This window comes from Rattus norvegicus, chromosome 1 (genome assembly GCF_036323735.1).
Source record: "Rattus norvegicus strain BN/NHsdMcwi chromosome 1, GRCr8, whole genome shotgun sequence".
NCBI lineage: Eukaryota > Metazoa > Chordata > Mammalia > Rodentia > Muridae > Rattus > Rattus norvegicus.
The window spans coordinates 92658199-92767693 of NC_086019.1; the positions used below are offsets into that span (position 1 = coordinate 92658199).

A 109495-nucleotide genomic window follows, 5' to 3' on the forward strand; every position below is an offset into this window, starting at 1 on the left:
TGTCAGAAGGACTGGAGGAGCTGAGGGGCACTGCAATCCCATAGAAACAACAACATCAGCTGGCGGGACCTCCCCCCAATGCTTCCAGGGACTAGACCACTAACCAAGGAGTGTACAGGGAATGATTCATGGCTCCAGATGCATAGGTAGCAGAGGATGGCCTTGTCTGACATCAATGGGAGGACGGCCCTTGATCCCAGGGAGGCTTGATGCCCCAGCATAGGGGGATGCTGGAGGGGCGGAGCGGGAGAGGGTGCGTGGGTGGAGGAGCACCCTCATAGAGGCAAAGGGGAGGAAGGAGAGGGAGGTTGTGGAATGAGGGAGGGGGGCTTGTGGAGGGGTAATCAGGAAGTGTGATATCATTTGAGATGTAAACGAATGGAATGATTAATAAAAAATTAAAATAAATAAAATAAATGTCTTTAAGAGCACTATAAAGCAAAATTGGACCTACCAATGGTTAAGGGCTGATAAGGTTTTTTTTTTTTTAATTGTCTGGCCTTGTACAACCGTAATGAAGCGGTTTATTCAAGATAATAGGTCATGGGGTTGGGGATTTAGCTCAGCGGTAGAACGCTTGCCTAGCAGGCACAAGGCCCTGGGTTCGATCCCCAGCTCCGGGAAAAAAAAAAAGATAATAGGTCATGAAGTTAGCCCTTTTTTCTGATTGTTAAGAAAATCTTGTTTTGCTGGCTATAACCAGGACACCTGAGAGACCTCTGTGTGAAAAGCAGGATGTAACTTTCTTTGCCTTTGTAAGCCCCTGGCCTATGCAGCTGCAAGTTAGACTTGGGGAATCCCCAGTCTGAGCCTAGAGTATAGACCAGTGTCTGCATAAAAGTCTCCTTATTAAAACACAGTCATGGTCACATTGGTGACTCTCTGGACCCCAGGCCCATAACACCACTACTGTTTCATTCTAAAAACATTTACTGGGGTTGGGGATTTAGCTCAGTGGTAGAGCGCTTGCCTAGGAAGCGCAAGGCCCTGGGTTCGGTCCCCAGCTCCGAAAAAAAAGAACCAAAAAAAAAATTTTACTTCTGTGACGAGTTTTAGGTTTATTTTCACATACTGTACCGGAGAAAGGTCACATCATGTTCTTTTGCAAACTGATGAGTAGTAGAATAAGAAGGACTCCTTCCCCCAGGGAGATGCTGTGACGGTTACCATTACATTTATGGTTTTAGTTACTATGTGTAAGATGTGATTATACACACACACACACACACACACATATATATATACATATATATGTATATATATGTATATATATCCTCTATCATGCAAGCCCCTAACTTGTATAAGCTGTGCCCTATCAACCCACTTCCTCGTCCCTGGAATTACTGGGCTATTCGTAAAAACTGTCGCATCTTTATAAAATCTTTTCCCACCTCAGCTGTTCTTACAAGATATAAAGGATCATGGGAGATAACTGCTAGTCCAGCTCCTGTAAAATGGCTCAACATAAATGAGGAGTCCATAAGCATCTATAGAAAGCCCTGCCTACACAAAGCAGGGTATGAGCTAACCAGATCCCAGAAGCTGTCAGCCCTGGCACCAGTACGTACATAAAAGCTTCTTATCTGTTCAAATGTATTCATGCTCAGACTGCTAAATCTCTGGGTGACCCCACACCCATCACACAGCAAACAATGTCTACCTGCCTCCCTTCATTGCTAGACAGAGGGAAAAGAACCAGCCCATGTTGGCTCAGGAAAAGGAGTTGACCCATAGTTACCTTCCAAATTTATGAGGAAAAGGGGTCTCAAGACCATGTTTGGGCCTTGAACTGGGGGACCACTGGAAAGAAAAGAACAGTATTTTTTAAAATGGCTCAACATGACCTTAAAAGATAGGAGAGGCTTCCCTATAAAGTCTGGAGAGGAGCTTCATTCTGAGTGAGAAAAGAGGGATGGGGAGATGGGTCAACCGCTAAGATCTCTTGCTAACAACCTGAGGCTGAGGGGTCCCCAGCACACAGGCATCAGAGCCTCACAACCGTCTGTGACTCCAGCTCCCCATCGCCCTCTTGTGGCCATTATAGGCACTGCAGGCATGTGGTGCACATACACTTGGGCACACACATATACAAAATTTTAAAGTAATTATGTTTTACAATACGATTATTTATTTTTGTGTCTGTGTTTGTGTACACACACACACACACACACACACACACATGCACACACATTCCTGAGTACTGGACCTCCTGGAGCTAGAGTTACAGGCAAGTGTAAGCTCCCTGAACAACATAGACTCCTGCCAAGGCATCTCTCTCACCTTAAAAAAATAATGTTTTTAAAAGTGAAAATAGGCTGGGTTCGGTCCCCAGCTCCGAAAAAAAAAGAAAAGAAAAAAAGTGAAAATAGAAGGAAGGGAAGAATGGAGGGAGGGAGGGAAGGAGGAAGGGAGGGAGGGAGGGAAGGAGGGAGGGAGGGGAGAGAGGGGAAGGAGAGAGAGAGAGAGAGAGAGAGAGAGAGAGAGAGAGAGAGAATGTGCCACCATGAATGGGGAAGGGTGTTTAGAGAAGTACCATCTGGCTTTTTTAAGTTTTGAGGGGTCTACTGGGAGGTTTTTTCCCCGTGTGAGTTAGTTCACCATAGTAGACACAACAAAAAGCATGGGAGAGCTAGGGATCACAAATTAAGAGCTGCTGGCCACAGGAAGGTTGCTTCTTAGTTCTGTCCCAGGGACCGAGTGGGAAAGGGTGTGGCCTGGTTTCTTCCTTTGTGGGGTCTGTTTGTGTCACACTCAGCCATCTTAAAGGGACATTGTGATCTACCACCTACATGGTCCCAGGGATTAGCCAAATTACAATTCCAACAAGATTCAACAGGGGAGCCAGCGAGTCTATTGGGTTTGTTAGGGGCTGGGGATTTGTTTACAGAGCGTGGGTGGGGGTTGCTTCCAGGAGACTGAGCATCCCAAAGCTCTAGTCTCACTGTAAAGTCTCCCTCCTGAACAATGGACTCCCTCAATCTCTGGATGGAATTTACTTAAACTGATTTCACACTGTCTACTCCAGGGGCCACCCACACTGAGGGCACAATGGCAGACAAACGTGTGGGAATATCAGGTGACAACTCAGGTGAGAGTCCAATAACTCCCCCTAAGCCCTTCTTCTCGGAGGAGGCCTCAGTCCTCCTCCGAGTGCCCTCTGACCCTAGAGGTCTCCTGCAAACTGGCACTGCTGATCTGATCAAGATGTTTGGAAGACTGGCTTCTATAGCACACGTGGATATCCACTTGAAGACTCATCTGTTGATCAGGTCATCCTTTCACCCACTGAAGGTCTTGGTACCTTATCAAAATCAGGTGACAAGGAGCTGGAGAGATGGCTCAGTGGCTAAGCTCTTCAGGAGATCCAATCCCCTCTGCTGGAGTCCATGGACATCCACAGATCTGTGCACCTACTCTCTCTCTCTCTCTCTCTCTCTCTCTCTCTCTCTCTCTCTCTCACACACACACACACACACACACACACGAACACACATGAGAGAGAGAGAAACAAAAGCAATTTTTAAAAGCCCATGGGTTCCACGAGTTGGCTCAGTGAGTAAAGACCCTTGCTGCCAAACCTGACAACCTGGATGCTGGGATTAGAGCCATCGCACCCAAATCCATTCCCTAAATGCATCTTTCTCTCAGCTGGTGATGTCCAAAAGTTATATCTCAGATAAAAAGGCATGAGAAGCCAGATGTAGTGTCATTACATGCCCTTTTTGTTTGTTTGTGTTGGTTGGTTGGTTGGTCGGGTTTTTGGTTTTGGTTTTGAGACAGGGTTTTTCTGTGTGTCAGTTTGGCTGTCCTAGACCTCACTTTGTAGACAACACCAGCCTCAAACTCTGAGAATTGCTTGCCTCTGCCTCCTGAGTGCTGAGATTAAGAAAGCATGCATCGGGGCTGGGGATTTAGCTCAGTGGTAGAGTGCTTACTTAGGAAGCGCAAGGCCCTGGGTTCGGTCCCCAGCTCCGAAAAAAAAGAACCAAAAAAAAAAAAAAAAAAAAAAAAAAAAAAAACAAACCATGCACCACCACTGCCCAGCATGTGCTGCTTTTAATCCCCATACTCAGGAGGCAGAGGTAGTCGTATCTGAGTCCAAAGTCAGTCTTGTCAAAGTAGAGTGTTCCAGGAAAACAGGGCTACATAGAGAAGCCCTGTCTCAGAAACAACAAAAAGTCAGAGATACTAACTACAGCATCCAATGTGCGTGCGTGTGTGTGTGTGTGTGTGTGTGTGTGTGTGTGTGTGTGTGTCGTGCGCACACGCGCACAGGCGCGAGCCGTCGTCATCAGAGGACAACCGGCAGTAAATTCTGCTTTGTGTAAAAAAAGCTGCGTTTGCTGCCCCACTCTTCCTATTGGGTTCCCTCTGGTGCTGTCCGTGGTGCTGACTGGCGCTGCCTCTGAGCCTCTGCTTCCAATAGGCAAGGGCCGCGTGACGGTTTGGCAGGTAAGGGATGCTGGATAAGAGCTTGGTCTTAGGGGTCCTGAGCCAATACTGATCCTTTCAGAGCCCGCAACAGATCAGTACAGATATCACCAAAATCGAACTCGGTGAACCAATGAGTTTTATTTGGGTTACTTACAGGAGCAGAAATGACTCCCAGATCTTTGCTGTATGTATCAGCAAAGCCCGCCCCAGCAAGAATGACAGCTTATAAAGCTGAGAACCTGGAGCACACCCTGGAGACAGCTCAATAGGTCGGAGAGTGTCCTTCTAAGCGACTCAATTGGTCTAAACCTCTTCCAGGCAGCTTAGCTGGTTCCTGCGTCTTCCAGGTAACTGGTCTGGTCTAAGAGTCTTCTTTGCAGCTTGGCGAGTCTGAGAGTGACACTGAGAAGCTTAGCTTGTTTACTTTGGGAGGGAGGGGGTCTAGTGAATCTGGTCAGTTTCAGGGACTTCCTGAAGCCATTTTGAGATATTTACCTTCCTACTTAAGGAGCTTCTCTGCAGACTGGAATGTTTCCCTCTCGGAGAAAATTGTTATACAACATGTTCTACAGCTGAGCTGCCTTTCTAGCCCCTTCGTGTACTAGTTCTATAGCTTAGATGAGTATCCCTCAAAGTCTATGTGATAAAGACTTGGTTCCTAGGATGCTCCATGGAGGTGCTATGAGCCTTTAAAAAACACAACTGAGGTGGTTTGAATAGGAATGCACCCCAAAGTTTCATGTGTGAATGCTTGGTCCATAAGGAGTAGCACTATTAGGAGGTGTGGCCTTGTCGAAGTAGTTATGGCTTTTTTGGAGGACGTGTGTCACTGGGGGCAGGCTTTGTGGTGACATAGTCTTTGTTTCCTGTCTGTGGATCAAGATGTAGAATTAAAAATGATGAATATTTTCAGCTCCTTCTCCAGCACCATGTTTGCCTGCTTACCAATAATGTTTCCTACTCTAATGATAATGGACTACGCCTCTGAAATTGCAAGCCAGCCCCAATTAAATGCTTTCCTTTATAAGAGTTGTTGTAGCCATGGTGTCTCTTCACAGCAGTAGAAACCTAACTAAGACAATGGCTTTATACGAGGTTGTTAGGGTGTGGGTACATGCTCCTAAAAGCAACTGTACAACCCAGTCTTGTCATTCTCTCTGCTTCGTGGCTCAGGATGCAAAGGGTTCTCTCCGCCAGTCACTCCCATGTGCTGTGTGCCCTCAGCAGTGGCCTACAGCCGTGAGATGCTCAATCTTCAACCGGAGTCTTCAGAACTCTGGGCTAAATCAACTTCTCTTTATCTATTGGCTACCTCAGGTTTTCATTGCGGTAACTTGGTGTCACTAATTGATGTCACTAATGACTAATGTGACTACATGTAACACCCAACTTACATCAAAGGGCTCATACACAACTGCCAAAGAGCACGGCATGCTCTTCTATTGTTGGAGAAACAGAGGCATTGTACGCATCCTGCCTGAGCATGCCCTCTGATCTCCCCTTCTTCCTCATCTGTGTTACACCTTGAATGATGCAGTCTCAGTTAGACATAGCCATTTAAGTGCCAACCAGAAAGCCCCAGACAGTCTGAGGGCAAGGAAAACCCGACAGCTTCTCTAAGAGATCCATCAGTTCAGGACACCTCAAGACCAAGGTCTCAGCACAAAGGAGATTATTTGCCCTAGAGAAACAAGGGCAAGGAATAAGAGACACTGGAGAGAGAGGAGAAGGCAAGAGGAAGGGAGCAAGGGAGAGGAAGGATTTCCCCTAGAGTGGGACAAAGGACTGCCTCCGGGATAGAGAGGAGACAGACGTGGCACATTAGGCAAATGGCAGTTAGTAAGGGCACAAAGGGAAACCCCGTAGAATGAGGAGTTTAATTTTGATTAGACATGTTAATTAGGGCAGCCAAAGGGGGTTTTTGATTGGTGGGCTTCAACACTTTGATAGCTGGACCGTGATAACTTCAGGAGGAGAAGTGGCCACCTGAGGGAACAGACCTTGGTGGCCACCTTTAGGGATGTAATCTTACAGTTGTTTTTCGCAAAGTGTTGGGGATAGGAGAGAAGGGCGAGGCCCGCCAGAGACACGTTTGCCACGCGCCGGAGAGCCAGAGCCCCTTCAGTTTCCGAAAATTGGTTTCTCAACTTGGGGTCTGACTTTGGAGAAGAGTGATATCTAAATGAGTCCACAAAGGAAAACAGATAATTGACTAAGAGAAAATAGTGGTATCCGTGAAGGGCAGGGCATGGCTGCCAGGACACGCCAAGCTGCTTGAACCCTAGAGGTCTACAGTGCCCTGTGAGCAGCTGACTCACAGGAGAGTCTACTTTTTTTTTTTTTTTTTTTCTGTTCAGCTCTTTTCTCAACATGTTCGCACACACAAAGACTTCTTTTAGAACAACTTTAGAGAACAACTTTTAGGGGTCAGTTTTCTCCTTCCACCGCTGTGAGTTTCTGGGATTGAACTCATATCATCAGACTTTGGGGAAATTGACTTTACCACTGAGTCATCTTGTTGGCCTTTATGGTTCAGTTGTAAGTCTGTCTATCTATTTATGTTTCGTCTTCAATTGATAATTCATAGTGTGGTTAATAGGTTAATATAGTTAATAATAACCTACAATAGGTTAGTTGACTATTGAGGCATGGTGAGGCATCCCTGTCACCCCAGACTCAAGAAGCAGAGGCAGGAAGATCAGGAGTTCAAGGCCATCCTTGTCAATCCGAGCTTCATGAAACTGTTTCAAAAACAAAACCAAGAGATTAGAGACGTGGCTGCCAGGTTAAGAACACTGGCTACTCTGGTAAAGGTTCAAATTCCAGCACCCAGAAGGGGGTCCCATAACTCCACTTCCAAAGGATCCAGCGCCCTCTTCTGGTTTTTGCTGGCATTGTATGTATGCGGTGCCCATATAAACATACAATCAAACCATCATGTACATAAATACATACACATAAGCAAAACTTTACAAGCTAATTTAAAAATTAAAATAAAAATTAGAAACTTAAACTGGTTAGTTGAAATGTGAACTAGACCCCCACCCTTCAATCGAAAGGGTGCAACGGCTCTTCCGACGACTAGGTGGCAATCTCAAAGCTCGCCAGCAAGTGCCCAGAGACACGCGTGCGCACTGCTCCTCGGCTTCGCAGTTGGAGCTACGCCTGCGCAGGCGGCGGGGCACGCGACGCTTGCCGGTGCGCATTGCGCTCGTGTACGCGCCCTCGCCTGCACGCCCAGCGCCTCACTGTCCCGTTATTCCCGGGTCTCCGCGAGCAGCGGTGCTGACCCAGCGGTCCGACATGTCGCAGCTGCCCGCAGTCAGCAGCGTCCCGCAGACGGGCGCAGCGAGCGGCGACCGCGAGCTCCCGCAGGCCGAGGTAGGCGGCGAGCGGCGTGCGCTCCCGGGTCCGGCGCGACCGGAGGAGATCCGGGAAGGCCCGATGGCGGCGGACCGGGAAGGCCCCGCAGCCCCGGCGGCGGCGGCTAGGGGAGGCCGAGTAGCTGCAGCCCCAGAAGGCAGGGCGGCAGAGGCCCGGGGAAGCCCCGCGGCGGCGGCCCGTGGCGGCGCAGCGGCCCGCGAAGGCCTGGTGGCGGCGGCGTCCAGGGAAGTCCGGATGGCGGAGATGGCCCGGCTGCTGGGCGAGCCGCTGGAGGAGGAGGCTCCGGAGGGCAGGCCCCGGTCCCGGGCGGGCGGGCTGGCGGCGATGCCGTACCTGCGCTTCCGCCACCCCCTCAGCGTCTTAGGCATCAATTACCAGCAGTTCCTGCGCCACTACCTGGAGAACTACCCGATCGCCCCGGGCCGAATCCAGGAGCTGGAGGAGCGCCGGCGGCGCTTCGTAGAGGCCTGCAGAGCCAGGGAGGCTGCCTTCGACATAGAGTACCTGCGCAACCCCCAGAGGGTGGATTTTGACATTTTAACGTTTACTATAGCCCTAACTGCGTCAGAGGTGATCAATCCTCTAATAGAAGAACTGGGTTGCGATAAGTTCATCCACAGAGAGTGAGGAGTCGGGCTGAGGGATGGGCATGGCACCAAGACCTCCGCATCCAAGTTAAACCCCATCCCGCATCTTGGTTTTTCAGAAGTCAAAAAAGGAACTTGACAATGAGGCAGTGCATCGCTGGAGGGGGAAAAGCGTCAGAAAAATTGGGGGTGAAATGTCGAAAGCACCATAAGACTCCTATACCGTTTCTTGAGTTTATGATTGGTTGAGATTTGTGTTATGGAAAAAGTCCATCCTCGTGGCTTCGTTAATAAGTAAAGGGTGGTTTTGTAGAACTTTAAAGACGTAAAATTGCCAGTAGCAGAGCCCACGACGAAGAAAGATCAGCGTGAAGAGTTAAAACTGGTTTTAGGACCAAGTTTATGTCAAGAACTTGACCTTGTCAGAACACACAGTCTTCACGTCAGAGTCAACAAAAGTGTATAGTGTAAGGCGGATTCTGTGTTTCTGAGACATTGCGAATGGCAAGCAACATGAATAATTGTATATAGTATGTGATAAATTGTGTTTTCAAACATACCAAATTTCTGGGATTTTATTTTCCATTTCTCAAAAGTTTGGTTTGGTTTTCATAATTTATCTACTCATAAACCCCAAGAATATGAAGGACTGAAAATCTTTTGTCCTTCCCTCCTTGTCCCCGTACGTCATGCAGCCTCTGAAGGCAATTTCCGTCCTTATTTCATTGTTTATACACAATATTGTATTTCTTCACAAAGTTGACATATTTTGGTTTGCATATTGCGATTCATTATGAAAATACCTTGAAGAGCCTTCCCGACCAGTTTAGTCACCCCTTGGGGCTGTATTCCTTTGCATTCTGAGGTTATGAGGTAATGAACTAGTACGAACTGAAGGACAGTGGGCTGTTCCCCACCGATTTCTCCTGGCAGTAGGACGCCTCCTCCGGTAGGTTGGCTCCAAGTGGCCGGTGTGCAGATGCATACTGCTTCAGTTCTGAACATGTCTATCATCCCAAGGTGGAATAAGTGTTATACTTGATGTTCATCTTTAAGTTTCCATAAACTTGACAGTGCATCTTACTAGCTCCTTCCACTTTTCGTTCTTGGTAATACCTTGGTAATTTCTAGAAGTGACAATCCTGGGCTGAAGGCTTGCCTTTGTAACTTTACAGATGCAGCTCACTGGCCTCTTGGTGCTCCCACCAGTGATCAGTAGATGGATATTTTCTGACTGCCTAGCCCGTATGCTCAACCATCAGATGTACAGTGCTTACCAGACTGATGGTAGGAGAAAAGACCTGTCAGTTTTAAGGTTTTTTTTTTTTTCTTTTCTTTTTTTTCGGAGCTGGGGACCGAACCTAGGGCCTTGCTTTGCTAGGCAAGCGCTCTACCACTGAGCTAAATCCCCAACCCCAGTTTTAAGGTTTTTATTATAAGTTATCTTTTCATTTAAGAATGAAAAAAGGGCTCAAAATATGTATGTCAATGATAGCACACTTGCCTAGAATACCCCAAGGAGGGGCTGGGGATGTGGCTCAGTGGTAGAGCCCCCGCCTAGAATCCTCCAGTGAGGGGTCTGGGGACGTGGCTCAGTGGTAGAGCCCCTGCCTAGAATCCTCCAATGAGGGGCTTGGGGGCGTGGCTCAGTAGTAGAGCACCTGCCTAGAATATCTGATCCCCAGTACCACAAAAATCTAGTTCCTTTTCCTTTCTCATGACTGTTCATATTCTTTTATTTGTTTATTTGTTTGTTTTCGAGACAATGTTTCTCTGTATAGCCCCAGCTGTTCTTGAACTCAGAGTTCCCCTGCATCTGCCTCCCAAGTGCTAGGATTAAATACCTGTGCCACCATCGCTCTGCTGTCTACAGTCTTTATCCATTTCTCCCCTTGGTAATCTCCTTAATGACTGTGGTAGTTGACTCTACATTAGTGAAATTGGGTATGACAATAGTTTGTGATATGAGTTTGTGATGTGAATGCAGTTTTCTAGTTATTTGGCTAGCTTTTCTCAAAGATTTTCTTTTTATCCTTGATGTGGGTTCAGGTGGTCAAAACAGGTCACCACGCTTGTGTCGACTAACCTGCCTAGATTTTTTGTTTTTCCTGTTCTCCCTAAATTGTGAAAGATTTTGAACTCCAAAGTTTTATTGGTGTGTATGAGATATCTCTCTCTCTCTCTCTCTCTCTCTCTCTCTCTCTCTCTCTCTCTCTTTTTTTTTTCCGGAGCTGGGGACCAAACCCAGGGCCTTGCGCTTCCTAGGCAAGCGCTCTACCACTGAGCTAAATCCCCAAACCCAGGTTTGGGTTTTTTTGTTTGTTTGGGTTTGGGTTTGGGTTTTTGGGGTTGGTTGGTTGGTTGGTTTGGTTTTTCAAGACAGGGTTTCTCCGGAGATTTCATTTTTTATCTTGAACCTTTCCGGATTTATTCTAAGAAGTAATAGTGTTTCTGGTTATGTATGCTCATTTTTACTTGGGGGCAGGGTGGTGAAACAGGGTTACTCTGTAGCCCTGACTGTCCTTGAACTGCCTCTGTAGACCAGGCTGGCCTCAAATTCAAAGATCGCCTGCCCATGCCTCCCAAGTACTGGGAGTAAAGGTGTGATCTACCACATATACTTTACTAGAACCACACTGCATATAACCTAGGAATAACTGCTATCTTTTAGATGCTGATTTTAGATACCTTTTATTTTATAGTAAGATACTTTTTATTTTAAAGTGTTTAATGTGTCTGAGGTGTTGCCCCTCCCCCCTTATCTGTGTTCACTTTGTGCGTGCAGTGCCTCTGAGAGCCAGAGAGGGCATTGGATGCTTTGGAACTGGAATTATGAGCAACCTTTGGGCTGCTCGAAACCAAACCCAGACCCTTTACAAGAGCAACAAATGCCCTCAACCTCTGCGCCATCTCTCTAGCGTCTCTTTCTTTTGAACTGTGTTTTGTCAAATTTGGCTCAAGACGGAGTCTCACTTTTGACCTATGCTGGCCTGAAACTAAAGATTCATGTGGCTTGTCTTCCAGATGCTGGGGTGACAGGTGTGAGCAACAACACTGGTAAGATAGGGAAGTCTTCAGCTCGGTGGTATGGGTGCTTGCCTTTGCCTGCAATCCCAGAAGAGGCAGGCCTGGTCTATTGGTCTATAGCCAGGGCTACTCAGAGAAGCCCTGTGTCAATAAATGATAAATAAAAAGATACAGAAGTTCATTTCTATCCAAATGAACTGTTTTCACTTTATTTATTTATTTATTTATTTATTTATTTATTTATTTATTTATTTATTTGGTTTTTCGAGACAAGATCTCCTCTCCGTGTAGTCCTGGCTGCCCTAGAATTTACTCTGTAGACAAAACCTAGAACTCAAAGATCTGCCTCCTACATGCTGGGCTTAAAGGTGTACGCCACCTCTGCCTGGCTGTTTTCATGTTTTTTAAAGACTTTGTAGACCAAGGGGTGATAACTCATGCCCATGATCCCAGAACACAGGAGGATCACCAGAAGTTTGGTATCTGGCTAAATATCCTGGCTCAAAAAAAAATAAAACTTAGGGCTGGGGGGTCAGCAGTCTGTAAAATGCCTGTTTCACAAGGCTTGGCCCCAAACCCACAGAGGAAACATGAGGTGACACACACTCATAGCCCCAGCACAGGTGGTGCAGACCGAGGATTCCTGATGCTCTCTGACAAGCCGGCAGCCCTGGGACCCAGCAAGAGGCCTGTCTCAGAAGACAGGTTGAACTGTCACACTGGAGGTTGACTTCTAACCTCCACATAAACATGGCACCTGCTCACACATAAAAACAAGCACACCACACACACACACACACACACACACACACGCACGCACGCACGCACGCACGTGTTTAAAACCTTGTGCATCTTTGAGTATATATGTTTTATTTAGAGAGTATTAATATTGCTAGATGAATTCACCTAAAGCTGGTCCTTCACAGTAGTCGTTCCCATAGCCATCTATCCATAGTCTCTGGAGAGATGGCTCAATAGTTAAAAGCACTGTTGCCCCTGCGGAGGACCCAGGTTCAATTCCTAGCAACTACATGGCAGCTCACAGTCACAAACATCTGTAATTCCAGTTCTGGGGGGTCTGATCCCCTATTCTGGCCTGCACGGGCATCAGGCATACATGCATGCAGGCAAAACATTCATACACATAAAGCTAGAAAGAAAAGGGATGGTGGTTGGGGCTGGAGAGATGGCTCAGCTAGTAGGAACACTTGCTGCTCAATCATGAGAATCAGAATTTGGATCCCAGCACCCATGTTGGGCAGTTCACAACTCCAGCTCCAGTGAATCCAGTCCTCTTTTCTGGCCTCCAAGGTCACCCACGTACTGGCTGGTTTTGTGTGTCAAACTTGACACACGCTGCAGTTATCACAGAGAAAGGAGCCTCCCTTGAGGAAATGCCTCCATGAGACCCAGCTGTAAGGCATTTTCTCAATTAGTGATCAAGGGGAGAGGACCCAGCCCATTGTGGGTGGTGCCGTCCCTGGGCTGGTGGTCCTGGGTACTATAAGAGAGCAAGCTGAGCAAGCCAGGGGAAGCAAGCCAGTAAGAAACATCCCTCCACGGCCTCTGCGTCAGCCCTGCCTCCAAGTTCCTGCCCTGTGTGAGTCCTGACTTCCTTTGGTGATGTAGACGTGTCAGCTAAATAAACCCTTTCCTCCCCAACTTGCCTTTTGGTCATGATGTTTTGTGCAGGAATAGAAACCCTGACTAAGATACCCACACATGTGTACATACACATTCACACAGAAATACATAAGCACACATATAAATAAAAAATAACGTTTTTTAAAAGACAGTTTGTTGAATTCTGTCCAAGGCCCTCAGATTATGAGCATAGCGTACATGGTACACACCTGTGATCCCAGCACAAAGGAGGCAGCAGCAGGAAGATGCTGAATTGGAGGTCAACTTGGCTTTGTTAGCAAGGCCCTGTTTCAAAACCCGGAATCTATAAAAGTGATCCTAGGTTATGTCAGATCCACCATGATGAATTCATGAAATCATGTTAAGAATAATACAGCATGATTTTTTTTTCAAATTTACTAAGAAGCTTTTGTGTGTGTGACAGGGTCTAACTATGTGTAGCCCTGGCTGGACTGGAACTCTAGGTAGACCAGGATGGCCTTGAACTCACAGAGTTCCTCCTGCTCAGCCTCGAGTGCTGACTGAGTGCAGAGCAATACTGAACCACACCCGCAGGCAGTGTGTGTGCATCTCCCACAATGTACATGGCGTCAGAAGGAGAGCTTGCAGGCGTCAGTTTCCCTTCCGCTATGTGGGTCTCAGGATGTAACTCCAGACATCAGCACCGTCACCTACTGAGCCTCTCACTGGTCCCCTAATCCTGTTTTTATTTTATTTTGAGACACAATCTTACTTAGTTGCCTAGACTGTCCTTGAACTCTGTAGCCCAAGCTATCCTTAAACTTTGTCTTCCTGTATCAGGTACCTAAGTAGCTGGGGATACTGGCCGGCTGCTAGGGTGTTGGGGACTGCGTTGACAGGTTGGAGACCTGTGGACTCTGAATTCCTCAAAGGCACAAGAAGGCAAATGCACTGATGAAGTGACCATGGTACAGCTGCACTTCACTGGCCATTTCGCAGGTGATTGGATGCAAATGGCTCTTACGAACTTTTCACGTTAGCCCAGGCTGGCCTAGGACCTGCTGAGTAGCCAAGGATGAACATGATCTCATCTTCCTACCTCTACCTTCCAAAGACTGGGATTGCAGCTGTGCTCCACCACAGACAGCTCTCGGGTTTTTCGTTTTAAGATTATTGACAGGCATTTGCAACCATGAGATACAACATTGTATTACACTCGAGTGCCACTGTGTGGTGAAAAGAGGCGTTGAAGTACCAAGAGAAACAGCTACAAGAACTGTGACGGGGAGCAAAAACGAAGACCTTTCCTGAGAGAGAAACTTCTCGAGAAAATATGCCAGCAAGATGGATCCCTGGGTAGAAGCGTTTGCTTGCCTAACCTGACAACCTGAGTTCGGATCCACATGGTAGGATGGAACTGACTCCTTAAAAGTTATGATCTGATCTTCATACACTTGTTTGTTTGTTTGTTTGTTTGTTTGTTTGTTTGTTTGTTTCTCAAGACAGGGCTTCTCTATGTCCCTGGCTATCCTGGAATTGGCTCTGTAGACCAAGCCGGCCTCAAACTCAGAGATCCGCCTTCCTCTGCCTCCCGAGTGCTGGTATCTAAGGTATGCGCCACCACCGCTAATTCCAGTTTTCTAGAGGCAGAAGCAGGTGGAACTGAGTGTATATATGAGTTCCCGGACAGCCAAGGGTACACGGACGCTGCCTCAAACAAAACAACAGTAAAAATAATAATAAAGTATGTGGTGCAGACCCTGCAGGGTTCTGAAGCGGCCCTGGCGGTAATGATACGCGGCACCCGTAGGGGGCGATAGAGGTCGGGGCACCGTACTTGCGCAAGCACTTTTGTTTTCCAGGGCGGCGAGGCCCGCGCATGCGCACAGCTTCACACTGCCGCCGGAGCCGGTTCCTAAGTGCATCTGAGGACTCAACGGTCCGCAATGTCCGAGCTGCCCGGAGAAAGCAGGATCCCGGACCTGTGCCCTATGAACGGCGTCGGCAACGTCCTGCAGGCGGGAGTGGGCGGAGGCAATCGGGTCCCCGAAGCCCTGGAAGGCCCGCTGGCCAGAGCCGCCCGGACCATGGCGCGGGCTCCGGGCCTGGCTCCCGGGCCGTTCCCCGGCATGGCGGGCCTGATGGCCATACCGCACGTCCCCCCGCCGCTCCGCCTTCTAGAGCTGCACGAGCAGCGGATGTTCGAACACTACCTGCACACCAACCCCCTGATCCCCACCAGGCTGCTCCGCGAAATCGAGGAGCGTCGCCGGCTGTTCGTGGAGGGCTGCAGGGCCAGGGAGGCGGCCTTCGACGCCGACCCCCCGCAGTTGGACTCGGAGGCCCGCGCCTTCACGCTGGCGCTCACGGCCTCCGACGCCCACGGCCCCACCGCAGACTGAGGGTTGGCCTTTGCCTATAATCTCAGTCCTCAGGAGGGAGGAAGCCTGAGGATCCAGAGTTCAAGATCATCCTCCGCTATGTAGCGAGTTGGAGGCCAGCCTGGGCTACAGGAGACTCTGTCTTTTAAAAATAATAAAACAAAAAAGATTGGTGGCCAGGAAGTCAGGTGACTCTTAGGATCAAGGGCAAAGGCAGATGTCCAGGCAAATGTCATGAGGTGGGAAATCCAAGCCAGAATACAGCCAAGGGCTGGGTGGAATGAAGCAGGCCCAGAAAGAGATGGACACTCGAGGCTTGAGGCTGACAAGCAAAGAGGACTCTTCTGACTTCCACCTTGTGACTGTCAGCAATCTTTCCCTCCCCTGCTTTCGTTGAAAATCATGTTTTTTTTTTCCACAGGGAAGGACGATGGTTTTGCAAAGATGAAGTCTTAAGAATTACCAATGAAAAGACGGAGATGCGGAAAGAAACCAGGGAAATGTGATTGTTAGATTCAGTTGCTTCTGGGTTTTATTGGAGTAAGAAGAAGGCTGTTGAAACAACGTGGACATTTCAGAATTGTGGGGTCACCTCATTGTCAGCTGACAAGCTCAATGTATCGTTAATTCTTGTGTTTGGTGTTCTGTAGATAAGTTGTAAATATTCAGATAGGGAAAATCTATGTGCGTTGTGAGATGAATATTTTTCAAGACCTTGTGTAATTGTATCCATGTGGAAAAAGATGAGTTAGTATTTAAAGGATACGGACACAAGACTCAAAATTAGCAAAAGATACTAAGGGAAGGTTAAACTTTTCTGCCAAATTGAAAACAGGTGTCCATACAGATTTGGGTTAGGGTGGGAAGTTGTTTTCTGTAGGGTCTTCAAAACCATTTTATAAGGCGTATATGAATTGGTACCAATCCAGTTATCCCCCAATCCTGGGTGCTGAAGATGGATCCCAGGCCTTGCCCTGCTCCCAGTCCTCCTGAATCAAGGTAAGATAGGATCATGGCCCAGTGGTCAAAAATGTCCGCTGCTCAGCCTTGTTACTGAGTTTGATCCCGGGACCCACGAGGTGGAAGAAGAAACCACACCCATGTCCTCCGAGCAGCACGCACACGTGCACACACTCATGCAATGTAAAGAAATCTACATAGTACATATATCGGCATCTTGGGTTCTTATGTTACAATGGAAGTGATCCTCCATCGTTTTGTCCTTAATGACTACTATCGGAGTCTGTATCTTAACTTATCTAATGAACTAGTTGTCTTCTGGACATCTGGATTGTTTGGAAATCTTTCCTGTTTTAAAAAATGTATGCGTATGTGTGTGAGCCTGCATGCACACATGTGTGTACCATGTCAGTGCACGAGAGAGGGTGTTGGGTCCCCAGAACTACAGTTTCAGGCAGCTGTGAGCCCCTGTGTTGCTTCTGGGAACTGAACCCGATCCACTGAGTCATCTTTCCAGTCTGTTGTTGTTGTTGGAAACAGGGTCTCTCTTTGTAACTCTGGCTGGCCTAGAACCTGCAAAGTGGGTACACCAGGCTAGCCTTGAACTCAGAGAGATCCTCCTGCCTCAACCTCTCTCTCTCTCTCTCTCTCTCTCTCTCTCTCTCTCTCTCTCTGTGTGTGTGTGTGTGTGTGTGTGTTTAGGAGGGGGAGGGGTGTTTTTTGTTGTTTTGAGATGGGGTTTCACAGAACTGGGGCTGATCATGAATTCCTTGATGTATTTCCCAGGTCCTGGAACTAGGTGTGTGTGTCACTGTCCCTGGCATTGTTTTTGTAATGTTCTGTGCTTGTGTTTGCTCTTTCCATAAACTCACATGGATGCATGGGAGCAGTGAAAGGGCAAAAGCACTGGTATTTTTCCTACGTGTTCCCAGCCCTCTCTGGGCCTCTGTCTACTTCCAGTCACCAAGGAACTCTGTGTCTCGTTCTCTACAACAGTCTTGGCTTTGGGAAAAACTCACACTTAGAGCTGCACTTAGAGCTGCCAGTCTCATCTGCATTCTCTGCAAGGAGGGACTCTTCGATGTGAAAGGGCCATTTGGCTTTATTTTCCTGTGTCCATAGCCTTTGTTTGCCAAATCCACATATAACTCAGGGTAGTCCTGGGTCAGTGTGATAGCACACACCTGTAACCTAAATACACCAGAGGCTGAGGCAAGTAGGTCCGGAGTTTAGACCAGGTATGATGGCACACATCTTGAATCCCTGTACCCAGGCCACAGCAGCAAGCAATCTCTGAGTTTGAGGCCAGCCTGGTGCACATAAATTCCACACCATGGTTACATAGCGAGATCTTCAAACAATAAAAGGTCTAGAGTTTAAGAGCAGCCTGGGTAATTGAACACAGAACTAGGAAAAGTGCAAAGTGGGTAAAATAGCATGCCAAGGCCTGGTTATCCCTGGTGAAGCTACGAAGGCTGGGCTCTCCAAAGGTGTCACCTCTACCCATGGCCCCATTCCCACACGATCAACCTTTGACAACTCACTGAAGTACACTATGGCTGCTTTCTTGGCATCGACTGCATTTGATCCTTCTGCCCTGCAGGAATGTTGATAGCTGTACATGCCCAACCTTTGTGCTCTCCTGCCTGACCATACTGGCCTTGCCACATGTAGCCAAGTAGAGTTGACACCTCCAATCTCAGACTCAGAAAGTTAGGACAGGATGGTTGAGTTTGAGCCTAGCCTGACACACACGTCATTGTGAGACCCTGTCTGAAAAAAAAAAATCTTAGCCACTGTGAATGATAAAGGTGAGACGCTGACATCAGTCTCCATTTGGGACACTGCAGCTCTAGGAGCAACGTCTCCAGAGACTTGCTGTCTCTCCCACTTTTGCAGGGAGAGGAGTTCAAAACAGGGTCTCTGTGTAGCCCTGGCTGTCCTGGAACTCCATAGACCAGGCTGATCTCAAACTCAGAGATCCACCTGCCTCTGCCTCCCAAGTGCTGGGTCTAAAGACGTGCCAACATCAGCTGGCCTTTTTTTTTTTTCTATAATGCAACTTTAGGATCGATGTGACTATTTTTTTACCGAAACGGGTGGCATTTTTTTATCTGGGCTGCATTAAATCTGTGTGTGAATGAGAACTGGCGTCTGTGATGTGTCTTGTGCAGTTGTGTGGAACTTTTCAGGTTGCTTCATGCCCTTTGGGTTTTAAAGCTTTTATAGGTCTCGCATGATTTTTGCTAAGAATATTTTGGGATTCATGACTAATGTGAGTGAGGTTTCGTTTGTAGATTGGATGCTTTCTAAGTGCTCGCACTTACATTTCTTTAAGGGTAGGCACCCTTGCCACATGGTGAATGTGAGGCCAGGGGACCATTTGCAGCCTTTTCCCTTGCATCACATGGTTCCCAGGCGTCCAGCTTGGCCAAAACAACTTTATCCACTACACTGCCCCATCTTGCCACCACCGTCTCACAAATAAACCACAGTTTTACTTATTTTTTAAAGACTTATTGATACATAAGAATGTTCTGTCACCATATCTGCATCAAGATTATTCCATCATTACAGATGGCTGTGAGCCGCCGTGTGGGTGCTGGGAAGTGAACTCAGGTCCTCTGGAGGAGCAGCCAGTGCTCTAACCACTGAGCCAACTCCCCAGCCCTCAGTAAACCATATTTTTTAGATAGGCTCTCACTACATAGGTTGTAACCCTGGCTAACCCGGAACTCACTATGTAAACCAGGCTGGTTTCTGGTTCACAGAGATCCTGCTGGAATGCTGAGGTTAAATGCATGTAACACCACTCAATAGTTTTGCAGCATCCTATTTAAAAACTTAATTTGTTCTTAAATATATGGGTGTTCTCCCTACATCTATGCCTGTGCCCTCAGAGGCCCAAAGACACTGTAGGATCCATTGGAACTGGAGTTAAAGGTGTACAATGTAGGTGCTGGGAATTGAACCCGAGTCATCTGGAAGAGTTTGCTTAAAGATGGAGCCTGAGCTGAGCGTGGCAGCAAGTCTCTTAACCCGACAATGAGGAGGCAGAATGCTTTGGCTCTTTCTGTTCAAAGCCTCATCTATGTAACAGAACCCGGGACAGCCAGGGTTGCAGAGAGAACTTGTCTAAAAAAAAAAAAAAAAAAAAAAGTGGAAAGAAGGGACTTCACAAAAGTTTCCTCTGATTGCACACACAATAATAATAACTATCGGCCTGGAGAGATGGCTCAGTGGTTAAGAGCACTGACTGCTCTCCCAGAGGTCCTGAGTTCAAGTCCCAGCAACCACATGGTGACTCACAACCATGTGTAATGAGATCCGATGCCCTCTTCTGGTGAGTCTGAAGAGAGCTACAGTGTACTCATGACTGTTAAAAAATAAATAAGGCTTTCAAGAAAAATAACTATCAAGTCACTCAAATTTACAAAGTATTTTTTTTTGGTTCTTTTTTTCGGAGCTGGGGACCGAACCCAGGGCCTTGCGCTTCCTAGGCAAGTGCTCTACCACTGAGCTAAATCCCCAACCCCACAAAGTATTTTTAATTTGAAATATATTTTTGAAAAGAGAAGAAAGCCTTGAGAGCAACTGCAATCCTTCTTTCCATTTCAACAGTTTGGTTTGGTTTGGTTTGGTTTGGTTTGGTTTGGTTTGGTTTGGTTTGGTTTGGTTTGGTTTGGTTCGGTTGACAGGGTCTCACTATGCAGCTCTGGCTGTTCTGAAACTCAGGGATCTGCCTAACTCTGCCTCCTGAGTGCTGGGATTAAAGGTGTGAGCCACTGTGCCCACCTGGCTTTGACTTTTAGCCATGTCAGTAGGATCAAAAGTTTTCCAAACATGTCTAGAATTAGGCTGTTGGGAATGAAGACATGACAAAAGTTACAGACCGGCTTTGACAGGACAAGGCATCGAGGCTGGACCACCTGGAAACTTGTATTCCTCTAGCCTTATATTCCAAGTGATGGATCTAACCAGCTTCCCATCACTGTCCTGAAGTATCTGAGACAATCAGTGTATACGGAGAGAAGCTTCACTTTGGCTCATAGTTTCAAAGGCCTCAGTCCATGGTCACTGGCCCTTTGCCTTGGGCCTGTGGTGACAGGGTACATCGTGGCTTCTCATGGTGGAAGAAAACAAGGAGAGAAAGGAAAGGTCTGGGATCCCAATGTCCCCTTGCAGTGCACACAGCCAATAGCGTAACTTCTTCCTGCCAGGCCTTACGTCCTGATGTGGCCTCCACTGCCTCCCAATAGCAGCACAGCCTGGGAACCAGGCCTTTAGCATTCAAGTCTTTAAGGGCATAGAATGGACCTTCCCTGTCCTTCCTCCCCACTCTGCCTTGAACCAGATGGGGAGATGCTGAAAGCCCAGTAGCAGGTGACGGTCTCAGACCTTAGGCATTAGTGTGGTGGTGACAGACAGCAGACATTGTCAGACGCCGACACAGGGAAGCAGATTATATTTTTCTTTACTCTCCCAAGCCCTAACCAAGCCCCAGCCACCATCAGAAAAGGACCTGGTTTGGCAGCATTTCAGCCCTTCTCATCATCCCGCTGAGGTTCCTGAGACAGGGAGAGAAGGAAAACAAAATAGTAACAATTCCCTGTTAAAATATTGGTATTTCTATAGGGCTTCATGTGAGGTATATGTATATGTGTATGTTAACCTCTGAGCTACATGGCCAGCACTTTTGTGGTTGTTATGTGTGGCCTATGTGCACTTGTGTATGTGGGTGCATGTGTTGTGTGCCTATACACATATGTGTGGAGGCCAGAGGCAGATGGTAAGTATCTTTTATCACACTCCAACTTATTTTCTGTTAAGGTTTATTTATGTTTATTTTATAAGTAGGAGTGCTTGCCAGCATATAATTCTGTGTATACCATGTACACGCCTAGAGCATGAAGAGGTCAGAAGGTGTTTGATTGCCTGGAACCAGAGTTATAGATGGCTGTGAGCTACCCTGTGGGTGCTGGGAACTGAACTCAGGACCACTGCAAGAGCAGTAAGTGCTTTTTTTTTTTTTCCCCCGGAGCTGGGGACCGAACCCATGGCCTTGCGCTTGCTGGGCAAGCACTCTACCACTGAGCTAAATCCCCAACCCCCAGTCAGTGCTCTTAGCACCTGAGTCATCTCTCCAGCCCCTTTAACACAGATTCAGTTAAACTGACTTGGCAGTGAGACCCTGGGACTCACATAGTTTCTGCCTCAAAACACTGGAGTCACAAGAATGTGTGGACATGCCCAATTTTATACCCAAGTGCTGTGAATTTGAACTCAGCTCCTCTCTCTTCACAGCCAGTGCTCTTACTCACTGAGCTAGCCCCTTAGCCTCCCCAGTCTTTTGGTTTCTTAAGACATGCTCTGAGGAGTCCATGTTGTCCTCACACTCCCAGTGAGCCTCCTCCTGCCTCAGTTTACCTAGTGCTTGTAAGTGGGATTACAAGTATGAGCCACCATGCTCAGCTGTAAAAAAAACAAAAATCAAACAAAAAAAAGGAGGATATTTTTGAGATCCTTGACTGGATACTAGATAATCTGAAGACGTGTTTTTCAGGTATCATAATGGCCTCATCTTTCCATTTTTAAAACTTTTCTCTTAGAGCCAGGTGGTAGCCCACACCTGTAATCCCAGCATTTAGGTGGCTGAGACAAGATATTCTACAATTTTAGGCCAACTTGAAATAATTATTAACTCCCAAAATCTAGAAACAAAAACTTTCCGTATCAGGCTCAGAAGTGGAGTGCACCAGTGAGGGGCTGGGGGCGTGGCTCAGTGGTAGAGCCCCTGCCTAGAATCCCCCAGTGAGGGGCGGGGGGCGTGGCTCAGTGGTAGAGCCCTAGAATCCCCCAATGAGGGGCTGGGGGTGTGGCTCATCAATGTCTGCTTAGGAGACTAAATCTCTTCGGCTCATGCTCACAAGTTGAAGGAGAAAATCCAAGCATCGATGGTATATAAGTCATTGCAGACATCTTTTAGTATCTCTTTTTTTCTTTTCTTTTCTTTTTTTTTTTTTTTTTTTGGGAGCTGGGGACCGAACCCAAAGCGCTCTACCACTGAGCTAAATCCCCAACCCCATCTTTTAGTATCTCAAATATTATCTATGTAAACATCTTAAAATAATGCCAGATCATCTTTGTATACTATATCTACAATCCAATGCAGATCAACGTAGCCCAGTACACTAGCCACATCTCACTGTTGAGTTGAAGTGTGTTGTGGCAACTACAAACTGGGTTTTTAATGATTTTAGCTTTGGTTAGTCTTTTGTTTTGAGACAGGGTCTATCTATGCAGTCCAGGATGGCCTCAAACTCACCTCAATCCCCCTGCCTCAGCCTCCTGAGTACTGGGGTTACAGGCATGTGCTGTTACACCCTATCTCAAAATAATAATAAGACAGGAGAAAAAGTGGATGCAACTCCACGGTAAAGCTCTCACCTCCCATGAGTGGGCTTCAGCCCAGGTCTGATGCAAGATATTTGATCACATTGTGAGTTCTGAAATTGTGTCATTTACTGAAAAAATCTGTTTCTAGCTGTGGTCTGGCTCAACTCTTAGTACACACCTTTAATCCCAAACTATGAAGGTAAAGTTAGTTTGTAGAAAGAAGCACCCATGTTTGAAAGCGATGTCTAATCGAGTGGCAGACAAAGTGATGAATCAGAAATATTTGACAGGGGGTTGGGGATTTAGCTCAGTGGTTGAGCGCTTGCCTAGGAAGCGCAAGGCCCTGGGTTCGGTCCCCAGCTCCGAAAAAAAAAAACCAAAAAAAAAAAAAAAAAAAGAAAAGAAAGAAATAATTGACAGAACAGGATCTGCCCACCTCTCAGGAGGAGAGAGGGGAAAGGGAAGCTACCTAAGAGATCAATGCAGAGAGAAAAATTTAGAAAGGGAGGAGTTTTACTGAGACAGTTGTACAGAGGCAGGTTGCAGAGAGAGAACAAGCTAGACACAGATGAAGACAGAATGAGTTGGAGAATGAGAAGGATCCAGATGATTAGAACAGATTCCCTAAGTTAGTACGAGGCCAAGCAGAGCAATTCAGTGAGAAACTGAGAGAAGACAGATTGAATCAGCTTGGAGAGGAGTTTGAGTTGAACCAGCCAGCCAAAGTTCAGGAAGAACAAGAAAGGGTGAGCTTACTCAGCAGCAAGTCTCAGGCTGAAAACATTCTAGGCTCAGATAAGATCGTACAGAGGCTAGAAGTTTCCAGGACTAGGCCTAGGTTAGCAGATGGAGGAGGAAGTCTCCGAGATGACAATTACATCAGGAGAATAAAAGTTACTCTACACAGTTCAATCTCCAGCACCGAAAGAAAATGGGAGGAATGAGAAGAGGGTGCGAGGAGTGGTGCAGTTGGTAAAATGGCTGCCTAGCATATGCAGGCTCTGGCTTCCACCACAACACCTAAGAATCTGTGGATGGTGATCACACCTGTAATCCCCAGCAACTGGAAGGTAGAGGCAGGTGGATCTGTAGTTGAAGGTCATTCTCAGCCCCATAACAAGTTTGAGGCTATCCTGGGTTATGTAAGACTCTGTCTCAAAAGTGGGGGGGGGAGTTGAGGGGTGCTCAGACGTGTAAATCCCAACACTTAAGAAGCTGAGCCAAGGGGCTGGGGATTTAGCTCAGTGGCAGAGCGCTTACCTAGGAAGCACAAGGCCCTGGGTTCGGTCCCCAGCTCCGGAAAAAAAAAAAAAAAAAAAAAAAAGAACCAAAAAAAGAAGCTGAGCCAAGGGGCTGGAGAGATGGCTCAGTGGTTAAGAGCACCGATTGCTCTTCCAGAGGTCCTGAGTTCAAATCCCAGCAACCACATGGTGGCTCGCAACCATCTGTAATAAGATCTGATGACCTCTTCTGGTGCATCTGAAGACAGCTACAGTGTGCTTATATATAATAAATAGATAAATCTTTAAAAAAAAAAAGAAAAAGAAAAAGAAGCTGAGCCAAGTACTGGAGAGATGGCTCACTGGTTAAGAGCACTGACTGCTCTTTCAGAGGTCCTGAGTTCAATTCCCAGCAACCACATGGAGGCTCACAGCCATCTGTAATGAGATCTGGTGCCCTCTTCTGGTGTGTCTGAAGACAGCCATAATGTACTCACATACATAAAATAAATTAATTAATTAAAAAAAAAAAGAAGCTAAGGCAAGGGGATTGCTGGGAGTTCAAGGGCAGCCTGAACTACTTAAAGGCTTCTAGGACAGCCTGGGCTCTACAATAAGACTGCCTCAAGTGGGGGATAGGGGAGCAGCAATAATGCTCATTGAGTAGAGGAGTTTGTTGCCAAGTTTGATGATCTGAGTTCAATCCCCAGAAACTACACTGTGGAGTCTCCTAACTTCCACATACATGTTATGATGTTATGGCCTCTCTCTCTCTCTCTCTCTCTCTCTCTCTCTCTCTCTCTCTCTCTCTCTCTCTCTCCCCCCCTCTGTCAATATAAAATAAAAATAACAGCAGTGATGTTCCATGGTTTTGAGGGTGAAGGTCAGCTGAGCTGTAGTAGATCCTAGATATTGCCCTGCCCCTATTCACTTACTTGCACGCTTCCTCATGACCCTCCATTGCACCTCACTCATGTCCAGCTCCACTATTGCTGCTACCTTTTCTTGATCTCTTCATCAATAGCACCCACAAGTTTCTTCAGACTAGTCTCATCCACAAAGCCATCGCCTTTCTGGGTATGAAGGAGAAAGAGTCCAGATGTGACTCAACCTCCCAGTACCCCTTCTCCACCCTCTGATCCCAGAATCACCTTCTTGGAATGGATCAATTTCCCATCCACAAACACTTCAAACTCCCCTGTAACCTGGGTAGCTCTTTCCTCCTCCTGGCAAGAGAATGTTGTGGGTGGAGGAGACTGAAGATTTCTCAGGGGTCTGGGAACCCTGACCACTCCTTCCCCCGCAGGGTTACCGGTACACTTACAAACTCCAGAAGGTTTGGAAATTGATGCTCCAGGGTCTTTTTCAGTAGAATGTACTGAGAGGGAAGAGATGGGGTTATGGAGTCACAGGGTGATGGGAGTGAAACAGGGACCCCCACCTTCCAGTGTTTGCATCATTTGCTCCCTTACATTCTGAAGGAGAAACTACTCACCCGAAGGCCATAGCTTCAGAGGCCACTGGAAGCAAAGAGCAGGGGAAGGGAGGCAGGAAAGAAATAAGGGAGACATTATAGCAGCAGTGAGTCTGAATCTGCCCCCATCCCTGCCTTCCTGGACACCTCCCCCATTCCCATGGTACCATTTCAGGGAGAAATCCTCCTCCTCCTCCTCACCTTCCTGGGTGCCCACGTAACTGTGCCCATCATCCCTCCTCCTCCGTCCCCCACCTTGCCCAGCTCCAGAACTCTCTTTGCTGGTCTTTGAACACTGCAGGTGTGCGCTGCCTCGGGGCCTTGGTACTGGTAGGTGGTTGCAGAATGCTCCTTCCTCCCTAGGATGTGCATGGGTCCTCTCCCTTCCTCAGGTCACCTCAGCGAGGCTTTTTGACCCTCACAGTAGACACTGTGACCCTCCTGGATGCCTTCCTGTGCATCCTGCCTGCCCCTCCACACTAGCATGTCAGAGCTACCAGGACGGGAGTCTCCTGTCCTGGTGCCACAGACACCTGATGGGTGTCTAAACAGCTGTCGAGCCAGGCGTGTGGTCCATACTTTAATCAGAGCTCTGTGGATTCCAGGTCAGCCTGAGCTACATAGCGAGTGTTCTGAGACAGCCAGGGCTACATAGGGAGAAGAGGAGGAAGAAGAGGAGAGAAAAGAGGAGAGAGAAGATTGGAGAGGGAAAGAAGGGAGAGAGAAGAGAAGAGAAAGCTTGGGAAGAGAGAAACAGACACTGTGGGACAGGAGATGAGCAGGTGGAAGTTCCCTGGCAGGGCCAAAGGAAGGAGGAAGAGTGTGAGTCAAGGGCCTGGAGTTCTCCAGAAGCAATGAGGAAGACAGCCTTGACCTGTGCTACTCCACTCAGGTCACTTCATAAGCCTGAAGCAGCAACTGAGAGCTGCTTTCAGCCTCTAGAGCCTCTGTACTTGTTCACCGGCTGCCCCACTATGTCCCCCCACCAACACCACCCCCCACTTCCATTTCCACTCTTCATTCAGCAGCCTCATTCCTCTTCTCTGAGAAATGGTGGCTCAGGGGTCACCAGGGAGCAAAACCATCCTGACCACCCAGCTTAGCTCGGACATGGACGGCCTCTCCTCCTTCCTCAGGAAGTGCCTCTCTGCTCATAATTCTGCAGGTTGGCATAGGCTGTGCACTGCTTGGCCTGCTAGGGAAGCCAAGGGAGGAGTGGGAACAGATTCCCAGTCATAGGAATCACCAGTGAATGCGTGTATGAATCAATGAATGAGAACACAGTTTAGAGCCATTGATCATGCTGATGTTGAATGGTTGAGGGTGGATGAAGCTTAGCACTTCTACCCATCCTTAGAAATGAACCAACAAACGAACGAACGAACGAACGAACGAACGAACGAACGAACGAACGAACGAACGAACAAGAGTGAATGCATGCATGAAGTTGAGAGGCAGGATTCAAGCAGCTAAATGAATGATTCTGACTGCCAGGTGGGGAACGCACTAATGAATGAATAAAAGCGAAGGGCAGCAGCCAAGTCGTTCATACAGATGTTTGAAGGGAGAGGAGTGAATGAAGCCTAAAGTCAGTAAATGTGCAAATGAAAGCGAGCGAAAGAGTAAAGATCAAAGGCGGAACGCAAGGGTAGGTGGGAGTGAATGAAAGACGCTGAGAGCCAGGGTGGGAAACTGAATAGAGCTTTCTGATCTCAGAGGGACAGAGCGGTGGCAGTCAGAACTCTGTGGATCTGCCTCCCTACCTAGCGCGCACACCCGGGCCTGCACATACATGCCCCGAACTCCAGCACCTGCCGGGTCCAGTTCTTTCGAGGGTAGGGAGAGCCCCTCACCAGTACATCACACGGATCAAGATTCTGTTGGCCGTTGGGACGTCCTCGCTGGTGGAGGGGACCTCCTTAGTGGAAACGAAGTTCTGTGCTGGGGAAATTGTGGAGAGCTTACCCAAATCAGGGGTTTCCTTCAGCGGGGAGGCCAAGAACTCTAGTGTAGGTTTGGGGCCCGGAATGGGGTCCAAGGTACTGGAGGCCATGGCAGTGGAAGCCAAGGAGTCAGTGGGAGGGGCGGGGTCCGGTATGGAGCCGTGGGTCTCCGAGGAGGCCGAGGGAGTGAGCACTGGAAAGGGCCCCTGGATGGCCTCCGCTAGGCTGTGGATCGAGGGCTTCTGCTTTTGAGCGAGCGTGAGATCCTTTGAGAGAGAGCCAGCACCCCCGGAAGAAAGGGGCTGTGCCGCGGGCAAGGCCAAGTTCCGTAAGAATCTCACTGGAGAGATCGTGGGAAAGCTCCGACCTTGAATGGAGGCCCGGACTGGTGCTGGAGTCCGCACCGGTGCTGCGGCCGGGACTGGGGCTGGAGTTGGGGCTGGGGTTGGAGTTGGGGCAGGGGCTGGGGCTGGAGTAGGGAACCGAATTGGAACAGGGTTAGCAGGAGTCCGGACCCGGATGGATGTTCGGACCGGAGACCGGTTGTGCGCCGGGGTCGAGGCCCTGACTGGGGTCGCGGTTCGGACGGGAGTGGGTGTCCGGGACGGGGTGTTTGCCCGGACTGAAGAGGGAGCGGGGTTCCGCGCCTTGTTATTCATGGGGACCAGGTGAGACCCGCGTACCCCAGGCTGACCCTCCCGCTTCGCCCTGCTTCCTTGGGCGGGGAGAACTTTCGCACCCAGGGTTCTAAACCCGAAGCAACCGCAAGCAGGCACTGTTACACCGGATTCCAGTCAGGCAGAGATTCCACGCTCTGAGCTAGGGAGGCACTGCTCTCCTCAGATCTCACCGAATAGACCCCGCCCCTGTCCCGTCCCCAGAGGGAGCCGACTCTTCCTAGAGCTTCCCACCGCCACCGCCACCGCCACTCTTGAGTTTAGCGGATTGAGTTCCTTAAGCGCCCTCCTAGCGGTGAGGATTCCAGAGACAAAGCATCTCTGCCCTCCTTGCTTCCTGTCGGTGATAGGAGGTCACACCCAGTATCAGAGGGACAGCCCAAAGCCTTCAGAGCAGGGGAGAATTCCAGCAACCGTACAATTCAGAAAGGAGATACCTTTCTGCAGGATTAGAGAGGAACTCTGAGACTAGGCCACAGCTACAAAGTCCAGAGAAAAATAGCCACAACCCACACAAACAATGCAATTTACACAGGAAACAGAAGCTATGCAATTGCCCAGTAAGTAGCTGAGTCATGATTCTCACACTGGTTTGTGAGTAGGCGGTGTGATTTTTTTTTTTTTTTAACCTCAGGAGAAGGGTCCCTGAGAGTGGTCAAAGTGAGACCCTGTCTTCATGCTGTATCCCCAGCTCCTAGAACAAGATCTGGGTCAACTAATTCTGTGGAACCCGAGTTAGGGAGATAAAGGGGAAGCAGGCACCAAAAAAGGGGACAAGTTTGAGAGCTGGAGTGCAGGCAGAAGGCAGAGGTGACAAGGATTGGAACCAGGGACAGTGACCATGTAAGGCCATCCAGACTTCACTCTGAAGCTCGAAGTTTTAACAGGGGGTGTGGCTCAGTTGATAGAGAGTTTTCACAAAGCCCTGGTCCCCGTGCCACACAAACCGGTTATGGTGACTCAGGACCCTACTCCAGCACTCAGGTGATAGAGGGAGGTGGATCAGAAGTTCAAAGTCACTCTCAGGCACATATTTAAAAACAAACAAGCCTCAGGATACATGTGACCCTGTTGATGTCCTAAGAGATGGCAGCATCTCCCCGTGGCTTTTGGGCAGTATTTCTACCCCTTGGAACATCCTTCTGGGATGGGGGGGAGGGGCACACACATAGACCCAACAGTCCATAATGATGTGGATGATGGTGACAGCTTGGGCCGTGTTGTGTCACAGCTCAGCCTCAGGAGGGCTATTAACTATATCTGCCTGACTGAGACCCCAGGAAAACTCTAGGCCTCAGAATGCAGACCTGCTTCGTGGTATACAATGTTTCATGTACATGACCACCCACACTGTTGCCAGAAGTCAATGCAGGCCATGCTGCCACAGGAAGAACAGGAAGAACAGGAAGAACATCCAATGTTTATACTAGGAATTGACCTGGACCCTGGCACATGCCCTTCTCTAGTTGGCTGGGTTTTAAATTTATTTTTGTTTTGGTTTGCTTTATGTTATCTTTGAGAAAGACATACAGCTTAGGTTAGCCTTAAACTTATGATCCTCCTGCCTCAGCCTTTTTCCCCCCTTTCTGAGACAGGGTCCCACTATATATCCCTGGCTGTCCTGAAACTTGCTCTGACCAGACTGACCTTGAACTCACAGAAAGTCACTGCCTCTGCCTCCCAGGAGCTGGGATTAAAGGCCTGTGCCACCATGCCAGACTCTCTTGGCTGATTTTAATTATATTTTAATTTTAATCTAATCCCCTGTGCTACAAGTCTAAAACTGTTAGTGAGTCCTACTATCAAAGGACCAAGCCTAGTCCAGCGCGGTGGTATATGCCTATAATTCCTGGTATGGCAAGAAGCAGAAGCAGAAAGGTGCTGCAAATTTGATGCTAACTTGGTTTACAGCCCAGTAGATCTACAGAGTGAGGGAGTTCCAGGGCAGCCAAGGCTACAGTGAAACCCTGTGTTGAAAAACAACAGGCTGGAGAGATGGCTCAGCAGTTAAGAGCACTGACTGCTCTTCCAGAGGTCCTGAGTTCAATTCCCAGCACCCATGAGGGTGGCTCACAACCATCTGGTGTGTGTGGAGACAGAACCTTCATATAAGATAAATACATATTTAAAAAGAAAAAGAAGGGCTGGAGAGATGGCTCAGCGGTTAAGAGCACTGACTGCTCTTCCAGAGGTCCTGAGTTCAATACCCAGCAACCTCATGGTGGCTCACAACAATCTGTAACAGCATTTGATGGTCTCTTCTGGTGTGTCTGAAGACAGCTACAGTTTACTCATATATAATAAATAAATCTTTAAAAATAAAAAGAAGGGGGGCTGGGGATTTAGCTCAGTGGTAGAGCGCTTACCTAGGAAGCGCAAGGCCTTGGGTTCGGTCCCCAGCTCCAAAATAAAATAAAATAAAATAAAAAAATAAAAAATAAAAAATAAAAAGAAGGGGCTGGGGATTTAGCTCAGTGGTAGAGTGCTTGCCTAGGAAGCGCAAGGCCCTGGGTTCGGTCCCCAGCTCCGAAAAAAAGAACCAAAAAGAAAAGAAAAGAAAAGAAAAGAAAAGAAAAGAAAAAGAAAAACAACAATGAAAAAGAAAAAAAGAAAACCACACAGTGGCCCTCAACCTTCCTAATGCTGTGACCCTTCAATCAATTCCTCAACCAGAAAACCATTTCATTGCTACTTCATAACTGTGATTTTACTACTGTGATGAATCGTAAATATCTGATATGCAGGATCTCTGATGTGTGACCCCTGTGAAAAGGCTGTTCAACCCCGGAAAGGGTTGGGGCCCACAGGTTAAGAACTACTGGTTTACATAATGAGCTCCAAGCTATCACAAGATCCCGTCTCAATTTAAAAGCAACAAAATCCTATTATTCCCCTTATGAGACAGTTCTTTTTCTTAGCTTCAACATCAAAAATAAACTTCACCCGTTGGGGTGGCCTTTAATCTCAGCACTTGGGATGCAGAGGCAGTTGGATCTCTGTGAGCTCGAGGCTAGCCTGGTCTAGGATGGCCAGGGCTTTTTTTTTTTAAAGATTTATTCATTTATTATATATAAGTACACTGTAGCGGTCTTCAGACACACCAGAAGAGGCCATCAGATCTCTTTACAGATGGTTGTGAGCCACCATGTGGTTGCTGGGATTTGAACTCAGGACCTCTGGAAGAGCAGTCGGGCCTCTTAACCGCTGAGCCATCTCTCCAGCCTCCATGGCCAGGGCTTTTACAGAGAGAAACACTGTCTTGGGAAAAATAAAAAGTTCTCAGCCTGATGTAGTTGATCAAAATAAGAACCTTTATAGATGTCTCTGGGGCGATAACAAAAACTAGGTTATAAATAAGCAATATGTACAATAAAGCCCTATTAAACAGCCTCCAGTCGGTGTGGGGCAGGGATTGGACACACCACAAAGCAAATAAAATCATTCAGGCTCCATCTCCAGACGATGGCAGAGAAGGAGCAGCATCAGGCCTGGAAAAAAAAAATGAGAAAGAAGCATTAGAAAAGATATTGGGGGGTAGGAGGAAGCTGACTGCCACTGAGCCAAGTGCCCAAGACTTGGAATGTGGGAACCTGGGACGTGGCTACCTCTCGTGCGTAAATGGAAGGGGCTGGTATGACATAAATAGATCGAGAGTCCCCATCTTCGGGATGATTCCAGTCAGCCGACGAGCTGTGGGAGGAGAGAAACAAGGAACGATTCAGACCCCAACGATTCTGACTCCGTCAGAAGAGGGCTATGACACCTGGGTAAGAAAGTCCGATCGGATAGAACCAAGCCAGTCAATTGGTCACAGTGACAAGATGTGCCGCCCTCACCTGGGGCCATCCCCAGCACCGTCTTGTAACCTCAGGTTGTTGAGTGCATCCGGGAGCGTGTGGACCGAAGGCTCCCGGGTCCCGGAAAGCAGGCGAGTCCCAGTATCCCGGCCAGGACCTCGGCGGCGAACGTGGATGAGCAAGAGAGCGGCGCCGGCCAAAGCTGCGGCCGCCAGCAGCCCCAAGGCGGGAGGCAGAAGGAAGCGCTGTGAGTCAGCCTGCCTCAGGCCCCGCGGAGCCGCGGGCACGGCGTCCGCGCCGTCGGGGCGCACAGCGAACTCGCATCTCACACCCATGTAGCCGGGCGCGCAGGCGCAGACAAGGCCGGAGAAGTGGGCGTAGCAACGGCCTCCATGGGCGCAGGGGCGAGAGGCGCAGGGGTCCGCGCGTTCCCGACAGTCGCGCCCGCCGAAGCCCAGCGCACACGAGCAGCGGCGCGCGCCGCCGCCCTCCACGCACGTGCCGCCGTTGGCACAGGCGCGGCCGGCGCAGTCGTCCAGGTCGTGCTCGCAGCGTGGCCCGGCGAATCCCGCGCGACAGCGGCAGCGCAGCGCATGTCCCAGGTCAAGGCAGAGGCCGCCTGCGGGGAAACGGTGTCAACGCCAAGCGATCACTTGCACCTTACGCCTCCTTGAGTCTTTTCCACCATTGGACCATACTTTGTAAGTTTCCGGTCTGAATATCTAAAGAGCCACGTCTAGGAGCCAGCTGGCTCTCGTCCGTGCCTTTTTAAATTTTTGAACAGATCTCAGTGTATAGCTAGCCTGGAACATAGGATTCTCATGTCCTCTCCTCCAAGTGCTGGGGTTACAGGAGCGGGCCATCATGCAAGGTTGTCCATGGCTACGTGAACCTAGTCATCTCTTTCCCAATCCTTTCTCCCCCGCCCACCATTTTTTCCTGGGCGGGGGCTTCCCCCCTCTTCCGATGCCCTTTTCTCTGGGAAGCCCTCCTGCTTTTCCTCCATTTCAGCCCAGAGCCACTGTGCCCTGTGCCCTCATCCAGCCCTGATGCCTTTGAGTCCTAAGAGTGGGCAAAAGAGGCCCTGGAAAAAGGCAGCGGCTGGTACTTGCCAAAGGGCATTGTCTAGTACAGTCCCTTCTGTCACTCAGTCCAAAGGAAACAATTAGCCCATGCTAGCTTTGAATTTATGGTCCTCTGGCCTGGGCCTCCAGAATGCTAGAATTAACTATGCCAACATGTTCAACTGTGAACAGTATTTCAGACTCACTGTATCTACCAGGGTCTTTACATTCATGATCTTACTTAACTCTTAGAGGGTTTTGTTGTTGTTTGTTTCGGGATAGCCTGGAACTCATTATATAGCCCAGAATGACCTTGAACTCCTGATCCTCCTGTCTACCTTCTAGAGTGCTCGGGTTTATAAGCACACGCCACATCACCCAGTCTGTCCTCATTTAATCATTTAATACCTGTGCCAAATCAGGGCTCTCCCCTGCTTAGAATCTTCCTGTGGCTCCATCTCACTCAAGGAAAAACCAAAGACACCTTCTACCACCATCCAAGCAGGTTACAGGGTCTGCCCCTGTCACCAGCCTAACCTCGTCCCTCACCAGTCTGTTCTGGCCACACTGTCCTCCCTCTTGAACCACAGCAGGGATTTTGGCTTCTCTCTCTCTGCTAAATCCTCAATGCCTAAATTAAAGCTTGACGGTAAAATCTTAATAAAGACCTATGAGATGAATATTCTTCCTGTTTCATAGCACAGACTAGGCAGAGGGAGGGGGGTCATGTCCCCAGGACTTGGGGCACACAGGGCACACAGGCAGCTTTCCCACCCAGGATCGTCTGAGCATCAGAGACTCCACCCCAACCCCGGCCACTCTGGCTTCCCCACCTCACCATTCTGACAAGGCTGCAGGCTACAGCGGTCCACCCTCCTCTCACAGTTAGAGCCTTGGAAAGCAGGTGGGCAGTGACAGACATAGGCAGAGTCAGGATCTTCACCGCCAACACACAAGCCGCCATTGAAGCAGGGTCCATCTGCGCATGTCACCCCGCTCACCTCACATCGAGGCCCATAGAATCCCCGGGGACAGGCACATTCAAAGGAGCCCGGGGTTTCCTGAACAGAGAGACAAGGGACTTCTTGGAGCCAAATCCCTCCCTTCTCCTTTACCACCATGGGTGGCTTTGTTCAAGCCCAAGTCCCCAGGTTCGGAATTTCCCCTAGGAGCGCTGCTCACACGGCCATGCTGTTACTTCTACACATGAAATCCTAAGTGGGGGAGGAGCTCTGGAAGCCCAGAGAGCTGTTCATTCCCATCATGCCTGAGCCTATCACATGACACCTACTTGCCCTGCCTACACACACACACACACACACACACACACACACACACACACACACACACACACACACACACACACACACACTATGCTCACATTCTCCACGAGAGCAATTTTAAAAGGCAGGTCTCGGTTCCCCGGAGGCCAAGTTGGCCTTGAACTCAGGAGCCTCGCTGTCCCAAGTGCTGGGGTTACAAGAATAAGCCACAGCATGCCCACAAAAGCTTCTTTCCTGCCCGGCCCACCCACCTGAAGACAAAACTCAGCACCGTGCATGTGCAAAGCAAGCGGTCCAACACTGAGCTATGTTTCCTGCTCTTCAATACCATTTCATATCCTAATCCTACTTTAAGGTCCAAGATGCAGGCAGGACAGCCAGCCTCCAGCAAAGCTTCCCAGTTAGTTGCTTCCTGGCTTCCTCCCAGGCCACAATGTTACAGAGCCAGGGGTGGGGTTGGGGTGGGGAGCGGAGGTGCTGGAACTCACAAGGTAAAGTTCTAATCAGGTCAGCCATGGTGGTACAAACCTGTAATCCTAGCACTCAAGGTGGCCAAGGCAGAAAATTTAGGAGTTCTAGGCCAGCCATTGTTACTCAGAGTTCTAGTGAGGGCTCTATATAGCTAAAACCTATCTCAAAGAAAGCAGTGTGGGGTGGGCTTGCCAGACATAGTAGCACACTCCTTTAATCCCAGTGTTCATGAGGCCTAGATAGTTCTCTGGGAGTTCAAGACCAGCCTGTTCTACATAGTGAGCTCAAGTCTAGCAAGGGGCTACACAGTGAGACCCTGGGGTATAGGGGAACCACCAGGAAGATAGTTCAGTAGGTAAACAATTTCTGTGCAAACATGAGGGCCTGAGGTCAGATCTCTAACACCCATGTAAAATCAGGCTTGGTAGTGCACATCTGTGAGCTCTGTGATGCTGAAGGAGTAAAGACAGAAAGACAGACAGGTCAGCCAGATGGGCCAGCTCTAGGCTCAGTGAGAGTCCCGGTCTCAAAATTAAATGGAGCTCGATAAAGATACTGGGTACATCTGGCCTCCACATGTGCACGAACATGCACTTATGCATACACACACACACACACACACACACACACACACACGCACGCACACACACGAGTTGTAATTAAGATACTGACACTACAGCTGCCCCCATTGGCACATGGGTTCCCATCACAGGGTCCAGGCCCAGGTAAAAGGCATCCAGTGCCGGCAGGACCAGAGACCCGGGAGTTCAGGCAGCTGCTGGTGGAGACAGGGACCGTGCAGAGGGGTCCAGTCCAGCCCTCCAGGCAATGGCATTCGTCAGGTTCTTCACAGTAGCCGTGCTCAGGGCTGCAGCCCGCTCGACATACGGCTGCAGGAAGCAGAAGAAAGTCAGAACAAGATGTGAATGTTAGAGTAGGTTGGGGTCCTCAGTTCCGTAAAGGAGATCAATGGGGTGTGAGAAGGACTAGGATCCGCACTTAAGCAGGAAAGCAGGACACACTTAGGGACTCACGCGGGGCTTCACACTCGTCTGGGAATGGCGTGCAGGGGCGCAGTCCTGGGCCACACCGCGAGGGGGCGCTGCGCGAGCGGCACAGGCGCGCGCAGGCGGCCCCAACCGCAGGGGGCTCACAGCGCGCGCGGTATGAGAAGTGCAACTCCCATGCGCCTGTGCGCTGCACATCGCGGGCCCACGGGGCTCCAGCAGCCAGGCGTCTGCGACCGGCCACACGCGCTAATAGGTTCCAGGCGGGCCCTACGGGGAGAATGTACAACATTGGGATTCAGGTCATCTCCACCCCTCCTGGGAATTCCTTGTCGTGGATAAGTGAAGAGTATAAGACCTCCTTAGCAAGCCTGCCCTCCCCTTAATGCACCTAGGGTACCTGCATGTCATATCTAGTGTTAAGAAAACAGGATTCTCAGAAACCAAATTACTCCGGTATTTGCCACAAAATATTTGAATATTTAAATAGGAGACTTCTAACAACTTGCGACGTCAAGATCAACGGACAGGATCTCCAAAAGTGAGGTCATAGCGCCCCCTCAAGGTCATTTTATGCATAGTGGCTCCACTCATGCCTACAATCCCAGCAAAAGCCTCAAAAAGAGCGAAGGGTTAAGCCAATTGGATGGCCCAATAGTACCAAGGGAGGAGCCTTATCCGGAAAGCTAGGAAGAGACGACCAACCTTAAAGTGGTGGCTCATGTTCATAACCCAGCACTCAGGAGGCTGAGGCAGAAGAATTGTGAATTCAAGGACAGCCTGGGCTACACGGGAAGTTCAAGGCCTTTCTACATTATGTGACAACCTGTTTCAAGAAAATGACTTAAATTTTAAGTGAAGCATAGTGGGGGGCAATTCCTGTAACCCTAGTATTCAGGAGGTAGACGGGAAGGGCCAGAAGTTCAAGACCAGCCTCAGTTATATGGGTATTTCCAAGACAGCCTAGGCTACAGGAGACACTGTTTCAAATACAAAATCAGGGTCGGGACTGGAGAAATGGCTCAGCGGTAAAGAGCAGCTCTTCCAGAGGACCTGAGATCAATTCCCAGCAACCACATGGTGGCTCACAACCATCTGTAATGGGCATGTCTGAAGTCAGCAACGGTGTACTTACACACATTAAATAAATAAATAAATAAATAAATAAATAAATAAATAAATAAATCTTAAAAAAAAAAAATCAGGGTCAGGGAGATGGCTCGGCAGTAGAAAGTGTGCCAGGAATCTACCAGGGAGGGACTAGGAGCAAGGTACAATGGGTCTTGCATAGCATGTGGGGAGTTTGTCTCCATTACAACAGGATACAATAAATGGATTCAGGAGTCCTTTGGATGTCTCATTTTTGTATCAGAGATGCTCAACCTACACAGGACATGGTCCTTACATTGCTCTATCAGAATAGAGTTTATTCAGGGATTGGGAGGGGAGTCAAGAGAGTAGTAGAGGCAGAGAAAGGAGAGAGAGTAGAGAGGTAGAAACTGGCCGTAAGCACGTGGAGAGAGAGTGGAAGGGACAAGAGGACAGAGCAGGAGCAGGAAGGCAGGAGCAAGAGCTAAAGTACATTTTTATGCACATAAGTAGTATACAAGAGAAAAGCAAAGGATCTCCTAGAACTACAGTCATGGATGTGAGCCACCCCAAGGGTGCAGAGAACCTGGTCCACAGAGCAACAAGCACTCCCAACTGGTTGAACCATCCCTCGGGACTCTTCTATACCCAAATTGCCCACAAATTTAGAACCACAAGCCCAGCACCACATCCCGGGGCTATGATGACATCACAGGCCCGGCATGAGTGCTCGACTTTAGCAGCGAGCCTCATTCTCTGTCCTGCACCCCACACTGCCCTCCCTACCAGTGAGACTGAAGCCACTCACCTGCAGCACGCTCTCCCAGCTGCTCTCTCCAGGTTTCAATGATGAGGGAAAAGGTGCCCTGGTTGAGCAGAGTGGGGGAAGAAGAAAGAAAGAAAATCACTGGTCAGGGCTAAGGAAGCTCAGGGAAGACCAGAACACAGCATGGAATCTGGAAGCTGGTTTTAGGACTAAGCGATGGAGCATCCCCAGAGGGAGCCAACCAGGGGGCCAGCAACATTTTTGGTCTCATTCTGGATTCATACCTGTAGTCCCAGCACTTGGGAGATGGGAGTGGAAGCAAGAGGAGTCTCAGGAAATTCAAGACCAGATTCAACTACATAGTGAGTTCAGAGACAGCTGGGCTTGTCTCTAAACAAAATACAGACAATGACAAAAAAACAAAACAAAACAAATAAACAAACAAAAACCAGGATGAGATTCACTGGGTAAAAAGCTCTTCCTGAAAAGCTTAGCTCAATCTCTGGGTCCCACAAAAGACAGAACTGAGGGGCTGGAGAGATGGCTCAGCGGTTAAGAGCACTGACTGCTCTTCCTGAGGTCCTGAGTTTAAATCCCAGCAACCACATGGTGGCTCACAACCATCTGTAATGAGATCTGATGCCCACTTCTGGTGTGTCTGAAGACAGTGTTACTACATATAATAAATAAATCTTTAAAAAAATAATTAAGGGGTTGGGGATTTAGCTCAGTGGTAGAGCGCTTGCCTAGGAAGCGCAAGGCCCTGGGTTCGGTCCCCAGCTCCGAAAAAAAGATCCAAATAAATAAATAAATAAAATAAAAAAATAATAAAAAAAAAGACAGAACTGAGATTGTCCTCATATCGCTGTAGCGTATTCGTGAGTATGACACACACACACACACCATACATAACTAAACAAAACCACAAAAAGATGAGAAGCCCAGTTTTTAGACATCCCTGAGGGGTCTAAGAATGTGGGTTTCAGGGGAGGGGAGAGTTAAGGCTCTGGGGGAAGAAAGAGTATCCGGGAGCTGGGGGACAGAAAGAAGTGGAGGTTGGGCTTACCGGCCAGGCATCGCGGAAAGGCACACGCACGAGGCCATCAGGCAACGACAAGGCAGCCGCTGGCACTCCAGGCTGCTCCGTGTAGACCGGGCCGCTCGTGCTCAGTGCTGCGCCCAGGGCGCACAGGGACTCGGCGGCCTCCTGGGAGACTCCCGGTTTCAGGCAGACCCTGAAGAAGAGGCGGCAAGGGCCTCGGGCGTTGCAGGGGGAGCGTGGGGTCCCGGGGCCTGGTCCTGGCCCGAAAGAATGAATTTGTAGCTCGAAGACACCAGCTGGCAGTGCCTGGGACAGAGATGGCCACAGGGTTAAGGGACCTCGGGGACCTAGGTGTCTGTCTGCCCCACGAAACTCTCTAAGACCTCCACGACCCGACCCCATCTGTCCCTTTCCTTTCTGTATCCCTCAGAATCTGACCTGGGGAAGGAGAAAAGCCAGGATCAGCGTCTGGGGAAGTGAAGACACCTGCAGGGAGACCATTGCTTTTGGGGACAGGATGAGGAAAGTCTCAGGAATCGCAGCTGCTGGATCCCGGACCCTTATATCTGAGAGGACGCCCCGCCCCCTCAGGCCAGCCTCCTGGCTATAGACAGGGAGAGGGGTCTCAGGGAAAGAGACAGAGTAACTCTATGTGGGCGAGTTGGTGAGGTGATTGATTGCATGCACCAATCTGAAAGTGACAGGAGCTAATAAACCTCTGTGTGCCTGAGCAGTACAGGTAAGGCCTACTGAAAGATGAACTGATTGTGTGTGTGTGTGTGTGTGTGTGTGTGTGTGTGTGTGTGTGTGTGTGTGTGTGTGTGTGGTGGGTGGTATATGGCTCAACCTGTGTGGACAGTTAACACGGCTGCGAGGTTAGAAAGATCTCTAAGAGTCTGTGCCTACTGGAGTGGGAGAACGGAAATACAGGTGACTTTATTGTAGCCGTGTGCATTCCTTTCTATCATGTATGTACTTTTGTGAAGTCCTGTCCACTGTGGAGGACCCTATGAATCCGTGAGTGCTGTGAATGCGTCTCCAGCGGGCTGTGTGTGAGGTTAAAAGGAAGCGTGTGTTTGGGAGACCCACAGATGAGGTGGTGAGTGAATAAGAATGCTGGGTTCTTTGTGTGGACCCCTGTGTGTTTGCATGCGTGTTTCCCCTTCTTAAAACAAAGCCTCCCTCCGCGAAGCCAGCATAGCCACCAGACGCCAGGCTACGAGCCTCGACTCGGAGGGGCCTCCCAGCTGTATGTAAATGTCGCCATCTGCCGGGCGGCCGTGCCCCTCCCCCTCGGGCCGCAGCTGGGCCTCCCATTTGGGCTCAGGAAGGTGTGAGGGGCAAACGGGCAGGAAATTAGTCTTCAGACACCAGGGGCCCACTCTCCACCCCAGATGAATGTAGCCGCCCATCCCCAGGGGGGCGGGATGTCGCAGGATCCAAGCAAGTAAAACCACTTAGGTGCAGGTGCCCAGGCTCTGGTCACAGTGTGTTGGTGTCAGAGGCTGAGCAAGGCTACTTAAACAGAGGAAACCCACTCCCCACCCCCAGTAGATAATAAGTTAATACTCAGAGCTAATAATTTTAGGGAAAATACAAGTTGCCCTATATCCTAACATTTGTCTTGTAGAGGGGAGGCAGCTATAGTCAGTAAATGTTTAGTAGAAAAAGAACCATGGATGGATATGGCAGTTCTGTAATCCCAGCACTGCAGAAGCAGAACAAGCAAGAGAAAGAGGCCAGCCTGGACTACATAAACCCTTCCTCAAAAACAAAACACAAACATACCACAAAGCCCCCTACCACACCTGCTTTTGCTTCAACCACAAGGCAAGGTGGTATTTCTAGAAGTCTGAATCACAGAGAAAGGAGACTTTAAGGAATTTCTGAACGTTTCTTAGCTGTTTAGGACTTCTTGTTACACACAGGAACAGAGGCCATGCTAAGGTCTGGGCACGAGAAGGATCGTGGGGAAGAACACACTGTGAACAGCAAATGCAGAGGGGTGAGCATGCCTGCTCGACCATACGTCCCACCCCAGTAGCTTTTCCTCCCATTGCACTCTAGGCTCTGCTGCCACACGCCTTCTCAAGAGGCCCTCTAGATCATCCCATCTAGTCTGAAACAGCATCTTACAGTTGATGAGGTGGCTCAGTCAAGGCGCTCACTATCAAGCCTATGACCTGTTTTATCCCTTGAACCCACATGAGGAACTGCCCCCAAACGCTGTTCTCTGACTGCATGTTCATGCCCACCCTGCCCCCAGAAATATAAAAATGTAAAATAAATAAAACACCTTCAAGGATACAAACCACTGCTTCTCTCCTCTGTGCTAAAGACAGAACATTCCTCATGCCTATTAGGTTAGCACTCTATGGCTGAGCTACATTCCCAACCCTTTCCTATTTTGAGACAGTGTGGCCAGCCTGAAACTTTCCTTCCTCCTGCCTGTTTCCTGAATAGGTACAACTACAGGCTTGTGTGTCCCCCTCTTCTCTGCCCCCATTTTTGCCTTTATCCCCCTACAACTGCCTACCTTGCATCTCCCGTGCAGAACAGTGGGATACTGCTTCCTAGCAGCCTTGTTCACTACTGTCTTGGGGTTGAATCAGTCGGTGCCCGCAGGTACTTAAGCAACAAACTGTAATGAAACTAAAACTCACTCCCAGAGATAGACACTAAGACCTTGTCCTGAGAGCTTGAGTGGTAGGACCTGGGAATTCCGATCCCACAGCTGGGTGTGAGGAGGGGCCATGGTTATACACAATGAGTCCACAGAGAGCCCTGCAGCACAGTACATTTGGAATTAGATGCCCTAGGCCTCATCACATGAGTATTGTCTGAGGGCTTCTGCCTCTATGCTGAATTCCTCCAGTGTAACTGGACACAGGGCAGAGGGAACAGACTCAAGTCACATGTCAAGTCCATTCAAGAAGAGTGAGGGCACACGGCTGTAACCCCAGCACTCAAGAGACTGAGGCAAGAGGATCACTCAAGTTCAAAGCCAATTTGAGCTACGTGACAAGACTGCCTCAAAAAGATGCTCCCCATAGCTGGTCCTGAGGGACAAAGTATGTTTCCCCCACTCCAAAGATCAAGTCCCCTCCATTTACAACTCATTCCACCCAGGATCCTATTTCTTTCTTTTTTTTTTTAAGATTTATTTATTTTATGTATATGAGCACACTGTCACTGTCTTCAGAAACACCAAAAGAGGGCATCGGATCTCATTACAGATGGCTGTGAGCCACCATGTGGTTGCTGGGATTTGAACTCAGGACCTCTGGAAGAGCAGTCAGTGCTCTTAACCGCTGAGCCATCTCTCCAGCCCCAGGATCCTATTTCTTACACCAAGCTTTGGTCCACTGTTGCCTCCAATTCAGGGCCTCTGGATGCAAAACGCATACATTAACAGGAGACCTAAGCTGGTGGTGGCACACACCTTTAATCCCAGCACTGGAGAGAGAGGCAGGCAGTTCTCTGTAATTTGGAGTCCAACCTGGTCTACACAAAGAATTCCAGGCAGCAAGTTTTACAGTGAAACCCTGTCTTGGGGGGGGGGGGGGGTCCTCAGAACCTGTTGAGCGCAGGGGTCTGTACTGTCAGTACTCTAAGTTGGAAGTTTTGGTGTTACTTGTAATTCTTTGTATAGCGTCTTGCTACATAACCAGCTTTGCTTCAAACTTGTCAGGAGTGTGGGGTTTTTTGTTTTGTTTTGTAAGACTTATTTATTTTACTCTCTTGCTTCTTTCCCTCTTCCCCCTCTCCCCATGCTCATGGCTGGCTTCTACTTCTCTGTCTCTCTCTGCCTTTCTTTGTCTCGACTACCCCCTCAACTCCCCTCCCCATGCCTTAAATAAGCTCTATACTAATAAAAAAAAAAAAAAAATGAGTACACTGTAACTGTCCTAAGACACACCAGAAGAGGGCATCAGATCTCATTACAGATGGCTGTGAGCCACCATGTGGTTGCTGGGAATTGAACTCAGGACCTCTGGAAGAGCAGTCAGTGCTCTTAACCACTGAGCCATGTCTCCAGCCTGAGTGTCTTTTTTTTTTTTTTTTTTTCCTTTTTTTCTGGAGCTGGGGACCGAACCCAGGACCTTAGGCAAGCGCTCTACTGCTGAGCTAAATCCCCAACCCCGAGTGTCTTAAATGCTAAAATTACAGCCCTGTGGCACACCAATCCTTCCCTCTATGGTACCACTATAGGCATTTTGAACAGTCTAGAATGCAGATGCATCTGGCCCATGGCTTCAAACTGCATGAAAGCATTAATTTTGTTGTTGTTGTTTTATGCTGGGCTAATACTAGGTGCTGACTGGAGCAGAGAGGCTTGGAGAGATGGCTCAGCAGTTAAGAGCACTGGCTACATAGGTTCAATTCCTAGCACTCACAATTGCAGCTCCCTCACAACCTTGGGGGATTCAGTGGCTTCTTCTGGCCTCCATGAGTTCTGTAAGCACCCAGTGCACTGACAAAGCATATATATAGATATATACTTTAAAAAAGAATGGGGGTTGGGGATTTAGCTCAGTGGTAGAGCGCTTGCCTAGCAAGCACAAGGCCCTGGGTTCGGTCCCCAGCTCCGAAAAAAAGAAAAAGAAGAAGAAAAAAAAAAAAAAGAATGGACTATCATTGGGGCTGGAGAAATGGCTCAGTTTAAGAGCACTAACTGCTGTTCCAGAGGACCTGGGTTCAAGTCCCAGCACCCACATGGTGGCTCACAATTGTAACTCCAGGTCTAAAGGATCCCACACCGTCACAAAGTAATACAGGTAAAACACCAATAAATATAAATAAAATAAAAATAGATTAATATAAAAAACTATTAGTTTATAGAGGTAGAAAGTGACTTCCAGCAAGAAACGAGACCTTGAATTTGAACCCAGAATGCATATGCTTAAGTGCCAGAAAGCTATGCTGTTCAAAGCAGAAACTAGCAGGCGTGCATGACTGTTAAACTGAAGAGGATGGAAATATGGCTCCGTAGGTGGAGTAGAGGGTACTTCTTAGCATAAAGTTGACTGTCCCCAGTACTACACCAACCAGGTATGGTGATACATACCTGGCAATAGGTGGCTTAGATCAGGAGTTCAAGGTTATCCTTTGCTACACGGTTATTCCAAACCCAGCATGAGCTACATACCAACAAACCAATCCAAATACACACCCCTTACAGGGAGAGAAAGATCAGCTTAGGGCAGGGCTCATGTTCCAGGCTGTATGTTCCATCCCTAGCTCTACAAAGATAATAAAAAATAAAACTAGAGGAATCTGATGGTCTTTTTGTTTTTAAATCTTGATTTCTAGCAGAGAACAGTGGCACGATGTGCCTCAGGTCCCAGCTTCCTGGGATAACTTAAGTCGAGGAATTCCAGGCTAGGCCGAGCTATGCAAGAACAAGTCTCCAAAAGAAGAAAACAAATACTGGGCATGGTGGCACACGCCTTTAATCCCAGCACTTGGAAGGCAGAGGCAGGCGGCTCTCTTGATATCAAGGCCAGTCAGCTCTACCACAGTGAGACCATGTCTCCAGAAAAGAAAACACAATCCAGATTTCTGGCTTCTATGAGGTATGGATGACCAACAGCTCCAGAACCACATTCCCAAGGAGCCACACACACCAGCTAGGCTGACAGCCCTTGAGGCGGCTCCCCAGAGGCCATATTTCTCTTTATTTCCACAGCACACAAGGAGTCCAGAGCCAAGGCGGGAGGGAGGGTAGGAGGGAGGGAGAGAGGAGAGAAGAGAAAGGGAAAGAGGAGAGGGGAGAGGAGAGAAGGGAGAGGAGAGAGGGAGAGAGAGAGAGAAAGAGAGAGAGAGAGAGAGAGAGAGAGGCCTTTCTTTATAGCTCATGGAGTATACGGGAAGACGTGTGCAGCAGAAACCCGGGTTTTCAGTTGCAGGCTGGCAGGAGCCCCACTCCAACGAGGCACTCACGGTGCCCAGCCTAGTGGTGGTGCTCAGTCACTGTGAATGATGACCGAGTCCAAGACCTCACCCCAGCGCCCCATCTGGACTCTCTGGACACAGGCATTGTGGCATCTGGGACTCGCTTTATTGGACACATAGCTGTCCAAACCTTGCTCTGAGGGCTGGGGCCTGAGGCCCAGGCACCAAGTCTCTGAGGAAGCCTAGTAGTCAGGGCTGCTTGGATCGAGGCCACAGGCGGCTGGTGAGTGAGCCAAAGAAGAGGCCCTGCTTGTTGGACTTGGAGAGCTCCGCCAGGCGCTGCTGCTCCTCCTGGGGTCAAGGGACAGAAAAAGACAAGGGTCAACTCAGCAGCCTGCCTGCCATTGTACTCAGGCCCAGTACAGAACATTAGACATGAGTCCACACATTAGATCCAAACCCTGGAAAGAGCAACTCTGAGCCCCAGGGGTACAGGACTAACATGCATAGACACTCTTCTATCCCTAGCATACTCAAAAACAATTAAAAGTCAAATGCTGCTAACCAATACTGTCAGGTGAGTGAAGCAACACCTATAACCATAGCATTCAGAAGACTGAGGCTGGCAGCTTGAGAGTTTAAGGCCAGCCTGACCTATGTAAGATACTGTCTCAAAAAGAAAACTGGGGTTGGGGATTTAGCTCAGTGGTAGAGCACTTGCCTAGCAAGCGCAAGGCCCTGGGTTCGGTCCCCAGCTCCGAAAAAAAGAAGGGAAAAAAAAAAAAAAACCTAACAAAACATTCTTTCCCCAGTCCCTAAAGCCAAGCACCCACAGATCCCTGTACACAAGCTCTAACCACTTGGAGAGCTCTGCCATGTCTACTGTGAAAGGTCCCAGGACCACCCAAGGCCATGGAGGACTTAAATGCTGACTATCCTCTGCCTCTGCTCCTCGGCTGGGCCACCACACCATCAGAACAGCCCTCCAGGGAGGCTGGGAGGACCCTATGAGGTCAAGGTCAAAAAGACACTGCTCAAGTCCAGGGCATCCACCTCTATCAGGAGCTTCAAAGGGGCCCAGTCGGGACTAGAGCCTAACCTGTTCAAGCCGGCTCTGCCGCTGTTTGAATGCCTCCAATGGGTCATCCTCTAGAGCATAGTGCTCCAGCACAGTCCGGACGTCCTCTACTTGGTTCAGCGCGATGGCTGTAGGCACAACAGGAAAGGGGGCACTAGTTAGTCAGGCCTCAGCAGGACCCAGGCTGAGGGTTGGCATACCGTGGAATACTGTCAGTGCTGAGAGGGTTCCTCCAAACACGCCCAAATAGCCCTGAAGAAAAATGCCTGGATATGCCAGAAAGTTCCAGAAGGCTCCAGGATTCTCATAGATCTCTTCCACCCCGATTGCTCAGTTTTACACCAAGGACAAGCCAAAATCAAGTGTCTGCCACTGTCTTCAGGGTCAAGGGCTCTGGACCAGATAGTAGAGTAAGTCTCACTCTTGAGGAAGGCAGACAGGTCCAGCAAGACCCGGTCATCTGAGTTGCCATCCCAGGGCCGCAAGGCGACACCATTGAAGGGCTGTAGGCGGAAAGCTTCCTTCTTGCAGTCCACGACTACTACTCGGGCTGGGTCCCGATTCAGACACGAGATGTCCTGGAAGTGAGTATTACAGATCAGGGCATCAGTTCCCCACCCAGCTACCGCAGAAGGGACAGACAGACACAGCATCATACACTTGAGGATGTGACTTGCAAAGCCTCCCAAATACACAAGTACAGGTTATGGAGGGTAATCTCAGGCTTCTGGGAGCTGGGGAGCTGGTCACATGACACCTAAGCCGGGGGTCTCTGGAGAAAACATGGGCTCTGTCTGTTGGGTTCAATTCATGCCCCAAGTCTGCAACAGGCTTCAACTAGATGCGCTGCAAGCCAGGGATTACAGACAGGCCCTTGTCAAAGCCTGAGCTTACACCGCACAATGGTACAAACCTGAGTCATCAAGACGTAAGGGAGAACCTAACAAACACATGTCTGTTAGGGGCCTGGTCAACATATCTAGCTGCTTGGCTATGACAGTCCCAAGCACAGCCTCGTGGAAGCCATTTACAGCTCCAGAAGCAAAGCCTAGGTCCCCAACCCTCACACAACCTAGAGGCAAGCACTAACATCAGAGAGAAAGGCCCTTTCTCTTAGCAGTACAAGCACCCCAAATCTATCCCAGAGGCCCACCATGATCCCCCTATGGCACCTTCACATGGTGTCCCTCCATATATCTGGTGGCATCCCGGAACAGACGGTAAGAGATGAAGCCGTGGGGGTCCACACTATCAATGAGTGGAAATGCAGTCTACAAGGATGAAGAGAAGGTGAGGTGAGGTGAGGCTGGGTCCAGTCCCTGCATCTTCCGCCTGGGTCATTTTTGCCTCAGAGCCTTACCATGCCAGTCTCTGATGTGAAGATGACTATTTCATACAGAGGGGCAAGCTGCTGGAACAAGGTCTCGATGCCTGGGCGCTTCTTAAACCTCCAGCCGGTGGCCAGCTGCAGAGGCAGTAAGGACAGGGGAGCAAGTGTTTAGACCAGAAAGCCCAAAGGGTGAAGACCCTGCCTGAGGGTCACAGAGGTAGGCATCTGTCTACTCCTGGGGCCTGAGGAGCATATGGCTTGGCCTCGCTCATGTGGCACATCCACTCTGAGCCAAAGTGGACTCATGTTGTTGACCTAACGTGGGTACCAAAGGATGCAAGGCAGCAGGGAGTCACATGGCAGTGGGGCTGACCCCAGCACAGCTCCTGACCCAGCCCCCAGGAGGACCCCGACACACTGCCTTCTGCAGGACACACCGACCACTCTGGATGCAGAAGGACCCCGGTGAGCTCCAGGACCAGTGTATAAGGTGGCTGGTAGTAGGGCTCCCGCAGAGGGTCTGGGAGAAGGCAGGGACTGGTGGGCTCGATGATCATCTGCAGGAGAGAGGGGGCTTCTCATTCAGAAACAGGGCTGGGCGTGGGGGCTGAGCCCGGCCCCTCCCTCTACCCCCACCCACTCACCTGTCTGTAATCCTTGAAGTATTTGTATGTCCGGCGCAACTGCTGAACCAGAATTGGATCTACAACACCAGGTACAAAGGGATTCCAGAGTAAGCCACTGCTCCTCAGGCAGGTGGCTTATTTTATCATTTCTTTACTTGCAGAACAAACAGATGTCTTAAGGAAATGTGAGAAAACATTCCCAAGAGTGGAAAGGGTTTTAAGGGAAGAATACTTGTTTTATTGTTTTGGGCCTTTTTTTGGCTTGGTTTCTCAAAACAGAGTTTCTGTGTAAGCCTGGCTGTCATCGCTCTGTAGACCAGGCTGGCCTTGAACACATGGAGATCTGCCTGCCTCTGCCTCCCCAGTGCTGGGATTAAAGTCTGGTGCCACCACACCCAGCTGACATTTTTTAAAAGGACTTATTTATTATTTTATGTATAGGGTGCTCTATTTGCATGTACACCCGTGTGCCAGAAGAGGGCATTGGATCCCATTACAGATCGTTGTGAACCACAGTGCGTTGCTGGGAATTGAACTCGGAACCTCTGGAAGAGGAACCAGTGCTGTTAACTACTGAGCCATCTCTAACCACTACCTCACCACTACCACCCCTGCCAGACATTTTTGTTGCGGTTGTTTTTGGAGGATATCCAAAAGAACCCTTTTTTCTTTTCTTTTTTTTCGGAGCTGGGGACCGAACTCAGGGCCTTGCGCTTGCTAGGCAAGCGCTCTACCACTGAGCTAAATCCCCAACCCCTAAGAACCCTTTCTTAAAAACATTCATTAGTGTGAACACGTAGTCTCAATACGTAGCCCCGGCTGTCCTGGAACTCACCACGTAGACCAGGCTGGTCTTGAACTTACATAAAGATCCTCCTGCGGGGCTGGGGATTTAGCTCAGTGGTATAGCGCTTACCTAGGAAGCGCAAGGCCCTGGGTTCGGTCCCCAGCTCCGAAAAAAAGAACCAAAAAAAAAAAAAAAAAAAAAAAAAGATCCTCCTGCCTCTGTCTCCCAAGTGTTAGGATTAAATAAAAGCACGCCTACCTTCATGGAGGTATTGTTAATGGTTGTAATACTAGCATGTGATGAATAGCTACGGAGAACACGATTTAAAACATCCCACAACACACAGGACAGAGTCTGTGCAACACAGAACTACCTGGTTGGAAGTGGGAACGTAGCCAGGTTGCAGTGGCACAGGCTTGTCAACCCAGCTATTCAAGTTAAGGGAGGAGAATTACAAATCTGGGGGCAGCCAGGATTATATAGTGAGCTTGAAGTAAGATTGGCAATTTTGTAAGATCTTGTCTCAAAGGGTGGGGGTTGGGGTTGGGGTAGGGGATGGGAGTGGCTGCACCAGCAGGCAGGAGAGATGGCCCAGCAGTTGGGTCCCAGGCACTGGTGTCAAGAGGATGACAAACATCTGTTACTGTTGGCTCCAAGGAATCCAAAGCTCTCACCTAGCCTGTGAGGGCACCTGCGTTCATGTGTCTGCACACGCACACACAACTAATTTTAAAATGAAACAATGCTGGGGACACAGAGAGCCCTTGCCTAGCACCAATCCTCTGACCCCAGTAACCATTGTCTTAATAAAGCCCTCAGTGCTAGAGCCAAGGGTGCAAAATCTTGGCTAAATTCACATGTGAAATTCAACGGAAATATTATCAGTGAAATAATATCTAGCTCTATCCGTGAGCCTGCCTCTTATAGTCACACCATTGGAGCCAGTTTAAACCAGTTGACATGCTTTAACCTCCCATGTCTACCTGCCCAGTTTAGATCATTTGTTTAAACCAGTGGGGAGCCCGGCATGGTAGTTCAGGCCTTTAATCCCAACAACTGGGAGAAGAGACAAGTGGAGCTGTGTGGGCTTGGGATTAGCCTGGTCTACACAGTGAGCTCCAGGACAGCCAGGGCTACATAGAGATACCCTGTCTCAAAAACAAACAGGAAAAAAAATAAATAAAACAAGGGGGCTGACCCCTGTCCAGTTAAAAGGGCAGACTCACCCATCTGCCGTGTGTAAACAAAGCCATCAGTGCCTGTCCATGCTGTCTGCACACCTTCCACCCAAACACAGCCCTTTCTGACCCACCTAGGGAATGGTCAGGTAAAAACTACAACTACTCCCCATCTAACTTATCAGAAGTTCCTTGACAAACTCTGCTCAGTCTGGGTGGAAGGGTGGAGAAGCAGGGGCAGAGGCATAGACATAGACATTGTTTTGGAAAGGACGCATGTGTTGGAGTAGGGACTTAGGGATTAAAAAAAAAGAGGGTGTTATAAAAGAGTGGGGTCAGGGGCTGCAGATGTCTAGATCTAAGGCAAAGAAAGCCTGTGTCTGGGATGGACTGATGACGCTCCCTGCCCCCATCTGTTCCTGACCATCTGCTCCAGGGCGGAGGGGCCAGGAAAGGGAGCTGGGGCTTTTGTCATCCCTTCCCTGAGCCATCTAACTGTTGCACCTCCATAGGCGGAGGAGGGGTTGGTGTACAGGACAGGGCAATAGCACTCTAAACAAATAAAATAGCAGAGGTGTGAACCCCAGATCTTTGTTTAATCACTCACCGCTGTCGAATTCATCAGGAATCTGGGGGAGGAAAAAGGAAAGGTTTGAAATGGCAGAGGCAGGACACCAGCACATCCACTCTGGGAGCTCAAGGCTAAGTAGACAAAGGTCCCAGGAGAAGGGAGATGCTCCCTCCAGACTACAGAAGAGCTTGAACCAACGGAAAGGAACCTGTCCACACCCTTACAGAACACACTCCTCCTCACCTTGGTGCCATTTTCATCCACGGGGTTGTTTCCTGCAAGGGAGGGACAGAGACAAATAAAGAAACTGGAGCCTAGTCTGCTCGGTCTGGAGGGGGAGAATAGGGGGTCTGAACTCCCCACTCAAAGGGAATATTACTAGAGGCACAGCTCCTGGATTAAAGGAGGAAGAGGTGGAGGCAAGGATTCCAAGTGGGCTGAGGCTAAGAAGGATACACAAGGGTTAGTTTTTTCTGCTGAGATGAACACATAGCTTCAGGCACCATGATAGTTATTTCTCCCTTGTCCTATTCTTCCCGCCGTCCCCTTAGTTCCTGAATTCAGGTACAGGGAACGACTAGAGGATAGGGATAGAAGGGGACTTCTTGAATTTCAAGGTGAGTATCCTAGTTGATGGCCTTATTGAGGGAGGAGTCAGGGAATGAACTCAGCATGAAGAAAGAAAAGGGAGTTTCACAGTAGATATCTGGGGCCAACAATTGAGGGTTATGTCTCTTACCAAAAATGTAGACGATGCTGACAGTCCCACCAGCCCCAAGCAAACCAGCAATCCACAGTGCAACTTTTTTGGCATAGCTGGGACCCTCTGAGCCTGGCTGATGCTGTGGCCCTTGGGTCTTGGAGCCCCCACGGTTGGCGATCTCAGTAACCTGAGTGGAGGGGGAAGGAGGAGAAGTCATAGAAAGAAAAATAACAGAATACTCTGACACTAAATTTGGTCCAAGTAGACTCAAGATCAAGAGCCAGGAAGTGGACACCCAGAGCAGAAAACTGTAAGTTCAGAGGTTGATCCCCTCAGAGGGTTAAAACTAAACTGTCGGGTTGGGGATTTAGCTCAGCGGTAGAGCGCTTGCCTAGCATGCGAAAGGCCCTGGGTTCGTCCCCAGCTCCGAAAAAAAACAAAACAAAACAAAACAAAACAAAACAAAAAAAAAAAAAACTAAACTGTCTAGAGAATCACAGGGGTTCAAGAGCTGAAAGGTCAGATTGCCCAAGGTCTTGGAACCAATAGGGCTGCAAAGTCTGGAGCCAGGAAGAGTAGGGCAAGGAGAATAAGGGATGGGTGTGTGTGTGTGTATGTACGTGTTAGCTGGGGATGTCAAAACTAAGAGGACAGAGGACACCCATGGGACAGGACGAACAGCTGAGATATTCGGACACCCAGAGCCCAAGATGGAGGGTTTGAAAGGGAAGGAAGCAGGGGCGAGGAGAGGCTATCCCTTGTCTGGACTTAGGGAACGGAAAGTCATGAACTTGGAGGTCAGAATGGCTGGGTCGAAACGGACGGCAGACTGGATCCTTCCTGTTTCTCTCGCTCACTGTTGCGAATGAAATGTCACTGGGACAGAGCCCGGGTCTCTGGCGTCCTGGGCCCCTCCCCCGTCAAGTATCACCTGAATGGTCACTGATAACAGAACAGGTGACCTCTCCCGGCACCCACGTGGTTGAGACTTGGGCTCCACGGGATGCACTTGGGGGCTTCCATAATCCAGCCCTTGGGGAGCAACTACGGTCCACACAGGAAGCATGGAAACATCGAAAACACCGGCTCCGTCCCACTCAGCACCCTGAGGTGCGGTACTCCAGACTCGCCGGGTTGCGACCATACGCCCAAAACTTTAGAAAAGAGCCCCATAACGGGGCGCAGGTTCCGGCGCCACTTACCTGTTCTGGAGTGCGGGGAGGTGGCGGCGCCAGCCGCGTGCACAGTCCCCGCGCGCCTACCCGGAGCCCGCTCCGCAAGCGCGAGAAGAGAGCTGCCGAGGCCGCCATCTTGCGCTGACGCCACGCGGCCCCGCCCACTCGCTCCCTCTCTCCCGCCCAGGAGAGGACTACGACCAATGGGATCGCTGAGGTGGTGCGTGTGGACAGGAGCCCGACAGGGACAAAAAGGAGTGGGCGGAGTACCTTAGGTGCTCTCCTAGTCGGTTTTTTTCAGGCTATCCCCGAGCGCGAAATTGGAATACTGTCATCTGGTACCACGCCCCCTGGGACCCTAAGGACGGCCACCATCCAGTCGCTCGGACTTTGGCATTCACCTTCCATTGTCAGATATGGACAGAGGCCCAAAAAATGGGCTAACTGGCAGCCCTCAATTTTTCTCACGTGGACTAGGAGGTTGAGTCGGTCTCCTTTCGCGTCTCTTTTTACCCCTTCCGCCGTGAGTTTCTAGAAAGGACTGGAGATCTACCAATCATCTGGATTCAACCAAAGCAACTTTCCGTGCTGACTAGTTTGAGGTTTGAGAGTGATTAAGAAAGCAGTGAACTTGGGGTACGTTGTTTTCTATTGATTGATTCATTCATTCACTCACTCACTCATTTATTCACTCATCCATTCGTTCATTCATTCATTTTAAATGAGTGCACAGTCTGCGTGTACTCCTGCGTGCCAGAAGAGAGCATCATATCTCTTTAAAGATTGAAGTCAGGCCCTCTGGAAGAGCAGAGTACTCTTTTTTTTTTTTTAATTTTTAAAATTAGATACATTTCTTCATTTACATTTCAAATGTTATTCCCTTTCCCGGTTTCCTGTTCATAAGCCCCCATCCTCTTCCCCTCCCCTATATGGGTCCCCCCTCTGACATTCCCCTGCACTGGTGGTCCAACCTTGGCAGGACCAAGGGCTTCCTTTCCACTGGTGCCCCAACAAGACTATTCTCTGCTACATATGCAGTTGGAGCCCTGGGTCAGTCCATGTAGAGCCTTTGGGTAGTGGTTTAGTCCCTGGAAGCTCTGGTTGGTTGGCGTTGTTGTTTTTATGGGGTTGCAAACTCCTTCAGCTCTTTCAATCCTTCCTCTAATTCCCCCAAAGGGGGTCCTGTTCTTAGTTCAGTGGTTTGCTGCTAGCATTGACCTCTATATTGGACATGCTCTGGATGTGTCTCTCAGGAGAGATCTATATCTGGTCCCTGTCAGCATGCACTTTTTAGCTTCATCAATCTTACCTAGTTTTGGTGGCTGTATATATATATGGGCCACATGTGGGGCAGGCTCTGAATGGCCATTCCTTCAGTCTCTGCTCAAAACTTTACCTCCACATCCCCTCCTATGGATATTTTTCCCCCTTTTAAGAAGGAGTGGGAGCATCCTTTTTGAGCTTGGTCATCCTTCTTCTTGAGCTTCCTGTGGTCTGTGGATTGCATCTTAGGTAATTCAGGCTTTTGGGCTAATATCCACTTATCAATGAGTGCATACCAAGTGTGTTTTTGAGCAGAGTACTCTTAACCACTGAGCCATCGCAAGTTGTTTTCAATGGGAAAAAAGTCAAATTTTTACATTTAAACTTTAAAAATCCAAAGTACTAATAAAGTAAAAATACAAAGTTGGGCAAAGGAAAGACACACAGATCTCAGAGATGTCATTTCTGGACTGGAAGTAAATGGATTGGGGTGCTGCTTGAGTGTGTGCACTCTCATGCCTCAGGGTATGGTCAGAAGACAATTTTCAAGAGTCGGGTCTCTGCTTCCACCCTCCTGGTCCAGGGAATCAAAGTTGAGTCATTTGAACTAGGCTGTTTCCCTCACACTTCACTTGGGTGAAAATGTCCGAGAGTAGTGGTGAAAACACTGTCTTGACATAGTGAGTCTTGTTGGCTTTATATTACTGTAACTGAATGGAGGGGGACTTAGTTCTTCATGAAATATATCCTAATTTTTAAAAATTAGTTTTATTTTACATACAGGGTCTATGTAGCCTTGGCTGGCCTATAGACTATGTAGACCAGAACTCAGAGATCCACGTGCCTCTAAGTCCTCTAAGTGCTGGGATTAAAGTTATGCACCACCTGCCTGCTTGAGGTGGTCAGAGAAGTCAAATACATATCTCCGTCCATCATAGGAGTACAGGTGGAATTGAACTCAAGGTGTAAGGTTTGCCAGCAGTGCCTTTACCCCTAGGCCAATCTCACCAACTGTTCTTTTCGGAAACAGGCCGATCTATGCGACTGAAGACCTTGAAGTCCTGATCGTCCTGCTTCTATCCCCCAAGTGCTGGCATTAAAGGCATACACTACTTTACCCTGATCAATGGCAATGACAATCAAATGTCTTTAATACATGAAGTACTTTATAATACGTTTTCATTTGGACCTATCAGATATGGAAAGGAGCAAGGTACAAAGCCTGAAATTGTTAGGAGGCTCATTCCTGACCCAAAGTTATCAGGCTTGTGTGAGCAATCCTTCGGTTACTGCTCTCAGCACTCAAGACTGTAGGGCTGGAGACTGAGCTCAGTGGTAGAGTGATAACTTAGAACCCACTAAGGAGACTGGGAACGTGGCTGCAGCACAGGAGAAATTTAAGAGTCCCTGTGGACACTAACTTGATTTTTCACTTAGCCACAAGATGTAATTTTCAATGTAAATTGCTTTAAGGGAATCATCAGACAATAGAGAATTTAAATTTCATACTCAGTATAAGTTAGCATTGTTTCAGATCTTCCATAAAACCTCTGGTTCTTCTTCAGTTGCTTCTGGCACTTGAGGGCTCTATACCGGATACAAATCCCCTCAATGCACCTTCATCTTCGAGTCCACCCAGTTTGGCTGAGGTACTACTTCCTGGGGATTAGTCTCAGGTCTCATATTCTATCTCTAGACCGGGCACCATATCTCTTTATAAGTCTTCATTTATGAAGGAGAGTATAATGCATGTGGAGGTCAGAGGTCAACCCGCATGAGTCAGTTCTCTATCATGTTGGTTCTCAGGATTGGACTCAGGCCACCAGGCAGGTGGTGTTAGTAACTAAGCCATCTGGCTAGATCTGGGTATAGTCTTGACTCTGAGGCTGTTCTGGTTAAGGCAATGCTGGTGAACCACATACTCCAGCAGCCAGAGTCTTCTTTTTCTAGGTCTAGGCCTTGACTTACTTATTCCCTCGTATTTCACCACAGGCTGGGTAAGTTCTGAACAGTCCAAACCCCATTCTTACATTCCTTTTTACAAACTCGGAGGTTAGGGCCATGCGCCACACCTGCTTTGTAAAGCACTCATTAAGTTGTGTCCCAGATGAAGTGCTGAGTAGCCCCTGTCCACCTCCTAACCCCCCAGACAGGGTCTTACTATGTAGCTCTGGCTGTCCTTGAACTCACTCTGTATACCAGCACAGAGATCCACCAGCCTCTGCCTCCCAAATGCTAGGATCAAAGGGGTGTACCATTATGCCTTGCTCTTGGACTTTTTGAGACGTGGTCCTAAGGCAGCAGCTCTCAACCACACACTGCAACCCTTTAATAATTCCTTATGTTGTGATGATCCCCAACCATAAAAATATTTTTTGTTACTACTTCATAACTGTAATTTTGCTAGTTATAAAACATAATATAAATATCTGATATATGAACTCTGTGAAAGGATCATTTGGTGAGTCCCCCACCAAAAAGGTTTACTACCCTCAGGTTAAGAACCACCATAGTGTTGGGGATTTAGCTCAGCGGTAGAGTGCTTGCCTAGCAAGCGCAAGGGCCTGGGTTCGGTCCCCAGCTCCGAAAAAAAGAAAAAAAAAAAAAAAAAAAGAACCACCATAGTAAAGGGGCATGCTGTCCTTAATGGGACTGTTGCTCAGGTGACCTTCCTCCCCCAGTCTGCTAAGTAGCTTGGATGACAGGCCTGAAGCCCTGCCCTAATCATCTCTTTCAACATCCTCTGAAGAGCCCTTTGTAGTCTCAGAAGCATTATTTTTCCAGATGGGGAAACTTAGTTAAAATCTGGTTATTTGCCCCAACTTAATAACGATACTTCAGACTAGGAAAACTCTCCAAACACATTTTTCAAACAGTTTCTCTTTATTGAAAGGCCTGAACACAAAGGCAAGCTGGGACAGCAGAAAGAAGGCAGGACATTCCTCAGACTGCTCTGATTCCTAGAGTACCAGGGGAGGAGGAAAAGGAAATCCAGAGTGATTGCCCTGGCTTGCCCCAGACTCGGGGTTCCATCCTAGGCCAAGCAAGGCCAGAGCGGGCTGCTTGCTCCGCACGCTTGGGCCTCAGGCCTCCAGGAGCTTCCCTAGGAAGCGGAGGTTTAGAATCTTGATCTGCTGGTCTTCCAGGTCCATTCGGATGATGCCATCCTCACCATCAATACTCAGAAGGACCCCGGTAGCCTCTCGGTCCTCACCCAGAATCACTTTCACCTACAAGTGACAGCCAGTGTCAGGCCCAGCAGCAGCCTTCCATCCCCTCCTCTGTCCTCCCAAAGGCCCCATTTCTACCTTGTTGTTCTTGGTGGGGGTGATGGGCTCCAGATGCTCACTGGAGATACTGACCACCTTCTCACTATCTTTCAGGTACACGGAGCACATGCCTCCCTGCAGAAGGACAGAAAGCCTGCTCAGCCTGTCCTGCTCTCAGTGTAACTCAGAGCCCACTCTCCAGATGCACAGGCTGGGTGGGGGCCGTGGGGTGAGGGAGGAGGCATCAGGGTGAGCAGTTACTGCGACTAAGGAATCAGTAAACTGTAACTACATCAAGTCAAAGGAGAGCAAGGCACTGTGGCACACGCCTCGATCGCAGTGCTCAGAGAGCAGGCACAGGAAAGAGGATCTCTGCGGATTCCAGGCCAGATCTCAGTTTTGCTTGCTTGCTTTTTTGTTTTGTTTTGTTTTCTGGGTTTTTGTTTGGTTGGTTACTTTTTGTGTTTTTTTTTTTTTTTTAAAAGACAGGGTTTCTCTGTGCAGCCAGTCAGGCCCTGAACTCAGATTCTCCTCTGCCTCCGCCTCCCAAGTGCTGGGATTAAAGGCATGCACCGCCACACCTGGCAGGTCTATATATCCATTTCCAAGCTCACCAGGGCTACATGATTGGTGAGACTTTATCTCAAAAAAACAAAACAAAAACAACAAAGTTAAATCAAGAGATAATCCCAAACTAGCTTCATCTCTTTTATATGTTGACCCTCTGGAGCCCTTGTCTCCATCAGCCCTGACCCCAACCAAGCTCACCTGATCACAGTCACCACCCTCTTGCTGTGAACTCTGTCACAGTCACCTGCCCCTTTCCCCACTGCCCCGCTACAGAGCACTCTTGACTTCCAGAAGTAGGAGGGATGATGCTGGGCAGCTGCAAACAGCCTCGCCCTGTCGCTCTGTCGCTGTGGGGGTGGGCTGGAGGCCTTTATGACTACCCAATCTACCCGGGCAATATGGCAGAGCAGGTCCCCCACAGACCTGGTCACAGAGCTCCTCAGAGCCCCACAGTCATGTAGCCCAGTGCAGTCTGTGATCGAGCCTGGCCACTCTCTAGCCTCACTGCTCCTTTTTCCTCCCCCTGGGTATTTTCCCCAAGACAGGGTTTCTCTGTGTAGCCCTGGCTACCTTGGAACTCACTCTGTAGACCAGGCTGGCCTCAAACTCCGTCTGCCTGCTTCAGCTTCCCAAGTGCTGGGATTAAAGGTGTGCAGCATTATCCTCCAGGGCTGGGTTTACTCTATTTCTCCTTCAGGGCTCAGCCTCAATGTCTCCTCCAGGAATTCCTCCCTAACTCCCCAACGCTAGGTATAGTGCCAACTCAGTTCACCCCACTCCCCAAAGCTTCTGGGCTTCTCATTCCAATTCTGCCCGTCTGGGCACACATCTCTCCCATAATACCAGGTGAGGTCTGGAAGGGCAGGGCCTACTGCACTTGTCCCTGGATTTGATCAATCCAATCGGAACATCTACAGAGGCTTAGCAAGGTTCAAAGCTGTCATAGAGAGTTGGCTCCTAAGGAAAAAGTACAGGTGCTTCCCCCTCACAGTTAAACAAACACATGGAGACTTTGTTACCCAAGCCAGGATTGATGCTCAACTTTCAGGCAGCAGGCTGGAACAGCTCAGACCCCCTAAGACACAAGCTGAGAGACAAAGCTGCTTCCTGAAGGCTGAGACAATATTGGGGTAGCATTACAAAGGCTGGGAACTCAGTGAGCCAGTGGGCCTCTCAGCAACTACTGAGTCCATCATGCACAAGCCCCAACTGTGAGCACACAAGGCTCAACTCCCCATCCCATGGATTCAGACACCCCAGCCTTCCACATGTTTGTCCATCACAGCTTACCACACATTATAGTTGTAAAGTTAAAGCTAGAACTATAAACACTATAAACTATAAACACTAGCCTAGTGTGTATGAAGCCTAGAGTTCCACCCACAGCAAAACTGATAAAAATAGGTAACTACAAAGGTGGTGGCGGGGGACGCATGTCCACCTCCTTGGACCATACTCACCGTGACACTGCGGATGACGCCTGTCTGCCCCACTATTTGTGTGTCCAGATAGGTGTCTCGAACCTTCACCTGGATATCAGTGGTCACCCAGTCACTGGAGTTCTGCTCAATGCCTGAGCCTGGTGTGTGGGGATTGTAGCCTCCAGGAGAAGGAGCTCCAGGGGTCATTGGACTGTAGCCAACAGGGCTGGGGCTGGGACTAGCCTGAAGGAAGACAAGAATGAGTGTCTGGAACAATCACCGGGCCTGGCCAACCCAACCAGGGCCTAAGTTCATACAGCCTTTTGTGGCATGGCGTACCTGATAGGCCATGGGTGACGGTGTTGGGTGGTAGCTGGCTGGGGAATGGGTGTTCTGATAGCCCGCTGGACTTGGTGCCACTTGGTGGTAGCTCTGGGGGCTGGGGCTGGGCTGGTAAGACCCCTGTGGGGAGGGGGCAGCGTAGGGGGAGAACTGGTCTGTGTTGTACCTGTAGACAGAAGAAAAGGGTGTTATTCTCGGCAGAAGGGGTCAGGAGGTGGGGCGATGGGTAGCTGTGTGCAGGGCTTTTCGGGCTCAGCCCTGATGGACTCACATGGCTGGCGTCCCGGGTGTCTGCGGGTTGTACTGTGGATTGACCTGGGGGGATGATGGGTCTGGGTAGCCGGGTGTTTGGGGATTCGGGGTTCCCCCATATGCTTGTGGGGATGGGGTGGGTTCGTCGTCAAAGGCATATTCGTATTCCTCCTCAGCCCTGGTGGGGACAGAAGTCTTTTGAGAATGATGGGTGGTAACAGATCTGACGAAGCTTGTAGAACAGCACTATACACTGGACCCAACTGAAGCCACTTCACTCCAACAGAAGAAGCCCACACAGGCTTTCCTGACACTGAAGCCATTCCGCAGCTGAGTCGACGGTGCAGGACAGGGTCACACACTTGGCAAAAGTCTCCAAGTACAGAGTAGCTGTATGCTGAGGCTGGTGACTCACAGGACTGCATTCCCAGCTATGCCCACGGCAGGCCAGGGACCAGCCTGGAGCACAATGCTCGAACATAACCACTCACCCTTGCCAGCACAGCCCAGCCTAGAAATGGCTCTCACCTGGAAGGTGTGTTAGGGTTGTTGGGATCCCAGGCCCCACTCTGAGCAGGAGTGCGGCTACCATCATGCAGGGGTGTCTGTGAGCCATAATGTGGAGTGCGGCTACCTTGATAAAGGAAAGAGACATGACCTTCACTCTACCTGTCTCCTGAGGCCTGTGCTGCCCACTGCTTCATCCCTAGTATTCTGAACACACTTACCATCCTGCAGAGGTGTCTGGGAGCCATACATGGGTGTTCGGGAGCCAGAGCCATACATGGGAGTCTGAGAGCCATACATGGGAGTCCTTCCATAGGTGGAAGTCATGCCACCTGGACGCTGGGAGTCACTGTGGACACAGAACAGGGAGGTGGGTGAGATGCCTAGCACCCTTAATGCTGGTCCTCTCTAGGCCCAACCATCAACCCCACCCTGGTTTTCTCTAAGCCTAGACTTACACTGTGGTGAGCCGCTGGCGGTCCACAGAGATGGTCTGGCAGGTAGAGTGCAATTCTACTCGGGCTGTGGACTCCGTGGCATCCTTCACCACACCAATGTAGCCTATAAGGAATGGCGGTCAGAGTATGGAACTTCCCTCACCACAGCCCCACCTCTGCACACGCCATGACTCACCTTTGTAGGGTCCCTGGGAGATACGCACAGTCTGGCCTATGAGCTCATTGTCTCTTCGCCCTCGACCCCTGCTCATGCCACCTGGGCTTCCAAAACCACCATGCTGACCTGTAGGGTGGGAGGATGTGGGAGCCCAGGAATTATGTTTGTCCCTCTTATGCTGTGCCCACAGCCAGGACATCCTCAAATCTCTCTCTACCAGCGTGAGCCCCCCAAGTTGGGTTAGGAGCTCCTCCACCTGCTCCGTAAACCCCAGGCCTTTCCAGACTCCACTCTGGCCCAAGGCTCTCAGGTTGAACAGGTAAGGCTCCTCCCAACTCCAATCTCTGAACTCTGATCCCATCTCACCTTCAGCACTGGGGTGCATAGGGCTGCTGATCCGGGGGCTCATAGGAGTGAAGCCACCAACAGTTAAATTGGTCACATCCCGGGGCTGAGAGAGGGATAAGGAGTGAACAGCCAGGCAGGACATGAAGGAGAAAGGCCTCCAGCCCGCTCCCCACAGTGACAGAATGACAGGGCTAGGCTGTTTGCAGCTGCTCAGCAATCATCCCTCCTACTTCTAGGATAAAACCTCCGTCTCCTAGGAGAGGAAGTGCTACCCTCTGCCTCTCTATGCCTGTCCACCAAAAACCTGGGTCTCCCCACAGCAAGATATGCATCCTAACCATAATGAGTCAGAAATGTGAGTCCCCAAGACATGGTACAAGCCATCTCTTCTGCAGGGCACTGGGATCACCTACTGGCCCTGAATTCCTTATTTTTTATTTACTTCTAGTTTTGAGGCAAGGTCTTGCATAGTTCAGGCTGGACTTGCACTTGGTCTGTAGCCAAGGATGGATAACCTTAAACTCAGCAGCCTCCTGCCTCACTTCCCAAGTGCTAGTCCTACAGGTAGGCGTGTGCCAGACGTCTTGCTTCAGGTTCCCTTTCCAATATCCAGTTCTGCAGGGGTTGGGGATTTAGCTCAGTGGTAGAGCGCTTGCCTAGCAAGCGCAAGGCCCTGGGTTCGGTCCCCAGCTCCGAAAAAAAGAAAAAAGAAAAAAAAAAAAATCCAGTTCTGCATATGCTAGTTCTGACTTTCCAGCCAGTCCTGACCCAGGGCCTGAGCAATGGCAATTCCGGAGTTACTTGGTGGTTTTGTACACACAGGGCCATCCCTCTCTCTGCCTCAACCATGGGTACCCCTGTCACTGTCTCTGCATTATACCATAACTCCGGGAAGAGGGGCACTTGGGAAAAGAAGTCCTGAAGTGAAAGCCTACAGCCACCTCACACTTTGCTTGTCTCAGCTCCAGCAGGGTGTCTGGCACCCAACATGTACCTCACAAAAATGAGTAACAAATGACAGGACGGTAGCTCAAAGTCCCAAAGAAACCTTTTTACCTTCCCCAAGAACTTGGCAGAATAATCATTCCCACAGTCCCTACCAACCCAGTTCTTGGTACTCCTGGAGCCTTGACATTCTCACCTTTGAGCCCCCAGCCAACACCAGGTGCCGTGCCTTACAGACAAACATGCCGCCATTCTCCACCAGCTTCTTGCAATGCAGGAAGGCAAAGCTGCGGTACAGATGGCGGATCTCACCCTCTCGGCCCTGGGCAGGCAGGAGAGGAGGTCACATGCTGGGCAGGGTAGACCCCATCTCAACTCTTTTAGACTCAGACAGAGAGCAGCAGCCGACACTTACTGAATGGGGGCCATCAATGACCTTAACAATGTCCTTCACATGGATGTTGTTCTGATCTGAGTCCAGAGCCACAGCGAAGCGGTTGTCCTTTTTCTGCGTCACAGCCTGGTGCCTTACAGTCACCACTTTCCCATGCATGTTGAGAACCTTTGGAGGGAGAAGGATGCAGAGGATGAGAAGGGAGGGTGATGTAAAGTGAGCTGTTCTTTCCTTGGGGGAGACAACCCTAAGATCCTGAGTCCTACGTAGCATCCTGACCATGAGGCAAAGTCACAGCACCACCCACCAGTCCCTAGGTCAGCCACAGACATTCTAGATTATTCCAAAAGACTCTATGAGAAGTTGGGGTGTAGCTCAGTTCACAGTGCTGTCTGAGTATGCATGAAGCTGGGTTTGATTGTCAGCACCACATAGACTGGTAAATGCACTGATCTCAGCACTCAGGGGAAGCGGGAGAATGGAGAGTTCAAGGTCATCCTCAGCCGGGGAGGGGAAGGCAGGGAATGCTTTAGGAGGGGACTCTGCCTTCCTGACTGAGCATCAGGGGCATAAGAGGAGGAGCCCACTGATTACCCACCCCTCCTAAACTCTTCACACACTTCCCTGAGAGGAATACAATCACAAGTCCTACTTTACACAGTACAGAAGCAACAAAGCTGACACAGATTCAGGGTCCTAGGTACTATGCTAATGTACACATGGGGGTGGGAAGTGGGGGAGGGCAGAACTGTGGCAACCGTAGCACTCCATCTTTTCTTTTTTTTTTTTCCTTTTTTTTCTTTTTTTTCTTTTTTTTCTTTTCTTTTTTTCGGAGCTGGGGACCGAACCCAGGGCCTTGTGCTTGTTAGGCAAGCGCTCTACCACTGAGCTAAATCCCCAACCCAGCACTCCATCTTTTCAAAAGCTCCAAAAACTGGAGCATACTTTACAATGAGGTGTGACAATTGAGGCAGGCAGGAAAAATGACAGGCCACTTGCCAACATTACACAAACAGGCTTCAGGGAGCCTTCCCAGGCCTGCTACTCAGTGCACTTTGTGGGCTTGGCCACTACGTTGCTCTACTACCTCCAAGGACATGCTCTTGGGATAGGAGCGTAACGTAAGACACACCTGGAAGGTCTCTCGCTCCAGCCGCACGATGACACCTACAGTCCGGGGATCCAACTGCACCAGCTCACCCCACTCATGCTGGCCCCCAACATCCACACCTGAGGCTGTCTCTGAGCAGAGCTGCAGATCCCGGGGAAGCACTTTCAACTGTGGAGAGACAGGGGAAGGAGGGAAGGAGCGAGGCAGGCCCCAGGGAATTACCCACTGGAGCATCCGCTTAGTACCCAATGCCTATCCCACGCTCTTCCAAGCACTTACCTCGTGCATGGTGAGGTCTGAGAAAAGAATAACAAAGTTCTCTTCCACCCGCACGATGAGACCTGTGTCACCCTCAAATCGGCCAGCAATCACTTTTACATGGTCTCCCATCTTGAAGTACTTCCGAAGTTCCTGAGCTGGGAACTCAAGCATGTCCTGGGAAATTTGGCCATGGGAACAGTAAGTACTCAAGAAAAGCCATCATCACTGGGCCCACCTTGCATCCCCTCAATCACAGAAGAGACACTGCAGCTTTCCTACCACCCACCCGAGACACTTCTCAGGGAGCTGCCCCAGGCAGGGAGACCTTTTACCCCAAAGATGACCAACCCATGAGCCATATGCACATGCCTGAACCCACAGACAACTTGTCCTCAGATACATGGACCTCGCTTGCAACAGTCTTCCATTCCCTAGCCCAAGACACTGAATACTGGCACCAATAACTCATCATACATACATGCGCGCGCACACGTACACACACACACACACACACACACACACACACACACACACACACACACACACACAATGACTGAAGGCATGCTATGACCTCAGGTTACTCCTGTTTGCTCTTCAGAAACAACAAAAGACAAACCATGGGGCTGGGGATTTAGCTCAGTGGTAGAGCGCTTGCCTAGGAAGCGCAAGGCCCTGGGTTCAATCCCCAGCTCCGAAAAAAAGAACCAGAAAAAAAAAAAAAAAAAAAGACAAACCATGTTATTATCTCATGACAGACTCTAAGACAGCCACTCGACAACATATCAGGTGTGATGGTTTGTACGTGCTTGGTCTATTGTATGGCACCGTTAGGAAGTGTGGCCTTGTCAGAGTAGGTGTGTCACTGTGGGCGTGGACTTTTTTTTTCTGGTTCTTTTTTTCGGAGCTGGGGACCGAACCCAGGGCCTTGGGCTTCCTAGGCAAGCGCTCTACCACTGAGCTAAATCCCCAGCCCCGGGCGTGGACTTTAAGACCCTTCCTTGTCTTAGCTGCCTGGGAGCCAGTCTTCTAGCAGCCTTCAGATGAAGATGTAGAACTCTCAGCTCCTCCTGCACCAGGCCTGCCTGGATGCTTCCATGTTCCTGCCTTGATGATAATGGACTGAACCTCTGAACCTGTAAGCCAGCCCCAACTAAATGTTGTCCTTATAAGAGTTGTGTTGGTCATGGTGTCTGTTCACAGCAGTAAAGCCCTAACCAAGACATCAGGAAACATCACATAATAGGGATCTATTGGTCACAAGCTGATCATTCCAGCTACTAGAAAGGATGAGGCAGAAGGACCACAAGTTCAAGGATAGCCTGAATAATTTAGCAAGTTCCTGACTCAAAAGTCAACAGAGGGGTTGGGGATTTAGCTCAGTGGTAGAGCGCTTGCCTAGCGAGCACAAGGCCCTGGGTTCGGTCCCCAGCTCCGAAAAAAAAGGAAAAAAAAAAGTCAACAGAACCAGTGAGAGGGCTCAGCATTTTGCCAAAGCTGATAACCCAAGCTCTAAATCCTGCCCTTCTTCCTCATATACATACACAGGAATTTAAGAAAAACATTTTTTCTGTAAGTAAAAGGAAGTCAGGCACAGTGCCAAATGCCTTTAACCACAGCATTTGGGAGGCAGAAGCAGGCGGATCTCTATGAATTTAAGGCCAGCTTGACCTACATGGTGGGTTCCAGTTCAGCCAGTGCTACATAGGGAGATCCTGATTCCAAAAAAGGAAGGAAAAAAAAAAAAAGGCAAAGGTGACCAGCAAAATGGTTCAGTGGTAAGGGAACTTAGGACAAGTCTGTCAGCATGAGTTCAATCCTGAGCAAAGACTGGTGAAGGAGGGAACAGACGCTGACCTCCATGCGTATGCTGTGGCATGTGCACATGCAAAACAAGTCAATGTAAAAAACAAAAAGGGGGACTCAGTGGAAGACGTCACCAGTGAGGGACTGGGGCCTGGCTCAGTGGTGAGCCCCTGCCTGGATGATACTAGTGAGGGGTTGATGGTGTAGCTCAGTGGTCTAACACATGCCTAGGAGTCATCAGCAGGGGTTGGGGGTGAGGCTAAGGGGTAGGGCACTTATAGAGCATGCACAAAGCCCTGGGCTCCATCCTGAGTACCACACACATGCACCAAAGAAGGGTGAGGGAGGTGTCCCTTGGATGCATTCTTCCTCTCCTTTAAACACCCGCACATACGCGTGTCACTATGACACTGTCTTCCCTATACACAGGACAGAGCCCAGGACATAGCATGAACCCACACAGTCCCCTACAGACAGGCAGAATCAGGCCTGAGACTTCAACTGCTTCAACCTGCTTCCCTAATCACAGAAAGTAGGCCTAAATACTCTCAGCAGACCCGTTAGCACACGGAGTCAAAAAAGGTCAAACATGTCCTCTGTAAGGACAGAAAACACTGCCTGAACATCTTCCATACAACGTGCCATGACCAAACACGGTCAGGCCTGTGGCCTCACCTTGAGGTCCTCATGTTTGGGCATGATGGTGATCTTGTTGCCATCCACGCTGAGGACCTTGCCCTGCAGGTTGATGAGCTCACCCTCACACACCTCCACATTGTCACCAGGCTGGAAATTGTGCTCTCGCTCCTTCCCTGAGGGAACAGTGCAGGGTTGGCTGGGCATCCGCTTCCAAAGCGCACTCCTCCTCAGCCAGGTGTGAGGCCAGGACTAGATAGATACCTGTGCTTTCAGTCACCACCTCCAAGTCGATGCCCTCAGGCTGATCCTCAAACTTTTCCAGCTCTGACAGGGTGGGCTTTACACCTTCTGTAATCTGAGATCCAGGGTGAGGAGAGGAGATGGAAAGAAGTCAGTGTCACCATGCTGGTCAGAACCACTGCATGGAACAAACCACTGGAGACCAGGGCTCCAGGAGGAACAAAAGCTACCCACCCATGAGCACTGCCCACCAAGCCTTACCACAGCAGACATGGCAAAACTCTTGAACAGGAAGCCCTTCCGGCTGTAGCGGTTACCCTCAAAGATGAGGAAGTCACCATCAGAGGCAACATCACCCCCCAAGGACCTGGAATTCAGGGGAGAACAGAAGACGGTAAGGATGTGTGTGTGATCCTTTTCCTAGATGGAAAAGGGCTCAGGACCCTCCAGCATACAATCATTCTGGCTCGAATGATTTCTCACACCCCAAAGGCAAGCTAAACGAAGTGACCTGCCCTACTGGGTCACTGGAACAGGCATGTCAATGCCATCAGAGCAGGCCTTCGGGACCTGCTGCTATCTCTATTCTCAGTGGACAGAGTTGACAGACTCTCAGAAACAAAGATAAACAAATGTTGTTTGTGGAGGGCAGGGGCAAAATTCTCTGTATGTTCACAGCTGTCCAGATGCCCCCAAGTCCTGTGACATCAGAAGCTGGACACCATCATGTAGGGAAGGTGATCTCAAGGTGGCTCAGTGCAAGGCTGACAGTTATAATCCAGGAAGGCAGGAGTCAATCCTGTGTCTTAACTGCAGCCCAACCTGTCAGGGTCCCTCGCCCTAAACATAGGGTACAAGTGCTTAGCTTAAGCCCCCAGGAGGGAAAGATGGTGGCCACTACAAGGAAACATTCGATGGCTGTTCCCTCAGCCATCTTTGCTACTTGGGGAGTCTGGGCAAGTGAGCTCTACTGGGCACATTGAGGGCCTAGTGATAGACGCCTGGACAATGTGCCTAATGCCCTAAGCTCTATCCTAGCACCAAACCAAAAACCTGCCTGACTACCTCACACATAGCAGGTTCCAGAACAGGACCAGAGAAAACTATGTCCCCTCCCTCTTTTGCTTGTCACCCATAACTTCAGCCAGTCCTAGATGTTCTCACCAGAGGCTATTCCACTTCATCAACCTGGGAGATATCCAGACTCACAAGGACAAGAGAAGAAACTGTAAAGCTGGGACTTCTGCTCTAACCAGACAGACAGACAGACACACACACACACACACACACACACACACACACACACACACACACACACACAGAGTCAATTACTATAACCCTGGGAGACAGGGGTGGTTCATCGTTATTAGCAATATGTAACAGGCTGGGATGTGGCTCAGTGGTAGCGTGCTTACTTAGCATGAACGAGACCCTGCATTCAATCAATACTAAAAAAGAAAAGGAGAAAAATCATCAGAGGAAGTTGAGGTCCCAAGACAGAATGTGCCTGCCTGAGGCTAGACTGCCCAGCTAAGTGTTCACACAATGCACCTAAGAGGGAAGAGCCTGAAGAGACCACCAAAACCACATTGTAACATGCAGCCCCATGCTTACCTGATCTTTTCAGCATCAAAGAGCCTCTGTGGAGGCCGCTTGAACTTCTTCCTTTTGGCAAACCAGTCTTTCTGTGGAAGACAAGGGACACATATGGGAGAGGTGAGGGAGGAGGGATGGCCACCAGCAAGGATACAGGTGTTCCCCTAGCAGACACCACAGCTCAAAGTACCAAGCTCATGCGGGCTTTGATGCGGTCATAGTCAATGCGCGGGATCATCTTCAGGGAAATGGTGTTCTGGCTGGGCTCGACGTAGTCCACCTGGAGGAAGGAAGCAGGTCAGCAGGGTCCAGTCAGACTGCACTGACCCTAGCAACCTGAAGGGAAGTACTAGAGAGGCCAGAAAGGAACAAAGAATAAATATGCTTGCTCGCAACTCCCAGAAGCCTGTCTGCTCTACCCGACACTTCTCTGCACTGGAAATGAACATGTACTGCCCACTTGCTTTCCTCATTTGGATATCTGAAAGTTCCCACAAACCCTGGACCACAGCTTAATGACTGCTCTCTCCAAACAGCTCCCCTTTCCCATAACTCTGCACTCTATTATGCTCAGGCCACAGCCTAGAGCATTTTCTTCCTTCTTTTAATGTTTGTTTGCTTGTTTGTTTGTTTGTTTGTTTGTTTTTGAGGCAGGTTTCTCTGTGTAGCCCTGACTGTCTGGGACTCACTCTACAGACCAGGCAGAGAGAATCTGGAACTCAGAGATTCGCCTGCCTCTGCACTTTGAGTGCTGATAGTAAAGTGCACACCACCAACGCCTGGCAATTTTCTTATCTTTTAAAGACAGGAAGGATCCCAATAGCTCAGGCTGGCTTCAGACTTGCTGAATAGCTGAGGATGGTCCTGAGCTTTTGACTCTACCTCCTGAACTCTGGGATTATAGGCATGAACCCCCATGCCTGGTTCTATACAGGGCTGAAGATTTAAGCCAGGGCCTCCTACACGCCAGGCACGCACTCTACGTTGGTAGACCTACAGTCCCAGCCCCTTTCTGTCCCATTTTCTCTGCAGGTGCAGGGGATGAAACCACAGTCTCCTGTATTCAAATCAGGCAACTATCATTAGTTTAAGGCCCTAGCACAGTCATTCTCATTTTTACATACCCATGAATCCCCTCAACTGTAAACTTTAAGATTCCAACCTTCCCTGCTGGGGTTGGAAGGGGTTCCACAGTAGAGCATTTACCTAGAACCGACCAGTGACGGCTTGGTATGTGGCTCCATGGAAGAACATTGCCAAGAATATTTAAGGCCCTAGGTTCACTAGCCAATGCATAAGGAAATTTAAAACTGGATTGCATTCCATAGAACCTTCCCCATTTCTGTCCACTGAAGCCAAAGGTTTACAAGTCTTTAACCCCAGCACTTGGCAGAGGCAGAGGCAGAGGCAGAGGCAGAGGCAGAGGCAGAGGCAGAGGCAGAGGCAGAGGCAGAGGCAGAGGCAGAGGCAGAGGCAGAGGCAGAGGCAGAGGCAGAGGCAGAGGCAGAGGCAGAGGCAGAGGCAGAGGCAGAGGCAGAGGCAGAGGCAGAGGCAGAGGCAGAGGCAGAGGCAGAGGCAGAGGCAGAGGCAGAGGCAGAGGCAGAGGCAGAGGCAGAGGCAGAGGCAGAGGCAGAGGCAGAGGCAGAGGCAGAGGCAGAGGCAGAGGCAGAGGCAGAGGCAGAGGCAGAGGCAGAGGCAGAGGCAGAGGCAGAGGCAGAGGCAGAGGCAGAGGCAGAGGCAGAGGCAGAGGCAGAGGCAGAGGCAGAGGCAGAGGCAGAGGCAGAGGCAGAGGCAGAGGCAGAGGCAGAGGCAGAGGCAGAGGCAGAGGCAGAGGCAGAGGCAGAGGCAGAGGCAGAGGCAGAGGCAGAGGCAGAGGCAGAGGCAGAGGCAGAGGCAGAGGCAGAGGCAGAGGCAGAGGCAGAGGCAGAGGCAGAGGCAGAGGCAGAGGCAGAGGCAGAGGCAGAGGCAGAGGCAGAGGCAGAGGCAGAGGCAGAGGCAGAGGCAGAGGCAGAGGCAGAGGCAGAGGCAGAGGCAGAGGCAGAGGCAGAGGCAGAGGCAGAGGCAGAGGCAGAGGCAGAGGCAGAGGCAGAGGCAGAGGCAGAGGCAGAGGCAGAGGCAGAGGCAGAGGCAGAGGCAGAGGCAGAGGCAGAGGCAGAGGCAGAGGCAGAGGCAGAGGCAGAGGCAGAGGCAGAGGCAGAGGCAGAGGCAGAGGCAGAGGCAGAGGCAGAGGCAGAGGCAGAGGCAGAGGCAGAGGCAGAGGCAGAGGCAGAGGCAGAGGCAGAGGCAGAGGCAGAGGCAGAGGCAGAGGCAGAGGCAGAGGCAGAGGCAGAGGCAGAGGCAGAGGCAGAGGCAGAGGCAGAGGCAGAGGCAGAGGCAGAGGCAGAGGCAGAGGCAGAGGCAGAGGCAGAGGCAGAGGCAGAGGCAGAGGCAGAGGCAGAGGCAGAGGCAGAGGCAGAGGCAGAGGCAGAGGCAGAGGCAGAGGCAGAGGCAGAGGCAGAGGCAGAGGCAGAGGCAGAGGCAGAGGCAGAGGCAGAGGCAGAGGCAGAGGCAGAGGCAGAGGCAGAGGCAGAGGCAGAGGCAGAGGCAGAGGCAGAGGCAGAGGCAGAGGCAGAGGCAGAGGCAGAGGCAGAGGCAGAGGCAGAGGCAGAGGCAGAGGCAGAGGCAGAGGCAGGTGAATCTCTATGAATGTGGGATCACACACTCTACACAGTAAGTTCCAGTCCAGCTGGGACTGCAAGGTAAGACCCTGTCTCAACAAAACCAACCAGCGAAAAGGACCGACAACGAACCATGGTGCCTATTACCACAAAATTAAGTTCTACTCCCCCCTGCTTTAGCCATCTTGAGGTTTGGGGGGGGGGTTGTTTGTTTTATCTCATGCGTGTGTTTGTGGAGGTGGTCTCTGTGTCTGTCTGTATGTTGTACCTGGTTCCCTCAGGAATAGAGAAAGCATCAGATCCTTTCAGAAGGACATGAGCCACCATATGATTCTGTGACCCAAACCAGTCCCTCTAGAAGCATAACCACTGCTCTCTCTTGGCCACTGTGCCATTTCTCCAGCCTTGCTTCAGGGATCTTACCTCCCGCACACTCCGTGTGGTTCATCATCAGTCCCTTTTTCCACCTTTACTCAACTTGCCTTTGAATGTCCTAGGAAGAACCATCCCTCCTGTGGGCCCAGAGCTACACCCTCACCTGTGTCCCTGCCCTGAGGGAGGCTCTGTTCTTGGCTCTTGGAAAGGGAGTGGGAAGGAAGAAGTGCAGTGTATATGAACACTGCCCACTCAGCTGCCCCATGGCCTCCCACCTGAGCGATGTCATCTTTGTAGATGCCTCTCTTGAGGCGGACCCAGGACTTCGGCTTCAGGTTGGCCACCTCCTTCACCACCTTGAGTACATCGGTCATCTCCTTAATAGGCACCATCTGCTGGTTCCAGTAGCCAAGCCGCAGGTTGCCCACACCCTCAATGGCCTGCTTCACATGGGTCTGTTTGTAGGCCTCCACATAGATGTAGCCCTTCACATGCTCCGGGGCAACCACTGACTTAATCTGCAGGGGCTGGAGACAAAGGTGGGAGACGGACAGTGAGGAAATAGTTAGTGAAGTCAGGATGCTACTCTTTGGCTCTCCCACAGAGGTATACTGCCAAAGCGGCACACACTGGGGTGGTCATGTAATAGAAGCTTCAAAATGACAGAAGTTCTGTTCTAAGCTGGCCTTGAATTCCTTTTCCTCCTGTCTCCACCACCTTAATGCTTAGATAACAGAAACACAATTTCTGCATTCCCGGCAAGGACTGGTTGAGTTATAGCTTAACTACACTGCAAAAAAACACAGTGAAATCATGAAAAAATGAGGAACTCAGAGTGGACCTCAGTCACTGAGTGGGCATGGAGAGTGACTACTAGTGATGGTATTAGTTTTTTTTCTCCTTCTCATCATCCTCTTTTTTTTTTTTTTTTTTTTTTTGTTCTTTTTTTTCGGAGCTGGGGACCGAACCCAGGGCCTTGTGCTTCCTAGGCAAGCGCTCTACCACTGAGCTAAATCCCCAACCCCTCTTTTTAAGGTTTTTAAGACAGAGTTTCTCTGTAGAGCCCTGTTTGTCCTGGAACTTACTATGTAGACCAGGCAGGCCTCAAACTCAGAGATCCACCTGCCTGACTCCCAAGTGCTGGGACTAAAGCTACTGGCTTAGTGGTGTTAGCTTTCATTCCATGTTTGAGAGCTATAGCACACTGATGATAAAGACATAAACTTGAATACTAAAACATGCTGGGTTTAACTTACTTACAAATCTAGTAACTAAGGCAAGAAAATTATTATGAGCTCAGAGCCAGTCTGAACTAAAGAGACCTTGCCTTTAAAGTTTTAATTTGGCATTTACTTCTGTTAGCCTGTGTGTGTATGTTCATATACATATATGAATCACTGGGGTCAGAGGTCATCCTCCTGTACCTTATTCTTTATGATAGACTTTCAATTGGCCTGTAGCTCACTGACTTGGCTAGACTGGCCAGAGAACCCCAAAGATGGACCTATGTCGCACTGGAGTCACAAGCACACACTACCATTCTCAGCTGTTGTACATGGAGACTAAAGATTGAACTCAGGTCTTAATTCTTGCACAGCAAGCATTTTATCAACTGAGTTATCTTCCTAAACCCTGTGTTTTGAGAGAGGGTTTCACAGCCCAGACTGGCCAAGGACAATCTTGAATCCCTCTCCGCCTGCCTCTACCTCCCGAATGCTGAATTAGAGATATGCATTACTGTATCCGATCTATGCAGTGCTAAAGACCAAGCCCAGGACCACAGGCTCAGCAAGGACATGACCTACTGGGTCACACCTCCAATCTTCTTGTTTTTTCAAACAGTTTCTTGTGTAGCCCAAGTTGTCCTTGTACTCTTGATCCTCCTGCTATAATCTCCCAAGTACTAATATTTCGGGTATGGCCTACCGTATCTGGCCAAAAGACTTTTGTGTGTGTTTTTAAAAACATTTTTATGATTATTTATGTGTACATATGTATCTGTGTATGCGCCTGAGAAGAGCGGGGTCAGATCTCATGGAGCTGTAGTTACAGGCAGTTGTATTATTGTGAGCCGCCCGATGTGGGAGCTGGGAACTAAACTCCAGCCCTCTTTAAGAACAATGTGCATCCCTAACACCTGAGCCATTTCTCTATCCCATTTTTTAATATACACTCATGCACGCATGCACATAAAAGCTAGCGGGTACAAAGTTATGGAGTGAGACAGGAACATCTTTGGGCTTTGCCAGCCAGTCTAACAAAAAAAGAGGAACTCTAGGTTCAGTGAGACCCATCTCAATAGAGTAAGGCAGTGACCAACAAGATTCTAGCTTCTTCATGAATGCACAGATGTATGCATACATCCCATGATACTCCTATACACAGCATATGTTTGTATGTACATATGCTCCAAAACAAGGACTGGAGAGATGGCTCCGCCCTTGAAGGCTAGTACTCACCAACCAAAAGGGCAAGAGTTCAGTTCCCATCATCAGTCAGCTGTTTCTCCAGTAAAAAACAAACAACACCAACAAAAACAAAGTCCCAGGAGGCAGAGCCCTCCAGTTGGGCAGTGGTCTTATTCTTTTGTTCTAGTTCATCTGCTCACTCACTCACTGCTTGCCCAAGGGCACCTAGAGTCTGTCGTATCCTTCCACCCAGGCTGAGACCTGTTCCTCACCCACAACCAGTTCACTACTGCACTTACTGTGTCTGTGAACTGGTAAGCGATGAATTTTCGCATCAAGGAAATTGCTGTGGCCCGTTCCTCCCCAATCTGGAAAGAGAGATGGGTTTTAGAGAGCTGACAGGGAGAGAGCAGGACCCAGGAAAGCTGGTGGACACAGGAGCAGCAAAGGACGGTGAATGGAAGAGGTAGTAGAAGAGAGATGGAAGGGGATAGAGTCCAGAAATAGGTACTAAGGGACATGAGCAAAGGAGGTAAAGGGACTAAAAGTGGGTAAGACAAAGAGAGGGGGGACAGCCACAGAAAGACCAAGAGACAGACTGTGCAAGAAGACCCAGAGAGACATATGGCCCTTCCTCACATGCAGCCCAAGATCAGAACACGTACCTTACACTTGACCGTCCACAGGTTGGGGTCCCTATGTAGCACAGGATAAGAAAGAGACAAGGAAGCTGAGTACCAAAACTGTCTCCTCAGTAAGTCATGGTCTATATCACCATTTATCTTCCCCTCTGGCCCAGGAACCACATCTCATGAACCAAACAAGGACTCTTACTTCCTCCACTTCTCTGTGTTGATCATGTATGGAATTCCCACCCAGATTTCTTTTTTCTTTTTTTTTTTTTTTTAAAGATTTATTTATTTATTATATATAAGAACACTGTAGCTGTCTTCAGATACACCAGAAGAGGGCATCGGATCTCTTTACAGATGGTTGTGAGCCACCATGTGGTTGCTGGGAATTGAACTCATGACCTCTGAAAGAGCAGTCGGGTGCTCTTAATCGCTGAGCCATCTCTCCAGCCCTCTTTTTTCTTTTTTAAATTAATTTATTTATTTTAAGCATGTGAGTACCCTGTAGCTGTCTTCAGACACACCAGAAGAGGGCACCAGATCTCATTACAGCTGGTTGTGAGCCACCATGTGGTTGCTGGGAATTGAACTCAGGACCTCTGGAAGAGCAGTCAGTGCTCTTAACCACTGAGTCACCCCTATAGCCCCCAACCCTGATTCCTATCCTCCTACTCTCTTACTTGACTCCTGGGAGCAGCTGCTGCTGGGTGATGTCATCTGAGAGCTCATCAGACCCTCCATATACCCTAGAGAGAGAAGGGCATTGAGAAGGGGATGCTCCAGCAGACCGCACCTGCCTCCCACATAGGGACCCCCTGCACCCGCCAGGCACTCACGTCTCTCCCACAGATGACTTGGCATATTTCTTCATGTAATACTCGCCCAGTTCTTCTTCTCTCTGGTCCCTGGGATATGAGGAGGAAAGCAGGTATGAAGGAAAGTGGAGGAGGGCAGGCTGACCCACCCCACATCTGTCCAAGGAAGCGAGGTCCCACCAGGTCTCCTCACTTGCTCACCTCCAGAGATTTTGCAGACGACGAGCCCCAGAGCGGTCTTCATCCAGCACAACGTTATCAATGTTGGAGGCTGGAAACAGAGGCAGAAGGGGAGTCAGTCTGGGAATGGACTTGGGAAATTCAGGGGCCACACCTGGCCCTGGGGCAGGAAGACACCTGGCTGAGGACACCCCATCCTTCCCCCATCCTCTGTCCTACTCAACCTCTTGATTCTCATCAGTGTTCAGGGCTAGGCCCAGGTGCTGGGGGCATCCAGCAGTTCTCCATCTCACAGCTGTCAGCTAAGCATACCCTGAGCTGCCCTTCCCCACACACTTGTATACACTACATTTAGACCTATGGACACAGAAATGTATACCTTTCCTAGGTCAGCGACCCAAAACTGCCTAACTCTGCACCCCATGTGAATCAGAGCCCCAGGGCCACACAGGATATAGGAGGAGAGCCACAGACCACACTTTCCCGGTTCTTACCTTCAATCTCTTCTACTCGGAGGAAGAGGAGAAGGTGGTGGTGGTAGTGGTGGTGGTGGTGGTGGTGGTGGTGGTAGTGGTGTGCAGGGTAGACAAAGTATGAGCCAAATTATAGCAGCAAAATCAACCAATGGGGTGGGGCACAGGGACACAGGAAGGTTGAAAACCAAAAGTAAAGGCCAGGCACCAGGTGGGTGGGGAGAAGCCGAAATGTATGAGGCGCACAGAACGGAAAAAAACAGGGGAGGGGGCACTGGCCCAGCAAGTGGGGGGGATCAGGGTCAGAGCCCACCCACCCTACACCTTACAAAAGGGATACCCAGAATCCTCTACCCACAATACCACCCACCGGACAGTCCCCGCCCCCCACTCATGGGCCTAAAAGGAAAACGTTTGGGGGAAGCTGTCTCTCTGGTAAGGACAGAAAGAAGCAAGGTGAAGAGAGTGAGGGCTGGGGTGGTTGCAGGGCATGGGGTAGGGAGAAGGACTTAAAAGAAAGACACCCTCCCAGGCATGATCCACCCCCAAAGTGGTCTTACAGGCAGGTCCCACACACACCTTTCTCCAGGATATCTTCAGCTCCATCTTCCCACTGGTCTTCATCTTCATATTCATCATCGACATCTGAATGGGAAAGCCAATGGGATCAGCAGGGAGGAATGGTGAACTCAGAATGACAACTCCAAGAGAATGAAAAACTTCTATGAGACAAGACCTGGACAGAAATCCATAGACCTAGACACAGGCTCAGAGAGGCACAACACTCTCTACCCAAGGTCATACCACACACTGGTATAGTGGGACAGGGGTATGTGTAATGTAGACCTACCTGTCTCTAAAGGCCATCTCCCCCAACCCATTCACATATATCCCTTCTAAATAATTAGGACCAGAGCTGGCATGGAGGCAAACACCTGTAACCCCAGCATTCTGTGTCAGGCTCCATGAAATAGGCAGCCATCTCAACTACTTTTGAGAGGCTAGCAAGAAAACTGCAGGGGCTGGAGAGATGGCTCAGCGGTTAAGAGCACTGATTGCTCTTCCAGAGGTCCTGAGTCCTGAGTTCAATTCCCAGCAACCACATGGTGGCTCACAACCATCTGCAACACAATCTGATTCCGTTTTCTGATGTGTCTGAAGAGAGTGACAGGGTACTCACTTATATAAAATAAATAAAATCTTTAAAAAAGAAAAGAAAACTGCAAGTCCAAGGCCAGCCTAAGCAAACTAGCCAGACCTTGTCTCAGAATAAAAAGTAAAAGAGGGCTAGAGGATGGCTCAATGGAATAACATGTGCCTAGGTGTGGGGGATGTGGCTCCACAAGTCATTAGTCGGCACAGTCAATCCCCACACTTCCTTTCTTTTTTCTCAACATGCCTCCTCCAACTCCCGAATGTGGAGATTAAAGGTGTGGGCCACCATTGCCAGGTAATCCCCACATCTTCATGTGAATGTACATGTGTACACATGTATGCACGCGCGCGCGCACACATACACACCCCTGAACCACAGACTGTCTTATGCACTCTTTAAGCTTCCTGGCTCTGTGACATACCAGCCTCATCTAAAATGAAGCCCCCATGGCGTGGTTTCTTGGGAGGCCGGTCATCATCCTCCTCCTCCTCCTCCTCATCGTATTCCTCCTCTTCCTCCTCCTCCTCTTCCTCGGGCTCCTCTTCTTTTTCACTGCCTGCGGCACTTCGCCGGTCTTCCTCTACCTACAGGATCAGAGTTGAGGCACCAGGATTTTACTATCCCCAAACCCAGAAAAAAACCTCATCTATCTCTGTCTCTGTGTCTCACACGCATGTCCACAATGCCCTCAAAGTCCCGACCTGACCAGGCCTCTGATCTGTCCTAATTCAAGTGACAGTAGAACCAAGACCCAGCCACTCAACCAACCCCTGGGAGCCAATCCTTTCACTGGATCCCTTACTCTGAGAGCCATTGCATACCAGGTATTTATGGCTTGTTGCTCTTCTCTGTGCTTCCTGAAAAGTCCAGCTCCTAACTCTGGGATCTGTTCCAGGTGTCTGATACTCAACAATGGATGTCCCTGGTGCTAACCCCTTACATTTCCTTTTTTTTTTTTTTTCCGGAGCTGGGGACCGAACCCAGGGCCTTGCACTTGCAAGCACTCTACCACTGAGCTAAATCCCCAACCCCCCCCCCCTTACATTTCCTAACACTAAGGGTCAACATAGCTGCTACTTCCCCTAGGCTCCAATCACTCCACTTGGGGGGGGGGGGGGGATCGAGAGCGAGAACGCGAGAGTGAGCACAAGAGCATGTGGTGGAGGTGTCATTCAGTAATGCAGACCCCCTTGGAACTCACTATGTAGCCTAGGTTGGCCCATGAATGTGTGTATGGCATCCTCCTGTCTGTTTCCCAAGCACTAGAGTATAGGTGTAAACCACATTCACAGTTTCCATTCATCCCTTAAAAGCAGCTTCAGACAGACCTTCCATGTCTCTCCCTAGGGCCATGTTGCTCCATCCTCCCACGCCTCTCTCATTGAGCCATTACCATCCAAGACCTCAACTCCCGTCTCTGCTGCTGATGCTTCTATTCTCCACTATTTTCCAGAAACAGAGCCTACCCCACATGCCACAGCCTCTGGGTCTGCCAGGCCTATACTCCCCTGGATTCTAATCCTTGTTTCTTACTAGTTACAAACAGATCCACAAATTCTGATGCTCAAGGATCAGCCTTTAACTCACCAGCTCAAGGCTCCTTCCTTCTTCACAGTGCTATAACCTATTCACCCAGTATCTCTCTATGTTGTTTTTATTCTAATTCTGCTTATTATATGTATTTGCACATGTGCATGTGCTCAGCCTATGTAAGTAAGTGCCAGCTGTGTGCAGGGGCCCTCAGCAGGTATGGGGTCCACTGGAGCCAGAGTTACAGACAGCTGTAAGCCACATGACCTGGACACTGAGAACCAGAGCCAGGTCTCTGGATGAGCAAGTGCTGTTAACTATAATGAAAGCTTGGCTTCTTTAAAAACCCAGTTACAATACATGAATGTTTTTTATTTAATCTCAGGTGTGAGATACAGGGCACTTCAGTTTGCCCATAGCTATTAACTATGATTGTCTCACTCTCCAAGATGGGCATCATTTTGCCAGCTGCACACACTTTAATTCTGGGGTCTCTGGAGAGAGAATAAATCCCAGAGCCCCAAGAGGCTGCTGCTCCTGGTGGCTGTTGTTGCAGTTTGACAAGAAGTTGGAGATATTCAGATGAAAGATTAAAGTGGCCCCAAGAAACACTGTCCCCAATCAGCAGGAAGTCCTGTAAAGAGGTCCACGCCCCCTTTCCCTGCTAACCTTTCCTTCCTACCTAGTGTTGGGGGCTGGGAGTGGAGTAAGGGTGGGAAGAGAGGAAGAAGTGCAAGAACTAATAAAGCAGAACTAGAACTTCAAAACTGCTCTTGACCTTGGTCAAGGGAGCGCCTTTTTGTTTTTGATCTACTCCATTTTATGTGAATAACTGTTTTACCTACACGTCATCTGTGCACCTCATGCATACCTGGTGACCAGAAAAAGCCATCAGATAAATCCCCAGGAATTAAGAGTTAAGGATAGTTTTGAACTGGTGCAGCGAACTGAACCAGGCCCTCATTTGAAGAGCACCAAATGCTCTTAACCACTGAGCCATCTCTCTAGCCCAAGGAAGATTTTTTTTTGTTTTGTTTTGTTTTGTTTTGCAGTGGACAGTGCTTAATGCAGACTCATAACTGGTCTAAGTGGCAAGAATAAGTGTACAGGGCTCGTGGTAGAAAGAATGTAAAAGCCAGAGGACAGGGGTGTTAGTATGCCGTCTTTTGTTTTTTTGGGCTTTTTTTTTTTTTTTTTTTTTTTTGTGCACTGTGTAGACTGTCCTTGTATTCAAATGCTGATTTCTGTGCAGATGGAGGTCTGGTTACAGGCTGGACTTGGGTACTGCCCTTACGATGACGCATATCCGGTTCTAGTATTTTTTTTTTTTTTTTTGGTTCTTTTTTTTTTCGGAGCTGGGGACCGAACCCAGGGCCTTGCGCTTCCTAGGCAAGCGCTCTACCACTGAGCTAAATCCCCAACCCCCTCAGTCACCTTCTGATTGGCAAATAAGAGCTGAATTGTCTATAGCTGGGCTGGACACAGGGTCCCAGGTGGGAATCTGAGACCAGAGCACCACTAGCCGGCAGGACAAGGATAAAGAAGCAGGTGCCAGCCCCAGACTAAGATGGACAGGTACTGGGCCACATGGAGGGATATAGGCCAGGCCAGTTCTGTCAGGTTAGAATACCTGAGAATCTGCCCGGCTATAGTGCCCAAATAAGTCTCAACTCAGAGCAAGAGCAGGCATAAACCCTTACAGCTACATAGGAGGGCTGTGAAACATTGTCTTCAAGATCCAATGAGCCTACTGAACTCATAGACTCATAGCAGCTTGCTCAACGGGGAGGGGCTCGTGACACCAGCTGAGGAGCTACTAGCAACTAATGCAGGCTGGGAGAGCAGGGGTAATTCTTTCTCAGCGGTGAGGCCACTAGGAGGGTGTCTATGCTCATGAAGGCAGCACTACTGGATTCAGTGGATTTAAAAGATCACAGGCTGGAGATAAGAGCACTGGCATAAGAGCAGATTAAAAGCACTGGCTGGGGGCTGGAGAGATGGCTCAGTGGTTAAGAGCACTGACTGCTCTTCCAGAGGTCATGAGTTCAATTCCCAGCAACCACATGGTGGCTCACAACCATCTGTAATGAGATCTGGTGCCCTCTTCTGGCCTGCAGTCACATATGCAGGCAGAATGCTGTACATAAAAATAAATGAATAAATGCTGGGGCTGGAGAGATGGCTCAGTGATTAAGAGCACTGACTGCTCTTCCAGAGGTCCTGAGTTCAATTCCCAGCAACCACATGGTGGCTCACAACCATCTGTAATGGGATCTGATGCCCTCTTGTGTCTGAAGACAGCTACAGTGTATTCACATACATAAAATATATAAACAAATCTTTAAAATACAAACACAAAGTTGGGAGGCTCATTGGAGGGGCACTGGAGGAGTAAGAGGGGTGTTGGGAGTGCATGTAATCAAGATCCACTAATGGGGCTGGAGAGATGGCTGAGAGGTTAAGAGCACTGACTGCGGGGTTGGGGATTTAGCTCAGTGGTAGAGCGCTTGCCTAGGAAGCGCAAGGTCCTGGGTTCGGTCCCCAGCTGGGGGGGGGGGGGGGGGGGGGAAGAAGAGCACTGACTGCTCTTCCAGAGGTCCTGAGTTCAAATCCCAGCAACCACATGGTGGCTCACGACCATCTGTAATGAGATCAGATGCCCTCTTCTGGTGTGTCAGCGATAGTGTGTTCATATACATAAAATAATTAAATAAATCTTTTTAAAAAATCCATTATTATGGCCAGGTATGGCAGAGCATGCCTTAAATCCCAACACTGGAGACCAGAGGAGGAGTTTCAGGCCAGTTAAGGTTACAAAATAAAACCCTGTCTTAAGAAAGGGATTTAAAAAGATATAATGGGGGGCTGGAGAGATGGCTCAGAGGTTAAGAGCACTGTCTGCTCTTCCAGAGGTCCTGAGTTCAATTCCCAGCAACCACATGGTGGCTCACAACCATCTATAATCAGGTCTGGTGCCCTCTTTTGGCCTGCAGGCATACATGCAGGCAGAAAGACGTATGATGTATACATAATAAATAAATGTTTTAAAAAAATAAAAAGATATAATGTATACATGTGTCTAACTGTCAAAGAATAAAGAAATATTTTTAAAAGAAAAGTAATAAACACCAAATTTTATCAATATGTACATTTTAAAAAAGATTTTATTATTATATACACGAGTGCTCTTTTGCATACACACCTGCTTGCCAGAAGAGAGCATCAGATCACATTACAGATGGTTGTGAGCCACCATGTGGTTGCTGGGAATTGAACTCAGGACCTCTGAAAGAGCAGTCAGTGTTCTTAACCCTGTGCCATCTCTCCAGCCCCCCAACATGTACATTTAACATGGCTTAGCAGTTATTCTACGGTTCAATTCCCAGCACTCACACTGGGTGGTTCACAACTGCCTATAATTCTAATGCTGGGAGATCAGAGCCCTCTTTTGATCTGGAGGGCACCCTGCATCATCGCAGAGCAGTCATAGCAGCATATAATCACAGACATACACACTAAAAAAACTTTAAGCTGGGTGTGCTGGCCCATACTTTCCCCCACCCCTCCTTTTTGAGGTAGGGTTTCTCTGTGTAGCCCTGGCTGTCCTAGAACTCTTTCTATAGACCAGACTGGCTTCGAACTCATGAAGATCTAAGTGCTAAGATTAAAGTTATGTACCATCAGCATTCATGAGGCAGAGGCAGGTAGATCTCCGAGTTCAAGGACAGTCTGGTCTATATAGAACCATTATTTATTCTATGCCAGGCCTGGGATACGCTGCCAACACTGCAAGAAAAAAGTTATTCCTGGGCTGAGTTTGTAGCTCAGTGTTAGAGCCCTTTCTTGGGATGCACAAGGCCTGGATTATGTTACTGGGTCAAAGAAGAAAAACAAAACACCTTCCTGTTGCAGACAACCTGACTTGCTCTCTTCTTCTCTAGGTGAAGCCAGGCTCCCTCCCTACCGCATCTCTGAACACTGATCTGCCAAAGGCTGGGGCAGCAGTGGGTACCCTGCATTGCCCAGCCCAGAGTAGGCGTATAGTGACTGACACTATGGAGGTGGAAACAGAGGATCAGGAGGCAAAGGATTCTCTCTTGGCTGAATAGCAAATTCAAGTCAGCCTGGACTCCATGACTCTGCTTCAAAAGCTGAGAAAAGGGCTGCTAATGGCTCTGAGACATAGAAAACTTGCTCCTCCAGAGGACTTAGGTGGGTTCAGTTCCCAGGACCCCATAAGATCTGGAAGATCTAACGACTTCTGACTTCTGCAGGCACACATGTGGTACATATACAAACAGGGAAGCAAACCACTCATACACATAAAATAAAGATAAATAAATCTAAAAACAAAACCACGAACCCATCACTGACCCAGGTGAGTGGTGCTCACCTGCACTCCCAGAACTCAGGAGGCAGTGGATCTGTGAGGTTCACAGCACCCTGCCTATATAGCCAGGGCTGGGCCTGCCAGGGATACGTCTCAAAAATAAACACTAGAAAAAAAGGAATTCTCTTAATAATACTGCCTAGGCCACAGTATCTCTCATTGCATTTTTTACACAGGTATTTTATGTGTGGGCTCACGTGAGGGACAACCTGCAGGAGTCAGCTCTCTGTCTCACCACATGGATCCTAGAACTCAAACCCAGGTCCTTGGACTTGGAGGAGCACAGTCCAATGCCTCGTATTTTAAAAGGCTAAACTTTACAGGCCCATTTCAAGCAAATTTGCCACTGTGTCCCTGGCTAGGTCCCAAAGAAGCCTTCTTTTCTCCTGTAGAGCCTTTTTCTCTGAGGTAATCAGTTCCTGCACACTGCTGTGTTCCCTGGAGTCTAGACTACAGTCTTTGGTTTTCGTTCTGTTTTGGTAACAATCTGGAATTGTAAGCATAACTGGAATGCCCGTTCTTAGTAAGTCTCATAAATGAGGACCGCAGTGAAAGCCTGAGAGAAGACGACCTAAGAACTGAGGAGCACTTACGCTGCCACCGGTCTTATTCCGCCACGCTGTACACTGTCCTCATCAGTCCTGCAGTCTCTGCCTGAGGATTTAGCTCCAGAAGTGGGGTGGTAAGCCAGCAAGGCACTTGAGCCCTTGCTGAATGAAGGGGTACGAATGGGAAACAAGCTGACTCCTTCAACAGCAAGCATGCTGTGTGCCTGACAGCCAACCTACCTACACAACACAGGGCATCTGGCCCAGTCTCCAGAAGCTGGGGCAGCCACACTGCCTTCTGCTTGGTGTCAACAGCCAGCCAGCAGGTGACTCATAAGTCTGATGAGATGCCCAGTGGAAAACCTCTGCAAGGAAGGAACCAGGGACCCTGGCCTCATTACCACCAGACTACAAAGTACCAGCAGTGACCTGAAGCCATGAGTCACTGTCAGGGGCCCAGTGCTACAGCTTGGAGGAAAGGCTGGTCCTGTCACCTTCCCACCTGCCCTCTATCACCATGGTACCATGATACCTGCCTGGGAGCATAGGACCATCCACACAGGCACAGACTGCCAACTAAATGCCTACAGAAGACAAGCAGCCCATGCAAGGGGAAGGAATGGAAACCCATATCACTAATCCTGATACACAGGTCCAAGACTCCTTCCCTTTTCTAAGCTCCGCCATAAGGGAAGCATGATGATAAACGGAGACTGATATAAGCCAGACTGAAGCAGGGGCATGGGCATCCTGCTTAGAAGTGGCACACTTGCCTAGTATGCCTGAGGCCAGGGGTCAACCCCCAGTCCTGTACCTAAAGGAAGAGATAGCCACTTCTGAGCAGACAGAATGTTGCTTCCTTCTGCTTCCCACTAAAGAAAGGGACAGTGACTTGGAGCTTCAGGTTACTGTCTGGTGACTGAAGTCCGACAATGGTCCTGACATCAGGGTCCCCAGTTCCTTCCTCACTTGTTTTACACTGTTCACAGGGAAAGCTTGGAAAGCGCTGACAACTTAAGCTAATTCAGGGAGCTGTAGTGACAGTGCACTCGCTGTTCATGCAGAAGACCTAGGTTCTATCCCCAGAACCCGTATGGCAGCTCACAATCATCCCTAACTCCAGTTCTAGGGAATCTGACATCTTCTGACCTCCAGCATACTAAAGGCATGTGGCACAGCTGCACATACACACAAAACATACCAAAGGCATGTGGCACAGCCACACATACACACAAAACACTCACATACAATAAAATTATAAAAACAAAAAGTTAATTAGTCTTGGTGACACAGCTGGGTGACAAAATACCTGCTGGTATTTGTGAGGTTCTAGCCCAAGAACTAACTCCCTATACACACACACACACACACACACACACACACACACACACACACACACAGAGCCCCCTTCCTCGCGCTAAATTTAACAAGATGTAGCTCAGTGGCAGAGCTCATACTTACTGTGTACATCATACTTAATGCGTACAAAGCCCTGAGTTCTATCACCATTATTAAAAGAAGGCAGGGAGGGTCAGGCATGGTGGGGCACATCTTTAGTCCCAGCATTTGGGAGGCAAAGGCAGATAGAGTCTGCCAGCCTGACCTACATAGCTAGTTTTAGGCCAACTAAGGTTACATTTAGGAGATCCCATCTCAAAACAAAACAAAAAACAAAAAACAAAAAACAAAAAAAAAAAAGAAAAGAAAAAATATATAGCCATATGACTTACCCCTCTCTTCCAGAACTCTCCATTCAAATGTCACTCTAACTCACTGTGACCAACTGCTTGAAAGTGCAGCTAGGATCCTCTACTCCCTTTCTGTGCTTGGATTTTTCACCAGAGTACTAGAAAGGATTATCTCAGGCCACATATCCTTATCCTTAATTCACAGTTTCAGACAAGATGTGAATAGATTTCAGATTTCAAGCGGTTCAACTCAGGAGGCAGACGAAAGCAGATCTGAGTTCAAGGCCAGCCAAGCCTAGAAACTCTGCCTCAAAAATGCAAATGAGGGCTGGAGAGATGGCTCAGCGGTTAAGAGCACTGACTGCTCTTCCAGAGGTCCTGAGTTCAATTCCCAGCAACCACAAGGTGGCTCACGACCATCTGTAATGGGATCCAATGCCCTCTTCTGGTGTGTCTGAAGACAGCTACAGTGTACTCATATACATAAAATAAATAAATCTTTAGGGAAAAAAATGCAAACGAATGGACTGGAAAGATGGCTCAGGACTAAGAGCACTGACTGTTCTACCAGAGGTCCTGAGTTCAAATCTCAACAACCACATGGTGGCTCACAACCATCTATAAAGAGATAGATAGCTACAGTATATTTGTATAAATAAGTAAATAAACCTTAAAAAAAAAAAAAAGGCAAACGAACAATTTTAAAAATCCAAAATATACGTATTTCAGATCTTGGAGGATTTTTGGATTATTTGCACATACACAATAAGATACCTTAGGATGGGACAATACATGAAATTCATATATGTGAAATTCATATATGTGTACAGTAATCTAATACAGTATTTTTAGTGCACAGTGTCTTGACTTTGACCTGTCACATGTGGAATTTTCCATTCGGGGGCATCAATACAAGACTCAAAGTTACAAAATAATTTGGATTTTCAGATTAGTAATGCTGAACCTAGGAGTCTTATATTAATTGGCTATATGTATTCACATTAGCAAATTCATGTTCACTTATCAGTTGTCGATTTACATTTTAAAATCTGTTAACAGGAGCCCAAGGACAAACAATTGTGGCTGGCACAGAGTAGGCAATACGTATACACTTCTGGAACAACTGGGCATACCTAAAAACACAAACACGAAAGAATACTAAGAGCTGAGGCTAACTAGACGAGAGTGTGCACCTAGCATGGCCCTGAACTCAATCCTAGCACCGCAAGTAATAAAAATAAACAAAAAGAAGCAAATCAGATACGTGACAAAAAAAAACCAACGACGTCTGAACGCATCCCCCACCTTCCGGATCCTGTCCCTCTGCTCCACCTTGACTTGCACACTCGTCCATCTCTCCCGACAACCTGGGAGACCCCAGCCGTTCCGACTCCCCGGCTCCCATAGGGCCCTCTCTGCCCTGCCCGTCCCTAGGCGCAACGTCTCCCCTAAGAATCCTAGGCACTGACCTCGGCCTCCTCCGCCTCGCTGCTGCGCTCGCTGTCCTCCTCCTCCGAGAAGTTGCTGTCTTCGCTGTCCGACATCTTCCGCAACTGCAGAGGAAAACGGCGGCCTCAGCGCATCCCAGGACCCGGAGCTCCACCCTGAGCCTCAGTTTCCCTGCAAGTTCCACTGGAGAAGAAAATCCCCAGGCGCACTTCCGGCAGCCTGGTCCAGGCGATCGCGAACCCGAGTCCTTCCGCCTATGCCAGCTCGCACATCCGGCTCTGGCTGCGGCCGGTACACCTCCCGAGCCCCCGCCAGCCCTCCGGCCTACCGCCTCAAACCCCCTTACCGATCACTGTCCACCTGAAGCTTCCGCGCCAGCTGCTGATCACACAACGCCTAGCTGGCCTGAGCGCTCTCTCGCGAGAACTGGCGCGTTAGCCTCACCTAACGCGAGATTTTTCGGGCCTGCCCTGAGGTAGGCCGCTTGGATCCGCCATCTCGGAAGTGGCTAGAGTAGCTCGAGCGGACTGTAGAGCCGCCATCTTGAGAAGGTCGAAAGATAAGCGGCTTCTCCTAACCCAGGCGTGAATTGAGTAAACTGTTTATTCGTAAACCTTCTAAGCTTCCCTAGGAGGTGTCAGAGGTGACGGGACAGAGACTCGGCTTCACACCGATACCCTCGGCATTCTGAGGAGTTCCCCTGGATTTTAGGGATCCAGACTCAAGTTAAATCCGAATTCCTGGCGATGCTCAAAACAATCTCAAAACTTGTCAGTTTAGTGCAGAGCAGTATAGTATAGTATACTAACGTATACTAACGACCTGGTTTTGTTTGTTTGTTTTTTGATAGGGCCTTACTCTGTAGCCTGGCTAATTTGAAACTCCCTGAGATCCGCCCATGTCTGCTTCTGCCTCCCTGGTACTGAAATTAAAGGTGTGTGCCGCCATGCTGACAATTAAAACACTTTAGGGGGCTGGGGAGATGGCTCAGCGGCTAAGAGCACTGACTGCTCTTCCAGAGATCCTGAGTTCAATTCCCAGCAACTACATGGTGGCTCACAACCATGTGTAATGGGATCAGATGCCCTCTTCTAGTGTGTCTGAAGAGAAAAACCACTTTGATGCGGATTACGGATTTAAGATTGAGGATGGGCAGAACAGAAAGGCGTGTTAAGAGTTAGGCACAAAACTAGCAGGTTTACATAATTCAGGACAGCCAGAGTTACACAGTGAAACACTGTAACCAAACAAATCAAAAAACCTGAACAGGAGAAATGGTTCAACTGTCTGGAACTCTGGCTGCTCTGGGGTCCATTCCCAGCAGCTCACAACCCGCTTTCACTCGGGATCTAATACTCGCCCTCTTCTGGCCTCTGCCGACATTACATTCATGTAGTGCACTGACATCGTGCATACTTAATATCCACTTACATAAAAATGCAGGACAAAATAAAAAGGAAATAAATGCAGCATGCTTGAGCCACCGAGATGGGTCATCAGATAAAAGATCTTGCTGAGAGGGTTGGGGATTTAGCTCAGTGGTAGAGCGCTTGCCTAGCAAGCACAAGGCCCTGGGTTCGGTCCTCAGCTCCGAAAAAAAAAAAAAAAAAGATCTTGCTGAGAAGCCTGACGATCTGGATTTGATCCCTGGAACCTATATGGTAGAAGGATAAATGCCCAAAAGTTGTTTTCTGACCTCTACATCCATGCTATGGCATACATGAACCCCACGTGTGTGTGTATACATATAAACATGTGTATATGTATGTATACAATATATAATACATATATTTATATACATCTATATACACACAATATATGTTTAAAATTTTTAAGTCACATGCTTTAGCTAGATTTGGTAGTACCTACCTTGTCTGCACTTAGTAGACTGAGGTAGGAGAATCTGAAGTTCTAAGTGACCTAGACTACAGAACAGGACCCTTTCTCAAAACAAAAGAATGGGGGAGGGCAGAAAGAGGAGGAGGAGGAAGAGGAAGAAACAGTAAATTACACCAAACTACTGAAAAGCACAAATTAACTTCAAAAACGTTTATGCACAGTGAAAGAAGCCAGACAGTGGGATCTGGCAGCGGGTGTGTTCCCATTCATACGAAACTCCAGAGCAAGCAAAGGCAAGCTATTCACAGGAAAGCAGATTAGTGGGTGTCTGAGCACATGAAATGAAGTGGAAATGCGTCAGTGTCTGCCTGGATGGGAATGCTCCCTCTACAAGGTGCCTTTTACTCTGCGCAAATCAGGCCTTCACAAAGTTTAGTCTTGGCTTTCCTTTTTTTTTTTTTTTAATATCTGGCTTGTTTTATTTTATGAAGACAGGCTCTCACTACGTGGTTCTGGCTAGCCTAGAACTCATTATGTAGACTAGGCTGGCTAGCTTTGAGCTTGAATGAATCTCACTTGCATGAGACTCTGCCTCTCGAGTACTGGGATTACAAGTATGAAAAAAATAAAAAACATTGAAGCACAAGGGCAAGCTTATGAGATCCTTTACTTTGTATTTCTTTTTATGTGTGTGGATGTTCGGCCTGCATGTATGTTTGTGCTCTGTGTGTTTTCCGGGTGCCCTTGGAGGGAAGAAGAGAGTGTTGGATCCCCATACACTGACATCTCAGACAGCAGGGAGATGAGGTGCCACAAAGGTACTGGGACTCAAGCTAGGGTCCTCTGGGAGAGCGCTGAGTACTCTGCAATGTCCAGCCATCTCTCCAGCCCAGATTTTGGAGAAAAACCACAGGCCTCCAAGCAGTAAATCGCAGGCAATGGCTGCCAGGAGGAGGGCGATGGCAGAGAGGAAGCAACTCATGCTTTTTTGAGTTAAGGGTCCTGTCGGGTTCTGGATGAGAGCTGAGAAATCTCACACTCGCTTCACTTCAGGTGCTTGAGAATGAAAACTTTATTTTTTTTTAAGAACAATTTTTTTTAGATTTATTTATTTTATGTATATGAGTACACTGTAGCTGTCTTTACACACCAGAAGAGGGCATCAGATCCCATTACAGATGGTTGTGAGCCACCAGGTGGTTGCTGGGAATTGAACTCAGGACCTCTGGAAGAGCACTGACTGCTCTTAACCTCTGAGCCATCTCTCCAGCCCTGAAAGCTTTATTTTTGGTGTGCTCAGGGAGGCGGCCAGTTTGGGATCAGTTGCACTGACCAGTCATATATTAACCCCTTAACATATTAACCCCATAACAAGGGGTTAAGCAAGGGAGAACGTTGGTGGTTGGGCCTTATGCAGGTCCCCTGGTTTCAGGGTCCTTAGGTCAGCCTTTTGCAGTCAGGTCCCCTCCTGGGCAAGCTGTCAAGACAGGCAGCACATTCATAACGTGTGTGCCTTCGTCAGGTAACGGGATGGCAGCATCTTCCCTCTTAACATCCTCTACTGACTAACAGATAAACACGTAACGACTGAAGCAGCAGGACAGGAGTTGGGGTTGGTTCCAGGGCCTGGGGACAGGAACTCAGTTTTGATCCTGCCAGCATGGTGGAACTTGTTCCCGAGGTGGCTGAACTCCTGCAGCTGCCTCCTAACAGGTCTAGGAGGGCTTAGTGTGTCCAGCAATGGGGGTTGTTGACAAGTTGGTACATGGTGGTGGGAAAGAGCGAGTGGGGGAAAGCCCAGAGTGGAAGGGAAACCACACTTAGGCTTTTGGCTGTTTGTGGAAGAAAATACAAGGGAGGTGGGCAGGGAAGGAAGAAGGAGGAAGAGAGAAATAGAAAGCTGTGCTTGAGCTACTGCTCAGGAAAGTACACGGGGCTGGGGAGATGCCTCATCCTTTAAGAGCACTGGCTACAGGGGCTGGGGATTTAGCTCAGTGGTAGAGCGCTTGCCTAGGAAGTGCAAGGCCCTGGGTTCGGTCCCCAGCTCCGGAAAAAAAAAAAAAAAAGAAGAAGAACTTTTAGCCACTGTAAATGCTTTTTTAAAAAAAATTTATATATGAGTACACTGTAGCTGTCTTCAGACACATCCGAAGAGGGCATCAGACCCCATTACAGATGTTGTGAGCCACCATGTGGTTGCTGGGATTCGAACTCAGGACCTCTGGAAGAGCAGTCAGTGCTCTTAACCACTGAGCCATCTCTCCAGTCCTGTAAATGCTTCTTTAGAATGTCCATGGTATAAAAGGCATCCTTATCTTCAGAGGAAGAAAGCTCATTAATGTCTGGTCCAGAATGTCCTTGGCAGTAAAGCCTTCATAGAGAATATGGCAGTCAAACTCTTCCTTAGTAAAGCTGTTCAGATGTCTACAGAAAACCTAGAGAAGGAATTAAATTACTGCCAGCTCCTCACAAGGCAGGTTATCCAGAAACTCTGACTACTGTCTGCTTGGAGCAGCTGAAATGTTCCCACAGTGCATGGGCACTGCTGGAGCGAGCTGGCTGGCCCCAAGAAGACTTCAGCCTTCTTTGAGTCAACTGCTAGTGGTGGCCCCCAAGCTGCTGACTGAGGGCAGGTAGCTGCAAGGACTGATGAAGCCCAATGTCACAAGGTGTCATTACTTATACACCTGGCATCTACGTTCTTTTGTTTTGTTTTGTTTTGTTTTGTTTTTTTTTTTTGTTCTTTTTTTTTCGGAGCTGGGGACCGAACCCAGGGCCTTGCGCTTCCTAGGTAAGCGCTCTACCACTGAGCTAAATCCCCAGCCCCTGTTTTGTTTTTTAATACAAATGCTTTATTTAACAGTTGCAGGTCATTCCATGGGCTAAGGAGTGGATATCCAGAACCCAGCAGCAAGGTCAGCGCAACCTCCGAGCTTCTCTTTCTGACTCCAACAGGGTGAGCACATCACCCTCTCGAACAGGGCCTTTGACGTTTCAGATGATAGAGCGGCTGGTGTCATCCATAAATTCCACTCGCACCTGCGTGCACTGTCCCTGCGATCCGGTCCTGCCCAGCACTTTAGTTACCCTAGCCAGCTTGATGGGCTGCACGCGACTCGTGTCCATGATGGCGGAGATCTAGCGGAGAGCTCTTTTGTTTTGTTTTGTTTTCTTTTCTTTTTTTTCGGAGCTGGGGACCGAACCCAGGGCCTTGTGCTCGCTAGGCAAGCACTCTACCGCTGAGCTAAATCCCCAACCCACCGTTCTTTTGTTATTCTTTTTTTCTTTTTTCTTTTTTTTTTTCTCTTTCGGGGTTGGGGATCGAACCCAGGACCTTGCGCATCCTAGGCAAGCGCTCTACCACTAAGCCAAATCCCCAACCCCTCTTTTGTTATTCTTTAAAATCTGCTGTTGCTGTTGTCCAACCTGTCATATCCATGTAACACATTTATTTTTAGAATAAAATGACACGGCTATGAAAACTGGGGCTATGACTTAAGGGTAGTGCCAGAAGCCATGTAGGCAAGCAAGTGAGTTTTCTGGAGATGGCCCACCATTTTGCATGGCCGAGATGGGTGAGCTCCGAGATTGCAGAGTCCTTAGAGATGTCATCCCAGGAATGCGTCTTGCTGTTAATATGCCTTTCCCATCCATCTTCCATAGCCTAAGGATTCCCAGGCATTAGCCCCCTATTGGGCAGATCTCCGGCAGAATCAATATGAAGATGTACATTCATGTAGTAGTGCTGGGTAGATGAACTGATGATTTCGTAATTCCTGATAATGATTTTATAAAATCCCTAAATGGATACAAGTAATTTCAAGCCCCTTATAGACTAAAAGCTGCAATGAGAGCTCTGTAAGCCTTCATGTGTTATGAGCTAATTGAACTAGGAAAAGAAAGCAGGCTTGGACCAAATTTATGATCAAGCAAAACATTCTTTCTAGGTTAACAACAAGACCACTGTCTGCTAACTAAAGGTCATAAACTGACAATTAGTGACAGGTACAAGGACAGAAAATGAATGGCGAACTAGTGTAGACTTATATTTCTTGAAAACCTTCTTTAATAAGTGCCCTTAAACACTTTAACCTCTTTTCTAGCCCACCACCCGCCAGAGGTAGTGGAAAGGAAAGGTTAATAGGACAAAGGAGGATGTGGACCTACTGAGAAAGAGTTCTTTGGGGGCTAGAGACATGGCTCAGCGGTTAAGAGCACTGGCTGCTCTCCCAGAGGTCCTGTGTTCAATTCCCAGCAACCACATGGTGGCTCACAACCAGCTGTAATGGGATCAGATGCCCTTTCCTGGTGTGTCTGAAGACAGTGATGGTGTATTCATATACATAAAATAAATAAATCTTAAGAAAGAAAGAAAGAGGGGTTGGGGATTTAGCTCAGTGGTAGAGCACTTGCCTAGCAAGCACAAGGGCCTGGGTTCGGTCCTCAGCTCCAAAAAAAAAAAAAAAAAAAAAAAAAAAAAAAAAAAAAAAAGAAGAAGAAAGAAAAGAGTTCTTTGGAGCGAATCCAGTCTGGGTTGTCAGGATATTAGATTAATGAGCAGCACTGGCTCCATCCATTTGCAAACACCATTCACCAATCAGCAATAGCAGGTCGATCTAACCTCAAGGATCTGCCAAGTGGTCGGAGTCGGCAGAAGCAGCAAGGAACCGCCAGACCACTAGAAGTTCTTTAGAGTGCTTCTCTCTACAAAGTCACAGCAAAGAGTGGCGAGGCGAACCAATGCCACACAGCTTCGTTCATTGTCTGTTGAGCTGGCTATATTTATATCCTTTCAAAATATCATGTTTTCTCAAGCGTCTGTTCTAGCAAAACATCACATGCCCCTTTTCCAGGCTGCTTCCAGAAAACACCACATGTCTATTCTCAGCAAAACATCCCCCCACATGTCTGCTTAAGCAAAAGCATCCTAAGACAGATTCCAGGAAAACATCACATGACATGACTGAGTCTCCAAAGAAACCAGAAATCTTCACTTCAGACTAGTCTGTCAATAGAAGACTTCAAAATACTGAGACACACAGCAGATGATTTGTCTCTTGACAATATTGCTTTAAACTTCTAATAAGCTTATGGAGCTAATAACATAATAAATGTTTAGTCAGGTAGTAGTCTTAATAGAAAGATGTAAACAATTCTGCTGTAGTTCTTTAAGTCATTGATTTATGATATGAACTATTGCCTTAAACTTACTAGGAACGTATGGACTATAAGGATTCTTTGAAAGCCATGCAATCAAGTATAAGAGAAAGTATAAGAACTAAGAACTACAATAAAACAGGAGGTGGGGGTTGGAGATTTAGCTCAGCGGTAGAGCGCTTGCCTAGCAAGCGCAAGGCCCTGGGTTCGGTCCCCAGCTCCGAAAAAAACAAACAAAAAACAAAAAACAAACAAACAAACAAAAAAACCCAGGAGGTGTAGCCTTCTTCAGCATCATCCAGTATATGTATCTGTTCTTTCTCTTTCCTTTTTTCTTTTCTTTTGTTTCTTGTTCACAAAGAGTGAGTGAACTCCAAGCCTCTTGACTGTCAAGTGAGGGGCCCTTGAACCAGAGAGAAAAGAGCCAAGTAACTAAGGTTTTTTTCTTTCTTTCTTTTTTTTTTTTTCCGGAGCTGGGGACCGAACCCAGGGCCTTGCGCTTGCTAGGCAAGCGCTCTACCTCTGAGCTAAATCCCCAACCCCAAAAGTTCTTCTTCATGTCACTCCCTTTTATGAAATCATATATAATGATAGCAGAGCCATAGTGAACACCCTAGCTACCACTGGGGCAGGACTCGACTGTGCAAGCAACACTGAAAAATACAGTTGGTACAGGGTCTTGGGGTGCCTCCAGAGAGGTAAATCCTGGTGTTTACAAGTATCCCAAACGAAGTATGCTGCAGTAATGGAATCCAGACGATGGCTTTTGACAGTGAAGCTCATGAAAGCCGCCAGAGCACACCCAAAGGCAAAGTTGTTCTTTCTGATTACCACAGAAGATTCCACAGCTCTTTGTCACCTCAGTGTTAAGTTTAACGCCACACTCCAAACCAGCAGGCTTCTCTTGGAAAGGGCAAGCGACCTAATTTTTTTTTTCCTAGAACGTGTTCTCTCCGAACTCACAAATTTGCCCGCCTCTGCCTCCTGAGTGCTAAGACTAAACGCCTGTGCCACCACACCCAGCTCAAAAGAGCTCAAAGCTGACGCCATTGGTGTCAGCTTCCGTGTGGGCAGCGAATGTTCCGGTCCTGAGATGCTCATACAGAGGGTGTCAGCCAGCCAGCCATCCGCTGTGTCTTTGACACAGGATCAGGAGTTGGTTTCAGCATGTATCTGCTTGACATTGCTGGTGGCTGTCCTGGATCTCAGGACATGAAAATTAAATCTGAAGAGCTCAACAGTGTAACCACCTCTGGACCAGTACTTCCACCCGACTCTCCAGGGAGAAACATGGCTGCCTGGGCGGATACTGTGTTGCATCAGTTTCCAGGCTTGCAAAGAGCAGAGCAGCTCGCGTGCTGAAGAGGAGTCAGATGAGCCCACTTCCATGTATTATGTGAATTGTTAAGGCCTGGGTAACTGTTGCTTGTCTAGTCAGCCATTTATGTAGGTTGTTATTACCGTTACAAGGAAACTTTCTCCTGCCCAAGGTGATTGCATATTCTCTTACGGTCTGTGCTTCCCTGTTCTTGGAAACCAGTCACAATAGAAGTCCATTAGAACTACTTTGTAGGGGTTGGGGATTTAGTTCAGTGGTAGAGCGCTTGCCTAGCAAGTGCAAGGCCCTGGGTTCGGTCCCCAGCTCCGAAAAAAAGAAAAAAAAAAACTACTTTGTACAGTCAGGTACAATAAGCTTGGACCCAAACCAACTGTCAGGCTGCACTTCCTGCACCTATATATAAACTTTTATGTGTCTTTTTTCCTCTATAAGCTGCCCCTGGGATGGGCTTAAACATAGAGAGACACCTATACCAATATAAGAAGCCATTTGAAGCCAAACCTCCATTTTGAGTAGAAGTCCAATAAAGTTCCCACGCCCTCACTGGGAACTGTCATCCTACCTGACAGAAAGAGACACATATATGTGGGAAGCTGGCATCCTGGCTGGCAAGACACGGATACCCCAACCAATGGGAACAGGGTAAATGTAGAACAAAGACATGTTCCTAAAGAAATCCCCTATCCCTAAATCCTGGTCGGTGGAATAACTTGGCCCAGATGTTTATGGATTTCAGGCCTAAAAGCTCCGTAGGATTCTGGTTTAGGGGTTCCAATCAGCTCCCAAGTCTGGTCTGTGACCAGATTGATCGGCCCTACGGTGAGTGCTCAATAAACTATCCCTGTCTGACCGAGATCAGTGTTCATTTGGTTTGTGGAGCAAATTCTGGCCCCAACATGAGTGATGGAGCTCATGGATCATTTAACTGCATTCGTGGTGCTCAGGCCGTACTGCAGAAGAGACCTGAGCCCGACGAGAAGTCCTGCTCATCCAGCATCTGGGGATGGACATGTGATGGCCTTCACTTGATCATGGACTGCTGTAACCTGACCAAAATGCACGTGGGTGAATACAAGGGTGCATATACTGTTGCCACTGCTTCTAATTTCAATAGATTCCAGAGGCCTACTGTCTACTATGTAATGTCACAGCCATTGTGGCGACCTGTGAACCATCTCCAGAGCCATGGCTTCCTATTGGGAGTGGAGGAACAGGATGTCGACCCTCTACCCATGTCTCATGTCCAGGAGAACGGGATAGACAGTCACCCTGCAGCCTGTGCTTCTGTTAGGATCAGTGTGTAGGTGCCATTCTTCTAGCTCTTACTTGTAAGTGTCTCAGTCAGGGCTTCTATTTCTGAACAAACATCATGATCAAGAAGCAAGTTGGGGAGGAAAGGGTTTATTCAGCTTACTCTTCTACATTGCTGTTCATCACCAAAGGAAGTCAGGACTGGAACTCAAGCAGGGCAGGAAGCAGGAGCTGATGCAGAGGCCATGGAGGGATGTTACTTACTGGCTTGCTTCCCCTGGCTTGCTCAGCTTGCTCTCTTATAGAACCCCAAACTACCAGCTCAGGGATGGCATCACCCACAATGGGCTGGGTCCTCTCCCCTTGATCACTAATTGAGAAAATGCCTTACGGCTGGGTCTCATGGAGGCATTTCCTCAAGGGAGGCTCCTTTCTCTGAGATAACTCCAGTTTGTGTCAAGCTGACACACAAAACCCACCAGTGCAGTATCTTTAGGTTGAATTAAATGATTTGGGGGAGGGGCATTTAACTTAATTACTGCTAGTTTTGGAATGTCTTTTTTTTTTTAAGGATTTATTTATTTTATTTATATGAGTACATTGTCGCTGTCTTCAGACACACCAGAAGAGGGCATCAGATCCCATTACAGATGGTTGCGAGCCACCATGTGGTTGCTGGGATTTGAACTCAGGACCTCTGGAAGAGCAGCCAGTGCTCTTAACCACTGAGCCATCTCTCCAGCCCAGGAATGTCTTTTTAAGACTGGGTTGGGAAGATTGGGGGATTGGGGGGTTTGGGGAGTTGGGGATTTAGCTCAGTGGTAGAGCGCTTGCTAGGCCCTGGGTTCGGTCCTCAGCTCTAGGGGAAAAAAAAAAAGAAGACTGGGGTTGATACAGATGCAACAGTATGGAAGGCTAGAAGATGTGGTCGGGCTTACCCATGTTTCTATGGAAATGGAATATTTGTCTTATATGGATTTTTGTTCACCTTAGACATGATACTAACATGCGTTCTTCCCAGCTGAGCAAGTATGTGTAGCTTGTACACTGTCAGAATGGATCAAAAGCTTATGTTTTGATCCATTTTGAAAATGATCACAAAAACAAAACAAAAAAAGAATGTGGCTGGATGGTATCCACCTTCAAGCCCAGCATTCAGAGGTCTGAGGCAGGAGGATAGAAAGGACAAGGTCAGAGGCTAGAGGAAGGATTCTGTGTTTAAGAGCACATACTGCCCTTACAGAGAGGACCAGTAAAATTCACATCATGCCATTCACACCAGCTCCAGGAAATACGATGCCCTCTTCTGACCACTGCAGGAATTGCACTTACATGCAGAAACATTTTATATTGAATATATATATATTCAATAAATACATATAGCCAGCCATAGTAGCCAGACATGCCTTTACTCCCAGCACTCAGCAGGCTGATCTCTGAGTTGGCAGCCAGCTGGTCTACAGAGTGAGTTCCAGGACAGCAGGGATACACAGAGAAATTCTGTCTCAAACAATAAAGAAAGAAAGAAAGAAAGAAAGAAAGAAAGAAAGAAAGAAAGAAAGAAAGAAAGATAGTGACAACAATAATAAATTCTAGCATTCAGAAGGGGAGAAGCAGGTGGATCTTTGTAAGTTCAAAGCCAGCCTGTTCTACTTAGAGAATTCCAAGACAGCCAGAGCTACATAATACTCTGGCTCAAAAAAGTCAAAAACAACAAAATAGAGTAGTTCAAAGTCACCTTGGGCTGCACAGAGAGAGCATCTCTTTGGCTACACAGGAAGAACATCTGATTGTGCAGCTGAACGTCCCAAGGAGCAGGCACACTGGGTTTCTGTCAGCCTCTTGACCACAGCAACAGTGTCCTGTCCAGTTTGGTGTCTGCAGACAGGATGGATCCCCCGACAGTTCCAGGATGGTCCTTCCTTCAGTCTCTGCTCCAAAAACAGACATTTTAAACTCTGGTTCCTTTTTTTTTTTTTGTTTTGTTTTGTTTTGGTTGGTTTGTCATTGTTGGGGGTGGGGGGCTTGTTTTTTGTTTGTTTCTGTTTTTTTTTTTTTTTTTTTGGTTAGTTTCCGGTTTTGTAGACAAGGTATATCTATGTAGCCCTAGCTGTCCTAAACTAGTTCTGTAGACCAGTCTGTTCTCGAGGTCACAGAGATACCCCTGCTCCTGCCTCTGGAAGATTGGGATTAAAGGCATGTACCACCACTGCCTACTTTATAGAGTTTTCGGAGATAGGTCTCTAAGCTCTGGATGGAAGTGGTACACACCTTCAATCCCAGCACTCAGGAAGCAGAGGCAGGCTGACCTCTGAGCTCCAGGCCAGCCCAGTCTACAGAGTGATGTAGGCATAAATTTTTTGTAGTCTATTTTTTTGTAGTCTAAAAACAAAAACAAAACAAACAAAACAAAACAAAAAGATACATTGCTAAGCAACAAGGTAGCAAGGAAAAACAAAGGAACAAAGAAACAGACTAACTGGGCCTTGCAGGAAAAAGGGTTACATAATGAGACCCTGTCCCCAGTAAAGTTTTTTGGATATTTTCCATATTTAAATAATGAAGTAACCATTTTTGTGGTCGGCGCACGGGTGTGTGTGTGTGTGTGTGTGTGTGTGTGTGTGTGTGTGTGTGTGTGTGTGAATCTCCATACAACCCTGTTGGAATGAGTAGAGAACTATTTTTCTTGTGCCCCCCGGATGTTGGGATTACAGGTGTGTACCGCCAGGCCTGGCTCTTAATTTAAGAAAATTATCTCGAGACAGCACCACAGCATAGAGCCTGGGCTTCCTCTGTAGCCCAGGCTTGCCTTGAATTTAACTAACCCGCCTCAGCGTCCTCAGTACAGTTATCAGCTATCACCGGCCACCATCCAGGGCTGAAAGGTTCATCGGCTTTTGTGACTATCCTGAGTGGAGGACGAATCGAGCGTACACACCTGCTTCCCGCCTCCCAGGGTCCTCCGTGAAACTTAAGTCAAAAATAGGTTCTGTAGAGTTTGCACAAGAGATTCCAATTCCTCTTGGATTAGGGAGGGTTTGGGCGAGGACTGATGATATAGGTGTGGTTTTATTTAAATTTCTAGGGGCTGGGGATTTAGCTCAGTGGTAGAGCGCTTACCTAGGGAGCACAAGGCCCTGGGTTCGGTCCCCAGCTCCGAAAAAAAGAACCAAAAAAAAAAAAAATTTCTAAGCCCTGCACCACAGAGGGCACAGTCTTGGGGGCTTTCGAAGTGTTCAGAGTGATGGAGAAATCTCAGTGGGATTCGATGTCAGGTAGACCGAATCTGCATGGGGACGAGGGTGGGGTGGATGACTGTGGCTGCTCCAAGATGGGAGGTATTCAACCTCTCTTGGAGTTCCACACAGGATCCCACCAGGGCTACATACTCCTTTTTTCCCATCCTTCATAAGTTCTAGTCCTGTGTGTTCCTATTTTTTCTGCTTTCTGAGGCTATCCTGGACTAAGCAAGGATTCTACCGCTGAGCCATGCCCCGGCAATCTGTTCAATATTTTAATTAATTAGATGTTTTTGTCTGTGAGTGGGTGGTTTTGAGTGTTCCTGGGCACCAGGAGAGGGTTAGAGATCCCTGAGACAGAGGTCGTGGGTTCTGGGAATCAAACTGGATTTTTTTTTTTTTTTTTTTTGCAACAACAGAATGTGATCTATGAGTTAAAGGTAGTTGGAACCAGCTGGTGTGGGTGCTGGGGACAGAGCTGGGGTTCTCTGTAAGAGCAGCAAGGGCTCTGAACCGCAGAACCATCTCTACAGTCCCAAAAATATTTTTAAATACAATATTTTCAAAAAATGCATTCAACCAGGCAGTGGTGGCACATGCCTTTAATCCCAGTCCTCCCGAGGCAGAGAGACATGACCTCTGGTTCAAGACCAGCCTAGGGGTTGGGGATTTAGCTCGGTGGTAGAGTGGCAAGCACAAGGCCCGGGGTTCGGTCCTCAGCACGGGAAAAAGAAAAAAAAAAAAGACCAGCTTGGCCTACAGACCTAGTTTCAGGATAGTCAGGGCTATAAAAAACCCGATCCTCCCCAAACAAACAAACAAGCAAACAAGCCAACAAACACATTTACCTCTCTGTCTCCTGTACTCCAATTTAAAAAACGATTATATTAATTTGTATATATTAATTGTACAAAATAGCAAGTTTCATATTTGTAGACCTGTTGGATAATATTTACTCCCTCACTATGGCCTCCAAGACACCTGTCACCTCTTTTGTATGGACTTTTTTTCTTCCTTTTCTCTCCCCTTCCTGTCCTTCCCATCTGTCAGGCTTTCTCTGGGTAGCTCTGGCTGTCCTGGAACTCACCATGTTGACCAGGCCACATGCCTCTGCCTCCCCAGTGCTGGGACTAAGACTCGTGCCTCCACCGCCTGGCTCCTTTCTCTTTCTCTCTTCTTTCTTTTTCTTTTCTCTTTTTTTTTTTGGGGGGGGGGTAGGTGGAATCAGGGAGACAGGGTCTCTATGTAGCCCTGAGTATCCTGGAACTTGTTCTGTTCCAGTCTGGCCCAAACTCCCAGGGATCTGCCTGCCTCTGCTTCTGAGTGCTGGGATCAAAGGCCTGCGCCAGCACCCCCTGCTTGTTTATTGTAATTTTTAGTTTAGCGGTATCCTTGGGAATCTGGCTTATCCACCTGAACAGAATGGTCTCCAGTATTTGCACATGACAGTTCCCTCTTGTCACTGAATAACTCCCCAGTGACTTAGACCTCCTTTTCTTCACCCCGTGATTCACTGATAGACATCTAGGCTGATTTCACCTTGGCGGCTGTGAAAATGACCACAGTACATGGGTGTTCGGGTGACTCTCTGGTATTCTGATTTAGACCCTTTTGGGTGTATGCTGAGGAATGGTGCAGCAGGATCATGCGGGAATTCCAGTTTCCATGTTCTGAGGAGCTTCCCTATTGGTTTCCATAGTGGCTACACTAATTTACATGTTCCCTGATGGTGTCTGAGTAACGGTTTCCCACAACCCTCGCCAGCATTCATTCATTCCCTCCCTCCCTTCTTTCTTTCAGATTCTTAGCTGGGTGTGGTCACACACACCTTTCGTTGTGGTTCTGCTTAAATCCAACTTAAGTCAAACACCAGGTCAATGCAGACTACAAGAATTTATTATAATCAAGCTGCTACTGATTGATCAGGGCTGTGGAACTCTAGCCCCGAAGGGACACTTAATTTAAAGGATAAGACCGTTAATCAAGGAGAAGCAGGGTGGGATTGAGCTAGGGAAGGTTCCAAGGCATGGGGACATAAACCTCTTTGACCTTGACAAGCAAGATGCAGAAGTTGTTCTTGAGATGTTCCGAGTCAGACAACTGTCTCCCTACAAGTTGTCTTTTTTTTTTTTTAAGATTTATTCATTTATTATAAATAAGTACACTGTAGCTGTCTTCAGATACACCAGAAGAGGGCATCGGATCTCTTTACAGATGGTTGTGAGCCACCATGTGGTTGCTGGGAATTGAACTCAGGACCTCTGAAAGAGTAGTCAGTGCTCAGCCATCTCTCCAGCCCCCTGTCTTTTTTTTTTTTTTAACTACTTTCTTTTCTTTTTTTTTTTTTCCGGAGCTGGGGACTGAACCCAGGGCCTTGCGCTTCCTAGGTAAGCGCTCTACCACTGAGCTAAATCCCCAGCCCCCAGTCAGTGCTCTTAATTGCTGAGCCATCTCTCCGGCCCCCTACAAGTTGTCTCAGACCACTGTTTCCTTACAACAGAAGCTGTTCAGCTATTGGGAAGTCTCCAGGTCTCCTAGGACCTGGATCCTTGAGTTTAGTTTCTCCCTGTGATAAAACGGAACCTGAAAACAGTGGCAGTACTAAGAATAGTTTCTTTTGCTTGTTCCCAACATGTTAGTTCCTGTGCTTGGGAGGCAGAGACGGGCAGATCTCTGAGTTCCAGGTCAGCTAGGACTACAGTGAGTCATCATATAGAACTCAAAAACTCTGTTTGCCCCTTTCTCCAGACTGAGGGAATTACAGGTTTGTACCCCTACTACCTGGCCAGGGTGGGTTTTCTAACCTCAAAAGATTTGGATTTAGGATGGATTTTTTTTTTTTTTTGTTCTTTTTTTCGGAGCTGGGGATCGAACCCAGGGCCTTGCGCTTCCTAGGCAAGCACTCTACCACTGAGCTAAATCCCCAACCCAATTAGGATGGATTTTTACATCCATAATAATTTAGCAAAAAAAAAAAAATCTCTCACAGGTATACCCGGCTGCTAGGGTTTTAGTTAATTCCAGCCATGGTCAAGTTGACAACCACGATTATCAGCCACATTTCTGTATCTAAGAGTTTGCCTGCATCCCAGTCTGGGCACTAGGGATGTGCAGTGCCCAGGGCGGGCAGCAGAGGGCAGCAGACCCTTTACACTGGGACGTACGGATGGTTCTGAGTCATCTTGTTGGTTCTGGAAGCCAAATTGGGGTCTTCTGCAAGAGCAGCAGGGAGCGCAGTTGGCAGTGTTTGCCGCTGTCCAGACCCATTTTTTTAATTTTTAAACTGTAAATTATGTTGATGAGCGTGTCTGCATGGGTGCCTGTGTGTGTGCCTGTGGTGTGTGTAGGTGTGTGTGTGTGTGTGTGTGTGTCTGTGGTGTGTGTATCTGTGGTGTGTGTGTCCGTGGTGTGTGTGTATGTGTGTGTGTGTGGTCTGTGTAGGTGTGTGTGAGTGTGTGTCTGTGGTATGTGTGTGGTGTGTGCGTGTGTGCGCGCAAGTGTGTGTGTGTGTGTGTATGTGTGTGTATGTGTGTGTATGTGTGTGTATGTGTGTGTATGTGTGTGTGTTTTCTGTGTGTGTGAGTGTGTGTGTCTGTGGTGTGTGTGTCTGTGGTGTGTGTGAGTGTGTGTGTGTGAGTGTGCGTGTGTGTGTGGTGTGTGTGTCTGTGGTGTGTGTGTCTGTGGTATGTGTGTGGTGTGTGTGTGCATGTGTGAGTGTGTGTCTGTGGTGTGTGTGTGTCTGTGGTGTGTGTGTGTGTATGTGTGTGTGAGTGTGTGTATGTGTGTGTGTGTCTGCGGTGTGTGTAGGTGCCCATGGATGCTGGAGAAAGGCAGGCAGCATGAGTCACCCAGCGTCAGGACTGGGAACTGAATTCTGGTTCTCTACAAGGGCAGTAGGTACCCTTAACCACTGTGAAGCCATCTCTCCATCCTTCAGTTCTGGTCTGTGTTCGCATTTCCCTGAGACTAGGATGTTGAAAACCTTTTCCCTTGGTTTCTGTTCGTATTCTCCTCCTTGTGTGCCTGCCTCAGCCTCTCAAACGCTATGGCTCCTGGCACTTTCACATGCTCCGCCCACATTGGGGTATCTAAGAATAAAAGGGTCCAGAGTAGGAATAAATGTGCAGCCACTAAGCCTGTGGAGCCAGAGTTGCAGGTGGGTAGCACTGGGAGTGGACGCTGAGGCCTCTGCAGAAGCAAGTGCTCTCCTTAACCACCAGGCCGCCTCTCCAGTTCCAGCTCCCTTTTTATGGAAGAATAACTCACATAGCTAAGACCAGTCTTATCTCGGGATTTCCTGTCACCTCCTCCCAAAGGGCTGGATTAAAGGCCTGGCTTTCAACAGAGCATTGATGTACTTGATTCTTTTTTTAAAGATTTGAAATTGATTAATTTATTATATATAGGTACTCTGTAGCTGTCTTCAGACACACCAGAAGAGGGCATCAGATCCCATTACAGATGGTTGTGAGTCACCATGTGGTTGCTGGGATTTGAACTCAGGACCTCTGGAAGAGCAGTCAGTGCTCTTAACTGCTGAGGCATCTCTCCAGCCCCTTAAACCTACTCTTACCTAACAGTTCCTGTTGATTGTCAGTGGTATTGTTTAGGAATGGATGCTAGACATTGGGTGGCTTTGTTTCCATGGTCACTCACTTTACTGAGATACACTAAGGCTCCCTTAGAGGATTATGAATGTGAGATCTGCATATGAGTCCAAGCCGTTCTACCCCAGGCCCACAGGATTAAATGGGAAACACCCCCTCACCCCCTCTCTTCTTTGATTTTTGGAGACAGGGTTTCTCTGTATCCTTGGCTGTCCTGGAACTCACTCTGTAGACCAGGATGTTCTCAAACTCGGAGAATCACCTGTCTCTGCCTCCTGAGTGCAGGGATTAAAGGTAGAGCCACCAAGACCTTTTCTAAAAGGGGCTGGCTCCTGTATTCTCCCAGGCTGTGTTGGTAAAACAGAGCTCTGGAGAGTAGGTATTTTTTACTGCTTGTTTTATTTTACGTGAGACAGGGTCATATTTAGCCCAGTCAGGCCTCAACCTTATATAGCTGACAATGACCTTGAACTCCTGACCCTCCTGCCTCCACCTCCCAAGTGATGGGCTCAAAGTTGTGGGCCACCCACATATGGCTCAGAATATCGTCCTTGGTAGTCCAAATCCATCTTTCCTTAGTGTCTTGCGACCTTCGGTTGGAGCAATTTGCCTGTTCCAGCCACTGAGAGTCTCACAGCACTACCTTCCCGGATGCAGGATGAGGAGTCTAGAGAGAACATAATAGATAAATATGAGGAGTTTAGGAAGTAGCTTGACCAGGGGTTGGGGATTTGGCTCAGTGGTAGAGCACTTGCCTAGGAAGCGCAAGGCCCTGGGTTCGGTCCCCAGCTCCAGGAAAAAAAAAAAATTGGTGGGGCCGGAGAGATGGCTCAGTTAAGACCACTGGCTGTTCTTGCCAAAGGAGTGCGTTCAGTTCCCAGCAAGCACATGGTGGCTCACAGCCACCTGTAACCAGCTCCAGGGCATCTGATGCCCTCTTCTGGTCTCCATGGACACTGCACTCATGTGCACAGGAACATATTAAAATAGCAATTAAAAACTAAAAAAGCCCTGCATGAGGCCATATGCCTTTAATCCCATCACCTGAGAGGAAGAGGCAGGCAGATCTCTGAGGCCAGCCTAGTGTACAGACTGAGTTCTAGGATAGCCTGGGCTATACAGAGAAACCCTGTCTCAAAAACATATGTATTTAGTAGAGTTTGTCTCTGGCAGGATCCAACCAGGGCATGTTGTCAAGAGAAGCATGGTTTAACCAGGCCACTCCTGTGAGCAGAGCATTGATCAATGAGGTCATGCCAGCGAGAGGAGCATTGATCAACCAGGATACACCAATGAGTGGAGCACTGATCAACCAGGTCACGCCAGTGGGAGGAGCATTGATCAATCAGGCCATGCCAGTGAATGAAGCATTGATCAATCAGGCCAAGCCAAGGAGAAGAGCATTGTTTAACAAGGATAAGCCAGCGAAAGGGATACCATCCAAGCCAAGGAGAAGAACATTGTCTAACAAGGCTAGACCAGCAAGAGGGGCACCGCACAAGCAGAACAAATCCTGGAAAGATGGATACCAGCTCATACAGCAGCAACCAGGAGTCACAGATGAATTTTGGAGCAAAGAAGCCAGAGGGAGCTGGTATCTCTGAGTCTCAGCTTCTGGACTCACACCGAAGCTGCCTGGGACGTTCCCAGCCTCCCTGGGCATCTGTGCCCTGCAGCATAGACACATTCGTGGAAATTTATGCTTTGCCTGGGGATGACGACCCCCAAAGCTTTGATAAGTATCTCTACCCAGGGTGTCTCGACTGAGGCCGAGAGGCTGGGATGACTGACAAATGACTATAAATGGCTACAAGCACATCTATAGCTTTGGAGAAAGACCTGAAAAATGCAAAGACCCTAGGGAGGTTACCATACTGCTCCTATCATGCTGATTTCCTGACTGAGCTTCCAAACAGCCTCCTTCAGGGGTAGTAGAGGCCGGGAGGCCTGAGCAGGTGCCGGGCATTCAATAGAATTTCTTCCTTGACTACCTCATGCATTAAAATAGGTGCATTGATTAGACATACTGTGGTGGCTTAAATGAAAATGGCCCTGACAGACCCACATGTTTGAATGCTTGGTCCAAAGTTACTGGAACTGCTTGAGAAGGATTAGGAGGTGCATCACTGAGGGTTGGTATTGAGGTTTCAAAGACCCATGACAGTTCCCCCTCCCCCGGTTGCCTATGGATCTGAATGTGAAGCTCTCAGCTACTGCTTTCTGCTCTGATGATTATGGGCCAACTCCATGAAGCTAAACAAACCCCAATTAATTGGTTTCTTTTATCAGAGTTGCCTTGGTCATGCATTAATTTACAGCAATAGGACAATAACTAAGATACCTGCCTTCAGTTTAATTTTTTTTCTTGTGCTATGGTTAAGGTTCAGGGACTGTAACATGCTAGACATGGGTATACTATTATAGAGATACACCCCCAGCCCCTCACTGGGGGATTCTAGGCAGGAGCTCCACCACTGAGCCACGCCCCCAGCCCTTCACTGGGGGATTCTAGGCAGGAGCTCCACCACTGAGCCATGCCCACAGCCCCTCACTAGGGGATTCTAAGCAGGGGCTCTGCCACCCGAGAGGATTCTAGAAAAGTCCTCTACCCTTGTGCCACACACCAATATCCATTCATTACTCCTGGAAAGAGTTTGTCTCTCTGGCATGTATAGCTTCTACCTGTGGGATCACATCCTAAATATCCTAGATTTGAAAGGGGATAGGCCCATGTGAGTCTGCCTACAGCATGCAAGATGAGATGTTTGTAGATGGATAAGGAAACTCTAGCAGCTAGTGCTGAGCTGTGGCTAAAACCTGTGGGCTCCAGTTTCTCTGGGAGGGATGACGTTACTCTTTTTTTTTTTTTTTTTTTTTTTTGATTCTTTTTTTCGGAGCTGGGGACCGAACCCAGGGCCTTGCGCTTCCTAGGTAAGCGCTCTACCACTGAGCTAAATCCCCAGCCCCGACGTTACTCTTTTATCCAAGCTTTGAGATCATGCTGTTAACTCACTTATACCCCAGACTTAGCTGGACAGAAAGTAGGGTTCCAGAAGCCAGACTAAAGTCTTTCTGAGCACAACTGCTTGGAATGGGAAATAGGTTAAATCATCTGATCCCAAGATATGAATAGGCTGCCATGCACAAAACAAGACTAACAGTAAGATATCCAGAAAACCCGACTTCATCTTAAGGTCACACAGACTGAAAGGGAAGGGAGGCAAAAAGGTATCCCTGCTGGACTCTGTAGTTGAGAAGTGTATGCATAAAATGTGGGGATGCCTAACCTAGCCTATCCCCCTTCGGGGACAAAGGCCCACAGAGTGATTGAGACATCTCTTTGTCAGCTTTTCTGGTGTCCTGGTTCAGACCTCCAAAGGGCACCTGTAAGTCTGTAGTCATTGTCCTAAGTCTGAAGTCACTTTGACTTTGAGGAACAATAGAGTCTTGAAGACAGATCCCCAACGACTTCCACCATAAAGCATAAACGGCCATCTCCTGAGAACCTGCTTGTCCCCTGTGATGGTTTGTATGTGCTTGGCCCCGGGAGTGGCACTATTAGAAGGTGTGGCCCTGTTGTAGTAGGTGTGTCACTGTGGGTGTGGGCTTTGAGACCCTCCTCCGAGCTGCCTTAAAGTCAGTCTTCTGCTAGCGGCCTTCAGATGAAGATGTAGAACTCTCATCTCCTCCTGCACTGTGCCTGCCTGGGTGCTGCCATGTTCCCATCTTAATGGTAATGGACTGAATCTCTGAACATGTAAGCTGGCTCCAATTAAATGTCCTTCATAAGACTTGGCTTGGTCGTGGTGTCTGTTCCCAGCAGAAAAACCCTAACTAAGACATCCCCTTAAGCAAATACACCTTGTTAGATCAGTGGCTGGCATTGATGAGTGCCACATGCGCACGTGCGCACACACACACACACACACACACACACACACACACACGCATGCTCATACACACAAAACACAAGCAAACTCCAAATCATGATGGTACCCAGAGGACGGTTTCCACCTTTGCTGTCCCCTGCCCAGTAGTGTCTGTGTTAAGTCCCAGCACGCCTCATCTCTACTTGGTGTGTAGAGACGGCAGCAGAGCTTAGTGTGCTGTGCTGGGACTTCCAGAGGTGTTCTGCTTTTGTTCTCAGTTTTTCAAGAAAGATGTATTTATTTATGAGTTTTATGTAGACAAGTGCTCTGTTTGCATGTGTGTCTGCACACCAGAAGAGGGCAACGGATCCCATTACGGATGGTTGTGAGCCACCATGTGGGAATTGAATTCAGGACCTCTAGAAGAGCAGCCAGTGCCCAGATTTTTTTTTTTTTAATTAAAAAAAATTATTATTTTGGGATCTAAGTCTGGGCATGAAGAGTGTGGTTAGCAAGATGAACAATGGGCTGGGGATTTAGCTCAGTGCTAGAGCACTTGCCTAGCAAGCACAAGGCCCTGAGTTCGGTCCCCAGCTCCGAGAAAAAAAAAAAAAAAAAAAGAAGATGAACAAGGACGTGCCGATGAGAGCAGCATTAACCAAAAGTTAATAGACACTGGAAAAAGAGAACCCTTGCAGAGTTGCTGAGGGCTAAATTGATTGAGTGTGGTTGGAAGGGCCAGTTGAAGGCACACTATAAAGAGATAATTAAAGAAAAAGGACAGGGGCTGGAGAGGTGGCTCAGCGGTTAAGAGCACTGACTGCTCTTCCAGAGGTCCTGAGTTCAAATCCCAGCAACCACATGGTGGCTCACAACCATCTGTAATGGAATCCTCTTCTGGTGTGTCTAAAGACAGCTACAGTGTACTCAGATATGTAAAGAAAGTAAATTAAAAAAAAAAAAAGAAAAAATAAAGGGCAGAGACTGTAGAGATAGCTCAGTGATCTCTGCGACTTCAAGGCTAGCCTGGTCTACATAGGGAGTTCCAGGCCTGCCAGAGACCATAGTGAGGACCTATCTCAAAAAAAAAATATTTTATGTCTATAGATGTTCTGCCTGGCTCTTGCTTCTTGCCCTTGCCCTCTTACCCTTTGTCCCTTCTCTCCCCATTCTCCCCCCCACTTCCCTCCACATGCTCATGGCCAGTCTCTACTCCTCTCCTCCTTTACTCTTCTTCTTCTCTCTTGTCCCTCTCCCTTGTCTCATTCTCATTAAAACCTCTCCACGTGGGTCAAAAAAGATGTTCTGCCTGTATACATATCTGCATACCAAAAAAAAAAGAAGATGAACAAGGACGTGCCGATGAGAGCAGCATTAACCAAAAGTTAATAGACACTGGAAAAAGAGAACCCTTGCAGAGTTGCTGAGGGCTAAATTGATTGAGTGTGGTTGGAAGGGCCAGTTGAAGGCACACTATAAAGAGATAATTAAAGAAAAAGGACAGGGGCTGGAGAGGTGGCTCAGCGGTTAAGAGCACTGACTGCTCTTCCAGAGGTCCTGAGTTCAAATCCCAGCAACCACATGGTGGCTCACAACCATCTGTAATGGAATCCTCTTCTGGTGTGTCTAAAGACAGCTACAGTGTACTCAGATATGTAAAGAAAGTAAATTAAAAAAAAAAAAGAAAAAATAAAGGGCAGAGACTGTAGAGATAGCTCAGTGATCTCTGCGACTTCAAGGCTAGCCTGGTCTACATAGGGAGTTCCAGGCCTGCCAGAGACCATAGTGAGGACCTATCTCAAAAAAAAAATATTTTATGTCTATAGATGTTCTGCCTGGCTCTTGCTTCTTGCCCTTGCCCTCTTACCCTTTGTCCCTTCTCTCCCCATTCTCCCCCCCACTTCCCTCCACATGCTCATGGCCAGTCTCTACTCCTCTCCTCCTTTACTCTTCTTCTTCTCTCTTGTCCCTCTCCCTTGTCTCATTCTCATTAAAACCTCTCCACGTGGGTCAAAAAAGATGTTCTGCCTGTATACATATCTGCATACCACTTTTGTTCAGTGCCGCAGAGGTCAGAAGGAATTATCTAATTCTCTGAAACTGAAATTACAGTCAGTTATGAGGTTGGAGGCTAAGGCAGAAGTATCTTTAGGATTCCTAGCCAACTCTGGGTATATAGCTGAGTTCCCCAAACTGGGTATTTCCTTGTAATCTTAGTATTTGAAAGACAGAGGCAGGGGTTGGGGATTTAGCTCAGTGGTAGTGGCCCTGGGTTCGGTCCTCAGCTCGGGGGGGGGGGGGGGGGAGGGGGAAGGGAGAAAGACAGAGGCAAGAATATCAGGAATTCACGGTCATATTTGGCTGCCT

General features: G+C 48.6%; 6 protein-coding genes and 1 pseudogene across 17 annotated transcripts; 2 read left to right on the forward strand and 5 right to left on the reverse strand.

Annotated features, from left to right (window-relative positions):
- Nucleotides 1-7638: 7638 nt before the first annotated feature.
- Nucleotides 7639-8964, forward strand: Eid2 (EP300 interacting inhibitor of differentiation 2). Its single transcript, NM_001401675.1, has one exon. It carries the CDS (start codon nt 7738-7740, stop codon nt 8443-8445), a length of 708 nt encoding a protein of 235 aa, NP_001388604.1. The 5' UTR covers nt 7639-7737; the 3' UTR covers nt 8446-8964.
- Nucleotides 8965-14920: 5956 nt separating this feature from the next.
- Nucleotides 14921-16701, forward strand: Eid2b (EP300 interacting inhibitor of differentiation 2B). Its single transcript, NM_001329142.2, has one exon. It carries the CDS (start codon nt 14984-14986, stop codon nt 15437-15439), a length of 456 nt encoding a protein of 151 aa, NP_001316071.1. The 5' UTR covers nt 14921-14983; the 3' UTR covers nt 15440-16701.
- A 4134-nt stretch (nt 16702-20835) lies between these two features.
- On the reverse strand, nt 20836-28122 carry Selenov (selenoprotein V). Of its 3 annotated transcripts, none has more exons than NR_146923.1 (6): nt 27434-28122; nt 25490-25514; nt 25319-25372; nt 25146-25220; nt 24930-25067; nt 20836-20946 (listed from the first exon to the last, which is right to left on the reverse strand). NR_146923.1 is itself a non-coding variant. In NM_001166396.1 (6 exons), the coding sequence occupies exons 1-5, from the start codon at nt 28068-28070 to the stop codon at nt 24990-24992; spliced, it is 981 nt and encodes a 326-aa protein (NP_001159868.1). In that variant the 5' UTR covers nt 28071-28122; the 3' UTR covers nt 20836-20946; nt 24930-24989. The 3 variants fall into 3 exon arrangements, 1 of the variants encoding a protein (NP_001159868.1); NM_001166396.1 differs by having other exon boundaries at nt 27322-28122; NR_146924.1 differs by lacking the exon at nt 25146-25220.
- A 3256-nt stretch (nt 28123-31378) lies between these two features.
- Dll3 (delta like canonical Notch ligand 3) lies at nt 31379-39927 on the reverse strand. Of its 2 annotated transcripts, none has more exons than XM_006228611.5 (9): nt 39046-39927; nt 38632-38913; nt 37608-37665; nt 35738-35980; nt 35376-35593; nt 33788-34010; nt 31925-32504; nt 31694-31778; nt 31379-31576 (listed from the first exon to the last, which is right to left on the reverse strand). In XM_006228611.5, the coding sequence occupies exons 1-9, from the start codon at nt 39106-39108 to the stop codon at nt 31571-31573; spliced, it is 1758 nt and encodes a 585-aa protein (XP_006228673.1). In that variant the 5' UTR covers nt 39109-39927; the 3' UTR covers nt 31379-31570. The 2 variants fall into 2 exon arrangements, with proteins under 2 accessions (XP_006228673.1, NP_446118.2); NM_053666.2 differs by having other exon boundaries at nt 35726-35980; nt 39046-39118.
- A 4311-nt stretch (nt 39928-44238) lies between these two features.
- Nucleotides 44239-52113, reverse strand: Timm50 (translocase of inner mitochondrial membrane 50). The gene is made up of 11 exons (NM_001401677.1): nt 51978-52113; nt 50812-50962; nt 50316-50347; nt 50109-50130; nt 47555-47613; nt 47348-47467; nt 46941-47045; nt 46753-46851; nt 46002-46158; nt 45602-45708; nt 44239-44853 (listed from the first exon to the last, which is right to left on the reverse strand). The coding sequence occupies exons 1-11, from the start codon at nt 52083-52085 to the stop codon at nt 44752-44754; spliced, it is 1062 nt and encodes a 353-aa protein (NP_001388606.1). The 5' UTR covers nt 52086-52113; the 3' UTR covers nt 44239-44751.
- A 3964-nt stretch (nt 52114-56077) lies between these two features.
- Nucleotides 56078-87291, reverse strand: Supt5h (SPT5 homolog, DSIF elongation factor subunit). 9 transcript variants are annotated; one of them, NM_001107497.2, is made up of 30 exons: nt 86174-86247; nt 85848-85931; nt 76644-76806; nt 75646-75711; nt 75088-75099; nt 74615-74684; nt 74435-74503; nt 74279-74344; nt 73632-73662; nt 73266-73334; nt 70834-71085; nt 67717-67806; nt 67545-67615; nt 66192-66297; nt 65952-66045; nt 65727-65863; nt 63267-63422; nt 63009-63155; nt 61898-62044; nt 61679-61804; nt 60556-60640; nt 60208-60315; nt 60033-60135; nt 59796-59923; nt 59596-59701; nt 59087-59245; nt 58813-58981; nt 58513-58716; nt 56522-56617; nt 56078-56443 (listed from the first exon to the last, which is right to left on the reverse strand). In NM_001107497.2, the coding sequence occupies exons 2-30, from the start codon at nt 85920-85922 to the stop codon at nt 56297-56299; spliced, it is 3252 nt and encodes a 1083-aa protein (NP_001100967.2). In that variant the 5' UTR covers nt 85923-85931; nt 86174-86247; the 3' UTR covers nt 56078-56296. The 9 variants fall into 9 exon arrangements, with proteins under 9 accessions (NP_001100967.2, XP_038967495.1, XP_038967497.1 ...); XM_039111567.2 differs by having other exon boundaries at nt 85848-86010; nt 86174-86246; XM_039111569.2 differs by lacking the exon at nt 75088-75099 and having other exon boundaries at nt 86174-87291.
- A 3204-nt stretch (nt 87292-90495) lies between these two features.
- LOC108349843 (40S ribosomal protein S28 pseudogene) lies at nt 90496-90921 on the reverse strand (annotated as a pseudogene).
- Between the last annotated feature and the right edge of the window lie 18574 nt (nt 90922-109495).

Excerpts from the sequence above, each read along its gene's own strand:
- Eid2 (NM_001401675.1), top strand. The coding sequence starts at position 7,738 with ATGTCGCAGCTGCCCGCAGTCAGCAGCGTCCCGCAGACGGGCGCAGCG.
- Eid2b (NM_001329142.2), top strand. The coding sequence starts at position 14,984 with ATGTCCGAGCTGCCCGGAGAAAGCAGGATCCCGGACCTGTGCCCTATG.
- Dll3 (NM_053666.2), bottom strand. The coding sequence starts at position 39,108 with ATGGTCTCCCTGCAGGTGTCTTCACTTCCCCAGACGCTGATCCTGGCT. Across the intron at positions 37,666-38,631 it reads CTTTCCGCGATGCCTGGCCG|GGCACCTTTTCCCTCATCAT; the intron begins GTAAGCCCAACC and ends CTGCTCAACCAG. Across the intron at positions 34,011-35,375 it reads CCAATGGGGGCAGCTGTAGT|GAAACCCCGGGCTCCTTTGA; the intron begins GTCAGTATCTTA and ends CTCTCTGTTCAG.
- Timm50 (NM_001401677.1), bottom strand. The coding sequence starts at position 52,085 with ATGGCGGCCTCGGCAGCTCTCTTCTCGCGCTTGCGGAGCGGGCTCCGG. Across the intron at positions 47,468-47,554 it reads ACTTCAAGGATTACAGACAG|ATGATCATCGAGCCCACCAG; the intron begins GTGAGTGGGTGG and ends TCTCTCCTGCAG. Across the intron at positions 47,046-47,347 it reads TTCTGCATCCAGAGTGGTCG|CTGGCCACCGGCTGGAGGTT; the intron begins GTGTGTCCTGCA and ends CTGCCTCTGCAG.
- Supt5h (NM_001107497.2), bottom strand. The coding sequence starts at position 85,922 with ATGTCGGACAGCGAAGACAGCAACTTCTCGGAGGAGGAGGACAGCGAG. Across the intron at positions 71,086-73,265 it reads CTTACCAGTTCACAGACACA|CCCCTGCAGATTAAGTCAGT; the intron begins GTAAGTGCAGTA and ends CTTTGTCTCCAG. Across the intron at positions 56,444-56,521 it reads CCCCCACCAAGAACAACAAG|GTGAAAGTGATTCTGGGTGA; the intron begins GTAGAAATGGGG and ends TGTCACTTGTAG.